We start from the raw sequence: 144179 nt of genomic DNA, 5'->3' as shown, positions 1-144179 counted from the left end.
TGTTGAGCGGGCAACCAAACGTGTTATTAACCAATCACTTTCCTGCATGACCTGTCAAAGTCAGCCATGCAAAAACAAATGGATGGCCATCAAGAAAACATCCACCTCAAAGAGCAGACATCACCAAAACATGGACTTCAACATCAGCTGAACCCAAATAATTATCTCCTATTCGTCTAGAAGTTCACATTCCCCGCTAACTGGCAGGAATGGGACTCTTCTGCCTTCAGCTAATTCTGACACCACAGCAAGCTAAACATCTGTGAGCACTCTGTGTCGCATCTGAAACTTCGACTGAAGTGCAACATGTAATTACTTCTAAAACTGTGTAAAGATGCTTAACTGACCTATTCAAAACCATTGCATACATACATGTATGTAACATGTGAGGCAGCATGCTAAATAATGTATGCAAACAGCTAGCTTGCACTAACTGCGTAGCATACTGACTGTATAGACACATAAGGAGGCATCAATGGGGGGAATAAGGCACTGATATGTAACAATTATCAGTTATTTCCCAGTAAACTTGCTTTTTAAAGCTTTTTTGGTGAATACACAATGCTTTATTCCCTGGTACGATTTACCCACCACTTGTGGCAAATGATCACTCAGCAGTGTTTCCCCCGAGAATCAAAATAGTCACCAATCAAAACGCACTCCGATTGAGGAAACCTTTACCGAATAAAATACAAAAGAAATGACCATGACCTCACACACAAATTTATTGTACAAACTAATGATAAACTTACGAGTGTTCAGCTGTAATTAGATCCCGAGCAGTGGAATGATGTATATGAAACCTCAGCGGCGCCGACATGGTGACTGTCCCTGTCTGTGAGGGGGTCGTTATATTCGAATATAGCCCAAAGACTGAACAGACCAAAAAGTAAACCCAGTGGCAGTGGATCTTGCACAAAAATCAGCGACGCAAGAAGATGTAATGCTCCCATCTCGGTGGGAAGAAACAGGAATATCTATCCTGATATCGGTGAATCAGGATAAATCATAAGTTTGGTCCAAGAGCTTGATTTCTTTATTTACCCCCCATTACTTGCATGGTTGCCTGGGAGGACAGGCTGCTCAATAATTCATACAATTAGTTTTTCTCCTTAAGCAAGCTCTTGTTTCGGTAACCCGCCTCGCCCTTCGCTCCGGCCCCTGTCGCATTAATCAGCCCCCATCGATTTACTGTTTGGGCTAATTAAAGCCCTGACATGTGCAGTTGATTCCAGACATCTGTATGTGTCACGAATGCAAAGCAAAGCCCCTCGTTAACACGTCACCATCCATGCCTTCCCACAAACTAAAGTCGCCTAGTTTCTCTGCTTGTCTGGCAGTGCCGTCATTTGGACTCTTGCGGCTCCTCTTCTTAGGCTTTTCAAAATGAAAGAAAGACATCCTAATATGTATCCTGGTGGTTTGATGTAACCTCTCACTGATCTCTCTGTTTCCCAATTTATTTGAAAACATCCATCAAAATATCATGAATTGTGATATCGGCAATTATACAACCAATGTGGTCAAGACGTAAAATAATTGTCCAAAAGATCTTTATGTCATATGATTATTTGATGAGGCCCCTGTAGGTGAAACAAATTTACATTTTAATAATGTAAATCAAGTTGCCCCACCCCACCCCACCCCCACCCCCACACACACACCTTGGTAATCTGACCACTAACTTAGTCTGGTCTCATTAACAAACACTAAATAATGATCCAGTCAGTGACAAACTGGAGTAAACAAATTCATTTGGAGGTTTAATTGGATCCATAACCAAAGTAAATAATCCCCTAGGAAACAAAGGAAAATATAATGTCTCCTGTGGCTCTAAGTGAGAACAGCCAGTTTGGCTGAGCTCGCTGCCCAACGCCCCCCCGGGACGACTGGACCTAAACATGTGGCACCTTCATCCCGGAGTCTTCCTCAGCTCCAGTGTCTGGGTTCCCTTTGCTCCCCTAATGTTACCATTTGGATGCTCCAAAGAGTATATAATATCTCAATGAAATCAAAAATCCATTAATTCATTCTCTATATTGGGTCACAGATTGGGCTGGAGCCTATCCAGGCTGTCACAGAGGAGGGCTCACCCGTCACATGTCATGACACATATCGATGCAGGACCACCAGGTTCTGCCACAGATTTGTCCCCCAGGCCATTAGAGCACTTAACACCTAATTAAGTTTTACCTATAGTCTCTATTTGTGGATATTACTGCGAAATATCATTAGTAATATAAATCATTACTCTGCTGGTAATAATCACTGTCATTGCAGCTGCACATATCCACTGCTGAGCTGCATGTCCCGCATGGTTTGATTCCGACCAGGGGACCTTTCTGTGTGGAGTTTGCATGTTCTCCCCGTGTCTGACTGGTGACCAGTCCAGATGTACCCTGCCTCTTGCCCAATGACAGCTGGGATGGGCTCCAGTATCCCCCACGGCCCTGGATAAGCAGGATAAGTGGAAGAAGATGTATGGATGGATATCGATATCTATGTTTGTGATCCAAACCTGGATCCTGTAAGCTGATACCTATGAAATGTGGCTCTACACCCTGCTGCATGCAGAATGACAATAAAGGCTGTCTAATTCTAGGTCATATAGAGACATAAAACTATTCACTCCATTATTCGCATGGGAAATGGAGAGTATGGACACTCCACAAAGAAAGCTCCACTGTGGGAATCCAACCAGGGACCTCCGTGCTGTGTGGCGGAAGTGCTAGCCACTGGACCCTGGTTGAAAATACCATCAGTTAAAGGATGCAATCAGTCACGTCAGATGAAGCGGAGACTACACGGCCCCCAGTCTTCAGTCATGTCTCCTTAAAATCGCAGCGCCTGTGTGCCAAATGTTCCTTGTCAGGAAAAACAGGAGGTGGCGTTCATTAGGCAGCATAAACACTTATAAGTAGACTCGGTGCCCTGAAAACAAATCACCACGTGCTTCTCAAAGCAGCGGCGGTTGGTAAACAATTAGCCAATTCAGCCCCTGGATGTTGAAGCTTTCCGGCCTCCTATTAGGACGTGGCATCTTTCTGCAGTTTATCCCTGCTGTTTTATGAATCCACAATTACACCTCATTAATGTGTCATTTGCATAATTACAAGGAATGGGGACAGTGTTCTCAGTGGGAATACACTCCACCTTGGAGGAAAGAACGGCGACGCATATGAGACACATCAATATATGTGTTCCCGATTTTCTGTTGATTTCGGTTTTATCAATGAATCCACAGCTGGGATAGTGGGACAGAATCCATTGGCTGCCTGGGAAGGACCGTCGCCCTCCTCCACACCCTTTACCTCCCCTCAAATAGTTTCACCCACATTAATTTCCCAAATTTAATTTCACCTCATCACAGTCATGGAATACGGTGTGCAAAAGGACTTTCTGCAAGGAGGGCTACAGGGGGAACTTCAACAGAACAGGTACTTTAACCCACCCTCTCTAGGTTATTTGTAAGATGAATGAAACGGCGGTAACATATGACAGGTCTTTAGCTCAACTATAAAATGCAATTAACCAGCAAATGAGGCCAGCAGAGGTGCCGCAACTGCTCAGCTTCTCAGCTGGCCACCACCACCACCTGTAGCTTGGCCCCCTCCTACGGCTAGTCAAGGGTGTTTAATTGGGAATTCAAAGAAATACTAGACATTACATTCCAACATTTACTCAAGTATGTCAGAAAGGATACAAATGGCTTCACCTCACTGGGCCTTGTCCGCCTCCTTCACTGCTCTTCGTTTTTCCGCAGCCAGCTTTCTCCATATTACTTGGGTGAAAGAGGACTAGAGGACTAGATTTCTTGGCCCCTGACGAACAGTCAAGACATGATGGTTCTACAGCGTCTTAAGTTATCTACGTCCTCAGCGCAGAGCAAATATTTGCTCCCAGGGCTGCGGGAACAAGAACAGCTATGACATTTCATACCCCAGGAGAGTACCCTCATAGGCCCCGTCCACAGGTCATTTACGGCAATATATTTGATATATACGGTGCTGGGATCTGCCTCCTCCCACTGCTCTTCTTCATCTCTACATTTGGCTGTTTGTGGCCTTTGACAACTGATGCCAAAACAGCTCTCCTATGAGCACAACATTCAGCCTTCCAATCGAACTCTTCTGCAAGAACCACGTCCACTTCAGTTTTCGGTTTTCAGACACAGAAGAAGTTCTGCCAGGCTGATGTGTGGAGGACGAGCCCCGAGACCAGGGCTGCCAAAACAGAAGGTTGCCATTTTTTGTTGGACACCATAACATTCAGGCAACGAATCAGGCCTGGTGAGAAGCTGCAGGCGCAGGAGTTCTAGTGACTGTTTGTCTGCATGTGTTTACTTCAGCTGCCGGGGAGAAATCCTCACTTTCGTATATTTTGAATCCTGTCTGCTGTTGAGTCGGTAATTCAAGTTCCTACAAGCAGAACGTCGGACGCCCCGGAAAATATAAGGTTGAACTCATATGGAAACAAATAAAAGAAAATTACAGAAATACAGAACATTTCCAGGAGCTAAAAAGCTTCAGTAAGATGGAGACAGAAGCGGGTATTGATGTGAACATATTTGTCTTTAATTTGAGCGTCGGACGCACCATCTGTCGGCATGGCTGCAGAGATTGCTGGCTACAATGTCGACAAATCCAGGGATTTAACTGGAAACTTGGTAATTAATTGCCTCTGCATCGACTGGCATGTTCAGGAGGCAGGATATAATCTGCAGTATCAGTGCAGAAGGAGCCAGTGCTCCATCAGGGAACGCACAGCTCAGTGCGCCGCCCACTTCCTCTTTCCACCAGGAGCCCACCAGCTCCAACGGTTGGATACCTTGCCAAGGCCCTTTGTTCTCAGCCATAATACATCTTTATTAGTATAATCCCATCACTCCTGTGCTTTACTCACACTCCATTAGTCTTTATCCAAATCATGTAGTTTCAAACAGAGAGCCATTGAAGACTGCAGAAATACTCTCCGGACAGCAGTGATAGATAATTGCTTGAACACTTCCTCTAACTGTTTAGTGTATCAAGTCAGAAAAAGCCCTTGGCACGGACACAACGAGCAGCCAAGGGCTGGAGCTCTGAGCTGAAATAAAACCCTCCTTCTGACAGTCCAACTGTTTCCCTGTGCTGGAAAAACCTGGATTCACAACCGGGTCTAGATTTATGGCTGCGGCTCCGTGAGGAAATCTTCTGGGCTTTTCCCATCCCTCCATTTGTTTTGCACATAACCGATGTTTCCCTTAATGTTCTCCCAGGAGCCCCGGGAGAACCTCAGACTGTTCTCAAGTTCTCAAGTTCTCAAGTTCTCAGGCTTCATTTAAGGCTTCAGGCTCCTCTGACACATAGACCTCTCTGGCTCTCCTGAGGAGCTATTACTGTGGGGCTGAGGAGCAGAAGAGGTGTCAAGCCCCTCTTCACCTGGCAAGACCCAGCATCGCCATATTTCTTTTCATCGAAGTCAGAAGTGGCGGCAGACCGGCACGTTGCAGGGCCCTGACAAGCTCTGAATCTTGTCGCCTGCTTTTCCGTCTCGCCAGTCAGCCTCCATCCAAACATCATCAATACATCAGAGCTGCTGCACATCCCCCAGAGTCCTTCCGGCCTCGATGAAGGATCTGCAGCAATCCAGGGACGTAGCATCAGCACCAAAGTGAAAAGAATCACCTTTTTTCTCATACATCCTGTCAGGACAGAGTGGAGGTTTCCTACCTCCATTTTGGATGGACATAATTTCTCGCAGCCAGGAGTGAGACGAGACCAGTGGTAAATCCTAGCTCCTAAATCCTTGCAGCTCCAGCTGCAGCCTTTCAAGAGGACCTGATCAGAACACCTCTGTGTTCTGATGAGTTGGATGTCTCTTTATCATGTGCAAATTAAAGGGTGAATAGCTGTGTGTATGGCAAGATAAATGGCCAGAGGCTGAATCTAAAAGTAGAACATGAACATTACGGTTGGCCTTTGGAAAATCTTGGACTGCTCCACGTTTCTTTATGAGAGCTGCAAGTGCCAGCGGGTCAAGAGTTTTCTATGTGGGTCATCTTCAAACAGTCCTGCTGCTGTTACTCGGGCGACGGTGAGATCAAGCACTCAGCAGCACCGTCTTCGGCAGATCACTTTGGATGCAAACAAGCAGTGGCCTGCCCTGACCCGGTGGGCCTTGGGTCAGACTGAAGATTGCGGTGATAGTGTTAATGGGAGACTGGAGAAGTGGTAGGGTCAAACTCCCAGGACAGGCCGCCATTGTTATTGGGCACATGCTCGCAGCTGCTTGCTCCAGGTCCTCACCGCAGTTCTCAGCCACTCCACAGCCATTGCATTTTATACCGCTATAGTTTAGCGACCAAGCATATCGATGCTTCAATTAGGATCCATCTATAAAATATATTAGAGCATCCCAGTGAGTAAAATATTTCATGCTACTAATTTTTACTGCTGAAAGAATGTCTTTGGAAGAACAAACACGGGGCGAATCTGGGCAAAATGGACTTGTGCAACCGGACGGTTCAAAAAAAAGCTCACATTAGTCTGTCTGAGATAACTCTGTCCAGCAGGACAAAGCCTTAGCATGAGGACAATGAGGAAGCAGTGATAAATCTTTTTTGAAGCAATTATGCAGCAAACATTATTTACACCAACTGATTGGGCGCCGTATCTCTGCGCTTGTACAAAATTAAAGCTCGGGGGGGGGGGGGTTAAAACGGACACCAATTAATTTTGCAGACAGAATCAGCAAAACAGCAAATGGCAACAAAGGGAGTCAGCCCTGGAGGCAGTGACTTCAGAGGGAGGTGAGAATAACTCCACTAATGTAGTCACAACATAGCGCCATTTCCATATAAATAACTTCCAAAGAAATAAGAAACTCATTTGTGCTGCTGAAAAGAAATCAATTACAGCAACAAACGGGTGAGATCCGTCCCGCAGACCTTGGAAAGTGCCAATGACATACTTATAGTACATTGTAAAGCTTTGCTGGGGTTCTGCTGGAATATGCATAATGCACTGTGACGGACGGTGAGGGGGGGGTCGATGTCAGCCAGTAAATGTCAAGTACACATACAGGACCACACACAGCTTATTAAAAAGCTGTCACGAGCAGAGAGCAAGCTAACAGGATGTACCAGGCTTGATGGGGATTTATTACCCGCTGCCATCTTTACTAAATGGCATTCTTAGACTCAGAGTCTTAAAATAAATCATCGCACAGATGTGATTGTGTTTCACTGATGGGCCATGCATGTGTGTGTGTGTGTTATTATGTCTCTTCTAAAGACTGTACAGTTACTTTTCACTAAGATTTACATTGACGGAGAGGGTCAAAAGAGACTTACGGTAAATGATTAAAACACGAGGGCTGCATTGACTTCATGTTGGTTGTTGCTTTTTTTAATCAAACATCTAAACTCTTCACCGTCCTCTGCTTGTTTTACCAGCCAACCTCCACAACCACCCCGTGTCAGCATTCAGACCAGAAAGGATGTGGACCTACTCACGTTCTGCTGGACCTTGAAAGAAAATATGGTTATAGAGCCATAAATGGGCTGATGAGGGAAAAGAAGAGAACCGGGTAGAGCTGAATCAGGCAAACCACGTGACAGATGAACACATGAAGTTGACAACCATCAGGACCCTCCAGAACGGAAGTTGAGAGGGGGACTTCCCATAAATCACACAGAAGTGTTTATGCAGTGGCCTTCATATGCTTGTTTGGACGCAACAGGTGAATCGGAACACAACCAACAACTCTGCTGCTCCCACCCATCAAAAAGTGAACAGGATTACAGCCTCCACAGAGTGGAGCAGGATATCTCTGGGGAGAATCCCAGCCAGGGACCAGACAGAAGAACCTAGGGAACATTTGACATCACACAACAATGCTGACGGGTGCAAAGACACTCGTTCAATTCATTTATTCCACATATACTGCAGTGGGGACTCACAGGGGTCAGAGAATTCAATGAACTTTTGAGACTGTGTGAGGAAACCTGGAAGAGAACCCCTGTAGTCACAGGAAGAACATGGAGACTCCACACAGGAAGGCGCCATGTGGGAATCAAAGCAGGGATCTTCTGTTTATTCTATTTCTTCCTTTTTGCTGTGAGGGGGACAAGTTCGTTCAAGACACCACTCAGGACTGCCAAGCAAGCAGGTCTTCAGATGTGCTTTAGAGAATCAATAGATTAGGCCCCACTCACAGAACAGTCGTTTTCTGACTGGCCAAATGCCTAGAACCCTGGGAGCTAAGTACAAATCAAGGCACATATGACCTCACCACATCAAAAAGATAAGAGGCTGCTGTTTTATATATGAGGAGTAGCACCCAGAAGTCTGGTCTCAGATGACCAGGGAGCCAGTTTAAACCACTTTTACTCAAAACATAGGCTGATGTATTCTGAATCATTTGCAGGTATCAAAACTTTTCTCGGGCAACCTGGATGAAGGGACATGACAATGATCAACACAATCTGGCCCAATGGTGACATGTATAGCAAGAACAGGAGCATACTTAGAAAAGTACCCTGACTAATAAAACATGACAAGATAGATGTGGATTAAATCACTGGAGGACCTGACCTGAGATGCCCAAGAAGTTCTCCAGTCTATCCCATAACATATGAAGATGGATATGGAGTCTGCCATTTCTGTATCAGATGCTTCAGTAGGGTGGCTTGCTCTGAAAGTGGACTGAAGTGACTAAAAGAGGTTATTTTATGCTACGTTAGCCATTCCGCCTCATTCTCAGTCATCAGTGCAGACTGTTTGAAAGCGATCTCAGTGCACACATCAGAAACACCTGAAGTGCTATGGTACGTGTGCCTGGCCAGTAGATGGGGCTGTGAATTTGTGATGAGCCAAAAGACACACGACTGTAGAGACACTTCCTATCCCAATAACAAATGTGGGAACTACAGAGACTGTAAACATCAACAATGACGAGCGGTAGAGTATTTGTACAGACCAACGGTTCTGCTTTGAGTGACCCTGAACAACCACAAGGGTGAATTCAAAGAGAATGTAGACCAGGGGTAATGCAAGTCAAGGTAAATCGGAGCACTCGAGTCCACCGTTGTTGTTAAGAACCATCCAAACGCATATGGCAACTGACTGCAAATTTAGGGCGCATCCCCTTTTTTTAAGTAAACACTGCTCTTCAGCAAACAGATGGCATCTGAAGTTTGGAGTTTTCATGGCATAAATGAGGCCTTAGGCTAGTGCCTGTACCCTGCCCTGATTGGTCAGCAAGGGAGCAGCCAAAAACGACCAAGTCACGATTAGTGAACCAACAGGGCGACAGAGGGGGACGTACTGGAGTTCTCAGACAAAACCCTGAGGAACACCTCAACTCTTAATGGTCTACCAAATAAGAGACACAATGTGTGTGACGTAGGCCTGGTCCATTATCCACCTCACACCTGGAGGCTCAACCACAAAGGAGTCCCCTTCACCACTTGATCTGCCACGGCCATCCACAAGGGGACACAGGTCGTGTCACAGGTTTTACTGGACTCTAAATTACAAGGAAGAACACAACACCAACCTCCAGGCCGAACTGTCTTCGTTTGCATTCTATTAGGAGTGAAAGTTTGACCAGTTTAGATGCAAAGTTAACTGACGCAAAGAGTTGATTGACTATCGACCACGAGCGGCCGCTGAGTATGATCTCAATTTCATCCTTCCAGGCATTCGAGGATTATGACTGGGGGCTAAACTGTGTGTAAAATGAAGTCATATCAGCTGAGAGGTAAGAACATGGATGTCCCTGGACGATTTGAGCAGACACTTGTTTTTCATTTGGAATCGACCTTAGGGAGGGATGGTTGTGGGCCCCAATCGAAGAATGGCCCGAATCCGCATCCACAGAGATTTGGTCTGACCCCAAAAAGGCCTCTCTGCTCTCTCCAGAATCTACACTGAATGAGGAAACAGCGCAGGGTTTAAGATGTAATCTGGCACATCTGAATATGAACTTGCCTCACATATGATCCTATCGGATGCCTGAAAAGTGCAGGGTAACTTTAAATTGAAATAGCCTCAATGTCAGCCACTGAAAGGGTGGAGTGATGGAATCCAATCTGCAAAACAAACTGGGGGCGGTCTTCAATTGGAGGAGAAATGGAGGGGGTGGGCACCAGGAGGGAAAAAGCAATATTGTGTGCTCTTCCCCCACCGGACAAGGTCAATTAGAGAAGGACATGGATTGGCAATCAAAGCTGACACCAAAGATTTACTGTGGTGATTATAAGCATGCAGATGGGGAGCTTTAAAGGTTATTAATAATGATTTATGGAATTAATTGAAGAAGTAAGATAGAATTCACTGCTTTAAATACATTCTGTAATTCCAGCTGAGGGAACATTTTCCACTAGTGGGAGCTCCAATGATAAATGCAATATGCTCAATGAGTGGATGGTTCGTTGTGAGCAACGGCGATGATGATTATGGAGAGTGAAGATGGATTAGAAGACAAGACACAGCATAAATAACAGATATGAACTTTCATGGTCTGATTGAGAAAACATTTGTCGCGGCATTATGGATGCTGACGATTAATAATCACGGGTTTAACATCAAGACACCAGATGTGTTCGTTGTCAGTCATTGGGGCTGCAATTAGATGGGGTGTTTTATTGATGGTACTGCCATCAGTTCTCCTTCACAGACATATGTAGTCTGTGATTGACAGATGACCCCCCGCCTCCGACCTGGCTGGGATTGGCTCTGCCCCCTTAATATCCGCGATTGCGGGCAGAGGTTCCCTGCACCCTGTTCCTCAGGTGTGTGACTCTGCCAGATCTTTGGCTGAGCGGGACAACATGCAGCACTTGAGCTGAGAAGCTCAGAGGTCGGTGGTGAAAGACTTTAGGTCTGCAGGCCAGTGGAGGAAGGTGGGTTTGTGACAAGAAAATGGAGAGTACTTGGATTATTTATGCGAAATAGTCTTGCCTCAGTGCTCTCAGAGCCGGTCCAGTCTCTGCCGTGCTCCCAAGGAAGGGTCTGGGTTCGCCTCCAGTCCAGCCCCACCACGTTTCCTCTGACAATGCCTGTACCAGAGATTAGAGGCAGAGCAAAACACAGTGCATCATGGGAATCAGGAAGAAAACGACTGATTCGGCCTGCGACTGAGGGCGTCCTGTTTCTCATCCTGTTGTTTTGTTGTGACCAACCTGTGATTTGTCTGTGAGTGTGTGTGGTGAAGCCCAGACTGTATCCTGGCTCTCCTGGGAAGGAACCCTGAGGGTCTCCTCCCTACGTCATCACTTAAGTCTAACATTTTTTACTGTCTTTGCAAAACAATGAGGATCCTGGTTCTCTTCCAGTGGTGGTAGGGGCTCCTTCTCCAAGGTTTTCCATGTACTCCCAGTGCCTCCATGGGTGTTTGGACTGAAAATTTTGGGGTGTTTGTTGACCACATGTACATGTAGAGCTCTATCTGATACACGCTCCTGAAAACAACCTCTGATACACACTCCTAAAAACACACCCTGAGAAATGGGTAAATACAAGCTGTCAAAGAGGAAAGAAAGCAGAGCAAAAGGAAACATAGACACAACTCAACAGAAAACGAGCTCATATTAGAGAGGAGACTCATGTAATGTGCGTGTGTGTGTGTGTGTGTGTGTGTGTGTGTGTGTTTGTGCGCGTGCATGTGTGTGTGCATGCATGTGTGTGTCAGGTATGACTGCAGGTAAAGGACCTCTTCCTACATGCTCCAGCAGGCTGATTATACAAGAGGGCCATATGAAGCCTCCCCTTCAGAGGGCCTGCTGGCGACACGGTCCCCTTCCAGCAGAAGCAGGCAGCTTCTCATGCATGTATTATTACCCCAAAGAGCCGTGATGGGGCAGATAAGTCACCCCAGCCCCCCAGCCTCACCCCCACTGCTGCTCAGATCCTGTAATGATACATCTCACTTCTGGCCATTTTGGGTTTGATGGCTGAAAATGTGAAAACAAAAAAGGAGCCTGTAATAAGGGATGTCACTTCTGACCCCCATCAAAGAGCCTCTCGCAGCCTGGCACGGTGAGGCAGTGCTGCCGACCCCTCATTTTCCTCCTGTCCGTCTCTAATGGGATTTGGGTTTTATATTAAGCCCCCACACCCCTTGTCCTGACACTGCGCTGTGAGCAATTTGAATTTAAAAAGTGTCTAAATCCACAGAGCAGCTTCAAAAGGGATTGTGTCGGTGTCGAACAGGGGCTTCCAGGTGAACCTGTCCAGGAGGCAGGCACTCCTCCCCACTGCACGGGCTGAATGTCACATCACCGAGGATCCTCTCATCCAGCCGTTCACTCAAGGTCAGATCCACAGTGATAGATGCTGTACTAACACTCCAGAGCTCGAGAGTAATCCTGTTAGTCACCAAGCCTTTATTACACGTTAGTCAAGTCATTTAGGACCTGATGTGTCCAATATAGTGATGAGACTTAAAGGACAGTCAATCAACATCACACAAACCATTCATCCTCGGCTGGAATTGTGTAAAATCACAGAAGTCAGCCAGAGCTTAGCCTCTGAGGCGCTCAAGGGAATTTTCTCCATCAAGTACAAAATCTGCAACTCATTGAAAGAGAAAACATTCCCAGGCGAAAGGCTCCGCCTTCTGCCGTAATTTTTATATTTCCGCCTCATCCAAATAAAACGTCCATCCATAATTTCCTGGCCCACGTCCATCATTGTGTGTGGCTTTTGTCATGTATTTAATCTCAATATGGCCATCAGTGTCGTAGCTAATTACAGAAGTGATACGTCACTCCATTAATCACTGTCACACACACACACGAAGTTCACCACTCAGCAGCAGCAGCAGGGATCCTATTGTTTTGCTGTTTGGGAGACCCGCTGACAGCCAGCAAACTGCTGACTCAGCACTCTGAGCAGTATTATCATAATATGAATGCAATGTCCCCCCAACATATACAGATTGTTCAGGGATCTTAACTATGTTGTTTTATAAAGTCTGAGCCTCCAGAAAACTCGTGTCCTCCAGCTCTCCAATAAGACCAGGATTGGGTTGCCAAATCGCCGCATTCCAAGGAACTGCAATAATCAGTGAATTTCAGAGCTTCTCCCTGCAGACGGGACCTGGGGCAGTGAGAAAAGTTTGGGTCACTATGCTACAGATGTGGACAATTCTAAGCTTCTTCAGAGCAGAAATCAAGCCCCGCAACAGGAAGCTGGATCCTTCTGTCTGAATTAATAGCAAAGGAAGGAACGCTGTTTTGGAGGTGATGGGAGATGTTCCATCATTCGGAATGTGTTTTTACAAACACCTGTGTTGCTACAGTGACATAACAAAGTGTGTTTGATTGTTGTGTGTGTGATGGAATTGCCATTTGCCTCCGTCCTGATAGCATCCCTTGGAGGAGTCAGATGGACTGAGGGTCATTAGCAGCTACTAACACAAGGTGTGTGTGTGTGTGTGTGTGTGTGTGTGTGTGTGTGTGTGTGTGTGTGTGTGTGCGTGAGTGTGTGCGTGTGTGCGTGAGTGGCAGAACATTTTGGAAGGCTAACACTAAGCGAGAAAATCTCACCTCATCAGGAACAACAGGTAGTGTGTTCAAGTACCATGGGGATTTTATTGATTGTCTCTGCAGAGTTTTCCATGAGTTCCACTAGATTTACAAATCTTAACCAATCTTCAGCAAAGGTGCATCGGCGCAGATGCTCACGCCAACAAGGTGTTGGGTTTTGATTCTAAAGGCCACAGCTCCCAAGGCTGAAAAAAGTAAGATAGAAGCTCTGTCTGCTGCAGAAGTACTGAGTGCTGAAAGCTAAGACAGGGAGTAGAAATTAAAATAACCAAACAGGGACCCATCTTGTAAAACTGAGAATTGGTGAAAGTAACCAAGTAAACTCAGGTGACCCCGGGGTCTGTCCCCACACTCACCACCTATATCTTGTTTTGTGTCGGTACAGATCCAAACTCTACATGAAACCAGTGGACAAGCAGGACAGGCCGAGGTCTACAATACAGATTATCCGTTAATGTCACAATTAAGGTGATGATTCCAGCCGGAGCAAAGGAAGTACCTTCCTTCCCAACAGTACAGAACAACCCTTCCGTTCTTGGCCATGGCCATGGCCATGGCCATACCATCCATACCATCCGCAGAGCATCCCAAGTGATCCACGTGGTCGTCACAGCCACAGCCATCAGGACAGGTGCGTCCCCCTGTCGCAGGACCAAACTCCAGCTGGAGAACTTTGCTGATTCCATGTTCTCCGTCTTCATCCCACAGTCCCAAAACAGTCATCATGTTCACTAAGGACTCCAAATTGTCTATAGGTTTGAATGAGAGAGTGAATGATTGGATGATTGACCTGTCCAGATAATCCCATCCCTTATGTCATTGTCGGATGGGACTGGCTCTGCCCGGATAACCAACATCAGACAATTAATTGATGGCTATTGGTCAGCAGCTCCTCCATCTGCAGACTCTGCCTTGTTGCTGTGATACCATCTGGAGTTGACTTTTGGGGCTGAGAGGCCAGTTCCCTGCTTTGATTTATTCCGTCATTCAACACCAGGAGAACAGTGTCTGCTGTGAACCCCCTCGCACAGGAACCAGTTGACATTAACAAGCATGGTGAGTGAGTTCTGGGCTGACTCTGGCAGGACCTGCCTATCATCCCCTATTCCCAGTGTGACGCCTCAGTGTCTAGGGATCAAGTGTCTGCAGTGAGTCCTAGACTACCACTGCTTGCCTTTCGAGAAGGAAATAGTGAATAGTTTTACCTCACAGCTACAACTGAAGACGTGGTGCAGACCACACACCTGGAGGGCTTGGAGGCGCTAATCTCAGACTCTTGTCTTGCCACCTGTCTGAAACTTTAAAACAAACCGTGTTCTGACAGGGAGAACCCAGCTGTGGGGTGAGACTCTGGTTCCGCTTGGTCACTCCCAGTGGTGGAAGCGTCACCGGTCCCGATGTCCCAGGAGAGTTACGCCGCCCAATGCTGACCTCTGTAGAACCCTGCCCGCGCTCCTTTCCACTTGGCTGATCAGGAGTTGTGATTGGCAGGTTTGATATTTTACCATGACCTCCTCCCAAAGGTTCTTCTCCAGACTTCCTCCTTCTAACCAAGCACTCACTCATCTGATTCCATAACACTTCACTCGGGTAACTGATTTCTGTCATGTGACCTATAAAAGTCATCCTCATTGGTCTGTCCCCTCCTGTGAGCAGGCTGTTGTCGTACCTTTTCCAGACGGAATCACTTGACTCTTGGGTGTCGGATGTTCCCATCTGTACCTTCAAACATCCTTCAGCCCTTTTTGACCTCCGGTGTCCTTGGCTCCCCACCCGACATGCATCTATCCATATTTCAGCGATAGTACACCTCCAATGATCCATTGCATTTCTGACCCCTTTGAGTCGGACTTTAAAAAGCTTTGCCGAAGATTGAAAACACTGAGCAGACGCTGGAGATGATTGAATCAACACAGAGATAAATGGCGGTGGTGTTGGATGTTGAATGGATGTCAGGTTTTCAGCCAAGAAACAAGGCATTTTCATATTCTCTGTATTTATACGTATTTCCAAGGAGGCTTGAGTGAAGGGCAGCTCCACTCAGTTTCACTCATCTTTGCATGAAAAGATGACATCTAGCGCCTTTTGGAGAACCATGACCTGCGCGACCAGCTCTTCATACATACACTGTACATCAGACCTTCTCTTGACCCTTTGAATGCTCCACAAATTGACTACAGAATCTACTCAAACAATATCATGCTATAAAACGATCAAAACCTCTGACAATATTAACATAACTGCAGATCAAAACATCTTGAACATACATTAATAATGTCATCACCAGATGTAGACACACGTTTAAACATGGCTCTGTTACAGAGATATAGTAGGCATCTTTTCATACACTTTCTGTACATACAGTTCAGCAGTTTCTCGTCAGGTGTGCAACATTTCTACTTGTGATTGTCACATTACGAGTCCTCAATGCTAATTACACTACAGAGGTCTTCGACTGATTGCACAAAAAGGCCATCATTCAGAGAGGGAGGCTGGTATCTTCAGCATCTTCATTCAATAGATGAGCATTCTTCAGACAAACCTTTTGTTTAAGGAGGAGTATTGTAAAGGTGCTTGTATGTGTGTGTGTGAACCTGCTGAGGCCCCTCAGGGGGCAGGGCTTGTGTTTGACTGAAAGGATTTCAGCTCTAAAAGTGACAGGGTTTTTTTGAGATAAAATCTTAAAACTTTATTACTTTATTTCAATGAATATGTACATCTATATGTATTATATATGTCAACTATAAAATGACTATGTACATGTATTATACATATACATATACCTATATCTATGGCAATCTCTAATGATAATATTCAGTCAGAATCCAAATCAGTACAGCACTGGCTCAGACCCGTTTACAGGAGCTGGTTTCCGATCAAGTCCGGTCTACGGTGACTTTCTCATGTTGCACATTGAAATTGAGGTTGATTGGAGTCCAGATTCCAGAGCCCCTGAAGCTCCGCCCAGTGGCAGCAGGCTCCTCACCAGCCCAGATGAGATGTGATGGCCTGTGACGTTAGAGGACATTTCAGATAGGCCTAATTAATTGTAGTTGGGCTGCCCGGCACGTCGGTACCAACAGGAAGGATGAGGAGCGAGGGCTGGTTGGAGCTCGGGGGACTGGCTTCCGCTCGTATGCTGATCTCTGCTCTTATGGGTCGGTCAGCGCATACATTTCATTATCAGCCATGTGAGGGTGAAAACAAGGAGTAGGAGGGTCATACATCATGTGTGCGAAGGAGTCAACCGCTGAAGGCCTGCTGTAAAATTAAACACAGTTTGACCTCATCATCTTCACCGATGATTGACTGCAGAAGCCCTCGGTTCCGACCCCACCCCCACCCCACGCTCTCCCTTCCACGTATTTCCCTCCACCCTGATTTTACTTGTTGTCATTAGGACATACTAAGGAGTTCCATCTGGACAAATCTGAACCTTCGGAGGGTGAAGTGGTGGGAATGCTGGGCACAGGGCTCAAACTGAGGTGAATAATGAAGAACAATCAGGCAGCAAGGATTTGAATGACTCCCATCATGGCGTCCAGAACTGAGAGCACCTCGTCCCATGACCTTGTCTCGAAACCTGGGTGTGGTCCTTCTGGCACTGGTGACCAGGAGCGCCTCGGTATCACAATGATGGCTCATCGGATGGGTGCAGATCTGGAAACTGCCGATTCGGCCGGATCAAAAAAGCGTCCATCTTCAAGGGGGTGGGCGGAGGGAGGGAGGGAGGGGTTTGGATGAGCAGGCTGTCTCCACATCTCACACGTGATGAGGGATGTGCACTCCGCCGGGCCGCGGCCAGGGGTAATTCACCGATATTCTGTTGTCCATCAGCCCTTTCATTGATTTTATGATTGTCCTTGCTTGTCAAGAGCACAGCTCCCCAGAGTTTGATTTCAGAGTTTGAAATGTTCAGAAAACTCAAAAGGAGCAAAGCACGACCCTTCAACTCACCCCCCTCCCCACAGCTGCCGCCAACTCTGCGCAGCTTGGAACAACACTGCCCTCCTGTGGCAGCTCTGGGTTATTACCCCGCAGAACGGGCAGCAAAGTTGAGAGAGGAAGGTCGTTCTGCCGTCAGAGCCGGAACGTTGCAACTGAAGATGAAATGGGTCAAGGAGATTTAGATCTGGGCCGTTATTGTCAGAGAGAACAATGAGCGAGGACGTGGGAGTAATTGGTGGAAAAGGGTAAGCATTTGTCATCCTGCTTCAAACTGGCTCTGCATGCCTAATGGGGTTTCACACAAATTATAGCATCATATTTGCTTTTATTAAAGCCAGCACCACATATGCCGTCCCGGAGCCGGATGAATATGTGTCAGCTGCCTGATTAAGACTCTCGCCGTCTGTTTCACACATGAAATATTAGCAGGGCGGCTGCTTGACATTTTGAGAAATGCATGTTTTCTCAATTAGAGCAGCCGCTTGATTCAATAGAGTGAAGTAATTTCCCACAGACACAAAGAGCGGATAATTTGGTATGTAAAGACAAACCCCGATGCGGACACTGTCGGCCTCCTGCTTCTCCACTGCTGCTGCCTCTGCACCGGACATGAGTTGGAGACAGTAGGTGTGGCAGGTCAAGATCCTCAGGATCAAGGTTCACAAGATCCACAGGATCAAGGTTCTGGATGTTGTGAGGCTGTCCTTGCTGACACCCCTCTGCAAGATAAGGTAACGCAACGCAACGTATCGTATCGTATCGTATCGTAACGTAACGTAACATAACGTAACGTAACATAACGTAACGTAACGTAACGTAACGTAACGTAACGTAACGTAACGTAACATAACATCTTCTTCTTCCAGCCTTTCCCTTCAGGGGTCGCCACAGCGAATCAACTTTCTCCATCAGTGGCACATTCCTCCCAATCGCGCTCTTCCAAGTCACACTGTCTTTGCCCATGTGAGCGTTGAAATCTCTGAGTTTAACAATGGAGTCCCCAGTGGGAAAGCTCTCTAGTAGCCCCTCTAGGGAGCCTAAGAAGGGTGGGTGAACTAAAATGTTGTTGGGTACATAGCCACAAACAACAGTCAGAACCCATCTCCCCACCTGAAGGCAGAGGGAGGCTTTCGGCCTTTCCCTTCAGGGGTCGCCGCAGCAAATCAACTTTCTCCATCTAACCCTTTACTCTGTATCCTCCTCTCTCACACCGACTACCTTCATATCCTCTCTCACTACATCCATAAATCTTTTCTTTGGTCTTCATCAAGACCTTTTGCCTGGCAGCTCTTATTCCAGCATCCATCCACCATTATATTCTCTATTCCTCCTTTGTACATGACCAAACCATCTCAGTCTGGCCTCTCTGACTCTCTCTCCAATACATCTAACATGTGCTGTTCCTCTGATAGACTCATTCCTGATCCTATCCATCCTGGTCACTCCCAAAGAGAACCTCAACATCTTCATCTCTGCAACCTCTAGTTCTACCTCCTGTCTTTTGGTCATTGTAACAGTTTCTAGGCCATACAGCATTGCTGGTCTCACCACTGTCTTGTACACTTTCCCTTTTATTCTGGCCGATAGTCTTCTATCACATAGTGCCCCTGACACTTTTCTCCACCCATTCCAACCTGCTTGGACCCATCTCTTCACCTCTTTTCCACACTCTCCATTCCTCTGGACTGTTGACCCCAAGTACCTGAACTCCTCCAGCTTCTTGATCTCCACTCCCTGTAGCCTCACTGTTCCACCTGAGTTCCTCTCATTCACACACATATACTCTGTCTTACTGTGACTAATTTTCATTCCTCTCCTTTCCAGAGCACACCTCCACCTCTCTAGATTTTCCTCTACCTGTTTTCTGCTCACACTTCAGATCACAATGTCATCTGCAAACATCATGGTCCATGGAGATTCCTGTCTAACCTCATCTGTCAGCCTGTCCATCACCGTTGCAAACAAGAAGGGGCTCAGAGCTGATCCCTGATGGAGTTCCACCTTGAACTTCTCTGTTACCCCTACAGCACACGGCACCACTGTCTCACAGCTAGCATAAATGTCCTGCACCAGTTTAACATACTTCTCTGCCACTCCAGACTTCCTCATACAGTACCAGAGTTCCTCTCTTTGCACCCTATCATATGCTTTTTCTAGGTCTACAAAAACACAATGCAGCTCCCTCTGGACTTCTTGATTAGCATTCTCAAAGCAAATACTGCATCTGCAGTACTCTTTCAAGGCATGAAGCCATACTGCTGTTCACAAATGCTGACTTCTGCTCTCTGTCTAGTTTCCACTACTCTTTCACATAACTCCATTGTATGGCTCATCAACTTTATATCTCTATAGTTGCCGCAATTCTTCACATCCATTTTATTCTTAAAAATAGGCACCATCACACTTCGTCTCCATTCTTCAGGCATCGTCTCACTTTTCTGACTCTATAATCGAGTCTGAAAATCTACCACTGCCTCTCCTAGACACTTCCACACCGCCACAGGTATATCAGGATCAACTGCTTTTTCACTCTTCATTCTCGTCAATGCCTTCCTCACTTCACTTTTACTAATTTGTGCTACTTTGTGGTCTACAATAGTCACCTCTTCTACCCTTGCCTCTCTTTCATTTTCCCCATTCATCAGCTCTTCAAAGTACTCTTGCCATCTTCCCATCATTATCTCTCTGTTTCGCCAACCTGTGGAGATCTATCTCACTATACTCCTGTCTGTTCGCCTCAGTCCTCTCGGTATCCCACTTCTTCTTTGCTAACCGCTTTCTCTGTATATACTCCTGCACTTCCTCATTCCACCACCAAGTTTCCTTATTTACTTTCCTTCCAGATTACACACCAAGTTCTCTTCTACCTGTCTCCCTGATAACACTAGCTGTTGTTGTCATATCATGTGGAAGCTCTCCCTGACCACCCAGAGCCTTTCTCAACTCCTCCCTGAAAACCATACAACAACTCTTCCCTTTTTAGCTTCCATCACTTTGTCCTCTATTCTGCCTTTGCCCCCTTGATCTTCCTTGTCACCAGAGTCATCCTACAAACCAGCATGCTATGCTTTCTGGCTACACTCTCACCTGCAACTACTTTGCAGTCAATGATCTCTTTCAGGTTACCTCGTCTATAAAAAATGTAGTCTACTGGTACCCTGTAGGTCATCAGTCCCAATGGCGGTCATTGTTAACCCGGTCTTCGACTGATCCAGTATGTTATAGTTATGGTTGACTCGCATGTTTGGTTTTGGCAAAAGTTTCACACCAGATGCCCTTCCTGATGCAACCCTCTGCATCTATCCGGGCTTGGGACTGGCTCAGGGAGACACTGCTCCGTGCCCCCCTTAGGCAGGCTTGGGGAGACACGGGTCAGTGCCGCCCTGAGGCTGCATTAACATGACATGGCATAACATAGTGTGAGAGTGCAAAGACTAGACATCCCCCTCCCTTTTTTTTATATTTAATTTATTTTATTTCCTGAGTTAGCAACTTGCTCCTTTCCTCGCACTCACTGTTCGTAAGTATGTAGTACCACATTCCACCACAGGATAGCGTGAAACCAACTGTGATTAGTTTGCCGAGACCCGGTCACAGTATTAGTTCAGTGCTGTGTCGGCGCCAAAGAGGTTGGACGCCAGTAATGTGGCTAATGTTTGTGTTACAGCCGACAATAAAACCCGCAAAACCTAAACACTGAATCATCATCATTCCCATGCCGAACAAATTTGGTGGCCCGTACGGGGATCAGCGGTGCTGTTGACGATGTGGGATCACAGTACAGACAAGATGGAGTTGGAGAGACTGCTAGATAAGCTGTGTGAGGTCCTGCTGCGGCTAAGGTTTGACCAACTACGGGAGGTTTGTTTTCTCCTAAGATCCCCACAGAACAACTGACAAAGAAGCACTCGCTGATCAGAGCTATAAGTGAAACAACAGAAACAGAAGATGAGGATGTCTCATGTGTCTTTCTGGAAAGATCAATTAAAAGGGCAAGAGAACTGAAAGAAAGTGATGGCCATTCAGATAATGAGGACGGTGTAAGTCAAGACGCTGTTGCTTTGACCAGCCTGCAGGAGCAGTATGCAGCTTTACAGCTAAGTTTCCAAATGGCAACTAGGAAGTTGGAGGAAGAAATGGCACAGCTGACTCAGACGATAGCTTCCAAAGAACCAGGCCATCGTCCAAGTTTAAACATCACTGCTTTACCAGCAGTGCAACCACCTGAGCTGACCAGCCGCAGAGAGTTTAGGATCAATGGCCAAATTGGAGAACGAGGCCAAAAAGACAAGCTTTCAAACTCAAACCTGATTCATCAAATTGAAATTGGACTGAAAAGAAATCACAGTGAAGCTGAAATTATTGAAGCTGTTGTTCGAGCCACCAGCCCTGGTTTAAGCCTTCGTGACATGTTAGAGATCAAAATAGACCTCACACTCCAACAACTTCGCACCATTCTGAAAGGACATTACAAAGAGGACAGTTGGACTGATCTTTATCATCGTCTGATAAATATCACTCAGGAAAGTAAAGAGTCCCCACAGAATTTCTGTTCAGGACGATAGAGCTGAAGGAGAGACTTCTAGCCTCATCAAAAGAGCCAGGTACAGATGAACAATAATAGTGCTGAACTCATACAGAAAAAGTTCTTGCGAGCTGTTAGCACAGGCTTAATCAGTGACAGTGTGAAGTATCAGATAAAAAGTTGTCTAGATGATCCATCCATCACTGATGTGTCTTGATAGCTAAGACTAATGAAGCAGCAAGCATTGAGTGGGAGAGACAACAGAAATTTAAGAAGAACAGCAGAGAGCCAAGCGTGAGAGAGGTCAGGGTAGAGCCACAGCCAGTCCATGTAACAATAATTGGTGCAGTAGGTGGACAGGAACAATCATGCTCCACCTCAACAAAGTATAAAGCAGTTAAAACACAACCACCAGTGACCCGGAAAGAAACTGAACTTCTTGAGATCATCAGTCAGTTCAACAAAGCAATTGCTGAAATTAAAGGTGCCATTTAGGAGTCACAGAGACCCACCAGGCCACGTAAGATAGCAAGGAGGCGAGGCTGCAGAGACTGTCAGGACAGAAACAGCGGAGAGCAGTGTGATCATTCCTTTAAATGTGGCCAAAGTGGTCACCTGTCCAAAGGGTGCAGAGCCTGACGCCAACCCACAGATAGATCAGAGCAGATTGATATGTTGTCTAGCACCGTAACCTCCCCCCAAGACACTTCAATTCCCTTTCCAGGATGGGTTGAAGTTAAATTCAGCCTGCCCACTGCAAAACCTGCACCACTAGATTTACTAGTCCCAGTTCTTGTCTCCCAGGAAGGTGGGGTGGCACGAATTGCTAAACCCCTAAACACTGAAAAAAAGAAAGACACAAGAAAAAAAATGAAGAAAAGGACACAAACCGATGGGGGCCAGTTACCATCGTCACACCCAGTTCTGTGGACAGCTGAACACCAACAAGTGCTTTGTCATCTGATTGACTTCCTCATTCAGCCTCCAGTTCTGGGCTATCCGGATTTTGAACAGCCCTTCACGGTACACTGTGATGCTTCGCAGGAGGGACTTGGGGCTGTGCTATATCAGCGACAGGGTGGAAAGCTGGTTGTGATTGCTTACAGATCAAGAACTCTGACTGTCCCAGAAAAGAATTACCATCTTCACACGGGGAAACTGGAGTTTCTTGCCCTGAAGTGGGCTATATGTGAGAGGTTCAGAGACTACCTCTATTACTCACCTCCATTCATTGTTTAGACCAACAATAACCCTCTCACATATGTGCTCACAACTGCAAAGCTCAATGCTACACCCTATCAATGGATAGCTGAACTCGCAGACTTCCAGTTCACCATTACATATCGATCAGGTAGGGCAAATAGAGACGCAGATGGTCTTTCACGTATGCCCTTAGACATAGAGCAGTACATCTGGACCTGCACAGAAGCTGTGACACCTGAGGAAGTGAGCGGTGTGACTGAGGCTCTGGCCGTCCAGTTGCAAAAGGGTGAGCCTTGGCTGTGTCCCCTGACCATTTCAACAGCTGTAGCAGAGATATCCGATGAAGTGGGGACGTCGGTGGTGCAAATTCCAAAAGCAGATCTAAGACAGGCTCAGCAGGAGGACCCTGTAATCGGTGAAGTGCTTAAGTATGTCACCACCAACCACTGGCCAAAAAGTGGAAAACAAGCCCGCAACAAGGGGATAGCTGTCTTGCTAAGAGAAAAACAGAAACTGCACTTGGACGAGGATGGGTTACTGTACAGGAAAACACCCAACCGGTCTCAGCTCCTCCTGCCTAAGAAATTTCACAAGCTTATTTACAAAGAACGGCATGAAGATATGGGCCATCTAGGAGTTGAGAGAGTTTTGACCCTCACTCGGGACTGCTTTTATTGGCCTCACATGCAGAAACAGATTGAGCACTATGTAACAAAAGAATGCAGCTGTCTGAAAAATGAGCACCCTAACAGACCGACTAGAGCACCACTCATCAACATCACAACCACCTACCTGTTTGAGCTGGTCTCTATGGATTTCTTGCATCTAGAAAAATTTGAGTGAGGATATGAATATATCCTAGTCGTCATGGACCACTTCACGTGGTTCGCCCAGGCTTACCCCTGCCGAGACAAAAGTGCCAAAACAGCTGCTGAGAAAATCTTTAGGGATTTTGTTTTGAGATTTGGTTTTCCCTTTCCTATGGAGTTTGAAAACAAACTGTTTGCCAAGCTAGAAGGATATAGTGGAGTGAAAGGGTCCAGGACCACACCATACCACCCCCAGAGGAATGGTCAAGTGGAGCGGTTTAATAGGACATTGCTAGCAATGCTCCGAAATCTCCCGGAGGCAGCTAAAGCAGACTGGAAAGCATCGCTGGCAAAAGTAGTCCACGCTTACAACTGTACTTGCAGCGAAGCCACCGGATATGCACCTTACTTTCTGTTATTCGGGAGAAACCCCAAACTCCCCATTGACCTGATGTTTGACCTTGTGGTGAAAGATCAAAGCTTGTTGCGCAGTGACTATGCTGAGAAGTGGAGGACTCGAATGGCTGGTGCATACAAACTTGCCTCAAAGACAGCACATGAAGAGAGCAGGCAAGGAAAAACATTATATGACAGGAAAATCCATGGTGGAGAGCTGGACCCAGGATGCAGAGTGCTGGTCAGAAATTTAAATGAAAAAGGAGGACCAGGAAAATTAAGGTCATTCTGTAAGGATCAAGTGTTTGTCATGACACAAAAAAAATATATGGATAGTCCAGTGTATGAAATTAAGCCAGAAAATGGAAAAGGACGAATCCGTGTGGTCCACAGCAATCTTTTGCTGCCGTGTAACTTCTTGCCAGTCAATGAAGAAAACTCACATGTAGAACCAAGAAAGAAAAGACAAGAAACAACAAAAGACGTGAGCAGTTTGAAAAAGATTACAGTTCAGAGGAGGATGACTGGAGAAGAGTTGCAGTGTTGCCAGCACACAACCAGGGATGGAGTGGACAGCATCAGCAGACAAGGGGACCTGAACGTGAACCCGAAGAGCTTCCAGCAGTACCACAGTATCCGGAGCGTGAGGATGATCCAGAGAAAGAGCAGGATCAACACGATGAGGATGCGGAAACACGGGAGAATGAAAACCTGCAACATGCTGACACGGATCATCAGGCTGAAGCTGTAGGCAGTGATCAAGACCAAGATGAACAGTCACCTGTCAAACAGAGAAGTATCCTTTCAGAATGAGAAAACCAAAATTAAGGTTTACTTACCATCAGTTAGGACAGCCCAGTGTAGCATCTGAATTGGACATTTGGTAGAGTTTAAGAGTAAATGTGACCGTAAAGTTATGAGTTCAGTTCAGATTTTCATTAATATAAAGACTACAAAATTGTTTGTTGTGATATTTTGAAGTAGTTTTTAAACATGGAATGGAATCTTGGCATTAGTTGAGGACTAATGTATTTAATGTTAAAACAGGAGGTCTGAACTATGTTAAGATACCTTACTCAGAAAGGATGCAGATACCCGTGCTAGTGATGGATGTAGCAGTGGACTGTCATCATGCACAATGACACCAGCTGCAAGCATATGGCAGTAATGGGAGATACCTGCCATATGAGTTACTGTGGCAACAGCTATGCATCCTTATGAACATTGTCGAACTCTGACTCCGACTTAGAAATAACCTCCCTGTATGCAATGGATAATTGCTGCATAAAGTTAGTGTCATGATGTCGGGACGCCATTAAGTTTTGGAGGGGAGAGTGTGAGAGTGCAAAGACTAGAAATCCCCCTCCCTTTTTTTTTTGATATCTAATTTATTTTATTTCCTGAGTTAGCAGTTTGCTCCTTTCTTCTCACTCACTGTTCGTAAGTATGTAGTACCACATTCCACCACAGGATGGCGTGAAACCAACTGTGATTAGTTTGCCGAGACCCGGTCACAGTATTAGTTCAGTCCTGTGTCGGCGGCAGAGGTTGGACGCCAGTAATGTGGCTAATGTTTGTGTTACAGCCGAAAATAAAACCCGCAAAACCTAAACACTGAATCATCATCATTCACGTGTGCAACAATAACATAACATAACATAACATAACATAACATAACATAACATAACATAGGCTTCATTGATCCTGTATACAATGTTTTATATATAGACTATATAAACTATGCACAATATAATCAGAATCTAAAAAAATATGAAAGAAAAACAAAAGAAATTCCTTTTGCAGAGAATTGTCATGGAAATAGCAGTCACACAACAGGGGATGTAGGTAGTAAAAAGGAAATGATGAATAGGGTGCTCTGGAGGATGTAAAAATACAATATAAATATAAATATTGAAAGGATAATAGTGTTTGTAGAGGTAGAGATAGTGTAAAATAGGGATGCAAGTAGTGCAGGGTGGTGCAAAAATGAATGTTTTGCAATTCTTGTGAGTAGTATTAGCACTCTCACACAGCATTAGAAAGAAGGGGACCTTCTTGCAGCGCGGATGTGATAGTCTTTGGGTTAAGGAAGTGCTTGGAGCTTCACAGTGTCATGCAAAGGGTGAGAGGGGTTGTCCCTGATGGATGCTAGCTCAGGTAACACCTCAGTGGAGTCAAGAGTGCAGTTCAGGACAGAGCCAGCCTGCCGGACTAGCATATTCAGTCATTTCCTGCCCCTCTCAGAGCTTCCAAAGCGCCAGCAGACTAGGAAGAGGGATTCGACGGTGCCCCCTGGGTAATCCTGTAGTGGGTAGTCCAGGAGTATTTGATCCTATGATATGGCCTGTTCGGTCTCTGTATAATCGGCTTCAGAGCTTGGCCCACAAACAATCAGATTTGTTTCCAATGAGGCTCGGATTCCGCCAGGGCTGCCCTTTGTCACTGATTCTGTTCATAGCCATTATGGACAAAATGTCAGGATGCAACTGGGGTGTTGAGAGGATGGAGTCTCTGCTTTTTGGGATGATAAAGGTCTGTTTGCTTCATCTGACGATGATCTCCTGCTGACACTTCAGCATTCACAGCCAAGCATTAAGCAGCTGTGATGAGGATCAGCACTGCCGATCAGGGTCCTGGGCCCTTGGCCAGAATATTGTGTCCGCTCCTGGTGGGGAATGAGATTGTGTCCCAAGTGGAGGGGTTCAAGTGTCTCTGAGTGTCAAGAATTTTAGCCAAAAGGTCAACTGATGAAAAGAGGATGAACCCAATCAAATGACAGAGGGGCTGGTGGGGAAACTAACAGGGTTAATCAAGAATAAAGCAGAGCCTTTACAAGGAGGAAAAAGTCATAAAGCATAGCATCAATTCAATAAACAGGAATGTCATGGTGAGGCAGATGACTAGAGGAAGAAGAGACAACCAAGACAAATGAAGTGACAAATAGATTTCTTTAATACGTTACCAGAGAATATCTCAACAGGCAAAAGATCAAACATGGAACTCACAAAAGCTGAACCTGAAGCAAAGCACAAACTGAAGAATCTCCAAATGCAAAGTACAAAACAATATTAGTCACAATAGATTTGCTGTCAAAGTTCAAGAAAAAAAAGTTCCAACGCTTGACAAACAAAACTTGTGCACGAGTTATACAAAACATCCACACTAAACGGAAAACAGGCTAGAATCAGGTGTGGGCAATTCACAGCCTCGGGATCTTGACAGGAACAATTGCTTCATGACCAGGCACTGAGGGTGCTGCTCATAAAATTCTAAAATGAGGGTCCAGGGTTAAGCTATCAGGAACTTTCTGGGCCATTGTCCTCCCACTCCACCAGATTTGCTTGCTCCTGTTGGCACAACCAGATGCAACCTGACCAGGTAATCTGGGCCACAAGGTCCAGGGATAAGGGGGGATGGGTAGGGCAAAATAAGCAAGAGGCGATGTGTCCTTGGTGATCCCTTTCTGACATGAAGGAGATCTGAGTCTCATTCAAGAAATCTGAGGAGATCTCTCTGGGAGATCTGACTTCCATCAAGAGCTCAGGCCCTAATGGCTGGGACAACTGTCTGGTCTTAACAGTACATTTTTGGGCCACCTCCCACTCCACCAAACTCCCATCAGCCCCAGGGTCTGTAAGAACCCCATTGTTGAGCGCTCTTGTCTTTGTGTTTGACCGCCGTCAAGGAGCAAAGACGAAACTTTTTTTCTTGCTGCAGATTGACGAAACCATGGGACCACTCTGCCATTCCATTCCCACGCTTTGCTAATGGACCTTGCAATGGTCCATGGGAAAGGCCAGTCTAACAACGTCCAAACACAGATTCACGATCAACCAAGTTCCACAAGTATGCACAGATCTTTTTCACCAACTTTGGCCCGCCAGAGAGAAGCCAAAGGAAGCACAGAGCAGAGGAGGGAAGTTGGATGAAGAAGATAAGAAAGACATGGTGGAATAAGACACTCTTCCAGCTGTGTTGTGTTGCAACTGGCCTGCAGGAGGCAACCGGTCCCCTCATCTTGACCACTATCTTTTGATTTCATCCTCATTGACATTTTCCTAGTGTCTCCAGCCTGTGAGTTTCACCTGCTTCACCAACTCCCCAAAACCTCCCCCTCTGTTCCTAGTTGAGACAGATGAGAAGATGTATCTTCTCATCCGTTTCTAGAGAAAGACCTTGGAAGTTGGCAGATGGGAAAACCAGAGGTTTCTGGATTTAGAGTCAGGCTGACGAACCAACAGTTAATGTCTCAGCGTGTTTTCAGACATCTTTGAACACACATCACCCTACATGTCATTATCCCATTTATACATGATTGCAAATTTTGAAAAGTGGAAAATGTTGATTCAACATGATTGGAACTGAAACCTGAAGAAGTTACATTTTAAATCCTCCACTGGGAGGTTGGTTTGATCCTTTGACATCAAACTGGGACCCTCTGAATTGCGCTGTTTAGGAATAAATGCCAGAAGACATGATTTTATACCAAATTATATCTATTTCTTGATCTCATATTTTGAATACTGCATTCCTCCTCACAGCATGAAGGTCCGTGGTTGGATTCTCACAGGGGCCCTTTCTGTGTGGAGGCCTTTATGTTCCCCCTGTGTCTGCTTGGGGTTCCTCCCACAGTTCAAACACATGCAGGAGATTATCCTGATGTGTGAATGGTAGGTGAATGGAAGGATAGAGCTGATGTGCTGTTCACCCTAAATTTGTTCTAAACGATTTATACTCATTGTAAACAAATAAAAGTATATAGTGCCAAACAACAGTTTAAAGTTAGAAATCTGGTTGTCATTATAACTTCAAATTCTGACACTATAATCAATTTTAATGCAGCTTGCTCATCAGGATAACAAGAAAAAGAAAAGAATAAATTTGCTGAAAGTGGATTTTTTTTTTTGTATTACTTGATTATTTTTACATAGACCACAAATGTTTTTCAGTTTCCTCAAAAAATAAAGAAGAGACTAACCTTTATCCATATACAAAGCCCATGTGCCAGTCTCTTCCACATAGAGCTTTGTAACTTTCTTGTAAAAGTCCTTGTTATTTTGATTTATTTTGTCCAATACTGCTTGAAGAGGGAGAACAGCAGCAACAAGAACCTTTCAGCTCACATTATGCCCCCTTCTGGTGCAGCGCAGTACTGTCTGCCTCACCTTGTGAATTTTCTCTGCAGTTTATTGTCCAATCAAAAAAATAATTCTGTCACACACTTACATAAAAGATATCACACAGGCTGCAAAGTCATGTCGTGTATAATGATATAATGAATAAATCTGTCTTGAAACATTCTAGTGGTGAACTGCTGAGAAACAAACGAGCAGCACTGTAAAGCCCAGTTTGACTGTAGAGATGAGGCAAGGCTCACCGCTGCCACTTATCAGGTTTCTGCCCTGGATAGATTGGGAAATGTGCAGATTCAGACAATTTTGAGGGTGTGGAAATGATGGTGAATGGTTGTATGTTTCTTTGTGTGGCCCTGAGATCAAGCAGTCCAGGGTGAACGCTACTTCTTTGCCCATTCAGGGCAGGGATAGGCTACCCCCAGGATAAGCCGTACATATGAATATTAATCTCTTGCGGCAAACTTTTAGTTTCAAGATGAACTTTCAGGTCCACAGCCACACCCCCTACAACCTGAGCCCCTTGGTGCTGTCATAAAAGCAGAGACAAAGACCGCACTCTTGGGGAACCCAGCTGACAGAAGTCTGAAGGAAAAGTTTCACTTTCGTGTTTTTCAGTTGACGTTTATTCAGGTTGGAACAACTGGAATAAATATCATGATCCAACATCCACGTGGTGAAGATTCAAAATGAGGATAAAGACGAAAAACCTTCATTGTTTAAAATGATTTGATTAACAAGCAGAAATATTCTTGATTCTGTTGTATATTAAACACTGCAACTATTTCTGAACATTTCCTCCCCCTCCATCTCCCCCAGCCTTCATGACATGGACCAACCACATGGTTCGCTCTGCTTCCCGAACAGGCTGGCAGCGCTTTCATTCCCGTGGGGGACCGAGGGCGTTAGAAAACCTCCAGTGGTTTAATGAAGTCTGGCGCCGGCCGGACACCGGCTGCAATCCTCTTCTGATGGACGGAGACAATGACAGGATGGTTATGTCTCGTCATGATGTAACCCCACCAGGAGACCACCCCTCACAATGACGTCACAAAGACATGGTGTGATATCACATCCCCATCCTCCTCCTCATAGATCATCATCTTCATCTTCCTGGGTAAGGGCAGCCACTTGTGAACTCAGACCCCATCCAAGCCCTACTTCACTAAGATACATGATATTTCCCCACAGCAGCTCCGAGCTTCTAGCGGTGTAAAAAAAAAATCGATATGTATCGATATATCGATCCGACAGCTGACGATCCGATGCATCGACACGTCCGTAAGAGTATCGATCCATGTATGCATTTTACCTGTCTATTTTTAGTCTGCTCTGAGGCGTAATTCTCACTCCGTGCTGCGGGTGGCGGTAACCTACTTTGTCTCCACCTACTTCGCTTCCCTTACTGTAGAATATTGACTGTGGACACAGTAATATTGAACAGTTAACCATATATGTTTACTTGCAATCTGCACATGCGCAGACTCACTGTAGGCGGGGCTCATGTCTGTTGGTACAAATTGCTATCATCACCTGTGCTCTGCTCTTCAGTAAAATAACTAAGTGCTACTCTAATATCTCCGGTCGCCTCTTTTACACAAAACACAACATGGTGTCAGAAGTTATGGACGCACATTTTTCACAGAAAACCTGTGTGTTGTAAGTGGCTTGTTTCTTATCGAGCGGGACCATCGCGCTACCACGCTACGTTATTTTTTTTCCACCAACATGGCGGAGGGTTTCAGGCGACCCGACCCACTGTTGTTTGAAGGCAACTTGGCAGAAAACTGGCGCATATTCGAGCAGGAATATGACATTTTTATCGCTGCAGCACACTCGGACAAGCCAGCGCGGACTCGAGCCTACATTCTCTTGAACCTAGCCGGACCCGAAGCCATCGAGCGGGAAAAGTCTTTCATATACGCGGCGGAGGTGCGCGAAGATGGCGCCGACGATGGACGTGTCCTCGTTCCCGCGGAGTCAAAGGAGAATCCTGAATGCCTCAAAAGAAAGTTCAGAGAAATGTGCAATCCTCAGACAAACGTGACGATGGAACGGCACAAGTTTAACACGCGCAACCAAAAGGCTGGTGAGACTATTGAATCTTACGTCAGTGATTTGAAAATTAAAGCTAGGAGCTGCAACTTTGGGGAGCTGAGCAAGGAACTTATCAGAGACAGACTGGTGTGTGGTATAAATAACGACCATCTCAGGAAAAGTCTTTTGCGTGACAGTGGCTTAACTTTAGCCAAGGCAATTTCTGTGTGTCAAATACACGAAGTTACAGAGGAGCACAACATAACGCTAATGACCCTAAGTAGCTCAGTTACACACGTGGATGCTGTGCAAAACAAATATAGGAAAAGAGTATGTGACAAGGCAAGGTTTAATGCTAAACCAGCTGCTTCTCGGCACATCTCTAACTGTATCAACTGCGGTAGTAGTCATATTGCAAAAAGAAATAAATGCCCAGCTTTTGGCCAGCAGTGTAATGCATGCAAGAAGATGAACCACTTCAGAAAGTGCTGTAAATCCAGACCTCAGTTTGAGAGGCATAAACACAAGAAGGCAGTCCACCAGGTTGACATGGACCATAAGGAGGACAGTGACGGTGATACTTACTATGTAAATGGAATTACATTGGACAGCGTAGATTCGGATTATGCACAGACGCTGGAAAGGGAAGAAGCTCATACCACCATTACAGATTAATGGCAATCCGGTTGAAATGAAGGTGGACACTGGTGCTAAATGCAATGTTCTCTCAGTGAAGACTTTTCAGAAGATAAAAAGGAAGGAACAAATAAAGCCATGCAGTAAACCCACCAACCTCGTTGCATACGGTGGTAGTAAGATACAAACTCTAGGACTCGTTGAGATATGTTGCCATCTAGGAGTCAAACCTTATACTTTACCTTTCTTTGTTATAAATGAGAATGTGCTACCATCGCTAGGACTCAGTGCCTCACTCCAAATGGGACTTGTGTCTCTCAGCAGAGAAGTCAACCAAGTAAGTATTTCAACAGTTCAAGATTTTACGGGACAAATTGAAGGTGAATACAGTGACCTTTTTTCTAATGAGCTTGGAAGATTACCTGTCACATATTCAATGACCCTAGACCCAGAGATAAGACCCATAGTTCGACCAGCACACCGCATTCCAGTTGCGATGAAGGACCAAGTCAAAGCTGAACTGGACAGAATGCAGGAGCTAGGTGTGATCACACCTGTCTCGGAGCCCACAGACTGGGTTTCCTCAAAGGTCGCTACCAGAAAAAAGGACAATAAGGAAATTAGGATCTGTATCAATCCTAAAGACTTGAATGTTGCTTTGAAAAGACCACATCACCCAATGAGAACAGTAGATGAGGTTGCATCTCAAATGTCAAACGCAACAGTGTTCATAGTCTTAGATGCAAAGAACTCATTCTGGCAGATATCCCTTGACCAGAAATCCTCAATGTTAACCACTTTCAGTACCTGTTTTGGCCGTTACAGGTTCCTGCGGATGCCGTTTGGAATCAGCTCTGCCAGTGAGGTGTTCCAGCGCTCCATGGAGCAAATTTTCGGTGGTTATCCCTGCACAATCATTGTGGACGATATACTGATTGGAGGCAAGGACATTGAGGAACATGATGCACATCTGAGAAAGGTACTCGACCGAGCTAGAGAGGTGAAGTTGAGACTCAACCCCCTCAAATGCAAGTTCAGGCTGAACCAGGTCAGTTACGTTGGTCATGTTTTCACTGCTCAGGGTCTAAAAGACTACTAAAGACACTGCTAAGACTAAAGCGATTAGAGACATGCCTGTGCCAACCGATGTAGCAGCCGTGCAACGATTTCTTGGTATGGTGAACTACCTTGGGAAATTTATCCCCAACTTCAGCCAAATCGCTGCTCCACTTCGACAACTCACACACAAAGATACTGAGTGGTCATGGTATGAACAGCAGCAATGTGCTTTCGACACTCTAAAGAAACACATGTCTAACCCCCCTGTACTGTCATATTACGATGTTCATAAACCTGTGACACTGACATGTGATGCTTCGCAATTTGGACTTGGTGCAGCATGCCTGCAGGAAGGCAAACCTGTAGCTTATGCCTCACGAACCCTCACGGACAGATAGAAAAAGAGCTGCTAGCAGTTGTCTTTGCATGCTCAAAATTTCACGATTATATTTATGGCAAACCAGTCACCATAGAGACTGACCATCAACCTCTGGTTACAATCATCAAAAAGCCTATTCATGCAACACCGGCAAGATTACAACGCATGATGTTGAAGCTCCAGAAGTATAACATCAAGCTCGTGTATAAAAGTGGAAAGCAAATGCACTTGGCTGATGCTTTATCACGGGCTCCCAGTAACACCAAAACTCAGCTTGCGGACGAAGTTGATGATTTTGATGTGATGTCAGTTTGTTACGTGTCTTCTGCTCGTTTACGGGAACTAAGAGAACACACTGCCACTGATCTGACTCTCCAGATGCTCAGCAACTTTATAAGACATGGGTGGCCAGACAAGTTTCATAATCTCCCAGATGCGGTGCGTCCCTACTTTACTTTCAGGGATGAACTGGTCATTGAGGATGGCATTGTCATGAAAGGACAGAAAGCGGTTATTCCTCTAAGCTTACAAAAACTGTACACTGGCATTTTACACAGAGGGCATCCAGGTACAGAGGCCACAAAACGGAGAGCAAGAGGAATAGTGTTTTGGCCGACAATGACTAGAGACATTGATGAGGAAGTGCGAGCATGCTCGGTGTGCAACAGCACAAAACCACACCAACAAAAAGAGACGCTTCTTCTCCACCCTATTCCGGAGATACCTTGGTCAACTGTGGCAGCAGACATCTTTGACTGGCATAACCAACAATACTTGGTACTTGTGGATTCCTTTTCAGGCTGGTTTGAGATTGACCTGCTGCGTACTCTCACATCAACAACAGTCATTGGTAAGTTGAAACGTCATTTCTCTGTTCACGGTACACCTCACACTCTTATCACCGACAACGGACGACAGTTCACGAGTCAGCGTTTCAAGGACTTTGCAAGGCAATGGGACTTCACTCATGTGACAAGCAGCCCTGAGTATCCCCAATCAAATGGATCGGCGGAGAGAGCTGTCCGTAGTGCTAAAGGTCTAATGGAGAAATCTCACAGAGACAAAACTGACATCTTTCTCAACCTGCTCAATTTGAGAAACATTCCTCGTGACACTAAGCTTGGGTCTCCTGCACAAAGACTTATGTCGCGACAGACGCGCACTACTCTCCCTGTCTCCAAAAAGCTGCTTGAACCCGACACGTGCAAGCTAGAGGACGTACGTGCTCAACTTCTGAATAAAAGACTCGCGCAAAAACGCTACTATGACAAAACGAGCCGACCTCTGAAATCTCTAACAGAAGGACAGGTAGTCAGGCTTCAAACACCGAAAGGATATGACCGCACAGGAGTTGTGAACCATGCAATGAGCCCAGATCATACCTGATTTAGTCGGAAGGACAAACATACAGGAGAAACAGAAAACACATCTTAACTGTTCCTGAACCCGCACCGACTCAGGTTGACCCGAGAGACTCTTATCAGGACACTGGACCTGATCCAACAAGGCATATGACAGAGTCCGCATTCTGTTCTGCATAGCCACGTCCGGTAACTGAGTGCCCAGCAAATCGAGCCTCTGCTTCTGAACCGTCTGTAAACGTGGATGTTTATAGAACGCGCTCAGGTCGCATCAGTAAACCTAACCCCAAGTACAAAGATCTATACTGCTAAGAGGGTATTTTGTTAATGTCTGACTAAGTTACATGATGACTTGTTGAATGGTTATCACAGTTATTTGCTCACTTCTTTTCATTGTTTGGATATGTCGTATTTCATGATTCAGTCACATAAGTATGGAGTAAGTTTAACACTGTATTACTATTAAGATGTTGAGACTGTGTTCATGGTTAGAGGTTCCAACTAAGGAAAGGGGATGTAGAATATTGACTGTGGACACAGTAATATTGAACAGTTAATCATATATGTTTACTTGCAATCTGCACATGCGCAGACTCATGTCTGTTGGTACGAATTGCTATCACCACCTGTGCTCTGCTCTTCAGTAAAATAACTAAGTGCTACTCTAATATCTCCGGTCGCCTCTTTTACACAAAACACAACACTTACCCTCTTTCAGCACAGTCTTTCAGCGGACACACCCTCTTTGGCATAGCACTTGCATTTGAACATTCGGGAGGCAGACATTGATATGGCTGAGAAGGACGCGGACTTACACACTCCTGTAGGTTTAAAATCGTTCGTGTGGAAGTATTTCGGCTTCCGCAAAGACGGGAAAGAATTGGTAAAGATGTGGCAATATGTAAAGAATGTCGAATTGAAGTTAGCTACTGTAGCAACACTTCTAATTTGTCGGCTCACCTGAAAAGACGGCATGGTGTTGTTGAAGGCGAATGTTTAAAAAAGCACAGCGCGCTGCCCAGCTGAGTACATTTTTCCCACAAAAGTAACCAAGCAGTTCGAAAAGGGCCAAAAACATATCGAAGGCAATTGCCATCAAAGACCTACTTGTGCATACCCGGTACGAGTGTACCCTCAGAACGCGTATTTAGCACAGCAGGGGACATTGTGCGTTCAGAACGTAGTGTTTTGTCTTCTGAGCATGTGGACCAACTGATTTTTTTTAAAGAAAAATCTGTCAAGAAGCACCATTGAAGGTATGGAAATGTAACAGAGCTGTACTTTCTCTTTTGCCTGGTTTTGTTTATTAACTGTTCTTTTTGTTACACCCCTTCAGTATCTATACAACAAATGCATTATTGGAGTATTTTTTTATTTTGCAGTGACCTATGTTTTTTTGTTACATTTTGCTGATAGTGCACTTTTGTGGTCATTGCACTGATTTTGTGACATACTTTTCCATGTAAGGCTAAAGAAAGGCCCTTCAGTAACGACATGTGCGTTTTTTGTTGAATGAGGTGTACAATAGTTCTAGGTGGAGCAGTATTTTTTTTGTTACACCCCTTAAGTATGTCTACAGAACCTATGCATTTTTATTTTATATTGAAGGAAGTATAGGCCTACTTTTTACTGCTAGTGCACATTCTGGCTCATTGCACTGACTGTGGAGTATTTTATTTATATTTTATAGTAAAGGAAGCATAGGCTTATGTTTTATTTTTTATATTTATTTTGTTTGCACTTTTGTGGCCATTGCACTGATATTGTTAAGTTCTTTTTCATGTAAGGCTAAAGAAAGGCTCTTCAATATATCTTTCTGAAATAAAATATATGATATTACAGCTTCCGTTGATTTATTCAAAATTTGAAATAGTTAAAAAAAAATGGTATTAAAAAATCGTATCGTAGTTAAAAAAATCGTATCGGATCAAATCGTGGGGCATTTTTAAGTATCGAAAAAAAAATCGAATCAATCGAATCGTTGCCTTGAGAAATCGAATCGGATCGAATCGTCATGATGGCTCTGACTTACACCCCTACGAGCTTCGCTGCAAAAACTCTCCATCAATTGATCCGGCGATCGATTCACCGGTTAGTACCAGAAGGGCACGGATTTGCACGGTAAGAATAGTACAAAAATGTGTAAATACTGACTCTGAGCAGACGAGCCAGTAAGAATTTCCGTCTGTCCGGGCCTACGGCTGTAAACTGGCTTTCAGCTCGTCCAGGATCTCGGCTCCGCTGCTCCAGGACACGACCCTCGCTCGCAGGCCCGCCGTCTCTCGAACCTGTGCCTTGGCCAGCAGCTTCTCCAGGGTGAAGCCCCTCCTGGGCATCACTATGTCGTGGCCCCGCAGGCAGGAAGTGGGGCAGAGGTCATTGCCACCGTCGCCCACGTAAAATACCCGGTGATACTCCACACCTCCGTCAGCTTGCTGTGACAGGAAGCGCTCCAGCACCCTTCGCTTGCAGAGGTTGACAGGGCAGCGGTCGCAGTCATGGGAGTGATGGCGCCTCACCTCCATGTAGCCCAGCTCGTTAAAGGCGGCCGGGTTTGTGAAGACCTGGTCCACGGCAGTCCGGAGCCCAGCGGCATGGAGGATCCAGTCGATGAACACGGTGTTGGCGTCCGAGATCACAATGCAGTCCACAGCCGCCTTGTGCTCTGATATGAATGTGAGCAGGTCAGTCATCCCTGCCGTGAGGGGGATGGTCTCCATCACACTCTGGACCTGCTCGGGACTTACTGCCTGGTCACCTGACAGGAAAGCATGAATTTAAGTCACAAGCAACTTCGAAAAGCTTTGATTTTAAACTACTTTGAAAAAAACATAATTTATACTCTCTGCGTCCTCATATTTTATGTACAATATGTATTTGATAGTATAATATTTAATCACATTGGCATAGCATTTGACAAGGTCCTCTAAAACTGTGTTTTTGTTTCAAGGCAATAAATACGATAAAAAATGTTTTGTTCAAAGTCTTGTGACACATTTAGTACAGAATGCTTTCATTTCATTTGGAGGAAGTGAACTCGCCAATGTAATTCATGACTTTCCCCATGAACTCGGTCCAGTGGCCTTTGATGTACGAGTCTTTCACCGAGTCGGGAAGCATCTGACCCGGAAGACACCTAGAGAAACGAAAACACCTGTTATTACAGATGACATGTGGGAAAGGCAGGAGATCACGCTGGCATGGATCGGTCACCTGATCACCCAGGTGTCGCTGTTGTCGTCCACCATCGTGTGGTCGAAGTCGAACACCATCAGGGTCTTCATGGCGGCGCTCCGAGAAGATCTGACGTCCAACTGGGATCAGGTGGCTGGGATGTTTTTGCCAAAGGGATGAACGGTCCGCTGGGTTCCCTCAGGTCTACACAGGAGTCATGTCCCCTGCTGCATTTAAAGCTCCTTTCGGTCTTTCGGTCGGTTTCCGGTGCAGAGCAGGGATTCGTAAGACCCCTGGAGGGAACCGAGGTGGCGCGCCGGGTCACTGACGGCGGCTAGAATCAAACGGTTTTTGTCCCCGCTCGAAGCGCCGGTGTCTTCCTCGGCGTGGCTCCCAAAATTTACCGGCTCATCACCGCTCTCTGCTGGACTGGAGGCGCCATTACCTAATATCCCCACGCTGCCGTGTCTTTAAATTAAGACAACTAAATTGCAAGAACCTCCACGGAGATCAGACTCCAGGGATCTGACGAGGATATGAGGTTTAAACTGACAGGTGCGTAATACTCCTTTACAACAATAGCACTGTCCAGTTTAAGTATCATCCCTTATTGAATGTTTTCATTCATTCGTTCGTTCGTTCGTTCATTGTCTACACCACTCATCCCGAACTATGAGTGGCAGAGGGGCTGTAGTGTCTACCTTAGGTATTTTTCTATCATTAATTTTATTATTAACATGCAACCATTCACTCTCTCATTCAATTTATAAAACATCATATTTTATTTTATTTTATCGAGTGCCGTCCACAGCGGGGCCGGCAGTTCTGCATTTCTGCCACTGGTGAGCAGCAACCCGCCTGTCCACATGAGGAAACGGAGAAGAAGAAGAGCTGTCTGTTCAGTTCCTGGCCACAGAGAAACACTCGAAGGTGTCCTAAATTCGGACTTTGGCGACTCCGCGGCAGGACGTCCGTTGCAGCGACATGTTCCGCGGACTTGGGTCGTGGCTCGGCCTGGACGGTCCGACCGGCCCGGCGGGGGACGCGGAGCAGCGGGCGGAGGCGGAGGAGGAGCGGGCACCGGAGGAGGTAAACAAAGTGGAGCCAGCTGAGCAGGACGCAGGACTGGGCGGTGAGCTTTGTTTACTCCGTCGTTAGCGGTTCTTACACCTCATAGTGTTTTCCTTCATGAAAGGAAAGCACCGGGTCGTCGGTCCGGAGGCGGTCGGTCTTACTAGCCTGCTGTGGGTGGAAGCCAGAGACTCTAATCTTATTTTTTGTTTCCTCTTAAAGCCTCATATATCCACTGCAGGGGTTCAAAACAGGGAAAGTCCAGCTCAGTCGAGGGATGGAAAAAAACGCTTTCTCCGAGTTCTTTTTTGCATGGAATTCCCATCCAATCGAGAATGGATGCGTTCCACAGTCGCCCTGATCGCTGAGCCGTGCAAAGGATCATGGGATGTTTGGTTCTCACTGGACCAACACTGTCCCGGGCCGACTGTAACTATGCCACAACACACCGACGAGCATAAACGAGCATGAATATTGTAGATCTAACGGAACAGTCCCATGATCCTTTGCAGGAGCATCGCTGTCATCGGCGTGCCTGAAGACATAAATCTTCAAACCAAGACATGATTTTGAACGTCACTCTTTTTTCTTCTGAGCAGTCTTTCACCCACTTTCTTGAATCCTCTGTCTGGAAACATACAGTTCATGTCATGCGGACCACACTCTCCGTCCTCATCCTCCTGTTCCCTCCCCTCAAGGCTTCATCCTCAGTTTTGCGTCCAGTGCATCCAAGAAGATCTCGGACTCGATGGTGGAGATAAAGAAGAGTGTGGGAGAGAGAAAAATTGATGGCATTATTGACAAGGTGAGCGCTGACTGGTGTGCGAAGGGAAGTGGCCGTCATTTCTTTATTGCTATGACAACCTCACAGAGCGTAACTGGCTGGTTTGGGTGTGTGTCCGTAGACGTTTCTGGGAGACTTTCAAAAGGAGCAGGAGAAGTTTGTTCAAGAGAAGAAGGCAAAGAAATCAGGTGGGAGAAGACACTGTCAGCCTTCATCCCTTAGAGTCATCCTCACCCGAGCAGGAAGCAGGTCCGCCAGCTGGAGGAGGGGGATGGATCACAGTTGTGGTGATGATGACTGAGAAACATTATTGGTGATGACCAGTTTAAAAGCAGTGCAACGGGTGACGGTTCTCCTGGTGTCTTATCAAAAATAATAAATATGTTGCTTTTGAGCGTCTTGTCGCTGTGAAATGACAAAGGAGTTTGATTATCATTACAGTGATCAATAAAAATAAGTTTATTTCTTTATCCTCATCTTAATACAAATGAGTGAATATCTCCTTGTCTGTGTGTGTGTGTGTGTGTGTGTGTGTGTGTGTGTGTGTGTGTGTGTGTGTGTGTGTGTGTGTGTGTGTGTGTGTGTGTGTGTGTGTGTGTGTGTGTGTGTGTTGGCCATAAACAAGAAAAGAGTGACAAGTAAGCCAAACATGACTATGTTGTCTTTGCTAAACAGAAGCTGCTTGATTTTACCTGACTGTTTTCAATCAATCCCTTCCAGCCATTGATCCAGTGATGTGTGTGTGTGTGTGTGTGTGCGTGTGTGTGTGTGTGCGTGCGCGTGCGCAGATGTGGCCATGCCCCCCTGGGTTGGTTACAATGAAGAGGAGACAATACAGCAACAGATCCTGGCGCTGTCAGCCGTAAGCCTCTTCATAACCTTCACGCCCCACCTGGACTTGCCCAAGCCGCTTTCTGATTGTGCTCCTTCTATTCAGGACAAGAGGAACTTCCTGCGTGACCCCCCCGCCGGCGTGCAGTTCTACTTCAACATTGAGCAGATGTACCCCGTAGCGGCTGTGATGCTGGAAGAAGATCAGCTGCTGAACAGGATGCGCTTCGACTTGGTGCCCAAACAGTGAGTGGCGCTTCCCTTCCCCGCCAGGAATGCCCCCACTCTCTGTCTACTCCTAATGCCGTCTTTGTGTCCCCCAGTGTGAAAGAGGAGGTTTTCTGGAGGAACTACTTCTACCGTGTGTCTCTGATCAAGCAGTCGGCTCAACTGACGGCACTGGCAGCTCAGCAGCAGCTGGGTAGCAGCGAGGATGGCGTGGCCCCCAAGGACGTCATCCTAACAGGTCATGATTAGTCTTCTCATTTCTTGGAGGCACACTTAATTGTATGTTTCAGGCTCTTGAGTCGTCCCGGTTCCATTCAGATTTGATTGATTGATCATTGAGGCGTGGGTACATGCCTGGAATCAATACAACCAGAACCATTTTCACCTCCAAACCCCGGAAATTCTGACTGCTCTGTGGTCAGTCACAAGACGCCGACAGGATGGGCCGCCGCTGGCCCACAAGTGTATGACAGCGGCAGACTGGCTGGCACAGGCAGTGTTAGGAGGGACAAGTACTTGTACTTGTCCCTCCTAACACTGCCTACACGCCAGTGAGGAAGAACTTCCTCCTCCAGAGGAAGGTGGGATTTAAAGCTCCAAGCTGATGTCTGTTTCCTCAGCAGATGGCGTTCGACCCAAGACTCCTCCCGTCTCCATTGCTAACATGCAGAAGGTGAGACACGTCTGGTATTATCGCCTCCGTTTCTTAAATATAGTTTTGGACAACCGTCTCTGCTCTGACTCCCAGCCCCCCGAAGAAGAGGAGGAAATGTCCACCAGCCCCGGGGTCTCTGAATTTGTGAGTGATGCCTTCGACTCGACATCCATCGACAAGGAGGACCTTCGCAAGGAGATGGAGCAACTGGTCCTGAATAAGGAGAACTCCTTGTATCCTGAGGGTGAGTCCATGAAGAGGAGGAATATCTTCAAGGAGAGGATCTTAGTCCTTGTGCCATCATAAGATCTGACAATGATATTAATTCAGTTCTAGCCTGGAATCAGTTCATTTTTACTTCCTGCACTAAATCATCTCCACCCTGCTCCAGAAGAGGCGGCCGACTGGGAGAAGGAGCTGCAGCAGGAGCTGCAGGAGTATGAGGTTGTGACGGAGTCGGACAACAAGGACGACCAGTGGGACCAAGAGATCGAGAAGATGCTGCAAGCCGACGACAGCTAGATGACCTTTGGACCCCCCCATGGGGGGTCCAAGTGACATGAAGAGTAAATGCTCAATATGGGAAGGAGCTTCTTCAATCCTGTATTTTTTCCTCTCTCCTGTTGCTTTTGGAGCCACTAGATGGCGCTCCAGCACTAACACTCAGAGGGCAGCCCCGCAGTTGCCTCTGGCGGTTCAAAATGGAAGCTTCTGTTTCATCCAACGTAAAGTTGCATTTTTGTAAATAAACACCCAAACTGTTCCCGTTTCCAGAAGTATCACTGTCTCCTCGTCTTCTCCTCAGAGTTCCTTACTCGATTGGATTTGATGTTTATTTGAGTGAATCATTAAGCCAGCTCCTCACATCTGGCAAACGGCTGCAGGTGGCAGATTCACAGTAATCCAGCTCCTGGCTGGAAATTCAGATCCGGCTGTTTCTGATATTCTGGAATAATCTGAGGGTCAGAGTAAGCAGGACCAGACGGTTGATAGAAGCTGTACCTGGACTCAAAGCTGAAACTAGGAAATCAATGAGCATTCAGAACTTCCAGGAACCTTCCACTGATCCAGATAACTGGGAAAGATCAGCCTGCTTTGAGCTGCCATTTCATGTAAAGCACTGTTATGGCATTGGACCTGCAGAGCACTCGGATGTATTTGCTTGGCAAGATTTACAAGCTTGCCAGGGTGTTTCACTTCGTCAATCATTTACAGGAACAAGGAGAAGAAGGAGCTCAAGCCTTCTGATGCAGGACTCCCACGACCTTTGTTTTCTGCCCTGAAAGACCAGAAGGGCGTCAGAGCCTTGTCAGTTTAATCCCTGCGCAAACACTTTGTGTGTGTGTGTGTGTGTGTGTGTGTGTGTGTGTGTGTGGTGGGGCCGGTGAGTAAGAGTGTGGAATGGTGGAATGACTGGCCTGAAGCTCATGCTGTCTGTAATCATCAGACAGAAGAAACTGCGGGAAATAGGCAGCAGCGTGTTTGGACTCGATCAGACGCCTCCGCACTGACCTCAGGGACCAACCCTGGAAAGGCACTTGAGAGATTAATAACACAGCAGGAGAACTTTAAAGGTAAGCCTTCATAAACAAATGACAAAATACGGGAATTTCATCCACATAGTGAATAACGTCAAGTTGGACAGGGATCAAGATGGATTATAATGTTTGTAGATCTATAGTGAGATCAGGGAGTTGGTGGAGGAACATCTGGTGAGGTGAAGGTGGAGGTATGCTCTGGAGAAGTGTGGAATGAAGGTTAGCTGCACTAAGAAAGAATATGTATGTTAATGAGAGGAGCCCAAGTGGACGGTTGAGGCTATAGAGTGGAGACAAAGAAGGTGGAGGAGTTTAAGTACTGAGGGTCTACAGTCCAGAGCAATAGAGAGGGTGGAGAAAAGTGTCAGTGGTGATAAAAGAGGACGAGGAAGAAAGGTTGAGAAGACATAGTTGAGAGCACCCATGGTGCTTGATTTTAAGACACTGAGGAGAAGACAGGTGCCAGAGGTGAAAATTAGGCGGTTCTTTTTTGGATTTAGGAGGATATTACGGAGAGGATTTGGAATGAGTCCCATCAGAGGGACAGCACATGTTAGATTTTCTAGACATAAAGTCAGACTAAGATGGTTTGGAAATACACTGAGAAGGCATTGAGAAGATGTGGGTAGAAGGAGGCTGAGGTTGGGGCTGCCAGGCAGGAGGACTAGAGGACCAGAGAGGAACTCATTGATAGAGGGAGAGAGGACAGGAGGGTAGATGGTGTCAGAGGAGAGGGTTCAATGGAGGAAGGTGATCCATTGTGACAAAATAGTCACTGATGGTGTCTGACCTGTGTGATGTGGTTGGTTCCAGACCGTGGATACAGTGTGTCACAACAGCTCCTCCCCTTGAACACACACTCTCCCAATTTTCTGTGTAAACATTGACAAGCTCTCTTTGCTCTCTTCATTCCCTGCTCTCGTCCGCCTCAAAGATTCTTTCCTGGTGCACAAACCCAACCAGACTCCTCCAACTGCCAGCCAAGCCAGGGTGTATAGAAAACAAAGCCATATGTCTAGTTAGCTTGGTGATTTCCTGATACATGTAGTAACCGTGGCTAACTATGACTTCAAATAGATTAAGACAATTATATGATGGAAATGCTGGAAGTGCCTTCATAACTAAAACCTCTAATGACACAGATCCCTTGTTGAGCCGCATTTTGTAATAACGGTGCATTTTGTAATAAACGTCCAAAATGTAATAACTTTTTCATTTCATTTTGTAATAAAGCCGCATTTTGTAATAAACTGACGCATTTTGTAATAAACTGCCCCAACGCATTTTGTAATGAATTTTGCCGCATTATGTAATAAGTTATTACGTATTCAGAAGATTATTACAAAATGCACTTGCAAGTTTTTTATTCTCTAGGAAATGTAATAACATGGTGCATTATGTAATAAGAATTCTAAAGCATAGTTTATTTGTTTGTTAATTGTATTTTATTTTACTTTAAAGTATTTGTAAAAGCTAGGCCTATTATTAGTATCATTGTATTAGCATAGTAGCAGTACTTAGCAATTACTATCAGTACACTATTCAAAGGTTGCATTAACAGAGAATATTCTATAAATTCCAGATTTTCTTTATTGGAAACCAAAACCACATCAAGAATAGTTATAAACATCCAACAAACCTTACTATCCTTCTTGTAATACAGAACAAAATTTACACATTACAGTATCAAAATTTAATCCATTTGTAAACCTTAACATATGCACATACGAAATAGAAACGCTGATGAATAGGTAAAGAACAATTTTATTTATGCATTTATAGAACCTTTCAACAACAATAAAGGCAACCAATTGCAGCCAATTTAAAACAATAATGAACCAATGAATATAAGTTCTACCTTAAACAATGTAAGTGTCTTCTGCTTGTTTAGAGAGCTGCTGTGACCAGCAAATTTCTCCACTAAGATTAATTCTAAACCAATATGAAATTGCCTCAAAAGGCTAAACAAACAACAAAATTTCTATTTCCAAAATATATCCGTAATTTCAAATTGTCCATGTCTAATATGTCTAATTACCAGCCAAGCCACTTGGAATGTTTCCCAAACAGCTCCTTGAGTTTTAATGCCACAACGCCAAAGCGCCCTGCTGCTTTGTACAACCTTTGTACACTAATTGTGTGCTTTCCAACGACGTCCAACCAAAGGCTTTGGCTTAATGTTTCCCTTAGATAGATTGATGGATGGAATGGATCTGCAATGTCTTTAAAATGTTGAGACACTCTGTTAAACGTCCCGAGCATTGAAATGTCATCCTCAAGGGTCATTTTGATAATAGACTGACACATTTCAGTTGGTAGGACAGGCTGAACAGGGGGTGTAGTCAGAACAGGGTCCTCAGGCTCATCAGGCTGGATAGGTGGGTCAAACTCATCTGGTGAGGTAGGCTGCAGTGGCGAAAGTGTGTTGTTGTCATATAACTGTCCTGCTTGAGCATCCAAAACATGCTCTATAAATGGTGTGACTGGTCCCTCCAAACTCATATAATGTTCTCCATGCCCCTCTGCCACATGACCAAGTACTAGCACTAGGTTGTGACAATATGTGTTTGACTCTGATACAATAGTTGAGGCATTGATTCCCAGAGAGTAAATTACAAGAAACTGGACCTGGAAAATTTCAGATGCTCTTTGCAATGCAATGTGGTCACCATAGGTTCCAGTTTGGGCCATTCTTTCCAAGTATCCATCCCAGTCATTGCCCTCGACAAAGTTGAACAAGAGTGTTCCATTTCTATTGTATGGATAATTCCTGAGGTCTTGGACAATTTCATCTCCTAAGCTTTCTGGTGATCTAAATATTCCAAGGGTGGATAGCTGGTCAGCCATGGCTGCAAACTGACAATTTCCATCTGGGTCAGGGTCATAGCGAATGCTTAACTCCATCGACATAAAATCCTCTAGTCTGTCTGTGTGTGTGTACTGAAACAAAAGTGGGTTTAGGCCTCTCTTTGATGGTGCTGTCTTGGGTTTTTTAGAGTGTGTCTTTTTTCGCAGCTGGGTCGCACTAGTTATATCCGACACGAAGAACCATTTTTGTGTTTGTCGGAGGGTCTTTGGGTCCCTAAAACTCACTTTTTATTTTGAGAGCTCTCGATTTTTTTTTTCACAATTGTACCACACTTTACGTGATACTTTTTGGAGACTCGATGGGCACCATCCCTCATTCTGACCAAAACAGCGTCCTTAACATTGTAGTGTTGTGACAGGTTTTGTTTGAATGCACGCTTGATCGTTAGCTTAGCACAGTGTTCAGAGGCCTTCCGTGCCATTCTTCTCACCCTTTTTCGTTTAGTATCAAATTTTTCTCGATGTCTCAAGGATGGTAGAGTTGAATGTTGATTCCTCACAGACTCCTTATGAACGGAAGATGGAGAACCGCATAAAGGATGACTTATGCTGTTGCTTTTTCTTCCATAGTATACTTCAAATGGAGACCTCCAGCCTAAAACTTCTTTAAGATCCTCATTTAGCACTCTTGAATATACAGGTAGGTGCTTGACCCAGTTAACTCCGTTCCCTTGAAATTTCACCAGATCATACATGATCTTCTTTCTTAGCAACCTATGTGTCCTCTCAACCTTTCCTTGGCTTTGTGGATGATATGCTGAACTTTCAATTATTTTCACTTGTAGAGATGTCATTAGATTTTTCACCGCCCCTTTAAACTCAGTCCCTTTGTCATGTTGTAACACTTTGGGTGGTCCATGTTCACGATAAATCTTGGTAAGGTGTTTGGCAATTTCAACACTACTTTTTCTTTTCAATGGTTTCAGCCACATGTAACGACTGAACACATCCATCACTGTGAGAATGTAACGGTATAAAGCCTGACCATAACTTATTTTCATTTTTCCCATGTCCAGTAGGTCAATTTGGTGTTGATCTTGCACTTCTTTGGCTTGAATGGTCATCAAAGGGGGCTTATTCAGAAACTTTGCATTTTGAAGTTGGTACCACTCGGTTTTGTTCAAGATTTCCTGCACCTTTCTTTCACTTATGCCACTATGATGCATTTTCAGTCGTTTGCTCAACTTTCTTGCTCCAGAACCCTTTGTGTCATCTAGACCCTTTTTAACAACACAATCAACATTAGACTGTAGCGTGACTGGCTTGCCAGCACACAGCAGTGTCTGCCCATCCTCACTGAGAGAATAGACCCCTTGATTTCTCCAGAGACGCACTAAGGCATTTTGTTGAATTCTTGTGTGTTCAGATACTGGAACATGAAACTCTCCTCTCAACTTGCGAACTATGACATTGTACATTTCCTCTGTCATTGCTTGCTTTTGTCCATGGCCTACAATGAGCCCCAGCAGGGTGCAGGTCAGGGTTATAATTAGCAGACCTAAGTGACAAAGAGGGAAAATGTTTAACTCTCAAAACTTTGTGCCTTTTTTTCCACTTTTATTTTATTTGTGGAATTTCATTTCAAGTACTAAAATATTTTATCTTGAATTAATATTTAAGAGGTATTCTAATCATTACAATTTTGATAACCCACCACCACCTGCGGCATCACAGTACCATAATTCAAATTGCTTTATGAATGTTGATCTTATGTTATAGCCCTAGATTTGTCTCAATGAAGGATTCTATCATTAAAGATGACGCTGCTTTTGTAGGAATACTGAAAAACAAGGTTTTCACAAATGTATTGTTTTCACACCTTTTATAAAATTTTTAGCCTTTTAATAGCTATTTCGATGCTTACTATTTATGACTTCACACAGGGAAGGTATTGCTCTCTTATCCAACATTCTCCATATGGCTAAACTAGGAAGAAGTGAATTAGTGAGTTAAACTACGTAATTAGACTTACACTGAAGGGTGAAGCACAACTATCAAAGCTGCTGTTCACAATGAAGATCTACCCATGGAATAACACATAAGAGGGGTGAACAGAGAGGCAAGCTTTGAAACAGCTTGGAACTGTAAAGTTTGGCATTCATCTTAAACCATTTTAGAGCAAAACAGCAAGTTATTTGTTATCCAAATTCATTAAAATCTGCAAAGTACAGTTTATGTTCTTACAATGACAAAAAAAGTTCAACCCCAAAGTTTTATTGGCATTTAAAATATAGATGGTTTATAACTTTTCATTCCCTCTGTTAAAAAAACCCTATAATGTACACTAGTCTCAAAATAATAAAAAAATGAAGGGTTCCACCCAGTGTAAGACCATATGCTGGTGCAGTGGGCCCTTCCTTCTGATGCACATAGTATTTTGTTTCCAACTCATTTCACCATGTAAATAATATAAAATATTAACCAGAGTGCCTCATTCATTGTGATCTGGGATGTGTTGTTTAAATGTTCCCTTTATTTTTTAAGCAGTGTACTATTTGTGTGTGTGTGTAGTTCTTTGCATATGCACAGTTTTCCTTCAAATGTGTCCTGTTTAAGTTATTAACTGTTAATATGTACTTAGAGGCATAGATTTCAGTTTTACTTTACAAGCTGTTTTTAATGCAGTGAGCATAACTTGGACGATGCAGGTTTAAATTATGTCATATAATTTCTTATCAAGGGCAAAACATCTACATAACTTTAGATCAACTGCAAAATGTCTTTATACTTCCATATATTCAATTACACAGATAATATTTGGCACAGTTTTTTCATACCTGGCATCATGTTGAACTCTGTTGGCTGTCTCAATTAAGCATGCAAGCAGTGCATGATCTTTGTAGAATTGATGCAGCAGCCAATCAGATTACAGCCCGCCCTCCCCTCCCTGACTGAGTGACAGACCATGTAGAGCTTTGAATTTGGCCACAGGTTATTTGCCTATATAATTCCAAACTTCAAATAGGCAACTAAAGTTATATTTGGAGTATTCTGTCATACATAGATTTATTAGGCTACATAGCTCTAAGGGAAATAGCATAAAACACAACAAAAGTCACTCTTGTATAGATTCATTGTTTAACAAACAACAATAATAGGTATTATCACATAATGCACCATGCTATTACATTTCCTAGAGAATAAAGAAGTTGCAAGTGCATTTTGTAATAATCTTCTCAAAATGTAATAAATTATTAGATAATGCGGCAAAATTTATTGGGGCAGTTTATTACAAAATGCGGCAGTTTATTACAAAATGATGCTTTATTACAAAATGAAATGAAAAAGTTATTACATTTTGGACGTTTATTACAAAATGCACCGTTATTACGAAATGCGGCTCAACATCCCTGCATCAAACCGCAGATAGCCAATCAGTCACAGAGAGCAGGTTGGGCTACCGCTGCTGAAAGATACATGAGATCAAACGGGCTTCTGATCACTACTGAGAATTTATTATCATGAGGGAAAACCTAGCACTTCATTTCGATTCAAGTCAGAGGCCGAAACAGAAAATCAATATGCGATTTACACTGATGGTCCCTGAAGGACGCTTGGGTCACCATGGCAACAGCACTCCAGGTGGTGTGTTTAAGTGTGTAGAATCCAAAATGGGGGGATGTGTGTGTAATGATAATTTAACAATGTTTTAATAATGAATGCAGGTTGGTGTGTGTGTGTGTGTGTGTGTGTGTGTGTGTGTGTGTGTGTGTGTGTGTGTGTGTGTGTGTGTGTGTGTCATCTGAAATGGGGAGATGTGTGTGTGTGTATGTAATGGTGATTTAACAGTCATTTAATAATGAATAATGGCTGGTGTGAGTGAGTGAGTGAGTGAGTGAGTGAGTGAGTGAGTGAGTGAGTGAGTGAACAAAGACAGTAAAACCTGACCCCAAGCTGGAGGGTAACAGATGGTTTGACATGATTTTTAAAGAAATCATCAAATCTTTTATGTTTTTTTCTGTTTGAGTTTCTGTAACCCTCTAAGGGTCAGATGGAGAAACAGCTCCATCTTAAAGAATTAGGATTAAGATTAAGTCTTTAAAGTTAAAATTAAATCTTTGAGATACCACTGTAAATGTATTGATAGTTTTCATGCTACCTACCAGCTTATTTGTCAAATGCATGCGTGTTGTTTCACCCCCCCACAGGCAGTTGAAAGAGCAGGTGCTGAGTGAAACCGTTTCCTTCTTTTTGGTCTTCTCTGGAAAAAATAAAGAGCTGCATCCACATTGATGTCCTGGGTCTGGATTCAGACTTTAACCTATCTGATCTAGACTTAACATCTGTTTACAAAAATAAAACCATGCTGGTCATACAACCTCTGTGCTTTAATTATGGTTATTACTGTATCATTATGACATAGAGACTTCACACAGGAAGGCTCCCCATTGTCAGACTAGAAATCATAAAGAGTCTATCCTGGTTGGCATTGGTCGAGAGGCAGGGTTCACCCTGGATCGCTCAATCACAGGACCACATATGGACAAACATTCACTCTGTCATTCACACATTTGGGCAAATCACTGAACCTCCTGCATGTGTTTGGACTGGGGGAACCCAGAGGAAACCCATGCAGACACAGGGAGAAAATGGAGATTCCACACAGGAAGGTCCCCAGTGGGAATACGGGGACCTTCTGGATCTGAAGCAGAGGCTCCAACCATTGTACCATCTCTCCTGTGATAATCATCATGTTGCTGCCCCCTTGCGCCAGCTCTGCCTCCTCCCCGACAGACAGGCAATGTTCCTCGTTTCAAGGATCACTTCTTCTACCTGCGTGTGATGGACCTGTGAACGAGTCTCTGATGTAGTTCTGGCTGTGCCCGGCTCCGTCTAAACTCACTCATTCATCTACCCCCCCCCCCCCCCCCACACACACACACACACACTGCACGAACAGCTGAGGAACCTAAAATAGTCACTGTAACAGGATATGGCCTTCAAAATAAAAGTGCAAGGAAAGCAACGTTTTAATACACGGAGAAAGCATGTGTAACTAGTTGTCTGTGGTTCAACCAGGCCTAGATCGGGATGTCAATGTTCCATTAATATTCTTTTAGGTATCTCTGACCCATTACGTTATTTACCCAAAATAGTCCATGTGCAGTTACACTTGAAAATTGTTGTTTAAAAAGTAATTGTGCTTTTGATGTTGTCGAAAGTGCGACTTTGTGCACGATATGGTCAGAACTTTTTTTAACTTTAACCACCGTCTTTATGCTTCACTTCTCATTTTGGTGGGGAAGAAACGACCATAAGTCTGCGCCAGTGCTTCGAAGTTCTCACCGGAAGCACTGATGCGGCTGCAAGCGTCACAATGACAACACGCCCGGCGGCCACACCGACTCCTCGCGACCCGCAGGAGTTCGGTCTCGGTGTGTCGGCCGGTGCCTTGACTCTCTCCCGTCGGCAGACTTGGTAACAGCCGGAGAACTTGCTGACGGACTTTGTTTTTTTTTCCTTAGCGTTTGTCCACCGACGTGCAGACCTCCAGGTAAGGAAAACACCAGCTACGCCAAGTGCACGTCGCCACGCGCACTTTTTGCACTCTTTCACTTTTTGTTTTGTTTTGTTTTTTGCGCAAGGGAGGGGGGATTTTATTATCCAATTTGCTCTAAACAACGACACCAAGTGTGTGACATAATGTAGTGCCACGGTACGTTAAATGACCGCGGGGAAAGGAAGCTTGGAAAACATTATCCTTGTATGAGTTTGCGTATTTTTCAATCATTCATTCATTGTCTTTGTCGCCCCACTGCTCAGCCCCTCATTCACACGTCTTGGCAATTCAGGCTCTCCGGTGAACCTCCTTCATGTTTTCGAACTGGGGGAGGAACCATCACACAAGGAGAACATGGAGACTCCACACAGCCCAGAGGGAATCCAACCGGGGGCCTTCTTGCTCTGTTCAAACATGTGGCTGCTCACGTACCTCCCTCTCGAACCATCAGATGTGCCTCTGTGCCTTCTGCAAACGTAGCACGTCTGCAGAAAAGTGAAACGGCAACACCGCAATGGCGCTGTTGCCATTTCAGGACGCCTTTCTTCTCTGGCATCTCAGTGTTGAAGGACCCCTACCACTGGGGTTGTTGTCAACCCCATAGTTTACGGCTCATTGATACGCTCATATCCCAGAAGGAAACGTGTGCAGCATTCAACCTGCTCCTCCACTTCCCTCTCCCTGACACACACACAGAGACACACACACACACACACACACACACACACACACACACACACACACAGACACACCCACACACACACACACACACACACACACACACAGGGTCACCATGGAGCTACTGAAAAAATGTAGGTCTGAACCACAATCGAAGGCTGCCTGAGATCCTCGTCCTCACCTCAAGCTGAGAGGAAGCCAGCTGTTCAGTAAATTCTCTTGTCTGAATCTCACTTTCAGACCTGCTCCTTGATGGAGGGGTCCGTTGTGACAGCCAGCTGATCTTTGTTTTGTGTTTGAACCAGCATGTTGGATAATTGTTTTCATCAGATGGGACTCTCCTGTCTGACCACACGGTCAGGAAAAAAAAACCCGGCTCTTCAAGAGTTTGACCAATGAAATCTGGGATAATCAAACCTTTGGCTGGCTGCCAGTCAGATGAAGACCCAGTGCCAAAGAACAAACTCCATCAGAACTGTCCATAATACCTTCATTGGTTGCCCAGTTCAGAATGGTCTCCATGCCAGCATAGCTGTTTCTGGTAGTGATAATATAGCTGCTACATCTGACATCAGGATGGCTGCTACTGTTCCCATTAATATCATTGCTTCTGGAAGAATCAGTATAGCTGCTAGTCTTATTTTCTTTTGCTTTCAGCTACTCCCCTCAGTTAATCCCCCTCCTCCATCCAAACCTATTCTCTGTATCCTCTTCTCTCACACCAACCAACTTCATGTCCTCTTTCACTACATCCATTAATCCCCTCTTGGCATTTCCATCCTTCTACCACTACATTTACTGTCCCTCCTCAGTACATAACAATCGCATGCCAGTCTGGCTTCTCAGACCTCATCCCTGGTCAACATCTTCATCTCTGCTACCTCCAGCTCTGCTTCGTGTCTTCTCTTCAGTGCCACTGTCTTCAAACCATACAGCATTGTTGGCCACTGTCTTGTACACCTTTCCTTTTATTCTGGCTGGTACTCTTTATCACCCTTGACACTTTTCACCAGTTATTCCTGCTTGAACACCTTTCTCCACCTCTTCTCCACATACTCCATTGCTCTGGACTGTTGACCCTAATTTCCTCCACCTTCTTAATGTCCACTATGTAGCCTCACTTTTCCACTTGGGTTCCTCCCATTCACACACACTTATTCTGTCTTTCTGAGGCCAAACTTCATTCCTCTCCTTTCCAGACCATACCTCCACCTCTCCAGATGTTCCTCCACCTGCTCTCAGCACAGATCACAATGTCATCTTGTCATACGCAAACATTATTATCCATCTTGATTTCTGTCTCACCTCATCTGTCAGCCTATCACCACTACAAACAAGAAGGGGCTCAGAGCAGATCCCTGATGTAGTCCCATCTCCCCATTACTTGTCTGGCACGTGTCAAGACATTTACTTCTCTATCCTTAATTACCTGAACCTGCTGCACATCCTTCTCATCTCAATTTGTTTTTACAAGTCATGCGCCCTTTTTTGGTCTTTTCCACCACTATCTTTACCTTTTTGCTGCATGTCTGTTCTCTTCAGTCCCCTCAGTTGCCAATTTTACCCTGCTAACCTCTCTCTATCTGTACTCTCTGTGTATACTCCTGATCCACTTTCCTCAATGTTACTGCCAGTGTGAACATCAATATAGCTGCTTCTTGTAGTGTTACTAGAGCTGCCTCTTGAGCATCAATATTAATCTCATTATTAGCATCAATACTGCTGCTTCTTGTAACATTAATATAACTGTTTAATGTAGTATCCGTATGGTTGCTACTGTTAACATCACATTAGCTGCTTCTGGTATCAGCAGTGTTGCTGCTAGTGTTAACATTAATATTGCTGCTTCTGGTAGCGTTAACATAGGTGCTACATTTGGAATTAGTATTGCAGCGTGGGGCGGGGAGACTGGCCAGCAGAGCCTCAGAATCCTATATGAGTTATGATGATGACTGTGGGGAGTTTCTCTTGGTTCTGTTTTAAAGAACTCCATGGTTGAATAACTGCACAGTGTTGTGCTCGATGTGTGACACTAACCTGCACTACGAGTTATAACAGGGGAGTGCACCCTCAGGCTAACTGTTAGCGGTGAGAGAGACACCCCCTGGGTTTCCGCGGACTATTGAATTAAAACCATCTTCAAAAGTGCATTATCCTGAGAACAATTTATCTTTGACTCCGATTGTTACTTTGTTAAGCCCTAGCTTGCCACAGTATGGTTGCTACTGTTTGCATCAATACAGCTGCTTCTGGTATTATTAGAATTACAACTAGTGTTGGTATCAACATAGAGGGTTCTGTTTGAAACAATATTGCTGCTACTTTTGGTATCAGTATGGTTGCTACTATATACCAGCCTCTGGTATCATCAGTTTTTTGCTAGTGTTAGCATCAATATAGAGGGTTCTATTAGCAACAATATAGCTGCGACTGTTAGCACTGATAAAGCTGCGACAGTTCTGTGGTCAGCATGCAAACTCATAGTTAGTGTGTGTGAATCTTCACGTCTAAGCTTCCCTGTATCCGGGATCTGAAGGTATCTCAGCCTCTACTCTTTAATTTCTCGCAGCTCGTTTGTCTGCTGTAGTCACACAATCAGCACTGTCTTATTTTTGTCTGCTGTAGTCACACAATCAGCACTTTCTTATTTATTTATTTATTATTCCGCTGACCATTGTCGTCGTTTGGTCTTTGCGTGCTGATTTCACACGCATTGACTTATTTGACACAGATGTTTGGCTAACACCCTGTTTAACCGCAAAAGTTCAATGGCTAGATTGTGACTTACTGGCATCCAGACATTGTCTGCATTCAGCTTTCAGTTTGGTTTCATCACTAACATGGATAACGAAGCTCTACAACCACAAAATTAAGGTCAGTTTAGTGACCTGGCTGTAACTGCTGAAATTACAATGGAAACATTTCCATTGGAAACAATTCAACTCAGAGACCCAACAACAAAGAGCAGCTTTTGTGGTCTGAATTATTCCTGTGTGCACATTCTCTGCACCCTCAGGTGTGTGTGTGTGTGCGTGCGTGCGTGCGTGCGTGCGTGCGTGCGTGTGTATGTGCGCGCACGTGCGTGTGTGCGTGTGTGTTAAGAGGGGTATGCTTCTTCTTCTTCTTCTTCTTCTTTCGGCTTTTCCCGTTAGGGGTCGCCACAGCGAGTCAACTTTCTCCATCTAACCCTATTCTCTGTATCTTCCTCTCTCACACCAACTACCTTCATATCCTCTCTCACTACGTCCATAAATCTTCTCTTTGGTCTTCCTCGAGACCTCTTGCCTGGCAGCTCCAATTCCAGCATCCGTCTACCAATATATTCACTATCTCTTCTCTGTACATGACCGAACCATCTCAGTCTGGCTTCTCTGACCTTCTCTCCAAAACATCGAACATGTGCCGTCCCTCTGATAGACTCATTCCTGGTCCTATCCATCCTGGTCACTCCCAAAGAGAACCTCAACATCTTCATCTCTGCAACCTCTAGTTCTGCCTGCTGTCTTTTGGTCATTGGAACAGTTTCTAGTCCATACATCATCGCTGGTCTCACCACTGTCTTGTACACCTTTCCTTTTATTCTGGCCGATAGTCTTCTATCACATAGTACCCCTGACACTTTTCTCCACCCATTCCAACCTGCTTGGACCCGTCTCTTCACCTCTTTCTCACACTCTACGTTGCTCTGGACTGTTGACCCGAAGTACCTGAAATCCTCCAGCTTCTTGATCTCCACTCCCTGTAGCCTCACCGCTCCACCCGAGTTCCTCTCGTTCACACACATATATTCTGTCTTGCTGCGACTAACTTTCATTCCTCTCCTTTCCAGAGCATACCTCCACCTCTCTAGATTTTCCTCTACCTGTTGTCTGCTCTCACTACAGATCACAATGTCATCTGCAAACATCATGGTCCATGGGGATTCCTGTCTAACCTCATCTGTCAGCCTATCCATCACCATTGCGAACAAGAAGGGGCTCAGAGCTGATCCCTGATGGAGTCCCACCTCCACCTTGAACTTCTCTGTTACTCCTACAGCACACCGTACCAGTGTTTCACAGCTAGCATACATGTCCTGCACCAGTCTAACATACTTCTCTGCCACTCCAGACTTCCTCATACAATACCAGAGCTCCTCTCTTGGCACCCTGTCATATGCTTTTTCTAGGTCTACAAAAACACAATGTAACTCCCTCTGGCCTTCTCTGTACTTTTCTATTAGCATTCTCAACGCAAATACTGCATCTGTAGTACTCTTCCTAGGCATAAAGCCATACTGCTGTTCACAAATGCTGACTTCTGCTCTCAGTCTAGTTTCCACTACTCTTTCCCATAGCTTCATTGTATGGCTCATCAACTTTATCCCTCTGTAGTTGCCACAATTCTGCACATCCCCTTTATTCTTAAAAATAGGCACCATCACACTTTGTCTCCATTCTTCAGGCATCTTCTCACTCTCTAAGATCCTGTTGAATAATCTAGTCAGAAAATCTACCGCTGCCTCTCCTAGACACTTCCACACCTCCACAGGTATATCGTCAGGACCAACTGCTTTTCCACTCTTCATCCTCTTCAATGCCTTCCTCACTTCACTTTTACTAATTTTTGCTACTTTGTGGTCTACGATAATCACCTCTTCTACCCTTGCCTCTCTTTCATTTTCCACATTCATCAGTTCTTCAAAGTACTCTTTCCATCTTCCCATCACTCTTCTAGCATCTGTCAATACATTTTCCTCTCTGTCCTTTATCACCCGGACCTGTTGTACATCCTTTCCATCTTTATCTCTCTGTTTCGCCAACCTGTATAGATCATTCTCACCCTCCTTACTATCCAACCGAGCATACAAGTCATCATAAGCCCTTTGTTTTGCCTTTGCTACCTCTATCTTTACCTTTCGCCGCATCTCCCTGAACTCCTGTCTGTTCTCCTCAGTCCTCTCAGTATCCCACTTCTTTTTCGCTAACCGCTTTCTCTGTATACACTCCTGCACTTCCTCATTCCACCACCAAGTCTCCTTATCTACTTTCCTTCCAGATGACACACCAAGTACTCTTCTACCTGTCTCCCTGATAACACTAGCTGTTGTTGTCCAATCATCTGGAAGCTCACCCTGACCACCCAGACCCTTTCTCAACTCCTCCCTGAAAACCATGCAACACTCCTCCCTTTTCAGCTTCCACCATTTTGTCCTCTGCTCTGCCTTTGTCCTCTTCATCTTCCTTGTCACCAGAGTCATCCTACAAACCACCATCCTATGCTGTCTGGCTACACTCTCACCTACAACTACTTTGCAGTCACTGATCTCTTTCAGGTTACCTCGTCTATACAAGATGTAGTCTACCTGCGTGCTCCTACCTCCGCTCTTATAAGTTACCCTATGTTCCTGTTTTTTCTGGAAAAAGGTGTTCACTACAGCCATTTCCATCCTTTTTGCAAAATCTACCACCATCTGTCCCTCGGCATTCCTATCCTGGATACCAAATTTGCCCATCACTTCTTCATCCCCTCTATTGCCTTCACCGACATGTCCATTGAAGTCTGCACCAATGACCACTCTCTCGTTTCTGGGAATATTCTGCATCACTTCATCTAACTCATTCCAGAACTTCTCCTTCTCTTCAGATTCACATCCCACCTGCGGGGCATAGCCACTAACAACATTGAGCATCACACCTTCGATTTCCAGTTTCAGACTCATAAGTCTATCTGACATTCTTTTCACCTCTAGGACGTTCCTAACAAACTCCTCCTTCAAGATAACTCCTACTCCATTTCTCTTCTTGTCAGTACCATAATAGTACAACTTAAAGCCTGCTCCTAAGCTTCTAGCCTTGCTACCTTTCCACCTGGTCTCCTGGACACACAGTATATCCACCTTCCTTCTCTGCATCATGTCCACCAACTCTCTACCTTTTCCTGTCATAGTCCCAACATTCAAAGTCCCTACTCTCAGTCCCAGGCTCTTTCCTTTCCTCCTCTCTCTCTGCTTCCGAACACGCACTCCTCCTCTTCTTCTTGTTCTTGTTCTTCGACCCACAGTAGCCCAATTTCCATTAGTACCCTGTAGGTCATCAGTACCAATGGCGGTCGTTGTTAACCCGGTCCGCGACCGATCCGGTATGGTATAGTTTTGGTTGTCTCGCATATTTGGTTTTGGCAAAAGTTTTACGCCGGATGCCCTTCCTGACGCAACCCTCTGCATTTATCCGGGCTTGGGACCGGCACAGGGAGACACTGCTCCGTGTCCACCCAAGGCAGGCTTGGAGAGACACAGGCCAGTGCCGCCCTGAGGCTGCATTTAAGAGGGGTATGCATAGACTGGAAAGAAAGGGCAACGTTCAAATGGAATACCATCCCATTTACGTCTGTTTTAAAACATAGGAAAAGCAGGAAGCTTCTTCTAGGTGTCTGAAAATGCTTCCTCCGTCATTTCAGCTGCTTGATCTGAAGCTCTTCTGCTTTAAAGTCTGATGAAGGAATCCACTGTTGTGTGTGTGTGTGCGTGTGTGTGCGTGCACGTGTGCGTGTGCAGGCGTGTGCGCATTAACGTGTGTGCGGGAGCCACAGCTAGTCCGCCATTACCAGGAAACTGCAGTGAAATAAGGCCTTATTGAGTCCAATATTACTGAGTATCATCCTCCCTTCTCTACACACACAGACATGCGCACCGACGCTGCCCTCCAGGTCAGAACTTGTTCAGCTTTGATTCAAGCGATATTTTCATTACTGTTTATTTGTTTTCTTGATCAGTCACATGCCCCACTAGCGCAGGGAGTAGAGCGAATGTCCTCGGGACCCAACATTTGTGGTTTGATTCCTGGCTCCTCCTACCTCGTGTGTTGAAGTGTTGTTGAGCAAGACACTGAACCCCTAACTGCTCCCCTGGCACCGCTAGATGGCTGCTGACTGCTAATGGTTATTCCATGATGGGTTAATAATATGATAAAATAAAATAAAAAATGTCATCCAATGTCCAAATTGAAAGACAAGTTGACTGACTTTGGGGAAAGTGATTCATATGGATGGATTCAAACCCTCCCAATCAGATCTAATAACAAAATAGTGTCTTTAGTTTTGGCAGAGTCAGAATCAAGCCAATTAATTGATTGTTGACAAAACTGTGAAGTAATTGATCAAGAATGGCTACTGATTGAAAACCAAGTCTGATTGTAAATACTAGAATCACTCAGTGTATTGGTGTGTTTGTTTATCTCTGTGCGGTTACCAGTGTCAGGACTTTCTGGATGTAGTAACCCCCCCACCCCTACCAGACAGCAACAGACATACTTCTGTTGGTGGGATTTCATGATGATTTGAACTCTCAGTTTCTATCCTTTAAACACCCACAGTTATATGGTGTGTGTGTTTAAGTGGGTGGTTGTTTCTACTGATAGGAGCACAGACTGAAGATAAACAGCAGTTCTCTGTAAGAACATATAAAAAGGGGTGTTACTGTGGGGACAGCATCCTTTTCTTTCCTCTGTGCGTGCGTGCGTGCGTGCGTGCGTGCGTGCGTGCGTGCGTGCGTGCGTGCGTGTGTCTGTACTAGTGTCTTTTCCAGCTCTTGTTTGAGATGAGACTAACTGACAGGTTAAACCGGCTGTTTATTATTTGATGTTGATCTTGTTGGATTCCACTGTCCATCAGCAATCTACCTGGAGGCTGCTTATACTGGTCGTTTGAGATGAAGGCTGAGGTGGAACTATAAAAGCTAATCAGAGCTTGCTGTCTCTCTGCTGACCAGCGTTGCCGTTTTCCTGTGAAAAATGTGGATTTTCCTTCGCTCAGCAGATTGGAGCTGCAGCTGATGTTCACTAGACGTAGCCAGTGGTGGCTAACATCACTGGCAGTAGCAGAAAGAGGAAGTGGATCTGACTTAGAGCTACTATGGCACTCACTGCTGCCCTCTGCTGGTTGAAAGGCAATGTAGCAAAAGCAAATTAACCCTGTGTAAAGAGTCTCTGCTCTTTCTCACCAGACAAGCTCCTTCTCCAAAAATGGACAGCGTCTTAGCCTCGCAGCACCGGGTGAGCATCCTCATCCTCCTCGCCCTCATCTCTCCAGGTAAAAACCCCACAGGAAAACTAGATGTCCCTTCTTGATGTTCTGAAACCCCATTGGAGCTTCTCTCTCTGGTCAGCTTTCTGTACTGACTGGGACTTCACCTTCTGTGGCACGTGGCATCACATTGGCGGTCTGCTGACAGTGGGCTCCCGCCTATCCCCTGGGTGTAGTGGGCTTTCGGTCTATGCTAACGAAAGCCACCTGTCCATCGACGGAGAGATCTCTGCCAGGTGCCAACCATCCGGGCAGCGGGTGCTGGAGCGGGACAGACTCAACACCACCCCCTTCTGTCTGCTCTGGGAGCCCCTGCAGGACCTGCTGATGCTACAGGTACCATCATACAGCAGGGGTGTTGATGGATTCTTTTCTCAAATGTCCTCCAAATTCTGTTAAACCAGAGAGGGCTTCCAGTCACGGAGTGGACATTTTGCCGTCACCGCGAGGGTTTGTCTCCTGTTTACAACAGATTCCTCTCTTCCTCTTTAGTTCGGCGACCAGAAATGGACCCTCTGCTGGCCCAGCACCCTGCCAGACTCCTGCTGCACCTCCCTGTCCCATGGGCCCAATGCCCCACAGGGAACATATGGCATCGCAGATGGAGCCATCAAGGATGACGTCATCACGCACAAAACCCTGACGGGTTTCCAGTTCCGGGGGAGCGCCGTCAGCTGTCGTGAGTCCAGAGGCCAAGCAGTTCCTCACTCAGAGAGGAGGCTCTACACATTCATCTTCTTCTTCTTCTCCTTCTTTCAGCTTTTCCCTTCAGGGGTCGCCGCAGCGAATCAACCTCCTCTGTACATGACCAAACCATCTCACTCTGGCTTCTCTGACCTCTCCAAAACATCTAGCATGTGCTGTTCCTCTGATAGACTCATTCGTGATCCTGTCCATCCTAGTCACTCCCAAAGACAACCTTAGCATCTTCATCTCTTCAACCTCTAGCTCTGCCTCCTGTCTTTTTATCACTGTAACTGTTGCTGTAGGCCTGGGGCCGCATTGACTTAAAATTTGACAGACAGGCTGGGTCAGCACAAGATATGATACATATCAAAAGAAAAAACATTTGTTAATAGGACATATCAAACTTGTCCAACATTTGTGTGAGTATTGTCTGACATTTGCTTTGAAAATATAACCAGCTTGGTTATATTTGGAAGGCTCTGACGTTTGCCTGCATTTCACGCACAAACCTTTTTTCCCTTGTAGCTTCACATCCAGCTCATTCATGTGTGTCAGTATGTCAAAAGTAAAGGCTAAATAACAAAGCCAATCTGTCCCATTCAGCTCAGGAAAATTCTCAAGTGTTCTCATGTAGCTCCAAAAATGAAATAATCTCCTGTTTGAGCTCCCACATTCATTGATCCAATCATTCAATTGTTCACATCAAGTATGAATTCTATACCAATCTTTTGCGGGCCGGATAAAAAAGACCAACGGGCCAGATATGGCCCATGGACCGTAGTTTCCCCACCCCTGCTGTAGGCCATACCGCATCCCTGGTCACACCACTTTCTTGTACACATTTCCTTTCATTCTGGCTGATAGTCTTCTTTTGCATTGTACCCCTGACACTTTTCTAACCCTAACCTTTTCCACACGATCCCTTGCTCTGGACTGTTGACCCCAAGTACCTGAAATCCTCCAACGTCTTGATCTCTACTCCCTGTAACCTCACCGTTTCACCCGGGTTCCTCTCATTCACACACATATACTCTGTCTTTCTGTAACTAACCTTCATTCCTCTCCTTTCCAGTGCATACCTCCACCTCTAGATTTTCTTCAACTTGTTCCTTGCTCTGACTACAGATCATCATGTCATCTGCAAACATCATGGTCAATGGCAATTCCTGTCTAACTTCATCTGTCAGCCTGTCCATCACCACTGCAAACAAAAAGGGGCTCAGAGCTGATCCCTGATGAAGTCCCACCTCCACCTTGAATTTCTCAGTTACTCCTACAGCACACGGCACCACTGTCTCACAGCTAGCATACATGTCCTGCACCAGTTTAACATACTTCTTTGCCACTCCGGACTCCCTCATACAATACTAGAGCTCCTCTCTTGGCACCCTGTCATATGCTTTTTCTAGGTCTGCGAAAACACAATGCAGCTCCCTCTGGCCTTCTTTATACTTCTCTATTAGCATTCTCAACGCAAATATTGCATCTGTAGTACTCTTTCTAGGCATGAAGCCATACTGCTTTTCACAAATGCTGACTTCTGCTCTTTCCACTTTCTCTGTATATACTCCTGCACTTTCTCATTCCACCACCAAGTCTCCTTATCTACTTTCCTTCCAGATGACAAACCAAGTACTCTTCTACCTGTCTCCCTGATAATGCTAGCTGTTGTTGTCCAATCATGTGGAAGCTCTCCCCAACCACCCAAAGCCTTTCTCAACTCCTCCCTGAAAACCATACATCAACTCCTCCCTTTTCAATTTCCACCACTTTGTCCTCTTGATCTTCCTTGTCACCAGAGTCATCCTGCAAACCAGCATCCTATGCTGTCTGGCTACACTCTCACCTGCAACTACTTTGCAGTCAATGATCTCTCTCAGGTTACCTTGTCTATACAAGATGTAATCAACCTGTGTGCTCCTACCTCCGCTCTTATAAGTTACCCTATGTGTCTGTCTTTTCTGGAAAAAAGTGTTCAGTATAGTCATTTCCATCCTTTTTGCAAAATCTACCACTATCTGTCCATCTGGGTTCCTATCCTGTATACCAAATCAGCCCATCACTTTTTCATCCCCTCTATTGCCTGCACCAAAATGCGCATTGAAGTCTGCTCCAATTACCACTCTCGTCTCTGGGGATATTCTGCATCACTTCATCTAACCCATTCCAGAACTTCTCCCTCTCCTTTAACTCACATCCCACCTGCGAGGTATAGCCACTAATAAGATTGAACATCACACCTTCAATTTCAAGTTACAGACTCATAAGTCTATCTGACATTGGTCTCCTGGACACACAGCATATCCACTGGGCCATCCTTTTCTGCATCATGTCTACCAGCTCTATCTTTTCCTGTCATAGTCCCAATAGTCAAAGCCCCAGACCCTTACCTTTCCTCTTCTCTCTCTGCTTCTGAACATGCCTTCCTCCTCTCCTTCTTTGATCTCCAGTAGCCCATTTTTCGTTGGTTCCCTGTAGGTCATTGATACCAGTTGCGGTTGTTGTTAACCAGGGCCTCAGCTGATCCAGTGTGATCTGATTATTAGGTTTGATTCTCATGTTTGGTTTTGGCAAAAGTTTTACGCCGGATGCCCTTCCTGACGCAACCCTCTGCATTTATCCAGGCTTGGGACCGGCTCAGTGAGGCACTGGCCCGTGCCCCCCTGAGGCTGGCTCGGGGAGGCACTGGCCCATACTGCCCTGGGGCTGCATTGGAGGCTTTACACACATTCATGTCCAAATTTTTACCCATTTGATCTTATCCACCCAATTATACAATAATAGCCATCTTTGTCTATGCGTCTCGCAGGTACCTTGTGCCAGACAGTGAATCCAGGAGTCACCGCAGCCAATAGGTGAGTTCCCATATTCGACGCACTAGCAGGATGAGAATCCCAAGGCCTGTTTGATAGAAACCCTCTCAATCCCATCTCCAGACCCCCAGGGCCTCAGGCTGCAGTGGCCTCCTGTGCCGGCAGCTCCCAGCTGGAGATGAAGGAGGACTTCAGGGGCCTCAACATCAATGCACCGGTAAGTCAGGCACCGAGGATGAGCCACCTGCGTTCTTGCACCCGGCGGGTGGAGGCCTCTGTCTGAACTGGATGCCTAATGTGAAGATGCACATCACAGAGCTCTGTTGTTGGCCTCTGAGATCAAACCCAGAGCTCTGTGATTGGCTGCCATCATCCGTCATGAGTTCGCTTTCCTCTTCTCTAATTGATTTCTGCTTTTTTTTGTGGACATAAACTGTTTCAGTTCTGGTTTCTTCTCTCACGGTCTGAGTCTGAAGGTTATTGGTTATTGCTCCAAGGTTATTGCTCCTAGAAACACCTCCAGCTCCCAAGGACAGTCACTAGTATTTTAGTCAATAGTCATTTGACTCCATTCATTCTTAATATTTCACTATATTTTGATGAAACTAATATTGTATTAAGGATCAGAGTTTAATGACGGTTCAAATAAATAATTTCCTGAGCCCTCGGCAGAGGGGAAGTCTAAAGAAAGCAGTTATAATGGTATTCCTTCTCCTCTCTTTGGAGCTGCTCCTTAGAGCAGCCGCTTTCAAACAGGTTTATTTTACTGTCCATTTGAAACCCTCCAGTGAGGATAGCAGTGATTGAGGAGGAAGATAATGGTAGCTTTTCTTCAAGTACAGGGTGGAGCTGGAAGGAGAGGCTCATTTTGTGTACCGAAGCAGTAATTGAGGCCTCGGCTGCAGACGGATCAGTCTTCCTCTTTAACCTGATGCTCAGTGTGTAAACTTCATGGAGGACTTTCCATTCAACAACAGTGAATCCACTTCAAACATCAGGCTTTCACTTCCACCTTTGCATGGCTGACTCCATCGGTTCTGCTAATATTGGAAAAGTCTGAGGTCTCTGTCAGAATGTTCAAATATTGACTTTTCAAGGATTTTGAATGATAAAAAAAACATCGGCTATTACACAGAGATTTGATAGCTGATGTTGAAGATTTAATTTGTATGAAAGCTGTCACTCAGGAGCCTACTATAGTTTGAGATGAGATGAGAACAACTTTATTTGTCCTGAAGGAAATTGTTGTGCCAGAGTTTCAAGCAAAAAACATAACAATAATAGATCATAGTAGGAAGGAGGGAGAATAAGAAATACAATAAAATATAAATTGTCAAGGTTAAGGCTATCAAGTGTTCTAAGGTCTTCAGTACAAAGATTTGAAGATTCCTTGCGGCTGAGGGAAGAGGAATTAAAAAGTCTGATAGCCTCAGGTAGGAAAGACCTTCTGTGGTGTTCAGTGGAGCTCCTTGGTGGTATCAGTTTACGACTGAAAGAGCTCTGACACCTGCACAACAGACTCCAGCTCCACTCCCAGGACAGATCCAGCTCTCCTGATGAGCTTGTTGAGTCTGTTGCTGTCAGCTGTCTTGAGCCTGCTGCCCCAGCACACAACAGCGTAGAAGATGACGCTGGACACCACCGAGTGGTAAAACATCTGCAGCATGGTCCTGCAGACGTTGAAAGATCTGAGCCTCCTGAGGAAGAACAGGCGGCTCTGACCCTTCTTGAAGATGGCATTGGTGTTCAAGGTCCAGCCCATTTTATTGTCCAAGTGGACACCCAGGTATTTGTAGGTGTCCACAATGTCCACTTCTGTACCCCTGATGGTGACTGGATCCAGGTGGGTCCTTTGTTTCCTGAAATCCACCACTAGCTCCTTTGTCTTAGACACATTGAGCTGCAGGTGGTTCAGTCCACACCACTCCACAAACCTGTCCACCACGCTCCTGTACTCCTCCTCCAGGCATCTGTCGATGCAGCCCACGATGGCAGAGTCATCTGTGAATTTCTGCAGGTGGCAGGACTGCGAGGAGAACCTGAAGTCTGAGGTGTAGAGCGTGAACAGGAAGGGAGACAGGACCATCCCCTGTGGCGCCCCCGTGCTGCTTACAATGGTGTCCGACGTGATGCTCCCCAGTCTCACGTACTGCGGCCGACCTGTGAGGTAGTCGTTGATCCAGGCCGCGAGTGGAGCATCCACCTGCATTTCCAGAAGCTTCCTGTTCAGCAGGGCAGGTCGAATAGTGTTGAAAGCACTGGAGAAGTCAAAGAACATGACTCTCACAATGCTTCCTGCCTCCTCAAGGTGGGTGTATACTCTGTGCAGCAGGAAGATGATGGCGTCTTCCACTCCTATCCGGGGCTGGTATGCGAACTGCAGGGAGTCCAGCGAAGGTCTGACAACAGTATGAAGTTGCCTCAGGACGAGCCTCTCCAGCGTCTTCATGACGTGTGATGTCAGGGCCACTGGTCTGTAGTCGCTGTGTGTGCTGAGATGCTTTTTCTTGGGCACTGGGACCAGACATGAGGTTTTCCACCAGTCAGGGACAACCATCTGGATCAGGCTCAGGTTAAAGAGGTATGTGAAGATCCCACACAGCTGAGACGCACATCCTTTCAACACTCAGGGGCTAAGTCCGTCAGGGCCAGGGGCTTTCCTGGGATGAAGGCGACTGAACTCCCTTCTCACCTCCTCAGCCACCTCCTCAGCGGTGAAGGTGATAGGAGGGGGTGGAGAGAGTCCCAGTGGGGGGCAGGAGGGCTGAGGTGTTGACGAGACATCGTACAGGGGAGCAGAAGAGGTGCATGGGGGAGGGGTAAAAGTCTTAGAGGTGAGGGGTGAGGGCACAGGGGGAGGAAAGTCCTGAGCGGAGCTGGAGGGAGGGTGGGCAGAGGCTTCTTCATCAAATCTGCTTAAAAACAGGTTTAGTTCGTTGGCCTCATGCAGGTGTCCTACCATCATCTGGCTTCCTTGTTTTCCATGGCCAGTGATGGTTTTCAACCCACTCCACACCTCCCTCATGTTGTTCTGCTGGAGTTTGCTCTCCAGCTTTCTCCTGTAACTGTCCTTGCCCTCTGCGATCTTCTCCCTCAGCTCAGTCTGCACCTTCTTCAGCTCCTCTTTATCTCTGCTCCTGAATGCCGCCTTCTTCCTGTTCAGTGTGGCCTTAATGTCCTTAGTCACCCAGGGTTTGTTATTTGTGAAACAACGCACCGTTTTGGTGGGGATGATGTTGTCCGTGCAGAAGTTTACATAGTCCGTAATGCAGGCAGACTTGTTTTGGTAAATTCAATTAACTAAATTGTTACCAAAGCAAGAAGAAGTAAATAGAAACATAGAAGTAGAGAATTTAGGAAAAGAGACACTAAGGTGAGGAGAAACTGTGGCAGGCAGCTGCCCGAGACAGCGCTGGAAGTAGATTGATTTTGTTAGATCTGAATTTGACCAGATCTGAATTCATGTGTCTCCATCTCCTGCATCCAGATGTAGGTCTTAATAACTTCACCACTCTGCTGTCCTGTGCTGAGCTATGTAATTTGAATGCTAACTCTTTCAGGTCATGAAAGGTTCTCCTCCAGAGTCTCCAACCTCTGTCTACCTGCCTCCATCTCTCAGACTGGCTTCAAAGAACAACAGCAGAGTCATGTGGGCTTTCTTCAGAAACACTTCGCCATTCCAGGTGAAACCTTTGTGCACCCTCCTCTCCATTTCCCCACAGCCTTATCTCAACCACACATCTCAGACAACCCGGGCTCTTTGTGCTTTGGATGAAGCTGATTTCTGCGTGTGTGTGTGTGTGCGTGTGTGCATGGTCACGTGCGTGCGTGCATTTCAGGAGGATCACAAGGAGCACAGGATTCTTGGAGATGTGGTAGAAATTTCTGTGGAGGACAAAGTCATTGCAAATCTGTCCGAGCCAATCAGGATCACTTTCAGCCATGATCTCATACCTGTGAGTCTTCCTCTTCTCAACTAGTGCCGTCTGAACCCGCTTGCTAACAATTGACACACTATTTCCACATCCAAACTGTGCATGTCCAGTTAATTCCCTTGGCCACAATTCGGGGATCGCAGTTCCTTTTCATAAGCCTCTAATGAAGGACTGGACGCAGTGGGACATTACGAAGGATCTTGTCTCTTGTCTCTCCAGAAAACCCACCGGAGGGAATGCGTGTCGTGGGACACCAGGAAAGGTCTGACCCTGAGAAACGTCTCCCCCAACGTGGATTTTTGTTGTCATCAGAAGGTGACAGCCTTTATGTCTGTGCTTTTAGATCCGATGAAGGTGAGCTGGTCGTCCACAGGATGTGAAACCCAGACACAAGGACACAAGCACACCGAGTGCCTCTGCTCCCACTTGACTTACTTCGCTGTGCTGGTTGTGAGTCTCCGGCCGCCAGGCAAACTGTCCAATCAGGAATTTGGGAGTAAAAGAGGTGCAGTCTCACCCTGTTCTGTGCCCCTCTGCAGCAAATAGATCCGCAGCCAGTGCGCCACCTCCTGCCTCTGACAGTTATCACGTCAGTGGGCTGCAGCTTGTCAGTGATCAGCTGTGGCATTCTGATCGTCTTCCTCTGCAGGAGCAGGTGAAAGTCCGCCTGCCCGAGAAACATCCTCATGCTCGTCATTTCAGAGTTTTGGAGTGTCAATCTCCCCCTGCGAGTAACTGCAGCCAAACCCTGATGACCAAACGTTGGTCAGAAACAAAAAAATATACCCTCAAATCAATAAAGATTGCGCCCTCTACATTTCTCTGTGAACACTCTGGTGCCAGCGGGTTTTAAATATTCCACGTTTAACCTTAAACTGCTGAGAGACAGAAAGTCTCTGAACATGACCCGAACACGTTATTGAGTCAAGTGTCACAACACAGCAAGCTGTTGTGGCTTCATGCAGTGCCATTGAATGACATTAGCTCTATTCCACCTGTCATCCCCTGCAGGAGATCAAAGGAACAAACCACTCACATCCACCTGGGTTTAGCCATGTCCCTCCTCTTCCTGAACCTGCTCTTCTTCTTCACCAGTGTTGTGGGGAACATAGGGGGATGTGATGTGTGTATGTTGATGGGGGCTGGTGTCCACTATGCCCTGCTCAGCTCCTTCAACTGGATGGGAATAGAAGTTTTTCACACCTTCTGGCGGGTATACATGGTGTTTACACCCCCTCCCAAGCCTATGGTCTGGAACCTCCTGGGCTTCTGTGAGTGTGTGTCTACTAATGCCTGATTCCAGGTGGTCTGGATTGTGATCGAAACCGGGCGCACTCCAAAACATCAAATATACTTTATTATACAATGGGGCAGTTGGCTGGGTGCAGGCACACGGTTTGGCTTGAATTTGGAGATGTTTGTCTTCCAGATGCTGATTTTTTCAGCCCACATGTTGGAAAACATGCACAAACATCTCTGTTCCTTTGCTCTCGTTCTAGACATGTCACCGGGAAGTAGCCTGGTCCCATCTGAGAATCACGTCGATGATGGAACTGTGGTGGAATAACTCATGAGAGTAATGTTCACACATTGGACTTTCTGAACATTTGACCTGTCTTCCAGTTGTCCCATGTCTTCCCGTGAGCATCTTGTTGCTGGTTGGGGACATCTACGGTCAGAGGATGGTGGTTCCAAGCCGCGATGAGTCCAACCCTTACCTGATGTAAGACAGATTGTTCCAACCCTGAAACTCAATGTCAGGGATGGAATGACCCATTTGCATACTTGGTGTATGAAGATGTGTGTCACAGGTCAGGTGCTCCTTCCAAACTAAGCTCAGCCATCTATCCATGACTGGTTCAGATGATCCTTGTCACAGCGGTGCTGCATTACATTACATTACATTACATTACAGTCATTTGGCATTTGGCAGACGCTTTATCCAAAGCGACTTACAAAAAGTACAATTCAGTCACCGAAGATCCGAAGTACCAGTAGTCGGAAGTCAGAAGTGACCACTCTACCAAACAGCCATCTCAGAACCATATGCATACATACATTCATTTCTTCTTCTTCCTTTTTTGGGGGGGGGGATAAGGGCTAAGTGCAATTAGTGGGGTAGTGCTTGGTGAAGAGGTACGTTTTCAGCTCACGGCTCCAACATGAAAGGCTCTATGTGCAGTCTATGTGTTGTCAGAATGATAGTATCGTCCGAGATGTTTTTCTGAAGCATGAACATATGACTTGGAAGGAACTGAGAATCCAAGTTTGTGGTTTGTGTCCAGGTGTTGGATGAAACAGACCCCGCCCGCCCTGCTGGCCCACTACTTCACTAACATCACCGCCCTGGCCTTACTGGTGTCTGCTGGCACCGTGATGCTGATCCTGATTTATTGCAAGATCCGTAATCGAGACGAATGGAGGCAGCGCAGAGTGGCCGTCGTCAGTATGTGGGGTCTCAGTTGCCTCTTTGGGACGACATGGGGTCTCACCTTCCTGAACTTTGGGCCCCTGTCTGATGTCATCCTCTTCTTGTCCTGCATCCTCAATTCCTTACAAGGTAAGAGACCTTCTGCTCTTTGATGTGCAAGTCAAAAGACCCCAAGGGGTGTGGTAGCAGCACCCCATTGGCTGAGAAGCTCTGAGCGACAAGGAGCTCACCATGGTCTCCTGGTTTAACGTGGAACAGAACCAAAGCTGTTTATTCTGAGTAAAATCTCCTCATTAAACTGTCTTTGAAACTTGCTCTTGGAATTGAGCCTCGGCTGTGTTGTCACTCAGGTGATGCCAGGTGTAGATGAAATGAGATGAAACTAAATATCAAAACACCAGACCCAAGTTCACTCAGATCAAGTTTCACAGCCTGATGTTCTACCATCAGTAACAGTCAGCGCAGCTGGTTGAAGGACTCAAAGCTGCTCTATATTACAGGTGTCCGTTTTGGAGTTCGTTCAGGGCCTTTAACACCCCTGTTCCCCTGAAGCGTGGTTAGAAACAGTAAGTGATGATTGTCCTAATGTCTCCTCACCAGGGTTTGTCCTGATGTTGCGCTTTTACATCCTGGACCGGATGCAGAAACGGGAAGTAGGCTCGTCTCTCGGCAGCAGCAGCACTGGCTCCACCAGGCAGCACATGCTGCAGGCCCAGGAGAAGAGGTAGAGCATGTAGCATTCCAGGCTTGCCGCTGTCAGTGGGACAGATTGGCGACATCACTCAGTAAGTCAGCCAGTCCTGGAGCCTGCTACCCTCACCCCCACCTCTGACCCCCAGGAGTCACTGAGTCCTCATCGGAGGGCTTGTGATTGAGCCTCACTTAAACCCGGTCACTGCATCTCTGAAATCACCTCCATTTGTTTGACTGACCTAGCTTTGTTAGGGAAGTGCCTCTGTTTCTAGCCATAGATAAGCTTTTATTTTAGACTCTTCTGGCTGTCAGTGTGTCTTGTAGACTTTGAAGTAGCACTTAAGATTATTAGTGGAGAGGAGTCACCACAGCCAGTTTAGATACCAGCCTCAGGCAAAAGCTACATTTTGGTAGAACATATTTCAAGACATGTGTCGCTCCGATAAACAACACTCAAACGTCGGCTGTAGATGGATGTTTCAGAGCTGTTGGCCTTGAAACTAAAGAAAGGGGCAGGATGAATTGACCTGTACTTTAAAGGTACGACAGACTGAAGTAGGAATGTTTGACAGGCCGGGAGAGAGTGCTTTGTCCTGCTGGAATTTGTTATTGCTCATAATACTCCTATTTTTAAAGCACAAATTCATTCTGTTGTTGTAATCATGCTGCTGTACTGTGTCAGCTAAGGGAAGCCAAAAGCAAGCCATCATTCAAGTTTAGGCCCAATTACTGGCACATAACTAAGGGCTAAAGTCTTGAACCTGACTGACAACTGAGACTCTGCGTCTGCCACTGTGTCCCCTGTACTTTCCCACACTGTTCGCACTGATCCGTCAAATGTCACTTTTGTCTCCCGGGGATACCTTGTCTCCCTTCTCATGCATGGAAACGGCAAACATTCCATGAACTTTATTCAGATAATTAGTATTCTTGTTTAACTTGGACCAATGAGTGATTCTAAAATTCACTGGCAGACACTACACAAAATGTACAGATGTACACAAATGCTGTACACAAATGTACAGCAGAAAAATAAAAAATAAAATATGTGGTTCTTATTGTACTGGTATTAAATTGATGAACATCCCAGGATTTGTCATGGGTAATATAAGCTGTTCAGTCAAATCTGAGCTACAAGGAATAACCGTGTATACCAGCTGTATCCGAAAGCAAAGCAAAAAACAATGAGGTTTGAATTCTGCCGCAGATCACATATGACTGATATGACTCAACTTGAGAATTTAGATACTGTGATTTTTGCACTTTTTGTTCTCTGTGTCACTGGTAATATTTTTTATATTTGAGGTTGTTTTCATTTTATGGATCCAAACAGAATTATTAAATAAATCTCTTTTTCAAGATGAGTGTTCATTTTCAGTGACTGGGGGCCGGGTTTGCTTATTGAAGAAGAAATGCCTTTATTGTCACATTCAGTTATGCATGATACACAACATCAGCAAAATTTGACCACTGCATTTAACCCATCATGGATGAACCATGAGCAGAAGGCAGCTAAGTAACAGCGCCAGAGGGAGCAGTTGGGGGTTCAGTGTCTTGCTCAATTCGACAGCCGAGAACCGAACCAACGACATGACCGGTCCAAGAACAGCCTCTCTAACCCCCAAGCTACGCAGGCCCTTGAGATATTGATCTAAACAAGAGATCTATGTGGACAGATGTCTGTCATTGTCTATCTCCAAATGAAGGATTATAGAAGACTGAAAACAACATGATTGAACTTGACGTCTTGATTTCCTGTTTGTCTCCACATCCCTCCATTTTGCATCTAATATCAGTCCTGTGTCCGGTCGTGCTATAAAGCTATTCATTTCTGAGTTTTGAAACAATTATCCCACCTTGCCTTTTGATCTACTTTTCACCAAAAGACACTTGTTTTTGTATCTTGTCCGTGCATCCCTGGTTCCCTCCTCCCTGGCTTGTCGTTGTGCCTCACGTCACTGACATCAACATGAAACCCTTTCAGACTTCTCAACCTCTGACCTCGTGCTCCTCGCAGCCCCACTCTAATTGCGAGCCGCCCTTCACACACCTCCATCTCACACAGCCGGTCACCTCAATGCATGCATGTTTCTCTGGAGCACGGGACAGGCGGTGTCCTCTGTGACACTGGGATTACTGCAGATTAAATTAACTTCAGCTGCTGCGTTCAAGGGTCACCACAACCAATCATCTACCTCAATTGAACCCTCTCTGCATCCTCTCCCGCCATCTAACAAAGTGTTCTTTCTCCTTCCATCCATAAACCTCTCTGGTCTTCCTCTTGACCTCCTGCCTGGCAGCTCCAACCTCAGCATCCTTGTACCCAGGTCTTCACCAGCCCTCCTCTGTCCCTATCCAAACCATCTCAGTGTGACTTTATCTCCAGAATATTGAACATGTGCTGTCCCTCTGATGGACTCATTCCTGATCCTCTCTCTCCTCCTCACTCTCCAGGAGAACCATGTCTTAGTTGTGATTTAAATGTGCCGCTGCTCTTCTCAGCTAGAACAGGCTTGAAAATTATTTAACTAGGAAATCCACACTGAGATTAAAAAAACACAAAAACAAAGGTGGATCAATTTTAAAAATAAAGACCCTTCAAGATACTCTTTTCACCACCTGTCCCAACATGCTTCCACATGTTGTTCCTCGTCCTCCTCTCCTACCTCTTCCATTACTCTGGATTGCTGACCCTGCTTGAAATCCTCCATGTTCTTCACCCCGAAAATTAACCAAGAAAATTTGCAATCCACTATCAATGTCATCTTTAGCTTTGTGTTGATTATTAAATCGATCATTTTCAATGAGTGATTGTCCACTATTGCTATTTTTGTTACATTGAGATCCATCCTGCCGACATTGTATGATATAATATATACTGACATATTTATGCTTTTAAATCCACTTCATTTTCTCATCTGCGATCATCATGCCACCATTGTATGGTATTACTGGCTGGTTTTGCACAGAACTGTACAGAACCCTCTGCTGCTACTCTGCATTCAAATTACATATTTTTACATTTCAGTTTTTATGCTGTTGAACTTCCGTCATCCTTTCGCATCAGTACCAGTATATTGTATCTGCGTCCACTTTATAGATTAAAGTTTACTGTGCACTTTTGACCCTTTATTTTTGTTAATTTTGTGTAACTCTGGGATCGTGAGAAATGTCTTCTCCATTCCTCTGGATGTCTGGTACATGTGGAGAAAGTGACACCAAAGCTGAAAGTGAACTTCCTCTTCAGTAAAAAAAAACAGTGTATTCTCGGGGGGTTGTTTTTAGACCAGGCCGGGGGGGCTGGAAAAGCCAGAGGCTGTTTTTCGCCAGGAAACCAACAGGCGGCCGGCGGTGGATCCCGGCGCGACCGCCGGCGTGTGACGTCACCGAGCCGCAAGAGCCACTGGTCTGCAGGTGCGGATGCTCCACGCCGGGAGGACACCGTGTCGGCCGGCAGTCACGACCGTCCATCGGAAGGGGGCGACTGGCGTCGGTAAGACGGGGGAGAAGCTCGGGGACCGGGCGGGGCGCCGGATGGAGCCCGGGTCGGCGGCAGCCGCGGGACCAAAGGCAAGAGCCGTTGGCATTGTAGCCGCGTTAAGCTAGCTGAGGTGCGAGCGGAGGTCCGACCCGCGGCTGTTCACAGCTGAAGTTGGATTACTGTGAAGGACAGACCGGGCTCGGCTTTAAAAAGCCACCTGTGTCTGAAGGACATTTTAAATGACGAGGTAATGTCTTTATCAACGTTTTATTCTCGTCTCCGCCGAGCCGCTTAGATCCGACGAATTCCGTCAATCGAGCGAATTTTATTTTGAAAATTTCAAGAGGAAACCACGTTGAACGTTCTGTAAGCTTCTTGACTGGCGACGGCGGGTCGGAGTTTCTAAAATACCAATTCTGATAATGACGTATCGCTGCAACGCTCCCTGTCATGATCCCGGTGTCATGCCGAGAGTGATCCCGAAGGGACTTGGTCCCCGGCTATACTATTCATGCAAGTGTGATAAATATAAACTACGACTATTCATCTCGCTCTCTATCTCCCTCTCACTCGCACACACACACAATCTGATCTTCATCTGTCTCCATGTTGATGATGTGATGCATCTACCGATGGATATCTATTCTTCGGCAGCTCAGTAAGCAGTCTGAGAACGTTTTAGCTGAACTTTTTGAAAGCTCTTTTGTCAGCTTTGATATGAATCCACGAGGGCCATCGCCGTGTGTGTGTATGCATGTTTGTGTGTGTGTTAGAGAGAGAGAGTGAATGTGATGGAAGATCGAAACATTCAACCAGGTTTTCTTATCACTTCTTCTCTTAGGGTTTTGTTTACTGTTTTGTTCAATTTAGGTCGCCCATTTTGAGAGTGGCTTTATGAAAATAAAATCCAGGAATTATGTAAATCCTGCAACAGAAACACACACACTCGCAGACATCAACACATATACTGACAGAAACAAACACATTAATTACTAAATACACATGAACATCCACACACTCACGAACATGATACAATGACTGAATCTCACATTAGCACATCTCGTGTGTGTATCTGTGTGTGTTTGTTTGTACGTGCGTGCGTGCTCAACTGACGTCATATTCAAAGAAGTCTGTAAAATCAGAAAAGAATGGAAAGAGAGTGAAAAGAGTCTCGGTGTATTGTGTTGTGTTGTGTGTGTGTGTGTGTGTGTGTGTGTGTGTGTGTGTGTGTGTGTGTGTGTGTGTGTGTGTGTGTGTGTGTGTGTGTGTGTGATCTTTTTCCCCTTGGTACCCCAGTGTAAATTTCACAGCTCTCTGAGGGATGATGGTCCTTAGTTTTACTTCATGACGTCTCAGTGATATAAAACACCGGGGAATTATCTGCTTAATCTGAGATTATGAGGATTTCATGCACAGACTGTAGCAGAAGTGGGGATGTTGTTTCACATTCGTGAAACTCTAATCTTGGTTGCTTTGCCAAGATTCCAGTGTTTACTTTCTTCAGTTTCAGGTTTGGTCACTGTATTCATTACTTTTTCTGAATGTTCACTGATTTTAGTTCTCCTTGTTAAGGTCAGTGAAAATGTGAATAAATGTTTAGGAAAACAACATGGATATGACAGCAGGAGAAGGACAGAGTGAAACGACACATCTGGCAGAGATTTTTGAATAAATTGTCAAGATGTGCATTGATTGATTTCAAGCCACTGTCAAACTGAATGTTTCCCTGTTGTTGTATGTGAAGAATTCATGAGGGATTATTGAAGGATTAATGAGTAATTATTTTGGGATTATTGGAAGATTATATAAAAAGGATTAATGGCAGATCAGTAAAGTATTCATGAAGGATCATTTGAGGATTATTGAAGGACTACTGGTAGTTTGATGAGGTTTATGGAAGATTATTGGAGGACTCTTAAGGGATTAGTGAAGGATTATCAAAGCCTTAACAGAGGATTATTTAGGGATTCATTCAGGATTGTTGAGGATTGTTAATGGAGGATTATTAAAGGATTAATGGGGAATTATTGAGGGATTATTGGAGGATTATTAAGAGATTAGTGAAGAACTGTTGAGATGTTATGGAGGATTGTCAAAGGATGACTATTTTTGAAGGATCAACGGAGGATGGTTGTCATGGACTCACTGTTCTTCCTGTCACCCAGGAACCTAGAAAGGAACCCCTGTTGGTTCCTCAGCTCCTTCTTGTGTCCTAAAGTGCTGCCATCATGGATGACCAGGAGGACGCCAAGAGGCTGAACGACGCTCATTCATCCCATGGGGTGGAGCCACAGCAGGAGACCATTCAGCTAAAGAAGGAGATCTCGCTGCTTAATGGCATCAGTCTGATTGTGGGGAACATGATCGGCTCAGGCATCTTCGTCTCCCCAAAAGGTGTGTTGCTCTACAGTGCCTCCTATGGCATGTCGCTGGTCATCTGGACTGTCGGAGGCCTGTTTTCTGTGGTGGGGGCCCTGTGCTACGCTGAGCTAGGCACCACCATCACCAAGTCGGGGGCATCGTACTCCTACATCCTGGAGTCCTTTGGCAGCTTTATCGCCTTCATTCGCCTGTGGACGTCCTTGTTGATCATCGAACCCACCAGTCAAGCCGTCATTGCCATTACCTTCGCCAACTACCTGGTGCAGCCGCTCTTCCCCACCTGTGAACCACCGTATGCTGCCGCAAGGCTCATTGCTGCTGCATGCCTATGTGAGTCAGGGGGTCAGCTTCTAGGTTTTGGGTCCAAGACTGGGTTTTGTTCCAGGGTACAGAATATCTTTGTAAACCATCCCAGGCCTGCTGACATTCATCAACGCCGCATATGTGAAGTGGGGTACCCGCGTGCAGGATGTCTTCACCTATGCCAAGGTGGCTGCCCTGGTGGTTGTCATCATCACTGGTTTGGTCAAACTGTGCCAGGGTGAGTGGTGTTGGAGAGCATATATTATGTTTCTAACTGCCATGGATAAATGAACATGAAAATCTTCATCCTGTTCAGTAAAGTCAGCTAATCCTCAGAACACAGAGTACAGAGTCACAGGAGAGCTGAGTGGGTTGTATATGTCCCGTATGAGATAGGTTGGCTGGTAATTGGCTGGAAGCTGGGTGATGTCAACATGAGACTGCAACTTCATGTGAAGTCCTCCGATCCTGAGTCTGAGCTATTTCATCCTGAAAATTATATTTGCTTCAAAAACAGGTTCCAGAAAAAGGCCCCGTCCTAGAGCTGGCCCTGTTCTGTTTCAGTCCATCTAAAGCAAGCTCAAACTCTGTCCCTGTTGTGCGTCTCAAACAGGCTACTCAACCAACTTTGACGCAGCCTTTCAGGGTTCCTCCAGAGATCCCGGCGACGTGGCACTGGCTCTTTACTCCGCCCTCTTCTCCTACTCGGGCTGGGACACACTCAACTTTGTCACAGAGGAGATCAAAAACCCTGAAAGGTAAAGTGCGTAAATACATAAATGGATGGATCAATGGATTAATCTCTCACTTCAGGTGCAATCCTCAGAGATAATTGATCATAGTCTGCCACAACTCTGTCCTATGCCCTCCTGTCAGTCCTGCTTCCTTTTGTTCTCGATGCCCCATCCACTTTCCTCTGCTTCTTTCTCTTCAAATTTCCCCATCAATGCCAGGTTTTCCAAGCTGTTCTTTCTCAACCCACGGCCCATCTCATCCGCTTGGTCCTTATCTGGCAGATTAGCTTCCTGTCTGTTACAGCTCATTGTTGCACCATCTTTGTGGTCACTCGCTTTATCGATCTCTGTCTTCAGTACCATGGTGACGGGAACCATGTCACAAATTTCCAAATGCTTCTTCATATCATGTCAGATTTTATTTCTATCCCGACCTAGTCATCTTATGACACTTTCCATGTACAGCAGGATTGGACCACACTCTTTCAGATAATCCACAGAAATCAAACATTCCCCCAGGAGCGAGCACTTGGAGACAGCAACAGCGAGGAAACTGCCTTTTACCAGTGCAGAAACCTCAAAAAGGTCCCAGCTTAATGTTTCGTTCTGCCTTGACTGGTTGGGGTAAAAAGAGAGAAAGACAGAGAGATAGAAAGCAGGAGTGTGAAAGAGATGGCTGGCAGGGACACGCGGAAATTATCTGATACTAATGATGACACTTGCGCTAACAGTTACATGCTAATAGCTGAAATGATACATCAATAGCTTTATTATTCATAAAAGGAAATAACAATTGTGGACCCCTGGTGATGGGCTGCAGTAGATCCAGACACCCCCCCCCCGCCCAGAACCTGCAACATGGGACATGAGAATAGGCAGGATTTCAGATTTTATTGATTAAGATTTACTTTAAGCTAAACATAGGAACTGTAGCATGAAGCCCAAGATCCGTGTCCTGAACTGCTTAGGATGTTCTCCAGTCTTCAGAAAGCTTATCTGGCTGGTGCAGTCCTCTTGATCCCATTTCCACATCTAGAGTCCTCTGTGATAGTGCTACTGAGGTAATGACAGAAGAACCTTGATTAATTATCCAGTCCTTCGCTTCCAGGTTCCATCTTGAAACCTCTCATCTATGCAATAGCCAAACATTCTGTATTCCTGCAGTTTATTGATAATCCCTTCCTTCACACATGTCAAAAGTCCCTTCGTGACTATTGCCCTCTTGCTCCCAGGAACCTACCCCTCGCCATTGCCATCTCCATGCCCATCGTCACCGTCATCTATATCCTGACCAACGTGGCGTACTACACTGTCCTGGACATCAGTGCCATCCTGGACAGTGATGCTGTGGCGGTGGTGAGAAAAACAGGCCCTCATCACTACAAATCCAGTCCCTTTTTTATTCTGCAGCAGAATCGGTTCCATAGACTCCCAGGTTTTATCTTTACATCTTTCTTCCTCCCTCCAATGCGAGAGAATTCTTGCTTGTGTGTGTCGAAGTTCTTCTGTCGGGCTCAAATATATATATCTATATTATTTTGAACACTTTCAAAGTAAAAACATGACGGGGACATTGTTAGAAATCTGACTGGACAAGTGAGTGCACTTTACCCTCCAAAACTCAAATGTACTTTAAACAAGCAGGGAACAGGGAAATAAGTTGCAAAAGGGAAATAATTAAAAAACAAAAATGATTGAAAAGAAAAGGTGACAATCAGTTTGGTGGTGTGATGCATTTATTAGACTTAGACAGAATTTTTGTCATTCTGTACATAGCAGGTGTGTACAGAACAAAATTTTGTTTGCATAGGCAACATCTTTGCATTATCCAGACATAAACGTGCAGGTCGATGTATAGTATGTATTTATAGCAGTAAACACCAGCAGTTTGATGGCAGTGCAGTTAAATAGCAGGAGTGGGTTGTATGTACAGAGAAAAAAATGCTACAGCGGTGAAATATACATTTTCAGATAAATAAATATAAAGATATCTCATTGTGCAACTGCCAACTGCAAAAAAGTGCGACTGAATTGCAGTTATATGGGAGTGCAGTTTTACTTTATGTTTTAAGTTTCCGGTCCACTCCATTTTTGTTGATGAAACACATTTAAAATATCTAATGGGCTCCACTAATTGGCGCTTTCATCACCTTTACGCAGGGTGGCATTCACTCCTTTTACACTCACACACCAATGGTGGTGGAGCTGATATGCGAGGCGCTTAACTTGACCCCCAGTAGGAGCAAAAGACACTTAGGGATGGAGACAGGAAGAGCAAGGGATTGAACTACTGTGGCTCTGGCTTTTCCAGTGGCAGCTTCGAGACTCAGAGTTTAGGGGCTGCTAAGATCAGCTGATCTCAGGGAACCTGAGGCTGCAGGGGTGACAGAGATCAGAGAGCTCAAATAGATCCTGTGACACATTGGGAGCCAGTGAAGGGAGGTGTGCTCCTGTCTGCGGGGTGCAGGGTCCTGCAGAAACCTCATTGTGATCTAAACAAGTTGTAATAAAAGCATGCAGGACAGTCAGATCAGGATGAATGTGGACTTTGGACATTTGCCATGGAAGAACAGGAGCCGATCTGTGTTTATTTCCATGTCTCCTTTGGGTTCATTTCGGTGATTCTGACTCGTCTCTGATACAGACCTTTGCAGACCAAACTCTGGGTGTGATGAGCTGGATCATCCCCATCGCCGTGGCGCTTTCCTGCTATGGTGGTCTCAACGCCTCCATCATTGCCGCGTCCAGGTGGAGCGCTGAACCATCGCCTGGGGTGGAGGAGCAGGAGTGTAACACACACTCCTTTGGAATTCACTTCTACTGATTGACAATATGTTCATTGATTATATCCCTTTTCATGGATTGAACCATCTGGAAACATTATCATTTCCATTTTGGGGTTAAAAATTCAATCTCTAATTTTTTCCTTTCAAAAGTTTAATTCATCTGAAAACTAACAGCTCAGACTGAGATCTTTTGCATTACCATTGTTTGATTTAATCATTTCCTGCTGATTTGAAGGCACATTTTCTGATACTTTTCTATTCAAATGAATGAAAGCTGGTGAACTTTAAGGACTTAATCCTGACCATGACCTTAAATCTAACCTTGACACTGAACTCAATTCTTAGTAAGACCTTTACCCTAACCCTAACTTTTATCCTGACCTTAATTCTGACCCAAATACACCCATGTCTCCAGGTTGTTCTTCGTGGGTTCTCGGGAGGGCCACCTCCCTGATGCTCTGTCCATGATCCACATTCAGAGATTCACCCCGGTCCCTGCCCTCATCTTTAATGTGGGGATTTTATTTGTGAATCAAAGCTTCTATTGTTAATCTAAAAGGCCTTTTATTTTTAAATTGTCAGGACTTCCTTTATGACAGCTAATATTCAAAAAGTGTCATCCTCTTCTTCATTCTTCTCCTGCATTCTTATTCTACTTTCTTATTCTTCTTCATTCTTCAGTGTGTTATGTCTCTGATCTACTTGACGGTGGATGACGTCTTCCAGCTCATCAACTACTACAGCTTCAGCTACTGGTTCTTCATGGGTCTATCGGTGGCCGGTCAGATCTTCCTGCGCTGGAAGGAGCCAGACCGCCACCGGCCACTGAAGGTAGGGGGCACTGTCCTCTCTTCAGGCCTGTATTCGTACATTTTATGTCTATTACATCGAGGGAACATACACATGTTCCCTCAATGTAGTGTTCTGTCATGAATGTAAAAGTGTTTTCACTTAATTGCTCACCTTTTTCTGCCTGACCATTTTCAAGTAGAGTAATTACCTGCAAATGTCAAGACCTGATCCAAGGGACTCAGAAAACAAAGTTGTCTCCTTCTCCTTTGGGCTGCTCCCTTCAGAAGTCACCACACCAATCACCTGCCTCCATCAAACCCTCTCCTCTATAGCCTCTCGTTCTCACTCCATCTAACTTCATATCCCTCTCTCCCTCCATCCATAAACCTCCTCTCTGGTCTTCCTCTAGACCTCCTGCCTTGGAGCTCCAACCTCAGCATCCTTCTACCCAGGTCTTCACCATCCCCCCTCTGTCCCTGTCCAAACCATCTCAGTCTGACTTTTTCTCCAGAACATCTAGCATGTGTTGTCCCTCTGATGGACTCATTCCTGATCCACTCCATCCTCCTCACTTACAAGGAGAGCCTCCACATCTTCATGTCTGCTGCCACCAGGTCTCACCCTCTCTTCTCCACCTGTCCTCTAGTACTCTTATTACTGCTGACACTTTCCCCCACCCATTCCAATCTGCTTGAACACGTTTCTCCACTCTCTCCATTACTCTGGACTGTTGACCCTTGGTAATTAAACTCCTCCACCTTCTGTATCTCCCCCTATAGACCCACTGTTCCCCTTGGGTTCTTCTCGTTCACACACGTATTCCAACCTTACCTGCTCCCCACTTTACTATACATTGCAATGTCATTGACATAAACAACAAAGTATTTCAATTGGAAAAAAGTCAACGAAGAAAGGTCAACTAATTATGATTTTGAAATTGTCTCATTCTTAGACTTTGTAATCTCTAAATCTGTTTTCTCTCCCTTCATTTCTGTTCTACTTCCTGTCTTGTCGTCTGTTTGTGGGTCTCCTCCTCCAGTTGTCCCTCTGTTTTCCGCTGCTCTTCTGTCTCTGTGCCATTTTTCTGGTGGCCGTTCCCCTTTACAGTGACACTGTCAACTCCCTGATTGGGATTGCCATCGCCTTGTCCGGTGTCCCCATCTATTTCCTGGGAGTCCACCTCCCTGAGGCCAAGCGGCCGCCAGTCATCACCAAGCTGCTGCGTGAGTCTGACGTCTCTCTGACTTCATGTTTCCTCAGCATTCCCTCCAGACTATCTGTTCCTGCAGGTTGTTTAACCCACTGGACTCAATTGAGCTGCCTCTGTGTTCTGACGGAGATGGACAAGGTGGACTAGCCTGGATGTGTCTGCTGCAAGGATGCTGAAGATTCGCGGCTCCAGTTTGCTGACCTGGAGATTCTGCCAGGAATTTTCTCCTCGCTAGACATGGAAACTCTTCTGCTGTACAGGTGTTTCGATTATTCAGCCAATAGATTCCTGATCTCTGTCAAGTAGCCTACCTTGAAAGTTGCTCCTGGGATTTTTCAGGCGATCTGGTACTGATCTGCTTGTCATGCACCCATGTTTTGCGTGGACTGAACTGTTTTTATCTGGATTAAATCAGTGACCTGTCGACTCAACCTGCTGTTTGATTTGAGACTCAAACTTTAGTTTTCATTTATTGTTTATTTAACAAATTGAAAAAGAAACCAAACCTTTTTGTGGCTGATTACAGATTTTGTTTTCCCTCTTTTCACTCTTTTTCAACTTTGGGAAAATCTGATCTTCACCAGCAGCTAACCTCATCTCTTACTACCTGTTAATTCAGGCAACGATGCTACATTTCTATTAGACATGTTTGCTACTCAGTTTCTCTGTGGTGGTTTGGGTCAAAGGGATATTTTCCATTTGGAAGCAGACCTTTGGATCTGTGTGCCAACAGCAGGTATTTTGAATGAAACTGGAAAACAGACAGTGCCCTAGAGTGTTCTGTAACCATACTTACAGTAATTTTCAATTAGCACCACAATGCAGGAGGTTTGGATTTTCAAAGGCATGTGTTGTTGCATCTACACCAGAAATAAATCCAGAATTCCAAAACTTCCTCCTGCACCCGTCATTCCATCCAGAGGGTAAATTTGTTGGATCCTAGTGGTCTAATCCTGCACAGACTATACAAACAGATAAAGGGTCATGAAGGTCATGTGGATCAGAGGCTGATTATAATACGGCAGCCTACTGCTAATGGGTCATCCATGATGGGTTATTTGCAGAGATCGAATTTCTCCATGAGGGAATAATGAAGGATAAATTATTATTAGTATTATTTCTATTATTGATAATTTTAAATGTGTATGATAAAAACCCCACTGCCATATAGTTTAACTTTTGTCTGATGATTTAGGTCCTAACAGATACCAATTTAAACTCTGAACTCTTTTGCATGTTGGACTTTTCAAGAAACATGACTTAAGTTGTCTTGTTTCTAAACTTATTTCTGTTAATGAAACTTTCACCCCAGGAAGCATTGCCTTGTCCTTTGGCTGCTCCCTTCAGGGTCCCAGCCAATCACCTACCTCAGTCTACCTCTGCTCTCACCAACTCACTTCCTGTCCTCTTTCCCACGATCCATAAGCCTCCACTTTGGTCTCCCTCTAGACCTCCTTCGAGGCAGCTCACAATTCTCTTACCCAGATCTTTTCTCCACCCACATTCCACCAGTTTGCACAGGTTCTACAGTGGATAGCTTCCCTGGGTGAGTTTTGACCACTAAATTTCAGGTGTCCTTCTGTACATTTGATAAGAACTACCATTTTAACATTGAAACCTCAATTTCATCCGTTTCAAGTCAGACTTGGGGAAAGTGAATTTGAGTTTGCTCTCTGTGGATTCTGGGACTTTTCCTGATTTTGAAGGATGTTTGGGGGGAAAAACCCCCAACTCAGTTTACTGATAATTTGCGGCCATTGGTTATAAGTCATAAATCCATTACACCAAGCTTTCTAATCCATTGTGTTGGAAAGAAATTGCGAAGAATTACTTATTTTCAAAGCTTTTTATACACATCTACATATTTACAAAAAGTCTTAATTCAACAAGCATTCAAGAGAAACAACCCAACCTTCCAAAAGGAGGAACCAAACCCACACACAACAAAATTACACACCACGCTTTCACATTTTGCAAAAATCTAATACACACAGTTGTACATACAGGCGCTACCATGCACAAAATGCAAACACTCCAAGTGTCTCAAACGCACACAGCCCACGACATGACTAACGGAGGAGTAACAGCACAAAGCATCACATCTAAACACACATCCACTGTGAACACACACAAATTCACTCCACCAGATTAAAAAATAAACTGCTGGAAATAACGCCGACCGCCATCTGTGTAGTAGAAAGAGGGCAAGTGTGTGTGTGCAGGGTCACACATGTGCAAACAGTAAAGCTGAAATGTTCGAGGAACTCAAATCTTGGCACATTAAGCAACTTGAATTGGGAATGTGTTTATTTGGGGGAATGCTACACAACTGTTTCCACACGCTCTTTCCCTCCATACTCTTGACACACAGACAGAGAACAGCGTCATTTGCAAAGAGGGTCTTTCTGAGATCATCGCACCCGTGTGTTAGGGAAGTGGTCAGTCTGAATCATATTTGCTCCCTTTGTCTTCATCTTCATCGTCTTGGTCACTGCGGCAGCCCAGCTCATCCAGCACCTCCCTCTGGTAGCACTGCCAGCTGCGGCGGCTGTAGGAGTGCTCCTCCTCCCAGTAACCTACAAAGAGGCACCACAGATTACTGGATACTCGAGCTACTTTTGACAGTGTCCTGTTCTTTCTCCCTGACAGATTATTCAGATCCTCAATCTGGGTGGAAACTATCAAATACAAAGATAACACAAACTCGTCGTTTGGGGTCTGTAGCGGGCTCCTCAAGACCCTCTACCTGTCTATGGTAGCCAGCGAACTCTTCTTCCGTTAGTGTGCTACTGGGGTGGTACATGGACTGGTGAGGTCAATAGGCTCAACAAGCTAGTGAGGAAAGCCCGCTTGGACCATCTTCAATCAGTGGCAATGGGGAGGGTGAAGGACAAACTGAGCAATATCCTGGAGAATCCTGCCCGATGAGCTGTAGCTGATAGCCAGCTTATTTAGCCAACAGCTCCTCCTACCCCAGTGCAGAACTGAATACTTCAGGCGCTCCTTTGTGCCCATGGCCATCAGACTACAAACTGTCTTCTTCTCTCGGCTTTTCTCTTCAGGGGTCGCCACAGCAATCAACCTTCTCCATCTAACCCTACTCTCTGTATCCTCCTCTTACACAGCACCTACCTTCATATCCTACAACAGCAGTCTGGACAGCACAAACCTCTGACCCAGCTGGTAGTGCATCTGTGGTACCACAACATCACTACCTAACCCATTCGCAGGTGTTGTGCCCTAACTGCTTCGTCTATTTTTTCATCTTTGTTGGTGTCACTCAACTCGCATCATGTTTATTTTTGTCATTTTAATTGTCGATTCTTATCCTTGCTATCCCCCTTTTCACCCCACATTCTACTGACTAATCTTATCGTTCTTGTTGTTCACCCCGCTGTCTATTTGTCTGTGGATGTCTTTTGCTATCTTTTGTCTTTCTTATATATATTTATACTCATATTTATTTATATGGCCGTTGTTGCACTGCTGTGACAAAAGAATCCCCCCTATGGGGATCATTAATGTATATCTTATCTTAAACTTGTTGTACGGTTGACATCCAACCGCTGACATACCACCGTAACGCTCCTCCCTGTCGCTGTCGGAGTCGCTTTTTTCATCGGGGTATTCGTTCCTCCAGTTGCCTTCCTCGTTCTCATCATCCTCATCTTCATAGACTTCCTCTTCATGGACCACCATGTCAGGTACCTGAGAGTAAGATAAATCTGGGTGATATTTAAGTCACTGCTGGTTCTTGTGTAGTTCAATAGGGTTTCATATTTGAGGGGATTGATTGTATGTTACTTCTTAACAGAGGAAAGAAACAAGGGTTCTGGAACATTCCCTTCAGTTTGAGGTTTTGTTGCATTTTGTTCCTCCTTCGTGCACTTTACTGTTAAAGACTGAAACCCTAATCTATTTGAACCACTTAAAGTGTTTATCAAAATTATTAACCTAACATTTGAAATGTTGATGGAGGAGCTACATTTAGAGTTAATCTGAATTTAATAATCTGTGTTTGGGATAGAAGATCTCAGTGCTATTCTTTTCACTTCTTATTGCCAACGTTTAAATTCACTCACTCAAGACTCAGCACTCATTCATCTGTCCGTCCATCCATCCATCCATCCATCCATCCATCAAAACACACCAGTTCTCCCTCGTCGGCATAGGCCCTGACACAAAGAATGTCCTGGATCCAGCCCGGTGTCACGGTCTCCTGGTAGTAAAGGTCATAGACATAGTCATCATCCAGTTCCCGCTCGTCCTCCACTGCCCTAGGCCCAGAGATACTCAGACGCTCCCGCAGCATCTTGGTGTTGTTGCAGAGGATCTCCTCAGGGTCAGAGAGCTGCGTCTACAGGGAATACATTAATTCCACAGCACTTTTAATAACCAGCACGCCATTTGAAGACAAGAAAGGAAGAAAGAAAGAAAAAGACAGAAAGAAAGAAAGAAAAGACATCAAGGGTTAATAGGTCTGTACACTGTTGAAGGTACAAGGCAACTTCATGATAAAGATTGGATTATTGCTGCTGAGTATAAGCCACAAAACCTGGAACTGCCAATCTGGTGAAGGATGTTAAAAGATGTCTTCTTATAACTGAGAAAAAGCCTGTGATTGATTATTTTTCAAAGGGGTCACTAAGTTCAATGACTGAGGTAAAAACAGAAAGCCATCCGGGATGAAGAGCTCACCTTTCCAGGTGACTTGTTAGGGTCCTGCATGTCCTCATGGACAATATCAACCACCTGAATTTCACCAAGACCCCAACATTTGTCTTCATCATTGGCATCCTGCCCCAGACCCTCAGCATCCTCTTCCTGGGGAGTTGGTGGTCTGGCTGGAATCAACAAGCCGGGACGGTGGCTTGATAGTATTCTGTAGCGCTCTTCCCTCCGAGTGCTCCACTTGGTGCTCCTCAGGTCCCCGATGATTTGCTGAGAGCTGGTGGCGGGCGGACGGAGGATGTGAGCTGTGCGTGGACGGGCCAGAGCCTGCCGCACCTGCGTCTGGACTGGGGTTTCCTGGTTAAGGCAGAGGTTATTATTGGGTTGGAAATATCAAAACACATGATACATATCATAGTTGACATGACAACAAATCATTGGAGAACCAGTAAGTAGGTTTAGAGTAAAACAATTTTACTACGGAGTAGAGTGCAGCTCAGTTATGTTTAATCATGTTCAGTATCTGAGGACCGCAATTCATCTTTAAACGCGAATATCCATACATAAAATTGTTGCAAAGACAAGTTCTCCCCTCAAACATTCCAAGGTTCCAAGCAGCGAGTTGGAAATTCTCACAGAAAATAAACGCAAAAAACCTGCCCTAGAACCAGGGCCGAAATCAAATAATACCACTTCAGATTGGATTACGCGAATTCAAGCAGAATAGTGGGCTTGACATGACGGTAAACATTAAGATGACGCTACTCGAGTCTGGAATTAAGTTCGGGGTATTGACGTCGGGGGTGTTCAAAGACGCCACAAGAGCGCAGCGACGACCCGCGGCGCTATGCTAACAGTGAGCATCAGCGGGCCGTTAAAACGTAACAATCGTCACACTGTCGGATAAAATTCGAGCGTCTTGTCGGAGAGTCCTTTTCAGCAACCCGCTGTTTACAATGCCTCGCTAAATTTCCTCAATTCACCGAGACAGGTTCCGCGGCACGCGACGAAAACATTAGCCGACTCTGCTAGCCGACGCGGGCCTCTCACCTGAGTCGCTACGGTGGCCACGAGTTTGAACACAGAGTTTTCCACCTCGGCTTCATTAGGCTCCGGGACCGTCTCCCCGGTGTTTTGCGAGGTCTCCGGCCGTATCCGTTTGCACGCCAGCAGCAGTGCATCTGCGGGGTCGGTGCCCCTTTTCCTTTTCACCCGGAGGATAGTTGTGTTCGGATCCATGTTCCGCGTCCGTCTGAAGCCGTCTGGTGTGTCGGGCATGAGCTGTTGTGACTTGTGCTGAATGTTGCGTCAAATAAACGAACTGTGGAAATCGAGCAAATGAACCGAATCACGTCACAGACCGAACAGTTCACTAACCAACAGTTGATCTTTAATCTCGTCCTCCAGTCCTCTAGATCTATTATTCCATTCTTATTCCAAAGACGTCACTTAAATCCCTTGTTGATGTAGAAAAAGTTGCTAACAACTTAGCTTTCATACACTTATCCCATGTTTCTACATTACAGTTCTCAGGGACATCATATCCCTTATGTGACATCACATTGTCAGTTGATCACAGAAACATAAACTAGCGTGGGAATGCAGTCACATTCGGTAAAATCCAAGATTCTCAGTGTGGATTCTAGTTTTGCTTCCTGTTACACAAAGTTCTGATTTCTTGTCCCTCTCATGCAATTTAAGCACTGCCAGCTTCATTAGATGGTTTGTTTTGCAATGAAAATAAAATAATGCTCCCAAGTTTTTCCTCACCTAACCATGGTGTGTTAGGATATAACAGTAAGTGGAGAATCGAGATGATCCTTGATGAAAAATGCTATCAAGTCTTCAAAAGATTCGGTTAACAAATCGTTTGGACGAATCTTCTGGTGCTTCGATTCTAGTAAGTTAGTAACATCAAAATACTCATTCGATCCAACACCTCCCGCCGAGGGTAGCACGCAGGGCAAACGGAACAGGCGAGGTTTCTTCTTCTTCTGAGTGAGGCTGGCGGTCACTAACAATCCGGTACTTTGCTTCCCTCTGTTGGCAGAGTTTGGAACTCATGGGGGGGAAACACCTGGGTAACCATTATTGCTCATGCTCTGCAGGACCACATAGGGGCCTTTCCATCTGGGAGCCAGCTTGTTCATCTTTTGTGCAGGACCACCCAGAAGAGCCAGTCATCATCATATTGCTGTTGTTGTAGTTTGTCAAGGTCAACAGAAAGTGGGTGGCTCAGTTCAGGCAAACTTCTGTCAGTTTTATAATTTGTGTCTCTGTTAGGCAATGCTGTAATGCAGCCTCAGGGCGGCACTGGCCTGTGTCTCTCCAAGCCTGCCTTGGGGGGGCACGGAGCAGTGTCTCCCTGTGCCGGTCTCAAGCCCAGATAAATTCAGAGGGTTGCGTCATGAAGGGCATCTGGCGTAAAACTTTTGCCAAAACCAAACATGCGATTCAACCATAACTATACCATACCGGATCCGTCGCGGACCGGGTTAACAACGACCACCATTGGTACTGATGACCTACAGGGTACTAATGGAAATTGGGCTACTGTGGGTCGAAGAACAAGAACAAGAAGAAGAGGAGGAGTGTGTGTTCGGAAGCAGAGAGAGAGGAGGAAAGGAAAGAGCCTGGGACTGAGAGTAGGGACTTTGAATATTGGGACTATAACAGGAGAAGGTAGAGAGTTGGTTGACATGATGCAGAGAAGGAAGGTGGATATACTGTGTGTCCAGGAGACCAGGTGCAAAGGTAGTAAGGCTAGAAGCTTAGGAGCAGGCTTTAGGTCGTACTATTATGGTACTGACAAGATGAGAAATGGAGTAGGAGTTATCTTGAAGGAGGAGTTTGTAAGGAATGTCCTAGTGGTGAAAAGAATGTCAGATAGACTTATGAGTCTGAAATTGGAAATTGAAGGTGTGATGCTCAATGTTGTTAGTGGCTATGCCCCGCAGGTGGGATGTGAATCTGAAGAGAAGGAGAAGTTCTGGAATGAGTTGGATGAAGTGATGCAGAATATTCCCAGAAATGAGAGAGTGGTAATAGGTGCAGACTTCAATGGACATGTTGGTGAAGGCAATAGAGGGGATGAAGAAGTGATGGGCAGATTTGTTATCCAGGATAGGAATGCAGAGGGACAGATCGTGGTAGATTTTGCAAAAAAGGATGGAAATGGCTGTAGTGAATATCTTTTTCCAGAAAAAACAGGAACATAGGGTAACTTATAAGAGCGGAGGTAGGAGCACGCAGGTAGACTACATCTTGTATAGACGAGGTAACCTGAAAGAGATCAGTGACTGCAAAGTAGTTGTAGGTGAGAGTGTAGCCAGACAGCATAGGATGGTGGTTTGTGGGATGACTCTGGTGACAAGGAAGATGAAGAGGACAAAGGCAGAGCAGAGGACAAAGTGGTGGAAGCTGAAAAAGGAGTGTTGTATGGTTTTCAGGGAGGAGTTGAGAAAGGGTCTGGGTGGTCAGGGTGAGCTTCCAGATGATTGGACAACAACACCCAGTGTTATCAGGGAGACAGGTAGAAGAGTACTTGGTTTGTCATCTGGAAGGAAAGTAGATAAGGAGACTTGGTGGTGGAATGAGGAAGTGCAGGAGTGTATAAAGAGAAAGCGGTTAGCGAAGAAGAAGTGGGATAATGAGAGGACTGAAGAGAACAGACAGGAGTTCAGGGAGATGCGGCGAAAGGTAAAGATAGAGGTAGCAAAGACAAAAAAAAGGGTGTATGATGACTTGTATGCTCGGTTGGATAGTAAGGAGGGTGAGAATGATCTATACAGGTTGGCGAAACAGAGAGATAAAGATGGAAAGGATGTACAACAGGTCCGGGTGATTAAGGAAATGTATTGACAGATGCTAGAACAGTGAAGGGAAGATGGAAAGAGTACTTTGAAGAGCTGATGAATGGGGAAAATGAAAGAGAGGCAAGGGTAGAAGAGGTAACTATTGTAGACCACAAAGTAGCACAAATGAGTAAAAGTGAAGTGAGGAAGGCATTGAAGAGGATGAAGAGTGGAAAAGCAGTTGGTCCTGATGATATACCTGTGGAGGTGTGGAAGTGTCTAGGAGAGACAGCAGTAGATTTTTTGACTAGATTATTCAACAGGATCTTAGAGAGTGAGAAGATGCCTGAAGAATGGAGACAATGTGTGATGGTGCCTATTTTTAAGAATAAAGGCATACAATGATGTTATGGGAAAGAGTAGTGGAAAATGGACTGAGAGCAGAAGTCAGCATCTGTAAACAGCAGTATGGCTTCATGCCTAGGAAGAGCACTACAGATGCAGTATTTGCGTTGAGAATGCGAATAGAAAAGTACAGAGGAGGCCAGAGGGAGCTGCATTGTGTTTTTGTAGACCTAGAAAAGGCATATGACACGATGCCAAGAGAGGAGCTCTGGTATTGTATGAGGAAGTCTGGAGTGGCAGAGAAGTATGTTAGACTGGTGCAGGACATGTATGCTAGCTTTGAGACACTGGTACGGTGTACTGTAGGGGTAAAAGAGAAGTTCAAGGTGGAGGTGGGACTCCATCAGGGATCAGCTCTGAGCCCCTTCTTGTTCGCAATGGTGATGGATAGGCTGACAGATGAGGTTAGACAGGAGTCCCCATGGACCATGATGTTTGCGGATGACATTGTGATCTGTAGTGAGAGCAGACAATTACAACTCTGTATCAAAAACGCTTGAACTCAGTGAGATAAGCACTTTTTGACCAGATGGCTATAGCTTTTGAATATGTGGCAGGATCACAATGATTTTGACATATCTTATGCAGAATCTGGTCCTTTTCAACATATTTCAGCACCAGCTACCTGCTTGAAAGAAATTTTAAGTTTTTTACACTCTGTATCAAAAATGTTGAACTCAGTGAGATAAGCACTTTTTGACCATATGGCTATATCTTTTCAATATGTTGCTGGATTAAAGTGATTTTGAAATATATTGTTCAGAATCATGTCCTTTTCAACATTTTTCAGCAAACGTTACCTGCTTGAAAGGAATCTTTAGTTATTTATACTGTGTATCAAAAACGCTTGAACTCAGTGAGATAAGCACTTCTTGACCATATGGCTATAGCTTTCGAATATGTTGCAGGATCACAATGATTTTGACATATATTGTGCAAAATCATGTCCTTTTCAACATACTTTAGCACCAGTTACCTACTTGAAAGAAATTTTTGGTTACTTACACTCTGTATCAAAAATGCTTCGACTCGGTGGGATAAACACTTTTTGACCATATGGCTACATCTTTTGAATGTAATGCTGGATTAAAGTGATTTTAACATATATTGTGCAGAATCATGTCCTTTTCAACATATTTCAGCAAAAGTTACCTGCTTGAAAGGAATCTTTAGTTATTTAAACTCTATCTCAATGAGTTGAAGTATTTTTGATACAAACACTTTTTGACCATATGGCTATATCTTTTGAATATGTTGCAGGATCACAATCATTTTGACATATATTGTGCAGAATCATGTCCTTTTCAACATGTTACAGCACCAGTCACCTGCTTGTAAGGAATCTTTAGTTATTTACACTGTGTATCAAAAACGCTTCAAGTCGGTGAGATAAGCACTTTTTGACCATATGGCTATATCTTTTCAATATGTTGCTAGATTACAGTGATCATGACATATATTGTGCAGAATCATGTCCTTTTCAACATATTTCAGCGCCAGTAAGCTGTTTAATAGACGTCATTAGTTATTTACACTCCGTATCAAAAACGCTTCAACTCGGCGAGCTTAACACTTTTTGACCATATGGCTATATCTGTTGAATGTAATGCTGGATTAAAGTGATTTTGACATATGTTGTGCAGAATCTGGTCCTTTTCAACATATTCCAGCACCAGTTACCTGCTTGAAAGACATTTTTAGTTATTTACACTCTATCACAAACGCTTGAACTCAGTGATATAAGCAGTTTTGACCATATGGCTATAGCTTTCGGATATGTTTCAGGATCACAATGATTGACATATCTTCTGCAGAATCATGTCCTTTTAAACATACTTTAGCACCAGTTACCTACTGAAAGAAATTTTTGGTTATTTGCACTCTGTATCAAAAACGCTTTGACTTTGCGGGATAAACAATTTTTGACCAAATGGCAATATCTTTTGAATAAGTTGCTGGATCAAAATGATTGACATATATTGTGCAGAATCTGGTCCTTTTCAACATATTACAGCACCAGTTACCTGCTTGTAAGGAATCTTTAGTTATTTACACTCTGTATCAAAAACGCATCAACTCATAGTGTTACGTTTGGCTTCCAGGAGGACAGACACAGGTTCGTAGATTCGCTGGTGGTTTAATAAGTTGTGAGATCGGGATGTCATACACACGTCAGGGAGAAGACTACACAGACTTCTCCTAGCAACGAGATCAGACAATGTCTGCCACTTTGGATCCGCCTTTTATACTCTTGCCTAATTAGTGGGCTTGCTTCCTGGTGAGGCGTGTTCACCAGGTGCGGGGGATAACTGCCGTGATTGCTGTGCCGCTTGCCCGGGGATCCGATGAGTCGTGACACATACAGATAAGCACTTTTTGACCATATGGCTTTATCTTTTCAATATGTTGCTGGATTACAGTGACTATGACATATATTGTGCAAAATCATGTCCTTTTAACATATTTCAGCAACAGTAAGCTGCTTAATGGAACTCATTAGTTATTTACACTCTGTATCAAAAACGCTTCAACTCGGCAAGCTAAACACTTCTTGACCATATGGCTATGTCTTCTGAATGTAATGCTGGATTAAACTGATTTTGACATATATTGTGCAGAATCTGGTCCTTTTCAACATGTTTCAGCACCACTTACCTGCTTGAAAGAAATTTTTAGTTATTTACATTCTGTATCAAAAACGCTTCAACTCATCGAGAGAAGCACTTTTTGACCATATGGCTTTATCTTTTCAATTTGTGGCTGGATTACAGTCATTATGACATATATTGTGCAGAATCTGGTCCTTTTCAACATATTTCAGCAAAAGTTACCTGCTTGAAAGGAATCTTTAGTTATTTACACTCTGTATCAAAAACGCTTCAACTCGGCAAGCTAAACACTTTTTGACCATATGGCTATGTCTTTTGAATGTAATGCTGGATTAAACTGATTTTGACATATATTGTGCAGAATCTGGTCCTTTTCAACATGTTTCAGCACCACTTACCTGCTTGAAAGAAATTTTTAGTTATTTACATTCTGTATCAAAAACGCTTCAACTCATTGAGAGAAGCACTTTTTGACCATATGGCTTTATCTTTTCAATTTGTGGCTGGATTACAGTCATTATGACATATATTGTGCAGAATCTGGTCCTTTTCAACATATTTCAGCAAAAGTTACCTGCTTGAAAGGAATCTTTAGTTATTTACACTCTGTATCAAAAATGCTTCAACTCGGTGTGATAAACACTTTTTGACCATATGGCTAAATCTTTTGAATCAAATGCTGAATTAAAGTGATTTTAACATATATTATGCAGAATCATGTCCTTTTCAACATATTTAAATGCCAGTAAGCTGTTTAATAGACTTCATTAGTTATTTACACACTGTATCAAAAACGCTTCAACTCGGCGAGCTAAACACTTTTTGACCATGTGGCTATATCTTTTGAATGTAATGCTGGATTAAAGTGATTTTGACATATGTTGTGCAGAATCTGGTCCTTTTCAACATATTCCAGCACCAGTTACCTTCTTGAAAGAAATTTTTAGTTATTTACACTCTGTATCAAAAACGCTTGAACTCAGTGATATAAGCAGTTTTGACCATATGGCGATAGCTTTCGGATATGTTTCAGGAACACAATGATTTTGACATATATTGTGCAGAATCATGTCCTTTTAAACATACTTTAGCACCAGTTACCTGCTTTAAAGAAATTTTCAGTTATTTATACTCTCTATCAAAAACGCTTGAACTCAGTGAAATAAGCAATTTTTGACCATATGGCTATATCTTATGAATATGTTGCAGGATCACAATGTTTTTTGACATATATCGTGCAGAATCTGGTTCTTTTCAACATATTTCAGCACCAGTAAGCTTCTTAATAGAATTCTTTAGTTATTTACACTCTGTATCAAAAACGCTTCAACTCATTGAGATAAGCAAATTTTGATCATATGGCTTTATCTTTTCAATATGTTGCTGGATTAAAGTGATTATGACATATATTGTGCAGAATCATGTCCTTTTCAACATATTTCAGCAACAGTTACCTGCTTGAAAGGCATCTTTAGTTATTTCAAGTCTGTATCACTTCAACTCATTGAGCTAAGCCCTTTTGACCATATGGCTATATCTTTTGAATATGTTGCAGGATCACAATCATTTTGACATATATTGTGCAGAATCATGTCCTTTTCAACATGTTACAGCACCAGTCACCTGCTTGTAAGGAATCTTTAGTTATTTACACTGTGTATCAAAAACGCTTCAAGTCGGTGAGATAAGAATTTTTTGACCATATGGCTATATCTTTTCAATATGTTTGCTAGATTACAGTGATCATGACATATATTGTGCAGAATCATGTCCTTTTCAACATATTTCAGCGCCAGTGAGCTGTTTAATAGATTTCATTAGTTATTTACACTCTGTATCAAAAACGCTTCAACTCGTCGAGCTAAACACTTTTTCACCATATGGCTATATCTTTTGAATGTAATGTTGGATTAAAGTGATTTTGACATATGTTGTGCAGAATCTGGTCCTTTTCAACATATTCCAGCACCAGTTACCTGCTTGAAAGACATTTTTAGTTATTTACACTCTGTATCAAAAACGCTTGAACTCAGTGATATAAGCAGTTTTGACCATATGGCTATAGCTTTTGGATATGTTTCAGGATCACAATGATCTTGACATATATTGTGCAGAATCTGGTCCTTTTTAAACATACTTTAGCACCAGTTACCTACTGAAAGAAATTTTTGGTTATTTGCACTCTGTATCAAAAACGCTTTGACTTTGCGGGATAAACACTTTTTGACCATATGGCTATATCTTTTGAATGTAATGCTGGATTAAAGTGATTTTGATATATATTGTGCAGAATCTGGTCCTTTTCAACATGTTTCAGCACCAGTTACCTGCTTGAAAGAAATTTTTAGTTATTGACACTATGTATCAAAAACGCTTCGACTCGGGGAGATAAACACTTTTTGACCATATGGCTATATCTTTTGAATGTAATGCTGGATTAAATTGATTTTGAAATATATTGTGCAGAATCTGGTCCTTTTCAACATATTACAGCACCAGTTAACTGCTTGTAAGTAATCTTTAGTTAATTACACTCTGTATCAAAAACGCTTCGACTCATTGAGATAAGCACTTTTTGACCATATGGCTTTATCTTTTCAATATGTTGCTGGATTACAGTGATTATGACATATATTGTGCAGAGTCATATCCTTTTCAACATATTTCAGCAACAGTAAGCTGCTTAATAGAATTCATATATTGTGCAGAATCTGGTCCTTTTCAACATATTACAGCCCCAGTTACCTGATTGAAAGAAATTTTTAATTATTTACACTCTGTATAAAAAATGCTTGAACTCAGTGAGATAAGCATATGGCTATGTTTTTTCAATATGTTGTAGGATCACAATAATTTTGACCTATATTGTGTAGAATCTGGTCCTATTCAACATATTTCTGCACCAGTTACCTGCTTGAAAGAAATTTTTTATTGATTTACACTCTGTATCAAAAACGCTTCAACTTGGTGTGATAAACACTTTTTGACCATATGGCTATATTTTTGAATGTAATGCTGGATCAAAGTGATTTTAACATATATTGTGCAGAATCTGGTCCTTTTCAACATATTTCAGAACCAGTAACCTGCTTGAAGACTTTCGTGACTTATTTACACTGTGTATCAAAAACGCTTCAACTCAGTCAGATAAACACTTTTTGACTATATGGCTGTATCTTTTGAATATAATGCTGGATTAAATTGATTTTGAAATATATTGTGTAAAATCTGTTCCTTTTCAACATATTTCAGCACCAGTTACCTGTTTGAAAGAAATTTTTAGTTATTTACATTTATGTATCAAAAATACTTGTACTCAGTTAGATAAGCACTTTTTGACCATATGGCTTTATCTTTTCAATTTGTGGCTGGATTACAGTCATTATGACATATATTGTGCAGAATCATGTCCTTTTCAACATATTTCAGCAAAAGTTACCTGCTTGAAAGGAATCTTTAGTTATTTTCACTCTGTATCAAAAACGCTTCAACTCGGTGTGATAAACACTTTTTGACCATATGGCTACATCTTTTGAATGTAATGCTGAATTAAAGTGATTATGACATATATTGTGCAGAATCATATCTTTTTCAACATATTTCAGCACCAGTAAGCTGCTTAATAGAATTCATCAGTTATTTACACTCTGTATCAAAAACGCTTCAACTCGGCGAGATAAACACTTTTTGACCATATGGCTATATCTTTTGAATATGTTGCAGGATCACAATGATTTTGACATAAGTTGTGCAGAATCTGGTCCTTTTCAACATATTTCAGCATCAGTTACCTGCTTGAAAAAAATCTTTAGTTATTTACACCCCGTATCAAAACGCTTGAATTCAGTGAGATAAGCACTTTTTGACAATATGGCTATAGCGTTCGAATATGTTGCAGGATCACAATGATTTTGACATATCTTGTGTAGAATCTGGTCCTTTTCAACATATGTATTATTATTATTATTATTACTTCAGCACCAATTACCTGCTTGAAAAAATTTTTTGGTTATTTACACTTTGTATCAAAAACGCTTCGACTCGGTGGGATAAACAGTTTTTGACCATATGGGTTTATCTTTTGAATGTAATGCTGGATTAAAGTGATTTTGAAATATATTGTGCAGAATCTGGTCCTTTTCAACAAGTTTCAGCACCACTTACCTGCTTGAAAGAAATTTTTAGGTATCTCCACTCTGTATCAAAAACGCTTCAACTCATTGAGATAAGCACTTTTTGACCATATGGCTTTTTCTTTTCAATATGTAATGCTGGATTACAGTAATTATGACATATATTGTGCAGAATCTGGGCCTTTTCAATATATTACAGTACCAGTTACCTGCTTTTCAGGAATCATTAGTTATCTATACTCTGGGTCCAAAACGCCTCAACTCGGCGAGATAAACACTTTTTGACCATATAGCTTATATCTTTTGAATGTAATGCTGGATTAAAGTGATTTTGACATATATTGTGCAGAAACATGTCCTTTTCAACATATTTCAGCATCAGTTACCTGCTTGAAAGAAAATTTTAGTTATTTACACTCTGTATCAAAAACTCTTCAACTCGGTGAGATAAACACTTTTTGACCATATAGCTATATCTTTTGAATATGTTGCAGGATCACAATGATTTTGACATATGTTGTGCAAAATCTGGTCCTTTTCAACATATTTCAGCATCAGTTACCTGCTTGAAAGAAATTTTTGGTTATTTACACTCTGTATCAAAAACGCTTGAACTCAGTCGGACAAGCACTTTTTGACAATATGGCTATAGCTTTCGAAAATGTTGCAGAATCACAATGATTTTGACATATCTTGTGCAGAATCACGTCCTATACCACATATTGCAGCACCAGACACCAGCTAAAAAGGATTCATAAGTTATTTACACTGTGTACCAAAAATGTTTCAACTTGGTGAGATAAACACTTTTCGACCATATGGCTATATTTTTTGAAACATCAGCTCCATTACAGTGATTTTGACATATATTGTGCAGAATCATGTCTTTTACAACATATTTCAGCACCAGACACCAGCTAAAAAGGATTCATTAGTTATTTACACCGTGTTCTAAAAATGTTTCAATTCGTTGAGATAAGCACTTTTTGACCATATGGCTGTATCTCTATAACTTGTTGCTGGATTAAAGAGTTTTTGACATATGTTGTGCATAATCAAGTCCTTAACAACAAATTGCAGCAGCAGACACCAGCTAAATAGGATTCATTAATTATTTACAACGTGTACCAAAGATGTTTCAACTCAGTGAGATAAGCACTTTTTGAACACATGGCTATATCTTTTGAAACTTCAGCTCCATTAAAGTGATTTTGACAGATAATGTGCAAAATGATGTCCTTTACAATGTATTTCAGCCCCAAACTCCAGTTAAAAAGGATTCATTATTTATTTACACTGTTTTCCAAAAATGTTTCAACTCGACGAGATAAGAACTTTTTGACTACATGGCTTTATCTTTTGATTTTTTAGCATGATTACAGTGTTTGGTGCTGAAATATGTTGTAAAGGACATGATTCTGTACAATATATTTCAAAATCACTGTAATCCAGCCACAAATTCAAAGGATACAGCTATGTGGTCAAAAAGTGGTTATCTCACCGAGTTGAAACATTTTTGTTACAAAGTGTAAATAACTTATGAATCCTTTTTAGCTGGTGTCTGGTGCTGCAATCTGTTGTATAGGACATGATTCTGCACATTATGTGTCAAAAACATTGTAGTCCAGCCACAAAATCAAAAGGTATAGCCATTCGTTCAAAAAGTGCTTATCTCGGCAAGCTGAAGCGTTTTTGATTAGGAGTGGAAATAACTAATGAATTTCATCAAGATGGTTTCTGCTATTGCAATATGTTGTTTCGGATATGATTCTGCACAATATATATCAAATTCAGTGTAATCCAGACACAAATTCAAAAGATATAGCCATTCGTTCAAAAAATACTTATCTCAGCAAGTTGAAGCGGTTTTTATTAGGAGTGGAAATAACTAATGAATTTCATCAAGCTGGTTTCTGCTGTTGAAATATGTTGTGTATGAAATGATTCTACACAATATATGTCAAATTCAGTGTAATCCAGCTACATGTTGAGAAGATATAGCCATTCGTTCAAAAAGTTATTCTCTCACCGAGTTGAAGCGTTTTTGAATAGGAGTTGAAATAACTAATGAATATCATCAAGCTGGTTTCTGCTGTGGAAATATGTTGTTTAGGACATGATTCTGCGAGATACATGTCAGTATTCAGTGTAATCCCATCACAGGTTGCAAAGATATAGCCATTCGTTCAAAAAGTGCTTATCTCAGCGAGTTGAAGCGTTTTTGATTCGGAGTGGTAATATCTAATGAATTTCATCAAGCTGGTTTCTGCTGTTGAAATATGTTGTTTAGGACATGATTTTGCACAATATATGTCAAATGTAATGTAATCCCTTCAAAGGTTCAAAGGATATAGCCATTCGTTCAAAAAGTGCTGATCCTGGCAAGTTGAAGCGTTTTTGATTCGGAGTGGAAATAAGTAATGAATTTCAACAAGCTGGTTTCTGCTATTGCAATATGTTGTTTCGGATATGATTCTGCACAATATATGTCAAATTCAGTGTAATCCAGACACATATTCAAAAGATATAGCCATTCGTTCAAAAAATACTTATCTCAGCGAGTTGAAGCGGTTTTTATTAGGAGTGGAAATAACTAATGAATTTCATCAAGCTGGTTTCTGCTGTTGAAATATGTTGTGTATGAAATGATTCTACACAATATATGTAAAAATCAGTGTAATCCGGACACAAGATCTAAAGATATAGCCATTTGTTCAAAAAATTGCTTATCTCAGCGAGTTGAAGCGGTTTTTATTAGCAGGGGAAATAACTAATGAATTTTATCAAGCTGGTTTCTGTTGTTGAAATATGTTTTGTAGGACATGATTCTGCACAATATATGTCAAATTCAGTGTAATCCAGCTACAGGTTGAAAAGATATAGCCATTCGTTGAAAACTACTTATCTAAGCGAGTTGAAGCGTTTTTGATTAGGAGTGGAAATAACTAATGAATTTCATGAAGCTGGTTTCTGATGTTGTAATATGTTGTTTCGGACATGATTCTGCACAATATATGAAAAATTCAGTGTAATCCCATCACAGGTTCAAAAGATATAGCCATTCGTTCAAAAAGTCTTATCTCAGCGAGTTGAAGCGTCTTTGATTAGGAGTGGCAATAACTAATGAATTTCATCAAGCTGGTTTTTTCTGTTGATATATGTTGTTAAGAACATGATTTTGCACAATATATGTAAAATTCAGTGTAATCCCATCTCAGGTTCACAAGATATAGCTATTCGTTCACAAAGTACTTATCTCACTGAGTTGAAGCGTTTTTGATTAGGAGTGGAAATAACTAATGAATTTCATCAAGGTGGTTTCTGCTGTATAAATCTGTTTTTGAGGACATGATTCTGCACAATATATGTCAAATTCAGTGTAATCCAGCTACAAATTCAAAAGATATAGCCATAAGGTCAAAAAGTGCTTATTTCACCGAGTTGAAGCATTTTTGAACGGGAGTGGGAATAACTAATGAATTTCATCAAGCTGGTTTCTGCTGTTGATATATGTTGTTAAGAACATGATTTTGCACAATATATATCAAAGTCAGTGTAATCCAGCTACATTTCCAAATGATATAGCCACAGGGTCAAAAAGTGCTTATCTCAGCGAATTGAAGCAATTTTGATTAGGAGTGGAAATAAGTAATGAATTTCATCAAGCTGGTTTCTGCTGTTGAAATATGTTGTTTAGGACATAATTTTGCACAATCTATGTCAAATTCACTGTAATCCAGCTACTTGTTTAGAAGATATAGCCATTCGTTCAAAAAGTGCTTATCTCAGCGAGTTGAAGCGTTTTGATTCGGAGTGGAAATAACTAATGAATTTCATCAAGCTGGTTTCTGCTGTTGAAACATGTTGTTTAGGACATCATTCTGCACAATATATATCAAATTCAGTGTAATCTAGCTACAGGTTGAAAAGATATAGCCATAAGGTCAAAAAGTGCTTAACTCACTGAGTTGAGGCGTTTTTGATTCAGAGTGGAAATAACTAATGAATTTCATCAAGCTGGTTTCTGCTATTGCAATATATTGTTTCGGACATGATTCTGCACAATATATGTCAAATTCAGCGTAATCCAGATACACATTCAAAAGATATAGCCATTCGTTCAAAAAATGCTTATCTCAGCGAGTTGAAGCATTTTTGATTAGGAGTGGAAATAACTAATGAATTTCATCAAGCTGGTTTCTGCTGTTGAAATATGTTGTTTAGGACATTATTCTGCACAATTTATGTCAAATTCCGTGTAATCCAGCTACAAGTTGAAAAGATATGGCCATAAGGTCAAAAAGTGCTTATTTCATCGAGTTGAAGCATTTTTGATCGGGAGTGGAAATAACTAATGAATTTCATCAAGCTGGTTTCTGCTGTTGAAATATGTTGTTTAGGACATGATTATGCACATTATATGTCAAATTTAGTGTAATCCCTTCACAAGTTCAAAAGATATTGCCATTTTTTCAAATAGTGCTTATCTCATCAAGCTGGTTTTTGCTGTTGATATATGTTGTTAAGAACATGATTTTGCACAATATATGTAAAATTCAGTGTAATCCAGCTACATTTGCAAATGATATAGCCACAGGGTCAAAAAGTGCTTATCTCAGCGAGTTGAAGCGTTTTTATTCGGAGTGGAAATAACTAATGAATTTCATCAAGCTGGTTTCTGCTGTTGAAATATGTTGTTTAGGACATCATTCTGCACAATATATGTCAAAATCAGTGTAATCCAGCTACAAGTTCAAAAGATATATCCATAAGGTCAAAAAGTGCTTAACTCACCGAGTTGAAGCGTTTTTGAATAGGAGTTGAAATAACTAATGAATATCATCAAGCTGGTTTCTGCTGTGGAAATATGTTGTTTAGGACATGATTCTGCGAGATACATGTCAGTATTCAGTGTAATCCCATCACAGGTTGCAAAGATATAGCCATTCGTTCAAAAAGTGCTTATCTCAGCGAGTTGAAGCGTTTTTGATTCGGAGTGGTAAAATCTAATGAATTTCATCAAGCTGGTTTCTGCTGTTGAAATATGTTGTTTAGGACATGATTTTGCACAATATATGTCAAATGTAATGTAATCCCTTCAAAGGTTCAAAGGATATAGCCATTCGTTCAAAAAGTGCTGATCCTGGCAAGTTGAAGCGTTTTTGATTCGGAGTGGAAATAAGTAATGAATTTCAACAAGCTGGTTTCTGCTATTGCAATATGTTGTTTCGGATATGATTCTGCACAATATATGTCAAATTCAGTGTAATCCAGACACATATTCAAAAGATATAGCCATTCGTTCAAAAAATACTTATCTCAGCGAGTTGAAGCGGTTTTTATTAGGAGTGGAAATAACTAATGAATTTCATCAAGCTGGTTTCTGCTGTTGAAATATGTTGTGTATGAAATGATTCTACACAATATATGTAAAAATCAGTGTAATCCGGACACAAGATCTAAAGATATAGCCATTCGTTCAAAAAATTGCTTATCTCAGCGAGTTGAAGCGGTTTTTATTAGCAGGGGAAATAACTAATGAATTTTATCAAGCTGGTTTCTGTTGTTGAAATATGTTTTGTAGGACATGATTCTGCACAATATATGTCAAATTCAGTGTAATCCAGCTACAGGTTGAAAAGATATAGCCATTCGTTGAAAACTACTTATCTAAGCGAGTTGAAGCGTTTTTGATTAGGAGTGGAAATAACTAATGAATTTCATGAAGCTGGTTTCTGATGTTGTAATATGTTGTTTCGGACATGATTCTGCACAATATATGAAAAATTCAGTGTAATCCCATCACAGGTTCAAAAGATATAGCCATTCGTTCAAAAAGTGCTTATCTCAGCGAATTGAAGCATTTTTGATTAGGAGTGGAAATAACTAATGAATTTCATTAAACTGGTTTCTGCTGTTGAAATATGTTGTTTCGGACATGATTTTGCACAATATATGTCAAATTCAGTGTAATCCAGACACAAGTTCAAAAGATATAGCCATTCGTTCAAAAAGTCTTATCTCAGCGAGTTGAAGCGTCTTTGATTAGGAGTGGCAATAACTAATGAATTTCATCAAGCTGGTTTTTTCTGTTGATATATGTTGTTAAGAAGATGATTTTGCACAATATATGTAAAATTCAGTGTAATCCCATCTCAGGTTCACAAGATATAGCTATTCGTTCACAAAGTACTTATCTCACTGAGTTGAAGCGTTTTTGATTCGGAGTGGAAATAACAAATGTATTTCATCAAGCTGGTTTCTGCTGTTGAAATATGTTGTTTCGGACATAATTCAGCACATTATATGTCAAATTTAGTGTAATCCCTTCACAAGTTCAAAAGATATTGCCATTTTTTCAAATAGTGCTTATCTCACCGAGTTGAAGCGTTTTTGATTAGGAGTGGAAATAACTAATGAATTTCAACAAGGTGGTTTCTGCTGTATAAATCTGTTTTTGAGGACATGATTCTGCACAATATATGTCAAATTCAGTGTAATCCAGCTACAAATTCAAAAGATATAGCCATAAGGTCAAAAAGTGCTTATTTCATCGAGTTGAAGCATTTTTGATCGGGAGTGGAAATAACTAATGAATTTCATCAAGCTGGTTTCTGCTGTTGAAATATGTTGTTTAGGACATGATTATGCACATTATATGTCAAATTTAGTGTAATCCCTTCACAAGTTCAAAAGATATTGCCATTTTTTCAAATAGTGCTTATCTCATCAAGCTGGTTTTTGCTGTTGATATATGTTGTTAAGAACATGATTTTGCACAATATATGTAAAATTCAGTGTAATCCAGCTACATTTGCAAATGATATAGCCACAGGGTCAAAAAGTGCTTATCTCAGCGAGTTGAAGCGTTTTTATTCGGAGTGGAAATAACTAATGAATTTCATCAAGCTGGTTTCTGCTGTTGAAATATGTTGTTTAGGACATCATTCTGCACAATATATGTCAAAATCAGTGTAATCCAGCTACAAGTTCAAAAGATATATCCATAAGGTCAAAAAGTGCTTAACTCACCGAGTTGAAGCGTTTTTGAATAGGAGTTGAAATAACTAATGAATATCATCAAGCTGGTTTCTGCTGTGGAAATATGTTGTTTAGGACATGATTCTGCGAGATATATGTCAGTATTCAGTGTAATCCCATCACAGGTTGCAAAGATATAGCCATTCGTTCAAAAAGTGCTTATCTCAGCGAGTTGAAGCGTTTTTGATTCGGAGTGGTAAAATCTAATGAATTTCATCAAGCTGGTTTCTGCTGTTGAAATATGTTGTTTAGGACATGATTTTGCACAATATATGTCAAATGTAATGTAATCCCTTCAAAGGTTCAAAGGATATAGCCATTCGTTCAAAAAGTGCTGATCCTGGCAAGTTGAAGCGTTTTTGATTCGGAGTGGAAATAAGTAATGAATTTCAACAAGCTGGTTTCTGCTATTGCAATATGTTGTTTCGGATATGATTCTGCACAATATATGTCAAATTCAGTGTAATCCAGACACATATTCAAAAGATATAGCCATTCGTTCAAAAAATACTTATCTCAGCGAGTTGAAGCGGTTTTTATTAGGAGTGGAAATAACTAATGAATTTCATCAAGCTGGTTTCTGCTGTTGAAATATGTTGTGTATGAAATGATTCTACACAATATATGTAAAAATCAGTGTAATCCGGACACAAGATCTAAAGATATAGCCATTCGTTCAAAAAATTGCTTATCTCAGCGAGTTGAAGCGGTTTTTATTAGCAGGGGAAATAACTAATGAATTTTATCAAGCTGGTTTCTGTTGTTGAAATATGTTTTGTAGGACATGATTCTGCACAATATATGTCAAATTCAGTGTAATCCAGCTACAGGTTGAAAAGATATAGCCATTCGTTGAAAACTACTTATCTAAGCGAGTTGAAGCGTTTTTGATTAGGAGTGGAAATAACTAATGAATTTCATGAAGCTGGTTTCTGATGTTGTAATATGTTGTTTCGGACATGATTCTGCACAATATATGAAAAATTCAGTGTAATCCCATCACAGGTTCAAAAGATATAGCCATTCGTTCAAAAAGTGCTTATCTCAGCGAATTGAAGCATTTTTGATTAGGAGTGGAAATAACTAATGAATTTCATTAAGCTGGTTTCTGCTGTTGAAATATGTTGTTTCGGACATGATTTTGCACAATATATGTCAAATTCAGTGTAATCCAGACACAAGTTCAAAAGATATAGCCATTCGTTCAAAAAGTCTTATCTCAGCGAGTTGAAGCGTCTTTGATTAGGAGTGGCAATAACTAATGAATTTCATCAAGCTGGTTTTTTCTGTTGATATATGTTGTTAAGAAGATGATTTTGCACAATATATGTAAAATTCAGTGTAATCCCATCTCAGGTTCTCAAGATATAGCTATTCGTTCACAAAGTACTTATCTCACTGAGTTGAAGCGTTTTTGATTCGGAGTGGAAATAACAAATGTATTTCATCAAGCTGGTTTCTGCTGTTGAAATATGTTGTTTCGGACATAATTCAGCACATTATATGTCAAATTTAGTGTAATCCCTTCACAAGTTCAAAAGATATTGCCATTTTTTCAAATAGTGCTTATCTCACCGAGTTGAAGCGTTTTTGATTAGGAGTGGAAATAACTAATGAATTTCAACAAGGTGGTTTCTGCTGTATAAATCTGTTTTTGAGGACATGATTCTGCACAATATATGTCAAATTCAGTGTAATCCAGCTACAAATTCAAAAGATATAGCCATAAGGTCAAAAAGTGCTTATTTCACCGAGTTGAAGCATTTTTGAACGGGAGTGGGAATAACTAATGAATTTCATCAAGCTGGTTTCTGCTGTTGATATATGTTGTTAAGAACATGATTTTGCACAATATATATCAAAGTCAGTGTAATCCAGCTACATTTCCAAATGATATAGCCACAGGGTCAAAAAGTGCTTATCTCAGCGAATTGAAGCAATTTTGATTAGGAGTGGAAATAAGTAATGAATTTCATCAAGCTGGTTTCTGCTGTTGAAATATGTTGTTTAGGACATAATTTTGCACAATCTATGTCAAATTCACTGTAATCCAGCTACTTGTTTAGAAGATATAGCCATTCGTTCAAAAAGTGCTTATCTCAGCGAGTTGAAGCGTTTTGATTCGGAGTGGAAATAACTAATGAATTTCATCAAGCTGGTTTCTGCTGTTGAAACATGTTGTTTAGGACATCATTCTGCACAATATATATCAAATTCAGTGTAATCTAGCTACAGGTTGAAAAGATATAGCCATAAGGTCAAAAAGTGCTTAACTCACTGAGTTGAGGCGTTTTTGATTCAGAGTGGAAATAACTAATGAATTTCATCAAGCTGGTTTCTGCTATTGCAATATATTGTTTCGGACATGATTCTGCACAATATATGTCAAATTCAGCGTAATCCAGATACACATTCAAAAGATATAGCCATTCGTTCAAAAAATGCTTATCTCAGCGAGTTGAAGCATTTTTGATTAGGAGTGGAAATAACTAATGAATTTCATCAAGCTGGTTTCTGCTGTTGAAATATGTTGTTTAGGACATTATTCTGCACAATTTATGTCAAATTCCGTGTAATCCAGCTACAAGTTGAAAAGATATGGCCATAAGGTCAAAAAGTGCTTATTTCATCGAGTTGAAGCATTTTTGATCGGGAGTGGAAATAACTAATGAATTTCATCAAGCTGGTTTCTGCTGTTGAAATATGTTGTTTAGGACATGATTATGCACATTATATGTCAAATTTAGTGTAATCCCTTCACAAGTTCAAAAGATATTGCCATTTTTTCAAATAGTGCTTATCTCATCAAGCTGGTTTTTGCTGTTGATATATGTTGTTAAGAACATGATTTTGCACAATATATGTAAAATTCAGTGTAATCCAGCTACATTTCCAAATGATATAGCCACAGGGTCAAAAAGTGCTTATCTCAGCGAGTTGAAGCGTTTTTATTCGGAGTGGAAATAACTAATGAATTTCATCAAGCTGGTTTCTGCTGTTGAAATATGTTGTTTAGGACATCATTCTGCACAATATATGTCAAAATCAGTGTTATCCAGCTACAAGTTCAAAAGATATATCCATAAGGTCAAAAAGTGCTTAACTCACCGAGTTGAAGCGTTTTTGATTCAGAGTGGAAGCAATTAATGAATTTCATCAAGGTGGTTTCTGCTGTTGAAATATGTTGTTTGGGACATAACTCTGCACAATATATGTCAAATTCAGTGTAATCCCATTACAAGTTCAAAAGATATAGCCATTAGTTCAAAAAGTGCTTATCTCAGCGAGTTGAAGCGTTTTTGATTCAGAGTAGAAATAACTAATGAATTTCATCAAGCTGGTTTCAGCTAATGCAATATATAGTTTCGGACATGATTCTGCACAATATATGTGAAATTCAGCGAAATCCACATACAAGTTCAAAAGATATAGCCATTCGTTCAAAAAGTGCTTATCTCGGCAAGCTGAAGCGTTTTTTATTAGGAGTGGAAATAACCAATGAATTTCATCAAGCTGGTTTCTGCTATTGCAATATGTTGTTTCGGATATGATTCTGCACAATATATATCAAATTCAGTGTAATCCAGACACAAGTTCAAAAGATATAGCCATGCGTTCAAAAAGTGTTTATCTCAGCGAGTTGAAGCGTTTTTTATTAGGAGTGGAAATATCTTATGAATTTCATCAAGCTGGTTTCTGCTGTTGAAATATGTTGTGTATGACATGATTCTACACAATATATGTCAAATTCAGTGTAATCCAGACAGAAATTCCAAAGATTTAGACATTCGTTCAAAAAGTGCTTATCTCACCCAGTTGAAGCGTTTTTGATAAGGAGTGGAAATAACTAATGAATTTCATCAAGCTGGTATTCTGCTGGTGAAAAATGTTGTTTAAGACATCAACTCTGCACAATATATGTCAAAATCAGTGTAATCCAGAATCAAGTTCAAAAGATATAGCCATTCGTTCAAAAAATGCTTATCTCAGCGAGTTAAAGCGTTTTTTATTAGGAGTGGAAATATCTTATGAATTTCATCAAGCTGGTTTCTGCTGTTGAAATATGTTGTGTATGACATGATTCTACACAATATATGTCAAATTCAGTGTAATACAGATACAAGTTCAAAAGATATAGCCATTTTTTCAAAAAGTTATTCTCTCACTGAGTTGAAGTGTTTTTGATTAGGAGTGGAAATAACTAATGAATTTCATCAAGCTGGTTTTTGCTGTTGAAATATGTTGTTTAGGAAATGATTCAGCGAGATATATGTCAATATTCAGTGTAATCCAATCACGGTTTACAAATCTATAGCCATTCGTTCAAAAAGTGCTTATCTCGGCAAGCTGAAGCGTTTTTGATTAAGAGTGGCAATAACTAATGAATTTCATCAAGCCGGTTTTTGCTGTTGATATATGTTGTTAAGAACATGATTTTGCACAATATATATCAAATTCAGTGTAATCCAGCTCCAAGTCCTAAAGATATAGCCATAGGGTCAAAAATTGCTTATCTCAGCGAATTGAAGCATTTATGAGTAGGATTCATCAAGCTGGTTTCTGCTGTTGAAATATGTTGTTTAGGACATGATTCTGCACAATATATGTCAAATTCAGTGTAATCCCATCACAGGTTCAAAAGATATAGCCATTCCTTCAAAAAGTGCTTATTTCAGCGAGTTGAAGCGTCTTTGATTAAGAGTGGAAATTACTAAAGAATTTCATCAAGCTGGTTTCTGCTGTTGAAATATGTTGTTTAGGACATGATTCTGCGAGATATATGTCAATATTCAGTGTAATACCATCACAGGTTACAAAGATATAGCCATTCGTTCAAAAAGTGCTTATCTCAGTGAGTTGAAGCGTTTTTGATTCGGAGTGGTAATAACTAATGAATTTCATCAAGCTGGTTTCTGCTGTTGAAATTGTTGTTTAGGACATGATTCTGCGCAATATATATCAAATTCAGTGAAATCCCATCACAGGTCAAAAAGATATAGCCATTCGTTGAAAAACTACTTATCTAAGCGAGTTGAAGCGTTTTTGATTCGGAGTGGAAATAACTAATGAATTTCATCAAGCTGGTATTCTGCTGGTGAAAAATGTTGTTTAAGACATGATTCTGCACAATATATGTCAAAATCAGTGTAATCCAGAATCAAGTTCAAAAGATATAGCCATTCGTTCAAAAAATGCTTATCTCAGCGAGTTAAAGCGGTTTTTATTAGGAGTGGAAATATCTTATGAATTTCATCAAGCTGGTTTCTGCTGTTGAAATATGTTGTGTATGACATGATTCTACACAATATATGTCAAATTCAGTGTAATCCAGATACAAGTTCAAAAGATATAGCCATTTTTTCAAAAATTTATTCTCTCACTGAGTTGAAGTGTTTTTGAATAGGAGTGGAAATAACTAATGAATATCATCAAGCTGGTTTCTGCTGTGGAAATATGTTGTTTAGGACATGATTCTGCGAGATATATGTCAATATTCAGTGTAATACCATCACAGGTTACAAAGATATAGCCATTCGTTCAAAAAGTGCTTATCTCAGCGAGTTGAAGCGTCTTTGATTAGGAGTGGAAATAACTAAAGAATTTCATCAAGCTGGTTTCTGCTGTTGAAATATGTTGTTTAGGACATGATTCTGCGAGATATATGTCAATATTCAGTGTAATACCATCACAGGTTACAAAGATATAGCCATTCGTTCAAAAAGTGCTTATCTCAGTGAGTTGAAGCGTTTTTGATTCGGAGTGGAAATAACTAATGAATTTCATCAAGCTGGTTTCTGCTGTTGAAATTGTTGTTTAGGACATGATTCTGCACAATACATGTCAAATTCAGTGAAATCCCATTACAGGTCTAAAAGATATATTCATTCGTTGAAAAACTACTTATCTAAGCGAGTTGAAGCGTCTTTGATTCGGAGTGGAAATAACTAATGAATTTCATTAAGCTGGTTTCTGCTGTTGTAATATGTTGTTTCGGACATGATTCTGCACAATATATGTAAATTTCAGTGTAATCCAGACAGAAGTTCCAAAGATTTAGACATTCGTTCAAAAAGTGCTTATCTCACCCAGTTGAAGCGTTTTTGATTAGGAGTGGAAATAACTAATGAATTTCATCAAGCTGGTTTTTGCTGTTGAAATATGTTGTTTAGGAAATGATTCAGCGAGATATATGTCAATATTCAGTGTAATCCAATCACGGTTTACAAATCTATAGCCATTCGTTCAAAAAGTGCTTATCTCGGCAAGCTGAAGCGTTTTTGATTAAGAGTGGCAATAACTAATGAATTTCATCAAGCCGGTTTTTGCTGTTGATATATGTTGTTAAGAACATGATTTTGCACAATATATATCAAATTCAGTGTAATCCAGCTCCAAGTCCTAAAGATATAGCCATAGGGTCAAAAATTGCTTATCTCAGCGAATTGAAGCATTTATGAGTAGGATTCATCAAGCTGGTTTCTGCTGTTGAAATATGTTGTTTAGGACATGATTCTGCACAATATATGTCAAATTCAGTGTAATCCCATCACAGGTTCAAAAGATATAGCCATTCCTTCAAAAAGTGCTTATTTCAGCGAGTTGAAGCGTCTTTGATTAAGAGTGGAAATTACTAAAGAATTTCATCAAGCTGGTTTCTGCTGTTGAAATATGTTGTTTAGGACATGATTCTGCGAGATATATGTCAATATTCAGTGTAATACCATCACAGGTTACAAAGATATAGCCATTCGTTCAAAAAGTGCTTATCTCAGTGAGTTGAAGCGTTTTTGATTCGGAGTGGTAATAACTAATGAATTTCATCAAGCTGGTTTCTGCTGTTGAAATTGTTGTTTAGGACATGATTCTGCGCAATATATATCAAATTCAGTGAAATCCCATCACAGGTCAAAAAGATATAGCCATTCGTTGAAAAACTACTTATCTAAGCGAGTTGAAGCGTTTTTGATTCGGAGTGGAAATAACTAATGAATTTCATTAAGCTGGTTTCTGCTGTTGTATTATGTTGTTTCGGACATGATTCTGCACAATATATGTAAAATTAAGTGTAATCCCATCATAGGTTCAAAAGATATAGCCATTCGTTCAAAAAGTGCTAATCACACCCAGTTGAAGCGTTTTTGATTAGGAGTGGAAATAACTAATGAATTTCATCAAGCTGGTATTCTGCTGGTAAAAAATGTTGTTTAGGACATTATTCTGCATAATATATCTCAAATTCAGTGTAATCCCATCACAGGTTCAAAAGATATAGCCATTCGTTCAAAAAGTGCTTATCTCAGCGAGTTGAAGCGTCTTTGATTAAGAGTGGAAATAACTAAAGAATTTCATCAAGCTGGTTTCTGCTGTTGAAATATGTTGTTTAGGACATGATTCTGCGAGATATATGTCAATATTCAGTGTAATACCATCACAGGTTACAAAGATATAGCCATTCGTCCAAAAGTGCTTATCTCAGTGAGTTGAAGCGTTTTTGATTCGGAGTTGTAATAACTAATGAATTTCATCAAGCTGGTTTCTGCTGTTGAAATTGTTGTTTAGGACATGATTCTGCACAATATATGTCAAATTCAGTGTAATCCAGACAGAAGTTCCAAAGATTTAGACATTCGTTCAAAAAGTGCTTATCTCACCCAGTTGAAGCGTTTTTGATTAGGAGTGGAAATAACTAATGAATTTCATCAAGCTGGTATTCTGCTGGTGAAAAATGTTGTTTAGGACATGATTTTGCATAATATATCTCAAATTCAGTGTAATCCCATCACAGGTTCAAAAGATATAGCCATTCGTTCAAAAAGTGCTTATCTCAGCGAGTTGAAGAGTCTTTGATTAAGAGTGGAAATAACTAAAGAATTTCATCAAGCTGGTTTCTGCTTTTGAAATATGTTGTTTAGGACATGATTCTGCACAATATATGTCAAATTCAGTGTAATCCAGATACAAGTTCAAAAGATATAGCCATTTGTTCAAAAAGTTATTCTCTCACCGAGTTGAAGTGTTTTTGAATAGGAGTGGAAATAACTAATGAATATCATCAAGCTGGTTTCTGCTGTAGAAATATCTTGTTTAGGACATGATTCTGCACAATATATGTCAAATTCAGTGTAATCCAGACACAAGTTCAAAAGATATAGCCATTCGTTCTGCTTATCTCAGTGAGTTAAAGTGTCTTTGATTAGGAGTGGATATAACTAACGAATTTCATCAGGCTGGTTTCTGCTGTGGAAATATGTGGTTTAGGACATGATTCTGCACACTATATGTCAAATTCAGTGTAATCCCATTACAGGTTCAAAAGATATAGCCATACGTTAGAAAAGTGCTTATCTCAGCGAGTTGAAGCGTTTTTGATTAGGATTGGAAATAACTAATGAATTTCATCAAGCTGGTTTCTGCTATTGCAGTATGTTGTTTGGGACATGATTCTGCACAATATATGTCAAATTCAGCGTAATCCAGATACAAGTTCAAAAGATATAGCCATTCGTTCAAAAAATACTTATCTCAGTGAGTTGAAACGGTTTTGATTAGGAGTGGAAATAACTAATGAATTTCATCAAGCTGGTTTCTGCTATTGCAATATGTTGTTTCGGATATGATTCTGCACAATATATATCAAATTCAGTGTCATCCAGACACAAGTTCAAAAGATATAGCCACACGTTCAAAAAGTGTTTATCTCAGCGAGTTGAAGCGTTTTTGATTAAGAGTGGAAATAACTAATGAATTTCATCAAGCTGGTTTCTGCTGTTGAAATATGTTGTTTAGGACATGATTTTGCACAATATATGTCAAAATCAGTGTAATCCAGACTCAATTTCAAAAGATATTGCCATTCTTTCAAAAAATGCTTATCTCAGCGAGTTGAAGCGGTTTTTATTAGGAGTGGAAATATCTTATGAATTTCATCAAGCTGGTTTCTGCTGTTGAAAAATGTTGTGTATGACATGATTCTACACAATATATGTCAAATTCAGTGTAATCCAGATACAAGTTCAAAAGATATAGCCATTTGTTCAAAAAGTTATTCTCTCACCGAGTTGAAGTGTTTTTGAATAGGAGTGGAAATAACTAAAGAATTTCATCAAGCTGGTTTCTGCTGTTGAAATATGTTGTTTACGACATGATTCTGCGAGATATATGTCAATATTCAGTGTAATACCATCACAGGTTACAAAGATATAGCCATTCGTTCAAAAAGTGCTTATCTCAGTGAGTTGAAGCGTTTTTGATTCGGAGTGGAAATAACTTTTGAATTTCATTAAGCTGATTTCTTTTGTTGTAATATGTTGTTTCGGACATGATTCTGCATAATATAAGTAAAATTCAGTGTATTCCCATCACAGGTTCAAAAGATATAGCCATTTGTGGAAAAACTACTTATCTAAGCGAGTTGAAGCATTTTTGATTAGGAGTGGAAATAACTAATGAATTTCATCAAGCTGGTTTCTGCTGTTGAAATATGATTTTTAGGACATGATTCTGCACAATATATGTCAAATTCAGTGTAATCCCATCACAGGTTCAAAAGATATAGCCATACGTTGAAAAATTGCTTATCTCAGCGAGTTGAAGCGTTTTTGATTAGGAGTGGAAATAACTAATGAATTTCATCAAGCTGGTTTCTGCTATTGCAGTATGTTGTTTGGGACATGATTCTGCACAATATATGTCTAATTCAGCGTAATCCAGATACAAGTTCAAAAGATAAAGCCATTCGTGCAAAAAATACTTATCTCAGCGAGTTGAAGCGGTTTTGATTAGGAGTGGAAATAACTAATGAATTTCATCAAGCTGGTTTCTGTTATTGCAATATGTTGTTTCAGATATGATTCTGCACAATATATATCAAATTCAGTGTAATCCAGACACAAGTTCAAAAGATATAGCCACACGTTCAAAAATTGTTTATCTCAGCGAGTTGAAGCGTTTTTGATTAGGAGTGGAAATAACTAACGAATTTCATCAAGCTGGTATTCTGCTGGTGAAAAATGTTGTTTAGGACATGACTCTGCATAATGTATCTCAAATTCAGTGTAATCCCATCACAGGTTCAAAAGATATAGCCATTCGTTCAAAAAGTGCTTATCTCAGCGAGTTGGAGAGTCTTTGATTAAGAGTGGAAATAACTAAAGAATTTCATCAATCTGGTTTCTGCTGTTGAAATATGTTGTTTAGGTCATGATTCTGCACAATATATGTCAAAATCAGTGTAATCCAGACTCAAGTTCAAAAGATATAGCCATTCTTTCAAAAAATGCTTATCTCAGCGAGTTGAAGCGGTTTTTATTAGGAGTGGAAATATCTTATGAATTTCATCAAGCTGGTTTCTGCTGTGGAAATATATTGTTTAGGACATGATTCTGCGAAATATATGTCAATATTCAGTGTAATACCATCACAGGTTACAAAGATATAGCCATTCGTTCAAAAAGTGCTTATGTCAGCGAGTTGAAGCGGCTTTGATTAAGAGTGGAAATAACTAATGAATTTCATCAAGCTGGTTTCTGCTGTTGAAATATGTTGTTTAGGTCATGATTCTGCACAATATATGTCAAAATCAGTGTAATCCAGACTCAAGTTCAAAAGATATAGCCATTCGTTCAAAAAATGCTTATCTCAGCGAGTTGAAGCGGTTTTTATTAGGAGTGGAAATATCTTATGAATTTCATCAAGCTGGTTTCTGCTGTTGAAATACGTTGTGTATGACAAGATTCTACACAATATATGTCAAATTCAGTGTAATCCAGATACAAGTTCAAAAGATATAGCCATTTGTTCAAAAAGAATATCATCAAGCTGGTTTCTGCTGTGGAAATATATTGTTTAGGACATGATTCTGCGAGATATATGTCAATATTCAGTGTAATACCATCACAGGTTACAAAGATATAGCCATTCGTTCAAAAAGTGCTTATCTCAGCGAGTTGAAGCGGCTTTGATTAAGAGTGGAAATAACTAATGAGTTTCATCAAGCTGGTTTCTGCTGTTGAAATTGTTGTTTAGGACATGATTCTGCACAATATATGTCAAATTCAGTGAAATCCCATCACAGGTTGAAAAGATATAGCCATTCGTTGAAAACTACTTATCTAAGCGAGTTGAAGCGTTTTTGATTCGGAGTGGAAATAACTATTAGATTTCATTAAGCTGGTTTCTGCTGTTGTAATATGTTGTTTCGGACATGATTCTGCACAATATATGTAAAATTCAGTTTAATCCCAGCACAGGTTCAAAAGATATAGCCATTCGTTCAAAAAGTGCTTATCTCAGCGAGTTGAAGCGGTTTTTATTAGGAGTGGAAATATCTTATGAATTTCATCAAGCTGGTTTCTGCTGTGGAAATATATTGTTTAGGACATGATTCTGCGAAATATATGTCAATATTCAGTGTAATACCATCACAGGTTACAAAGATATAGCCATTCGTTCAAAAAGTGCTTATGTCAGCGAGTTGAAGCGGCTTTGATTAAGAGTGGAAATAACTAATGAATTTCATCAAGCTGGTTTCTGCTGTTGAAATATGTTGTTTAGGTCATGATTCTGCACAATATATGTCAAAATCAGTGTAATCCAGACTCAAGTTCAAAAGATATAGCCATTCGTTCAAAAAATGCTTATCTCAGCGAGTTGAAGCGGTTTTTATTAGGAGTGGAAATATCTTATGAATTTCATCAAGCTGGTTTCTGCTGTTGAAATACGTTGTGTATGACAAGATTCTACACAATATATGTCAAATTCAGTGTAATCCAGATACAAGTTCAAAAGATATAGCCATTTGTTCAAAAAGAATATCATCAAGCTGGTTTCTGCTGTTGAAATATATTGTTTAGGACATGATTCTGCGAGATATATGTCAATATTCAGTGTAATACCATCACAGGTTACAAAGATATAGCCATTCGTTCAAAAAGTGCTTATCTCAGCGAGTTGAAGCGGCTTTGATTAAGAGTGGAAATAACTAATGAGTTTCATCAAGCTGGTTTCTGCTGTTGAAATTGTTGTTTAGGACATGATTCTGCACAATATATGTCAAATTCAGTGAAATCCCATCACAGGTTGAAAAGATATAGCCATTCGTTGAAAACTACTTATCTAAGCGAGTTGAAGCGTTTTTGATTCGGAGTGGAAATAACTAATAGATTTCATTAAGCTGGTTTCTGCTGTTGTAATATGTTGTTTCGGACATGATTCTGCACAATATATGTAAAATTCAGTTTAATCCCAGCACAGGTTCAAAAGATATAGCCATTCGTTCAAAAAGTGCTTATCTCAGCGAAATGAAGCATTTTTGATTAGGAGTGGAAATAACTTTTGAATTTCATCAAGCTGGTTTCTGCTGTTGAAATATGTTGTTTAGGACATGATTCTGCACAATATATGTCAAATTCAGTGTAATCCCATCACAGGTTCAAAAGATATAGCCATTCGTTCAAAAAGTGCTTATCTCGGCAAGTTGAAGCGTTTTTGATTCGGAGTGGAAATAACTAATGAATTTCATCAAGCTGGTTTCTGCTATTGCAATATGTTGTTTCGGATATGATTTTGCACAATATATGTCAAATTCAGTGTAATCCAGACACAAGTTCAAAAGATATAGCAATTCGTTCTGCTTATCTCAGCGAGTTAAAGTGTCTTTGATTAGGAGTGGATATAACTAACGAATTTCATCAGGCTGGTTTCTGCTGTGGTAATATGTGGTTTCGGACATGATTCTGCACAATATATGTCAAATTCAGTGTAATCATATTACAGGTTCAAAAGATATAGCCATACGTTGAAAAAGTGCTTATCTCAGCGAGTTGAAGCGTTTTTGATTAGGAGTGGAAATAACTAATGAATTTCATCAAGCTGGTTTCTGCTATTGCAGTATGTTGTTTGGGACATGATTCTGCACAATATATGTCAAATTCAGTGTAATCCAGATACAAGTTCAAAAGATATAGCCATTCGTTCAAAAAATACTTATCTAAGCGAGTTGAAGCGGTTTTGATTAGGAGTGGAAATAACTAATGAATTTCATCAAGCTGGTATTCTGCTGGTGAAAAATGTTGTTTAGGACATGATTCTGCATAATATATCTCAAATTCAGTGTAATCCCATCACAGGTTCAAAAGATATAGCCATTCGTTCAAAAAGTGCTTATCTCACCCAGTTGAAGCGTCTTTGATTAAGAGTGGAAATAACTAAAGAATTTCATCAAGCTGGTTTCTGCTGTTGAAATATGTTGTTTAGGACATGATTCTACGAGACATATGTCAATATTCAGTGTAATACCATCACAGGTTACAAAGATATAGCCATTCGTTCAAAAAGTGCTTGTCTCAGTGAGTTGAAGCGTTCTTGATTCGGAGTGGAAATAACTAATGAATTTCATCAAGCTGGTTTCTGCTGTTGAAATTGTTGTCTAGGACATGATTCTGCACAATATATGTCAAATTCAGTGAAATCCCATCACAGGTTCAAAAGATATAGCCATTCGTTGAAAAACTACTTATCTAAGCGAGTTGAAGCGTTTTTGATTCGGAGTGGAAATAACTAATGAATTTCATTAAGCTGGTTTCTGCTGTTGTAATATGTTGTTTCGGACATGATTCTGCACAATATAAATAAAATTTAGTGTAATCCCATCACAGGTTCAAAAGATGTAGCCATTCGTTCAAAACTTGCTTATCTCAGCGAATTGAAGCATTTTTGATTAGGAGTGGAAATAACTAATGAATTTCATCAAGCTGGTTTCTGCTATTGCAATATGTTGTTTAGGATATGATTTTGCACAATATATGTGAAATTCAGTGTAATCCAGATACAAGTTTAAAAGATATAGCCATTCGTTCTGCTTATCTCAGCGAGTTAAAGTATCTTTGATTAGGAGTGGATATAACTAACAAATTTCATCAATCTGGTATTGTGCTGGTGAAAAATGTTGTTTAGGACATGATTCTGCATAATATATCTCAAATTCAGTGTAATCCCATCACAGGTTCAAAAGATATAGCCATTCGTTCAAAAAGTGCTTATCTCACCCAATTGAAGCGTCTTTGATTAAGAGTGGAAATAACTAAAGAATTTCATCAAGCTGGTTTCTGCTGTTGAAATATGTTGTTTAGGACATGATTCTACGAGACATATGTCAATATTCAGTGTAATACCATCACAGGTTACAAAGATATAGCCATTCGTTTAAAAAGTGCTTGTCTCAGTGAGTTGAAGCGTTTTTGATTCGGAGTGGAAATAACTAAGGAATTTCATCAAGCTGGTTTCTGCTGTTGAAATTGTTGTTTAGGACATGATTCTGCACAATATATGTCAAATTCAGTGATATCCCATCACAGGTTCAAAAGATATAGCCATTCGTTGAAAAACTACTTATCTAAGCGAGTTGAAGCGTTTTTGATTCGGAGTGGAAATAACTAATGAATTTCATTAAGCTGGTTTCTGCTGTTGTAATATGTTGTTTCGGACATGATTCTGCACAATATAAGTAAAATTCAGTTTAATCCCATCACAGGTTCAAAAAGATGTAGCCATTCGTTCAAAAAGTGCTTATCTCAGCGAATTGAAGCATTTTTGATTAGGAGTGGAAATAGCTAATGAATTTGATCAAGCTGGTTTCTGCTGTGGAAATATGTTGTTTAGGACATGATTCTGCACAATATATTTCAAATTCAGTGTAATCCCATCACAGGTTCAAAAGATATAGCCATTCGTTCAAAAAGTGCTTATCTCGGCAAGTTGAAGCGTTTTTGATTCGGATTGGAAATAACTAATGAATTTCATCAAGCTGGTTTCTGCTATTGCAATATGTTGTTTAGGATATGATTTTGCACAATATATGTGAAATTCAGTGTAATCCAGACACAAGTTCAAAAGATATAGCCATTCGTTCTGCTTATCTCAGCGAGTTAAAGTGTCTTTGATTAGGAGTGGATATAACTAACGAATTTCATCAGGCTGGTTTCTGCTGTGGAAATATGTGATTTAGGACATGATTCTGCACAATATATGTCAAATTCAGTGTAATCCAGACTCAAGTTCAAAAGATATAGCCATTCGTTCAAAAAATGCTTATCTCAGCGAGTTGAAGCGTTTTTGATTAGGAGTGGAAATAACTAATGAATTTCATCAAGCTGGTTTCTGCTATTGCAGTATGTTGTTTTGGACATGATTCTGCACAATATATGTCAAATTCAGCGTAATCCAGATACAAGTTCAAAAGATATAGCCATTCGTTCAAAAAATACTTATCTAAGCGAGTTGAAGCGTTTTTGATTAGGAGTGGAAATAACTAATGAATTTCATCAAGCTGGTTTCTGCTATTGCAGTATGTTGTTTTGGACATGATTCTGCACAATATATGTCAAATTCAGCGTAATCATTTTAAAAGTTCAAAAGATATTGCCATTTTTTCAAATAGTGCTTATCTCACCGAGTTGAAGCGTTTTTGATTAGGAGTGGAAATAACTAATGAATTTCATCAAGCTAGTTTCTGCTGTATAAATCTGTTTTTTAGGACATGATTCGGCACAATATATGTCAAATTCAGTGAAATCCCATTACAAGTTCAAAAGAAAAAGCCATACGTTGAAAAAGTACTTTTCGAAGCGAGTTGAAGCGTTTTTGATTCGGAGTGGAAATAACTAATGAATTTCATCAAGCTGGTTTCTGCTGTTGAAATATGTTGTTAAGGACATGATTCGGCACAATATATGTCAAATTCAGTGAAATCCCATTACAGGTTCAAAAGATATAGCCATACGTTGAAAAAGTACTTATCGAAGCGAGTTGAAGCGTTTTTGATTCGGAGTGGAAATAACTAATGAATTTCATCAAGCTGGTTTCTGCTGTTGTAATATGTGGTTTCGGACATGATTTTGTACAGTATATGTCAAATTCAGTGTAATCCTCTCACAGGTTCAAAAGATATAGCCATTCGTTCAAAAAGTGCTTATCTCAGCGAGTTGAAGCGTCTTTGATTAGGAGTGGATATAACTAACGAATTTCATCAAGCTGGTTTCTGCTGTGGAAATATGTTGTTTAGGATATGATTCTGCAAGATACATGTCAAATTCAGTGTAATCCCATCACAGGTTACAAAGATATAGCCATTCGTTCAAAAAGTGCTTATCTCAGCAAGTTGAAGCGTCTTTGATTAGGAGTGGAAATAACTACAGAATTTCATCAAGCTGGTTTCAGCTGTTGAAATATGTTGTTTAGGACATGATTGTGCACGATATATTTCAAATTCAGTGTTATCCCATTACAGGTTCAAAAGATATAGCCATACGTTGAAAAACTGCTTATCTTAGCGAGTTGAAGCGTTTTTGATTCGGAGTGGAAATAACTAATGAATTTCATCAAGCTGGTTTCTGCTGTTGAAATATGTTGTTTAGGACATGGTTCTGCACAATATATGTCAAATTCAGCGAAATTTAGATACACATTCAAAAGATATAGCCATTCGTTCAAAAAGTGCTTATCTCAGCAAGTTGAAGCGTCTTTGATTAGGAGTGGAAATAACTACAGAATTTCATCAAGCTGGTTTCAGCTGTTGAAATATGTTGTTTAGGACATGATTGTGCACGATATATTTCAAATTCAGTGTTATCCCATTACAGGTTCAAAAGATATAGCCATACGTTGAAAAACTGCTTATCTTAGCGAGTTGAAGCGTTTTTGATTCGGAGTGGAAATAACTAATGAATTTCATCAAGCTGGTTTCTGCTGTTGAAATATGTTGTTTAGGACATGGTTCTGCACAATATATGTCAAATTCAGCGTAATTTAGATACACATTCAAAAGATATAGCCATTCGTTCAAAAAGTGCTTATCTCAGCAAGTTGAAGCGTTTTTGATTAGGAGTGGAAATAACTAATGAATTTCATCAAGCTGGTATCTGCTGTTGAAATATGTTGTTTAGGACATGATTCTGCACAATATATGTCAAATTCAGTGTAATCCCATCACAGGTTCAAAAGATATAGCCATTCGTTCAAAAAGTGCTTATCTCACCCAGTTGAAGCGTCTTTGATTAAGAGTGGAAATAACTAAAGAATTTCATCAAGCTGGTTTCTGCTGTTGAAATATGTTGTTTAGGACATGATTCTACGAGACATATGTCAATATTCAGTGTAATACCATCACAGGTTACAAAGATATAGCCATTCGTTCAAAAAGTGCTTGTCTCAGTGAGTTGAAGCGTTCTTGATTCGGAGTGGAAATAACTAATGGATTTCATCAAGCTGGTTTCTGCTGTTGAAATTGTTGTCTAGGACATGATTCTGCACAATATATGTCAAATTCAGTGAAATCCCATCACAGGTTCAAAAGATATAGCCATTCGTTGAAAAACTACTTATCTAAGCGAGTTGAAGCGTTTTTGATTCGGAGTGGAAATAACTAATGATATTCATTAAGCTGGTTTCTGCTGTTGTAATATGTTGTTTCGGACATGATTCTGCACAATATAAGTAAAATTTAGTGTAATCCCATCACATGTTCAAAAGATGTAGCCATTCGTTCAAAACTTGCTTATCTCAGCGAATTGAAGCATTTTTGATTAGGAGTGGAAATAACTAATGAATTTCATCAAGCTGGTTTCTGCTATTGCAATATGTTGTTTAGGATATGATTTTGCACAATATATGTGAAATTCAGTGTAATCCAGACACAATTTTAAAAGATATAGCCATTCTTTCTGCTTATCTCAGCGAGTTAAAGTATCTTTGATTAGGAGTGGATATAACTAACAAATTTCATCAATCTGGTATTGTGCTGGTGAAAAATGTTGTTTAGGACATGATTCTGCATAATATATCTCAAATTCAGTGTAATCCCATCACAGGTTCAAAAGATATAGCCATTCGTTCAAAAAGTGCTTATCTCACCCAATTGAAGCGTCTTTGATTAAGAGTGGAAATAACTAAAGAATTTCATCAAGCTGGTTTCTGCTGTTGAAATTGTTGTTTAGGACATGATTCTGCACAATATTTGTCAAATTCAGTGATATCCCATCACAGGTTCAAAAGATGTAGCCATTCGTTCAAAAAGTGCTTATCTCGGCAAGTTGAAGCGTTTTTGATTCGGATTGGAAATAACTAATGAATTTCATCAAGCTGGTTTCTGCTATTGCAATATGTTGTTTAGGATATGATTTTGCACAATATATGTGAAATTCAGTGTAATCCAGACACAAGTTCAAAAGATATAGCCATTCGTTCTGCTTATCTCAGCGAGTTAAAGTGTCTTTGATTAGGAGTGGATATAACTAACGAATTTCATCAGGCTGGTTTCTGCTGTGGAAATATGTGATTTAGGACATGATTCTGCACAATATATGTCAAATTCAGTGTAATCCAGACTCAAGTTCAAAAGATATAGCCATTCGTTCAAAAAATGCTTATCTCAGCGAGTTGAAGCGTTTTTGATTAGGAGTGGAAATAACTAATGAATTTCATCAAGCTGGTTTCTGCTATTGCAGTATGTTGTTTTGGACATGATTCTGCACAATATATGTCAAATTCAGCGTAATCCAGATACAAGTTCAAAAGATATAGCCATTCGTTCAAAAAATACTTATCTAAGCGAGTTGAAGCGGTTTTGATTAGGAGTGGAAATAACTAATGAATTTCATCAAGCTGGTATTTTGCTGGTGAAAAATGTTGTTTAGGACATGACTCAGCATAATATATCTCAAATTCAGTGTAATCCCATCACAGGTTCAAAAGATATAGCCATTCGTTCAAAAAGTGCTTATCTCAGCGAGTTGAAGCGTCTTTGATTAAGAGTGGAAATAGCTAAAGAATTTCATCAAGCTGGTTTCTGCTGTTGAAATATGTTGTTTACGTCATGATTCTGCGAGATATATGTCAATATTCAGTGTAATACCATCACAGGTTACAAAGATATAGCCATTCGTTCAAAAAGTGATTATCTCAGCGAGTTGAAGCGTCTTTGATTAAGAGTGGAAATAACTAATGAATTTCATCAAGCTGGTTTCTGCGGTTGAAATTGTTGTTTAGGACATGATTCTGCACAATATATGTCAAATTCAGTGAAATCCCATTACAGGTTCAAAAGATATAGCCATACGTTGAAAAAGTACTTATTGAAGCGAGTTGAAGCGTTTTTGATTCGGAGTGGAAATAACTAATGAATTTCATCAAGCTGGTTTCTGCTGTTGTAATATGTGGTTTCGGACATGATTTTGTACAGTATATGTCAAATTCAGTGTAATCCTCTCACAGGTTCAAAAGATATAGCCATTCGTTCAAAAAGTGCTTATCTCAGCGAGTTGAAGCGTCTTTGATTAGGAGTGGATATAACTAACGAATTTCATCAAGCTGGTTTCTGCTGTGGAAATATGTTGTTTAGGACATGATTCTGCAAGATACATGTCAAATTCAGTGTAATCCCATCACAGGTTACAAAGATATAGCCATTCGTTCAAAAAGTGCTTATCTCAGCAAGTTGAAGCGTCTTTGATTAGGAGTGGAAATAACTACAGAATTTCATCAAGCTGGTTTCTGCTGTTGAAATATGTTGTTTAGGACATGATTGTGCACGATATATTTCAAATTCAGTGTTATCCCATTACAGGTTCAAAAGATATAGCCATACGTTGAAAAACTGCTTATCTTAGCGAGTTGAAGCGTTTTTGATTCGGAGTGGAAATAACTAATGAATTTCATCAAGCTGGTTTCTGCTGTTGAAATATGTTGTTTAGGACATGGTTCTGCACAATATATGTCAAATTCAGCGTAATCTAGATACACATTCAAAAGATATAGCCATTCGTTCAAAAAGTGCTTATCTCAGCAAGTTGAAGCGTTTTTGATTAGGAGTGGAAATAACTAATGAATTTCATCAAGCTGGTATCTGCTGTTGAAATATGTTGTTTAGGACATGATTCTGCACAATATATGTCAAATTCAGTGTAATCCAGCTTAAAAGATATGGCCATAAGGTCAAAAAGTGCTGATTTCATCGAGTTGAAGCATTTTTGATCGGGAGTGGAAATAACTGATGAATTTAATCAAGCTGGTTTCTGCTGTTGAAATATGTTGTTTAGGACATGATTCGGCACAATATATGTCAAATTCAGTGAAATCCCATTACAAGTTCAAAAGATATAGCCATACGTTGAAAAAGTACTTATCGAAGCGAGTTGAAGCGTTTTTGATTCGGAGTGGAAATAACTAATGAATTTCATTAAGCTGGTTTCTGCTGTTGTAATATGTTGTTTCGGACATGATTCTGCACAATATATGTAAAATTCAGTGTAATCCCATCACAGGTTCAAAAGATATAGCCATTCGTTCAAAAAGTGCTTATCTCAGCGAAATGAAGCATTTTTGATTAGGAGTGGAAATAACTAATGAATTTCATCAAGCTGGTTTCTGCTGTTGAAATATGTTGTTTAGGACATGATTCTGCACAATATATGTCAAATTCAGTGTAATCCCATTACAGGTTCAAAAGATATAGCCATTCGTTCAAAAAGTGCTTATCTCGGCAAGTTGAAGCGTTTTTGATTCGGAGTGGAAATAACTAATGAATTTCATCAAGCTGGTTTCTGCTATTGCAATATATTGTTTCGGATATGATTTTGCACAATATATGTGAAATTCAGTGTAATCCAGACACAAGTTCAAAAGATATAGCCATTCGTTCTGCTTATCTCAGAGAGTTAAAGTGTCTTTGATTAGGAGTGGATATAACTAACGAATTTCATCAAGCTGGTTTCTGCTGTGGAAATATGTGATTTAGGACATGATTCTGCACAATATATGTCAAATTCAGTGTAATCCAGACTCAAGTTCAAAAGATATAGCCATTCGTTCAAAAAATGCTTATCTCAGCGAGTTGAAGCGTTTTTGATTAGGAGTGGAAATAACTAATGAATTTCATCAAGCTGGTTTCTGCTATTGCAGTATGTTGTTTTGGACATGATTCTGCACAATATATGTCAAATTCAGCGTAATCATTTTAAAAGTTCAAAAGATATTGCCATTTTTTCAAATAGTGCTTATCTCACCGAGTTGAAGCGTTTTTGATTAGGAGTTGAAATAACTAATGAATTTCATCAAGCTAGTTTCTGCTGTATAAATCTGTTTTTTAGGACATGATTCGGCACAATATATGTCGAATTCAGTGAAATCCCATTACAGGTTCAAAAGAAAAAGCCATACGTTGAAAAAGTACTTATCGAAGCGAGTTGAAGCGTTTTTGATTCGGAGTGGAAATAACTAATGAATTTCATCAAGCTGGTTTCTGCTGTTGTAATATGTGGTTTCGGACATGATTTTGTACAGTATATGTCAAATTCAGTGTAATCCTCTCACAGGTTCAAAAGATATAGCCATTCGTTCAAAAAGTTCTTATCTCAGCGAGTTGAAGCGTCTTTGATTAGGAGTGGATATAACTAACGAATTTCATCAAGCTGGTTTCTGCTGTGGAAATATGTTGTTTAGGACATGATTTTGCAAGATACATGTCAAATTCAGTGTAATCCCATCACAGGTTACAACGATATAGCCATTCGTTCAAAAAGTGCTTATCTCAGCAAGTTGAAGCGTCTTTGATTAGGAGTGGAAATAACTACAGAATTTCATCAAGCTGGTTTCTGATGTTGAAATATGTTGTTTAGGACATGATTGTGCACGATATATTTCAAATTCAGTGTTATCCCATTACAGGTTCAAAAGATATAGCCATACGTTGAAAAACTGCTTATCTTAGCGAGTTGAAGCGTTTTTGATTCGGAGTGGAAATAACTAATGAATTTCATCAAGCTGGTTTCTGCTGTTGAAATATGTTGTTTAGGACATGATTCTGCACAATATATGTCAAATTCAGCGTAATCTAGATACACATTCAAAAGATATAGCCATTCGTTCAAAAAATGCTTATCTCAGCAAGTTGAAGCGTTTTTGATTAGGAGTGGAAATAACTAATGAATTTCATCAAGCTGGTATCTGCTGTTGAAATATGTTGTTTAGGACATGATTCTGCACAATATATGTCAAATTCAGTGTAATCCAGCTACAAGTTTAAAAGATATGGCCATAAGGTCAAAAAGTTCTGATTTCATCGAGTTGAAGCATTTTTGATCGGGAGTGGAAATAACTGATGAATTTAATCAAGCTGGTTTCTGCTGTTGAAATATGTTGTTTAGGACATGATTTTGCACAATATATGTCAAATTTAGTGTAATCCCTTAACAGGTTCAAAAGATATAGCCATTCGTTCAAAAAGTGCTTATCTCAGCGAATTGAAGCATTTTTGATTAGGAGTGGAAATAACTAATGAATTTCATCAAGCTGGTTTCTGCTGTTGAAATATGTTGTTTAGGACATGATTCTGCATAGTATATTTTAAATTCAGTGTAATCCCATCACAGGTTCAAAAGATATAGCCAATCGTTTAAAAAGTGCTTATCTCACCCAGTTGAAGCGTTTTTGATTAGGAGTGGAAATAACTAATGAATTTCATCAATCTGGTTTCTGCAGCAGAAATATGTTATTTAGGAAATGATTCAGTGAGATATATGTCAATATTCAGTGTAATCCAATCACGGGTTACAAATCTATAGCCATTCGTTCAAAAAGTGCTTATCTCTGCAAGTTGAAGCGTTTTTGATTAGGAGTGGCAATAACTAATGAATTTCATCAAGCTGGTTTCTGCTGTTGATATATGTTGTTAAAAACATGATTCTGCACAATATATATCAGATTCAGTGTAATCCAGCTACAAGTCCAAAAGATATAGCCATAGGGTCAAAAAGTGCATCACTCACCGAATTGAAGCGTTCCTAATTAGGAGTGGAAATAACTAATGAATTTCATAAAGCCGGTTTCTGCTGTTGAAATATGTTGTTTAGGATATAATTCAGCAAATTATATGTCAAATTTAGTGTAATCATTTTAAAAGTTCGAAAGATATTGCCATTTTTTCAAATAGTGCTTATATCACCGAGTTCAAGCGTTTTTGATTAGGAGTGGACATAACTAATGAATTTCATCAAGCTAGTTTTTGCTGTATAAATCTGTTTTTTAGGACATGATTCGGCACAATATATGTCAAATTCAGTGAAATCCCATTACAGGTTCAAAAGATATAGCCATACGTTGAAAAACTACTTATCTAAGCGAGTTGAAGCGTTTTTGATTCGGAGTGGAAATAACTAATGAATTTCATCAAGCTGGTTTCTGCTGTTGTAATATGTGGTTTCGGACATGATTTTGCACAATATATGTCAAATTCAGTGTAATCCCATCACAGGTTCAAAAGATATAGCCATTCGTTCAAAAAATGCTTATCTCAGCGAGTTGAAGCGTCTTTGATTAGGAGTGGATATAACTAACGAATTTAATAAGCTGGTTTTTGCTTTTGAAATATGTTGTTTAGGACGTGGTTCTGCAAAATATATCTCAAATTTAGCGTAATCCCATCACAGGTTCAAAAGATATAGCCATTCGTTCAAAAAGTGCTTATCTCAGCGAGTTGAAGCTTTTTTGATTAGGAGTGGAAATAAATAAGGAATTTAATAAAGCTGGTTTCTGCTGTTGAAATATGTTGTTTAGGACGTGATTTTGCACAATATATGTCAAATTTAGCGTTATCCCATTACAGGTTCAAAAGATATAGCCATTCGTTCAAAAAGTGCTTATCTCACAAAGTTGAATCGTTCTTGATTAGGAGTGGAAATAAGTCATGAATTTCATCAAGCTGGTTTCTGCTGTTGAAATATGACGTTAAGGACATGATTCTGCACCATATATGTCAAATTCAGTATAATCCAGCTACATGTTCAAAAGATATTGCGGTAAGGTCAAAAAGTGCTTATCTCACCGAGTTGAAGCGTTTTTGATTAGGAATAGAAATAACTTTTGAATTTCATCAAGCTGGTTTCTGCTGTTGAAATTTGTTGTTTAGGACATGATTCTGCACAACATATGTCAAATTTAGCGTAATCCCTTCACAGGTTCAAAAGATATAGCATAAAAGATATAGCATATAGCATTTCGTTCAAAAAATGCTTATCTCACCAAATTGAAGCGTTTGTGATTAGGAGTGGAAATAACTAATGAATATCATCAAGCTTGTTTCTGCTGTTGAAATATGTTGTTTAGGACATGATTCTGCACAATATATGTCAAATTCAGTGTAATCCAGCTACAAGTTGAAAAGATATGGCCATAATGTCAAAAAGTGCTTATTTCATCGAGTTGAAGCATTTTTGAACAGGAGTGGAAATAACTAATTAATTTCATCAAACTGGTTTCTGCTGTTGAAATATGTTGTTTAGGACATGATTATGCAAAATATATGTCAAATTTAGTGTAATCCCTTAACAGGTTCAACAGATATAGCCATTCTTTGAAACACTGCTGATCTTACCGAGTTGAAGCGATTTTGATTAGGAGTGGAATTAACTTTTGTATTTCATCAAGCTGGTTTCTGCTGTTGAAATATGTTGTTTAGGGCATGATTTAGCCAAATATATGTCAAATTCAGTGTAATCCAGCTCCAAGTTCAAAAGATATAGCCATAAGGTCAAAAAGTGTTTAACTCACCGAGTTGAAGCGTTTTTGATTAGGAGTGGAAATAACTAATGAATTTCACCCAGCTGGTTTCTATTGTTTAAATATGTTGTTTAGGACATGATTCTGCACAATATATGTCGAATTCAGTGTAATGCCTTCACATGTTCAAAAGATATAGCCATTCGTTCAAAAAGTGCTTATCTCACAGAGTTGAAGCATTTGTGATTAGGAGTGGAAATAACTTTTGAATTTCATCAAGCTGGTTTCTGCTGTTGAAATATGTTGTTTAGGACATGATTCTGCACAATATATGTCAATTTTAGTGTATTCCAGCAACAAGTTCAAAAGATATAGCCATGAGGTCAGAAGGTGCTTAACTCACCAAGTTGAAGCGTTTTTGATTAGGAGTTGAAATAACTAATGAATTTCATCAAGGTGGTTTCTGCTGTTGAAATATGTTGTTTAGGACATGATTCTGCACAAAATATGTCAAATTCAGTGTAATCCAGCCACAAGTTCAAAAGATATTGCGGTAAGGTCAAAAAGTGCTTAACTCACCTAGTTGAAGCGTTTTTGATTCGCAATGGAAATAACTTTTGAATTTCATCAAGCTGGTTTCTGCTGTTGAAATATGGTGTTTAGGACATGATTCGGCACAATATATGTCAAATTCAGTGTAATCCCTTCACAGTTTCAAAAGATATAGCCATTCGTTCAAAAAGTGCTTATATCACCGAGTTGAATCGTTTTTAATTAGGAGTGGAAATAACAAATGAATTTATCAAGCTGGTTTCTGCTGTATAAATCTGTTTTTTAGGACATGATTCTGCACAATATATGTCAAATTCAGTGTAATCCAGCTACAAATTCAAAAGATATATCCATAAGGTCAAAAAATGCTTAACTCACCAAGTTGAAGCGTTTTTGATTAGGAGTGGATATTACTTTTGAATTTCATCAAGCTGGTTTCTGCTGTTCTAATATGTTGTTTAGGACATGACTCTGCACAATATATGTCAAATTCAGTGCAATACAGTTACAAGTTTGAAATATATAGCCATAGGGTCAAAAAGCGCTTATCTCATCGAGTTGGAGCGTTTTTGATTAGGAGTGGCAATAACTTTTGAATTTCATCAAGCTGGTATCTGCCGTTGAAATATGTTGTTTAGGACATGATTCTGCACAATATATGTCAAATTTAGTGTAATCCCTTCACAGGTTCACAAGATATAGCCATTCGTTCAAAAAGTGCTTATCTCACCGAGTTGAAGCATTTTTGATTAGGAGTGATAATAATTTTTGAATTTCATCAAGCTGGTTTTTTGCTGTTGAAATATGTTGATTAGGACATGATTCTGCACAATATATGTCAAATTCAGTGTAATCCAGCTCCAAGTTAAAAGATATAGCCATAAGGTCAAAAAGTGCTTAACTCACCGAGTTGAAGCGTTTTTGAACTGGAGTGGAAATTACTTTTGAATTTCATCCAGCTGGTTTCTATTGTTTAAATATGTTGTTTAGGACATGATTCTGCACAATATATGTCAAATTCAGTGTAATGCCTTCACATGTTCAAAAGATATAGCCATTCGTTCAAAAAGTGCTTATCTCACAGAGTTGAAGCATTTGTGATTAGGAGTGGAAATAACTTTTGAATTTCATCAAGCAGGTTTCTGCTGTTGAAATATGTTGTTTAGGACATGATTCTGCACAATATATGTCAATTTTAGTGTAATCCAGCTACGAGTTGAAAAGATATAGCCATAAGGTCAGAAGGTGCTTTACTCACCGAGTTGAAGCATTTTTGATTAGGAGTTGAAATAACTAATGAATTTCATCCAGCTGGTTTCTGCTGTATAAATCTGTTTTTTAGGACATGATTCTGCACAATATATGTCAAATTCAGTGTAATCCAGCTACAAATTCAAAAGATATAGCCATAAGGTCAAAAAATGCTTAACTCACCAAGTTGAAGCGTTTTTGATTAGGAGTGGAAATAACTTTTGAATTTCAATAAGCTGGTTTCTGCTGTTGAAATATGTTATTTAGGACATAATTCTGCACAATATATGTCAAATTGAGTGTAATCCATTCACATGTTCAAAAGATATAGCCATTCGTTCAAAAAGTGCTTATCTCACCTAGTTGAAGCGTTTTTGATTAGGAGTGGAAATAGCTAATGAATTTCATCAAGCTGGTTTCTGCTGAAATATGTTTTTAAGGACGTGATTCTGCCCAATATATGTCAAATTTAGCGTAATCCCATCAAAGGTTCAAAAGATAAAGCCATTCGTTCAAAAAGTGCTTAACTCACCAAGTTGAAGCTTTTTTGATTAGGAGTGGAAATAACTTTTTAATTTCATCAAGATGGTTCCTGCTGTTTAAATGTGTTGTTTAGGACATGATTCTGCACAATATATGTCAAATTCAGTGTAATCCCATCACAGGTTCAAAAGATATAGCCATTCGTTCAAAAAGTGCTTATCTCGGCAAGTTGAAGCGTTTTTGATTCGGAGTGGAAATAACTAATAAATTTCATCAAGCTGGTTTCTGCTATTGCAATATTTTGTTTCGGATATGATTTTGCACAATATATGTCAAATTCAGTGTAATCCAGACACAAGTTCAAAAGATATAGCCATTCGTTCAAAAAATTCTTATCTCAGCGAGTTGAAGCGTCTTTGATTAGGAGTGGATATAATTAACGAATTTAATCAAGCTGGTTTCTGCTGTGGAAATATGTTGTTTAGGACATGATTCTGCGAGATACATGTCAATATTCAGTGTAATCCCATCACAGGTTACAAAGATATAGCCATTTGTTCAAAAAGTGCTTATCTCAGCGAGTTGAAGCGTTTTTGATTAGGAGTGGAAATAACTAATGAATTTCATCAAGCTGGTTTCTGCTATTGCAGTATGTTGTTTGGGACATGATTCTGCACAATATATGTCAAATTCAGCGTAATCCAGCTACAAGTTCAAAAGATATTGCGGTAAGGTCAAAAAGTGCTTAACTCACCTAGTTGAAGCGTTTTTGATTAGGAGTGGACATAACTTTTGAATTTCATCCAGCTGGTTTCTATTGTTTAAATATGTTGTTTAGGACATGATTCTGCACAATATATGTCAAATTCAGTGTAATGCCTTTACAGGTTCAAAAGATATAGCCATTCGTTCAAAAAGTGCTTATCTCACAGAGTTGAAGCATTTGTGATTAGGAGTGGAAATAACTTTTGAATTTCATCAAGCTGGTTTCTGCTGTTGAAATATGTTGATTAGGACATGATTCTGCACAATATATGTCAATTTTAGTGTAATCCAGCTACAAGTTCAAAAGATATAGCCACAAGGTCAGAAGGTGCTTAACTCACCGAGTTGAAGCGTTTTTGATTAGGAGTTGAAATAACTAATGAATTTCATCAAGGTGGTTTCTGCTGTTGAAATATGTTATTTAGGACATGATTCTGCACAAAATATGTCAAATTCAGTGTAATCCAGCTACAAGTTCAAAAGATATTGCGGTAAGGTCAAAAAGTGCTTAACTCACCGAGTTGAAGCGTTTTTGATTAGCAATGGAAATAACTTTTGAATTTCATCAAGCTGGTTTCTGCTGTTGAAATATGGTGTTTAGGACATGATTCTGCACAATATATGTCATAATTCTGAGTAATCCCTTCACAGTTTCAAAAGATATAGCCATTCGTTCAAAAAGTGCTTATCTCACCAAGTTGAAGCGTTTTTGATTAGGAATGGAAATAACTTTTGAATTTCTTCAAGCTGGTTTCTGCTGTTGAAATAAATTGTTCAGGACATGATTCTGCACAATATATGTCAAATTCAGTGTAATCCCTTCACAGGTTCAAAAGATATAGCCATTCGTTCAAAAAGTGCTTATATCACCGAGTTGAAGCGTTTTTAATTAGGAGTGGAAATAACAAATGAATTTCATCAAGCTGGTTTCTGCTGTATAAATCTGTTTTTTAGGACATGATTCTGCACAATATATGTCAAATTCAGTGTAATCCAGCTACAAATTCAAAAGATATAGCCATAAGGTCAAAAAATGCTTAACTCACCAAGTTGAAGCGTTTTTGATTAGGAGTGGAAATAACTTGAATTTCATCAAGCTGGTTTCTGCTGTTCAAATATGTTGTTTAGGACATGACTCTGCACAATATATGTCAAATTCAGTGCAATACAGCTACAAGTTTAAAACATATAGCCATAGGGTCAACAAGTGCTTATCTCGGCAAGTTGAGGCGTATTTGATTAGGAGTGGAAATAACTTTTGAATTTCATCAAGCTGGTTTTTTGCTGTTGAGATATGTTGTTTAGGACATGATTCTGCACAATATATGTCAATATTCAGTGTAATCCCATCACAGGTTACAAAGATATAGCCATTTGTTCAAAAAGTGCTTATCTCAGCGAGTTGAAGCGTCTTTGATTAAGAGTGGACACAACTGAAGAATTTCATCAAGCTGGTTTTTGCTGTTGAAATATGTTGTTTAGGACATGATTCTACACAATATATGTCAAATTCAGTGTAATCCAGCTACAAGTTCAAAAGATATAGCCATAAGGTCAAAAAGTGGTTAACTCACCGAGTTGAAGCGTTTTTGATTAGGAGTGGAAATAACTTTTGAATTTCATCCAGCTGGTTTCTATTGTTTAAATATGTTGTTTAGGACATGATTCTGCACAATAAAAAGGTGGTTAACTCACCGAGTTGAAGCGTTTTTGATTAGGAGTGGAAATAACTTTTGAATTTCATCCAGCTGGTTTCTATTGTTTAAATATGTTGTTTAGGACATGATTCTGCACAATATATGTCAAATTCAGTGTAATCCGTTCACAGGTTCAAAAGATATAGCCATTCGTTCAAAAAGTGCTTATCTCACAGAGTTGAAGCATTTGTGATTAGGAGTGGAAATAACTTTTGAATTTCATCAAGCTGGTTTCTGCTGTTGAAATATGTTGTTTAGGACATGATTCTGCACAATATATGTCAATTTTAGTGTAATCCATCTACAAGTTCAAAAGATATAGCCACAAGGTCAGAAGGTGCTTAACTCACCGAGTTGAAGCGTTTTTGATTAGGAGTTGAAATAACTAATGAATTTCATCAAGGTGGTTTCTGCTGTTGAAATATGTTGTTTAGGACATGATTCTGCACAAAATATGTCAAATTCAGTGTAATCCAGCTACAAGTTCAAAAGATATTGCGGTAAGGTCAAAAAGTGCTTAACTCACCGAGTTGAAGCGTTTTTGATTAGCAATGGAAATAACTTTTGAATTTCATCAAGCTGGTTTCTGCTGTTGAAATATGGTGTTTAGGACATGATTCGGCACAATATATGTCAAATTCAGTGTAATCCAGCTACAAATTCAAAAGATATAGCCATAAGGTCAAAAAATGCTTAACTCACCAAGTTGAAGCGTTTTTGATTAGGAGTGGAAATAACTTTTGAATTTCATATCGCTGGTTTCTGCTGTTCAAATATGTTGTTTAGGACATGACTCTGCACAATATATGTCAAATTCAGTGCAATACAGCTACAAGTTTAAAACATATAGCCATAGGGTCAACAAGTGCTTATCTCGGCAAGTTGAGGCGTATTTGATTAGGAGTGGAAATAACTTTTGAATTTCATCAAGCTGTTTTTTTGCTGTTGAGATATGTTGTTTAGGACATGATTCTGCACAATATATTTCAATATTCAGTGTAATCCCATCACAGGTTACAAAGATATAGCCATTTGTTCAAAAAGTGCTTATCTCAGCGAGTTGAAGCGTCTTTGATTAAGAGTGGACACAACTAAAGAATTTCATCAAGCTGGTTTTTGCTGTTGAAATATGTTGTTTAGGACATGATTCTACACAATATATGTCAAATTCAGTGTAATCCAGCTCCAAGTTCAAAAGATATAGCCATAAGGTCAAAAAGTGGTTAACTCACCGAGTTGAAGCGTTTTTGATTAGGAGTGGAAATAACTTTTGAATTTCATCCAGCTGGTTTCTATTGTTTAAATATGTTGTTTAGGACATGATTCTGCACAATATATGTCAAATTCAGTGTAATCCATTCACAGGTTCAAAAGATATAGCCATTCGTTCAAAAAGTGCTTATCTCACAGAGTTGAAGCATTTGTGATTAGGAGTGGAAATAACTTGAATTTCATCAAGCTGGTTTCTGCTGTTCAAATATGTTGTTTAGGACATGACTCTGCACAATATATGTCAAATTCAGTGCAATACAGCTACAAGTTTAAAACATATAGCCATAGGGTCAACAAGTGCTTATCTCGGCAAGTTGAGGCGTATTTGATTAGGAGTGGAAATAACTTTTGAATTTCATCAAGCTGGTTTTTTGCTGTTGAGATATGTTGTTTAGGACATGATTCTGCACAATATATGTCAATATTCAGTGTAATCCCATCACAGGTTACAAAGATATAGCCATTTGTTCAAAAAGTGCTTATCTCAGCGAGTTGAAGCGTCTTTGATTAAGAGTGGACACAACTGAAGAATTTCATCAAGCTGGTTTTTGCTGTTGAAATATGTTGTTTAGGACATGATTCTACACAATATATGTCAAATTCAGTGTAATCCAGCTCCAAGTTCAAAAGATATAGCCATAAGGTCAAAAAGTGGTTAACTCACCGAGTTGAAGCGTTTTTGATTAGGAGTGGAAATAACTTTTGAATTTCATCCAGCTGGTTTCTATTGTTTAAATATGTTGTTTAGGACATGATTCTGCACAATAAAAAGGTGGTTAACTCACCGAGTTGAAGCGTTTTTGATTAGGAGTGGAAATAACTTTTGAATTTCATCCAGCTGGTTTCTATTGTTTAAATATGTTGTTTAGGACATGATTCTGCACAATATATGTCAAATTCAGTGTAATCCGTTCACAGGTTCAAAAGATATAGCCATTCGTTCAAAAAGTGCTTATCTCACAGAGTTGAAGCATTTGTGATTAGGAGTGGAAATAACTTTTGAATTTCATCAAGCTGGTTTCTGCTGTTGAAATATGTTGTTTAGGACATGATTCTGCACAATATATGTCAATTTTAGTGTAATCCATCTACAAGTTCAAAAGATATAGCCACAAGGTCAGAAGGTGCTTAACTCACCGAGTTGAAGCGTTTTTGATTAGGAGTTGAAATAACTAATGAATTTCATCAAGGTGGTTTCTGCTGTTGAAATATGTTGTTTAGGACATGATTCTGCACAAAATATGTCAAATTCAGTGTAATCCAGCTACAAGTTCAAAAGATATTGCGGTAAGGTCAAAAAGTGCTTAACTCACCGAGTTGAAGCGTTTTTGATTAGCAATGGAAATAACTTTTGAATTTCATCAAGCTGGTTTCTGCTGTTGAAATATGGTGTTTAGGACATGATTCGGCACAATATATGTCAAATTCAGTGTAATCCAGCTACAAATTCAAAAGATATAGCCATAAGGTCAAAAAATGCTTAACTCACCAAGTTGAAGCGTTTTTGATTAGGAGTGGAAATAACTTTTGAATTTCATATCGCTGGTTTCTGCTGTTCAAATATGTTGTTTAGGACATGACTCTGCACAATATATGTCAAATTCAGTGCAATACAGCTACAAGTTTAAAACATATAGCCATAGGGTCAACAAGTGCTTATCTCGGCAAGTTGAGGCGTATTTGATTAGGAGTGGAAATAACTTTTGAATTTCATCAAGCTGTTTTTTTGCTGTTGAGATATGTTGTTTAGGACATGATTCTGCACAATATATTTCAATATTCAGTGTAATCCCATCACAGGTTACAAAGATATAGCCATTTGTTCAAAAAGTGCTTATCTCAGCGAGTTGAAGCGTCTTTGATTAAGAGTGGACACAACTAAAGAATTTCATCAAGCTGGTTTTTGCTGTTGAAATATGTTGTTTAGGACATGATTCTACACAATATATGTCAAATTCAGTGTAATCCAGCTCCAAGTTCAAAAGATATAGCCATAAGGTCAAAAAGTGGTTAACTCACCGAGTTGAAGCGTTTTTGATTAGGAGTGGAAATAACTTTTGAATTTCATCCAGCTGGTTTCTATTGTTTAAATATGTTGTTTAGGACATGATTCTGCACAATATATGTCAAATTCAGTGTAATCCATTCACAGGTTCAAAAGATATAGCCATTCGTTCAAAAAGTGCTTATCTCACAGAGTTGAAGCATTTGTGATTAGGAGTGGAAATAACTTTAGAATTTCATCCAGCTGGTTTCTGCTGTTGAAATATGTTGTTTAGGACATGATTCTGCACAATATATGTCAATTTTAGTGTAATCCAGCTACAAGTTCAAAAGATATAGCCACAAGGTCAGAAGGTCCTTAACTCACCGAGTTGAAGCGTTTTTGATTAGGAGTTGAAATAACTAATGAATTTCATCAAGGTGGTTTCTGCTGTTGAAATATGTTGTTTAGGACATGATTCTGCACAAAATATGTCAAATTCAGTGTAATCCAGCTACAAGTTCAAAAGATATTGCGGTAAGGTCAAAAAGTGCTTAACTCACCGAGTTGAAGCATTTTTGATTAGCAATGGAAATAACTTTTGAATTTCATCAAGCTGGTTTCTGCTGTTGAAATAAATTGTTTAGGACATGATTCGGCACAATATATGTCAAATTCAGTGTAATCCAGCTACAAATTCAAAAGATATAGCCATAAGGTCAAAAAATGCTTAACTCACCAAGTTGAAGCGTTTTTGATTAGGAGTGGAAATAACTTTTGAATTTCATATAGCTGGTTTCTGCTGTTCAAATATGTTGTTTAGGACATGACTCTGCACAATATATGTCAAATTCAGTGCAATACAGCTACAAGTTTAAAACATATAGCCATAGGGTCAACAAGTGCTTATCTCGGCAAGTTGAGGCGTATTTGCTTAGGAGTGGAAATAACTTTTGAATTTCATCAAGCTGTTTTTTTGCTGTTGAGATATGTTGTTTAGGACATGATTCTGTACAATATATTTCAATATTCAGTGTAATCCCATCACAGGTTACAAAGATATAGCCATTTGTTCAAAAAGTGCTTATCTCAGCGAGTTGAAGCGTCTTTGATTAAGAGTGGACACAACTAAAGAATTTCATCAAGCTGGTTTTTGCTGTTGAAATATGTTGTTTAGGACATGATTCTACACAATATATGTCAAATTCAGTGTAATCCAGCTCCAAGTTCAAAAGATATAGCCATAAGGTCAAAAAGTGGTTAACTCACCGAGTTGAAGCGTTTTTGATTAGGAGTGGAAATAACTTTTGAATTTCATCCAGCTGGTTTCTATTGTTTAAATATGTTGTTTAGGACATGATTCTGCACAATATATGTCAAATTCAGTGTAATCCATTCACAGGTTCAAAAGATATAGCCATTCGTTCAAAAAGTGCTTATCTCACAGAGTTGAAGCATTTGTGATTAGGAGTGGAAATAACTTTAGAATTTCATCAAGCTGGTTTCTGCTGTTGAAATATGTTGTTTAGGACATGATTCTGCACAATATATGTCAATTTTAGTGTAATCCAGCTACAAGTTCAAAAGATATAGCCACAAGGTCAGAAGGTCCTTAACTCACCGAGTTGAAGCGTTTTTGATTAGGAGTTGAAATAACTAATGAATTTCATCAAGGTGGTTTCTGCTGTTGAAATATGTTGTTTAGGACATGATTCTGCACAAAATATGTCAAATTCAGTGTAATCCAGCTACAAGTTCAAAAGATATTGCGGTAAGGTCAAAAAGTGCTTAACTCACCGAGTTGAAGCATTTTTGATTAGCAATGGAAATAACTTTTGAATTTCATCAAGCTGGTTTCTGCTGTTGAAATAAATTGTTTAGGACATGGTTCGGCACAATATATGTCAAATTCAGTGTAATGCCTTCACAGGTTCAAAAGATATAGCCATTCGTTCAAAAAGTGCTTATCTAAGCGAGTTGAAGCGGTTTTGATTAGGAGTGGAAATAACTAATGAATTTCATCAAGCTGGTTTCTGCTATTGCAATATGTTGTTTAGGATATGATTTTGCACAATATATGTCAAATTCAGTGTAATCCAGACACAAGTTCAAAAGATATAGCCATTCGTTCTGCTTATCTCAGCGAGTTAAAGTGTCTTTGATTAGGAGTGGATATAACTAACGAATTTCATCAGGCTGGTTTCTGCTGTGGTAATATTTTGTTTCGGACATGATTCTGCACAATATATGTCAAATTCAGTGTAATCATATTACAGGTTCAAAAGATATAGCCATACGTTGAAAAAGTGCTTATCTCAGCGAGTTTAAGCGTTTTTGATTAGGAGTGGAAATAACTAATGAATTTCATCAAGCTGGTTTCTGCTATTGCAGTATGTTGTTTAGGACATGATTCTGCACAATATATGTCAAATTCAGTGTAATCCAGATACAAGTTCAAAAGATATAGCCATTCGTTCAAAAAATACTTATCTAAGCGAGTTGAAGCGGTTTTGATTAGGAGTGGAAATAACTAATGAATTTCATCAAGCTGGTATTCTGCTGGTGAAAAATGTTGTTTAGGACATGATTCTGCATAATATATCTCAAATTCAGTGTAATCCCATCACAGGTTCAAAAGATATAGCCATTCGTTCAAAAAGTGCTTATCTCACCCAGTTGAAGCGTCTTTGATTAAGAGTGGAAATAACTAAAGAATTTCATCAAGCTGGTTTCTGCTGTTGAAATTGTTGTTTAGGACATGATTCTGCACAATATATGTCAAATTCAGTGAAATCCCATCACAGGTTCAAAAGATATAGCCATTCGTTGAAAAACTACTTATCTAAGCGAGTTGAAGCGTTTTTGATTCGGAGTGGAAATAACTAATGAATTTCATTAAGCTGGTTTCTGCTGTTGTAATATGTTGTTTCGGACATGATTTTGCACAATATAAGTAAAATTCAGTGTAATCCCATCACAGGTTCAAAAGATGTAGCCATTCGTTCAAAAAGTGCTTATCTCAGCGAATTGAAGCATTTTTGATTAGGATTGGAAATAACTTATGAATTTCATCAAGCTGGTTTCTGCTGTGGAAATATGTTGTTAAGAACATGATTCTGCACAATATATTTCAAATTCAGTGTAATCCCATCACAGGTTCAAAAGATATAGCCATTCGTTCAAAAAGTGCTTATCTCGGCAAGTTGAAGCGTTTTTGATTCGGATTGGAAATAACTAATGAATTTCATCAAGCTGGTTTCTGCTATTGCAATATGTTGTTTAGGATATGATTTTGCACAATATATGTGAAATTCAGTGTAATCCAGACACAAGTTCAAAAGATATAGCCATTCGTTCTGCTTATCTCAGCGAGTTAAAGTGTCTTTGATTAGGAGTGGATATAACTAACGAATTTCATCAGGCTGGTTTCTGCTGTGGAAATATGTGATTTAGGACATGATTCTGCACAATATATGTCAAATTCAGTGTAATCCCATTACAGGTTCAAAAGATATAGCCATACGTTGAAAAAGTGCTTATCTCAGCGAGTTGAAGCGTTTTGGATTCGGAGTGGAAATACCTAATGAATTTCATCAAGCTGGTTTCTGCTATTGCAGTATGTTGTTTGGGACATGATTCTGCACAATATATGTCAAATTCAGCGTAATCCAGATACAAGTTCAAAAGATATAGCCATTCGTTCAAAAAATACTTATCTCAGCGAGTTGATGCGGTTTTGATTAGGAGTGGAAATAACTAATGAATTTCATCAAGCTGGTATTCTGCTGGTGAAAAATGTTGTTTAGGACATGATTCTGCATAATATATCTCAAATTCAGTGTAATCCCATCACAGGTTCAAAAGATATAGCCATTCGTTCAAAAAGTGCTTATCTCACCCAGTTGAAGCGTCTTTGATTAAGAGTGGAAATAACTAAAGAATTTCATCAAGCTGGTTTCTGCTGTTGAAATTGTTGTTTAGGACATGATTCTGCACAATATATGTCAAATTCAGTGAAATCCCATCACAGGTTCAAAAGATATAGCCATTCGTTGAAAAACTACTTATCTAAGCGAGTTGAAGCGTTTTTGATTCGGAGTGGAAATAACTAATGAATTTCATTAAGCTGGTTTCTGCTGTTGTAATATGTTGTTTCGGACATGATTTTGCACAATATAAGTAAAATTCAGTGTAATCCCATCACAGGTTCAAAAGATGTAGCCATTCGTTCAAAAAGTGCTTATCTCAGCGAATTGAAGCATTTTTGATTAGGAGTGGAAATAACTTATGAATTTCATCAAGCTGGTTTCTGCTGTGGAAATATGTTGTTAAGAACATGATTCTGCACAATATATTTCAAATTCAGTGTAATCCCATCACAGGTTCAAAAGATATAGCCATTCGTTCAAAAAGTGCTTATCTCGGCAAGTTGAAGCGTTTTTGATTCGGATTGGAAATAACTAATGAATTTCATCAAGCTGGTTTCTGCTATTGCAATATGTTGTTTAGGATATGATTTTGCACAATATATGTGAAATTCAGTGTAATCCAGACACAAGTTCAAAAGATATAGCCATTCGTTCTGCTTATCTCAGCGAGTTAAAGTGTCTTTGATTAGGAGTGGATATAACTAACGAATTTCATCAGGCTGGTTTCTGCTGTGGAAATATGTGATTTAGGACATGATTCTGCACAATATATGTCAAATTCAGTGTAATCCCATTACAGGTTCAAAAGATATAGCCATACGTTGAAAAAGTGCTTATCTCAGTGAGTTGAAGCGTTTTGGATTCGGAGTGGAAATACCTAATGAATTTCATCAAGCTGGTTTCTGCTATTGCAGTATGTTGTTTGGGACATGATTCTGCACAATATATGTCAAATTCAGCGTAATCCAGATACAAGTTCAAAAGATATAGCCATTCGTTCAAAAAATACTTATCTCAGCGAGTTGATGCGGTTTTGATTAGGAGTGGAAATAACTAATGAATTTCATCAAGCTGGTATTCTGCTGGTGAAAAATGTTGTTTAGGACATGATTCTGCATAATATATCTCAAATTCAGTGTAATCCCATCACAGGTTCAAAAGATATAGCCATTCGTTCAAAAAGTGCTTATCTCACCCAGTTGAAGCGTCTTTGATTAAGAGTGGAAATAACTAAAGAATTTCATCAAGCTGGTTTCTGCTGTTGAAATTGTTGTTTAGGACATGATTCTGCACAATATATGTCAAATTCAGTGAAATCCCATCACAGGTTCAAAAGATATAGCCATTCGTTGAAAAACTACTTATCTAAGCGAGTTGAAGCGTTTTTGATTCGGAGTGGAAATAACTAATGAATTTCATTAAGCTGGTTTCTGCTGTTGTAATATGTTGTTTCGGACATGATTTTGCACAATATAAGTAAAATTCAGTGTAATCCCATCACAGGTTCAAAAGATGTAGCCATTCGTTCAAAAAGTGCTTATCTCAGCGAATTGAAGCATTTTTGATTAGGAGTGGAAATAACTTATGAATTTCATCAAGCTGGTTTCTGCTGTGGAAATATGTTGTTAAGAACATGATTCTGCACAATATATTTCAAATTCAGTGTAATCCCATCACAGGTTCAAAAGATATAGCCATTCGTTCAAAAAGTGCTTATCTCGGCAAGTTGAAGCGTTTTTGATTCGGATTGGAAATAACTAATGAATTTCATCAAGCTGGTTTCTGCTATTGCAATATGTTGTTTAGGATATGATTTTGCACAATATATGTGAAATTCAGTGTAATCCAGACACAAGTTCAAAAGATATAGCCATTCGTTCTGCTTATCTCAGCGAGTTAAAGTGTCTTTGATTAGGAGTGGATATAACTAACGAATTTCATCAGGCTGGTTTCTGCTGTGGAAATATGTGATTTAGGACATGATTCTGCACAATATATGTCAAATTCAGTGTAATCCCATTACAGGTTCAAAAGATATAGCCATACGTTGAAAAAGTGCTTATCTCAGCGAGTTGAAGCGTTTTGGATTCGGAGTGGAAATACCTAATGAATTTCATCAAGCTGGTTTCTGCTATTGCAGTATGTTGTTTGGGACATGATTCTGCACAATATATGTCAAATTCAGCGTAATCCAGATACAAGTTCAAAAGATATAGCCATTCGTTCAAAAAATACTTATCTCAGCGAGTTGATGCGTATTTGATTAGGAGTGGAAATAACTTTTGAATTTCATCAAGCTGGTTTCTGCTGTTGGAATATGTTATGTATGACATGATTTTACACAATATATGTCAAATTCAGTGCAATCCAGATACAAGTTCAAAAGATATAGC

At 41.3% G+C, this 144179-nt stretch overlaps 5 protein-coding genes across 13 annotated transcripts; 3 read left to right on the top strand and 2 right to left on the bottom strand.

The window, feature by feature from the left end:
* Positions 1-36017: 36017 nt before the first annotated feature.
* phospho2 (phosphatase, orphan 2) lies at positions 36018-38910 on the bottom strand. The gene is made up of 3 exons (XM_086174864.1): positions 38233-38910; positions 38061-38155; positions 36018-37777 (listed from the first exon to the last, which is right to left on the bottom strand). Exons 1-3 carry the CDS (start codon positions 38301-38303, stop codon positions 37215-37217), a joined length of 729 nt encoding a protein of 242 aa, XP_086030990.1. The 5' UTR covers positions 38304-38910; the 3' UTR covers positions 36018-37214.
* Positions 38911-39045: 135 nt separating this feature from the next.
* syap1 (synapse associated protein 1) lies at positions 39046-42538 on the top strand. 2 transcript variants are annotated; one of them, XM_086174863.1, is made up of 9 exons: positions 39046-39325; positions 39963-40069; positions 40170-40236; positions 40837-40910; positions 40986-41125; positions 41203-41345; positions 41731-41780; positions 41856-42006; positions 42157-42538. In XM_086174863.1, the coding sequence occupies exons 1-9, from the start codon at positions 39178-39180 to the stop codon at positions 42282-42284; spliced, it is 1008 nt and encodes a 335-aa protein (XP_086030989.1). In that variant the 5' UTR covers positions 39046-39177; the 3' UTR covers positions 42285-42538. The 2 variants fall into 2 exon arrangements, with proteins under 2 accessions (XP_086030989.1, XP_086030988.1); XM_086174862.1 differs by having other exon boundaries at positions 39047-39325; positions 42154-42538.
* Positions 42539-42975: 437 nt separating this feature from the next.
* Positions 42976-74033, top strand: adgrg1 (adhesion G protein-coupled receptor G1). Of its 3 annotated transcripts, XM_086175285.1 has the most exons (16): positions 42976-43336; positions 46739-46808; positions 60328-60413; positions 60490-60743; positions 60900-61086; positions 63904-63949; positions 64031-64124; positions 67468-67590; positions 67747-67863; positions 68062-68104; positions 68186-68292; positions 68382-68497; positions 68854-69113; positions 69466-69565; positions 70128-70402; positions 70874-74033. In XM_086175285.1, the coding sequence occupies exons 3-16, from the start codon at positions 60347-60349 to the stop codon at positions 70999-71001; spliced, it is 1917 nt and encodes a 638-aa protein (XP_086031411.1). In that variant the 5' UTR covers positions 42976-43336; positions 46739-46808; positions 60328-60346; the 3' UTR covers positions 71002-74033. The 3 variants fall into 3 exon arrangements, with proteins under 3 accessions (XP_086031411.1, XP_086031414.1, XP_086031412.1); XM_086175288.1 differs by lacking the exon at positions 46739-46808 and having other exon boundaries at positions 43314-43336; XM_086175286.1 differs by lacking the exons at positions 42976-43336; positions 46739-46808 and adding an exon at positions 51521-51662.
* A 297-nt stretch (positions 74034-74330) lies between these two features.
* On the top strand, positions 74331-83523 carry slc7a6 (solute carrier family 7 member 6). 6 transcript variants are annotated; one of them, XM_086174849.1, is made up of 10 exons: positions 74331-74459; positions 76613-77159; positions 77245-77370; positions 77746-77890; positions 79099-79222; positions 80511-80653; positions 81068-81164; positions 81334-81483; positions 82484-82667; positions 82734-83523. In XM_086174849.1, exons 2-10 carry the CDS (start codon positions 76676-76678, stop codon positions 82799-82801), a joined length of 1521 nt encoding a protein of 506 aa, XP_086030975.1. In that variant the 5' UTR covers positions 74331-74459; positions 76613-76675; the 3' UTR covers positions 82802-83523. The 6 variants fall into 6 exon arrangements, with proteins under 6 accessions (XP_086030975.1, XP_086030979.1, XP_086030980.1 ...); XM_086174853.1 differs by having other exon boundaries at positions 80511-80614; positions 82734-83522; XM_086174852.1 differs by having other exon boundaries at positions 74370-74459; positions 76621-77159.
* A 962-nt stretch (positions 83524-84485) lies between these two features.
* Positions 84486-89236, bottom strand: slc7a6os (solute carrier family 7 member 6 opposite strand). Its single transcript, XM_086174847.1, has 6 exons — positions 89096-89236; positions 88376-88646; positions 87353-87682; positions 86805-87011; positions 86230-86362; positions 84486-85230 (listed from the first exon to the last, which is right to left on the bottom strand). The coding sequence occupies exons 2-6, from the start codon at positions 88601-88603 to the stop codon at positions 85094-85096; spliced, it is 1035 nt and encodes a 344-aa protein (XP_086030973.1). The 5' UTR covers positions 88604-88646; positions 89096-89236; the 3' UTR covers positions 84486-85093.
* Positions 89237-144179: the final 54943 nt, after the last annotated feature.

The sequence above is a fragment of the Fistularia commersonii genome, chromosome 27, assembly GCF_037954325.1.
Source record: "Fistularia commersonii isolate RoL2024-O1a breed Wild chromosome 27, RoL_Fcom_v1.0, whole genome shotgun sequence".
NCBI lineage: Eukaryota > Metazoa > Chordata > Actinopteri > Syngnathiformes > Fistulariidae > Fistularia > Fistularia commersonii.
This window is presented reverse-complemented; position numbering and strand designations above follow the sequence as displayed.

Excerpts from the sequence above, each read along its gene's own strand:
- slc7a6os (XM_086174847.1), bottom strand. The coding sequence starts at position 88,603 with ATGCCCGACACACCAGACGGCTTCAGACGGACGCGGAACATGGATCCG. Across the intron at positions 87,683-88,375 it reads TGGCCACCGTAGCGACTCAG|GAAACCCCAGTCCAGACGCA; the intron begins GTGAGAGGCCCG and ends TGCCTTAACCAG. Across the intron at positions 87,012-87,352 it reads CTAACAAGTCACCTGGAAAG|ACGCAGCTCTCTGACCCTGA; the intron begins GTGAGCTCTTCA and ends TATTCCCTGTAG.
- syap1 (XM_086174862.1), top strand. The coding sequence starts at position 39,178 with ATGTTCCGCGGACTTGGGTCGTGGCTCGGCCTGGACGGTCCGACCGGC. Across the intron at positions 40,237-40,836 it reads GAAGAAGGCAAAGAAATCAG|ATGTGGCCATGCCCCCCTGG; the intron begins GTGGGAGAAGAC and ends GCGCGTGCGCAG. Across the intron at positions 41,126-41,202 it reads TTCGACTTGGTGCCCAAACA|TGTGAAAGAGGAGGTTTTCT; the intron begins GTGAGTGGCGCT and ends TGTGTCCCCCAG.
- slc7a6 (XM_086174849.1), top strand. The coding sequence starts at position 76,676 with ATGGATGACCAGGAGGACGCCAAGAGGCTGAACGACGCTCATTCATCC. Across the intron at positions 77,160-77,244 it reads CATTGCTGCTGCATGCCTAT|GCCTGCTGACATTCATCAAC; the intron begins GTGAGTCAGGGG and ends AAACCATCCCAG. Across the intron at positions 77,891-79,098 it reads GAGATCAAAAACCCTGAAAG|GAACCTACCCCTCGCCATTG; the intron begins GTAAAGTGCGTA and ends TCTTGCTCCCAG.
- adgrg1 (XM_086175285.1), top strand. The coding sequence starts at position 60,347 with ATGGACAGCGTCTTAGCCTCGCAGCACCGGGTGAGCATCCTCATCCTC. Across the intron at positions 60,414-60,489 it reads CCTCGCCCTCATCTCTCCAG|CTTTCTGTACTGACTGGGAC; the intron begins GTAAAAACCCCA and ends CTCTCTGGTCAG. Across the intron at positions 69,566-70,127 it reads GAGTCCAACCCTTACCTGAT|GTGTTGGATGAAACAGACCC; the intron begins GTAAGACAGATT and ends GTTTGTGTCCAG.
- phospho2 (XM_086174864.1), bottom strand. The coding sequence starts at position 38,303 with ATGAAGACCCTGATGGTGTTCGACTTCGACCACACGATGGTGGACGAC. Across the intron at positions 38,156-38,232 it reads AGCGACACCTGGGTGATCAG|GTGTCTTCCGGGTCAGATGC; the intron begins GTGACCGATCCA and ends TCGTTTCTCTAG. Across the intron at positions 37,778-38,060 it reads GAAAGTCATGAATTACATTG|GTGACCAGGCAGTAAGTCCC; the intron begins GCGAGTTCACTT and ends CTTTCCTGTCAG.